The sequence below is a fragment of the Aedes albopictus genome, chromosome 2 (assembly GCF_035046485.1).
Source record: "Aedes albopictus strain Foshan chromosome 2, AalbF5, whole genome shotgun sequence".
NCBI lineage: Eukaryota > Metazoa > Arthropoda > Insecta > Diptera > Culicidae > Aedes > Aedes albopictus.
This window is the reverse complement of record NC_085137.1, coordinates 381,246,330-381,390,508: the sequence shown is the minus strand read 5'-3', so window position 1 is coordinate 381,390,508 and position 144,179 is coordinate 381,246,330. Positions and strand designations below refer to the sequence as shown.

The 144,179-nt window shown below is 40.1% G+C and overlaps 5 protein-coding genes across 18 annotated transcripts in view; 3 read left to right on the top strand and 2 right to left on the bottom strand.

Annotated features, from left to right (window-relative positions):
* LOC109414371 (POU domain, class 3, transcription factor 3-like) overlaps positions 1-43,000 on the bottom strand; it is a 146,881-nt gene extending 103,881 nt beyond the window's left edge. The window contains exons 1-4 of one of the 12 annotated variants that reach the window (XM_062853122.1): positions 42,633-42,998; positions 39,686-39,709; positions 39,366-39,563; positions 2,770-2,913 (exon numbers count right to left, since the gene is read on the bottom strand). In XM_062853122.1, the coding sequence (XP_062709106.1) occupies positions 2,770-2,856 (87 nt within the window). In that variant the 5' untranslated portion in view covers positions 2,857-2,913; positions 39,366-39,563; positions 39,686-39,709; positions 42,633-42,998. Of the gene's footprint in view, positions 1-2,769; positions 2,914-39,365; positions 39,769-42,332 lie in introns of all 12 variants that reach the window. The other 11 variants (XM_062853117.1, XM_062853115.1, XM_062853114.1 and 8 more) reach the window with 11 other exon arrangements.
* Positions 43,001-55,521: 12,521 nt separating this feature from the next.
* Positions 55,522-57,958, top strand: LOC134286802 (mucin-17-like). The gene is made up of 3 exons (XM_062848476.1): positions 55,522-55,923; positions 55,986-56,067; positions 56,128-57,958. Exon 3 carries the CDS (start codon positions 56,231-56,233, stop codon positions 57,956-57,958), a length of 1,728 nt encoding a protein of 575 aa, XP_062704460.1. The 5' UTR covers positions 55,522-55,923; positions 55,986-56,067; positions 56,128-56,230.
* Positions 57,959-58,253: 295 nt separating this feature from the next.
* On the top strand, positions 58,254-62,124 carry LOC134286801 (uncharacterized). Its single transcript, XM_062848475.1, has 2 exons — positions 58,254-61,916; positions 61,987-62,124. Exons 1-2 carry the CDS (start codon positions 58,254-58,256, stop codon positions 62,122-62,124), a joined length of 3,801 nt encoding a protein of 1,266 aa, XP_062704459.1.
* An 8,451-nt stretch (positions 62,125-70,575) lies between these two features.
* Positions 70,576-135,667, bottom strand: LOC109403193 (putative phospholipase B-like lamina ancestor). Of its 3 annotated transcripts, none has more exons than XM_029878858.2 (6): positions 135,083-135,667; positions 94,235-94,458; positions 79,459-80,249; positions 72,391-72,657; positions 71,263-72,328; positions 70,576-71,196 (listed from the first exon to the last, which is right to left on the bottom strand). In XM_029878858.2, the coding sequence occupies exons 3-6, from the start codon at positions 79,566-79,568 to the stop codon at positions 70,735-70,737; spliced, it is 1,905 nt and encodes a 634-aa protein (XP_029734718.2). In that variant the 5' UTR covers positions 79,569-80,249; positions 94,235-94,458; positions 135,083-135,667; the 3' UTR covers positions 70,576-70,734. The 3 variants fall into 3 exon arrangements, with proteins under 3 accessions (XP_029734718.2, XP_029734717.2, XP_029734719.2); XM_029878857.2 differs by having other exon boundaries at positions 94,235-94,455; positions 135,083-135,635; XM_029878859.2 differs by lacking the exons at positions 94,235-94,458; positions 135,083-135,667 and adding an exon at positions 81,260-81,588.
* Positions 122,081-123,142, top strand: LOC134286800 (uncharacterized). The gene has a single exon (XM_062848474.1). It carries the CDS (start codon positions 122,081-122,083, stop codon positions 123,140-123,142), a length of 1,062 nt encoding a protein of 353 aa, XP_062704458.1.
* Positions 135,668-144,179: the final 8,512 nt, after the last annotated feature.

Sequence of the window (144,179 nt, the reverse complement as noted above, 5' to 3'; positions counted from 1 at the left end):
TGGGATAATTTCTGAATGCTTGAAGGAATTTCCGGAGGAGTCCCTTGAGGAATTACTGGATAAAATCTTGGAGGAATGCCTAGAGGAATGACTGGAACAATGCATAGAGAAATATCTGGAGAATTCCCTACGGAAATTTATGTAATAATTTCTGGAGGAACTCCTGGAGAAATACCTGCAGGAATCCCTAGAGGAATTCCATGGAGAAATCCCAGGAGAAATCTCTGAAAGTGATGGCGCTTAAGTCGTTTGTCAGTACATCACCGCTGGCGAACAAGTGGGTAAGCACCTCAAGCACGTCTGCTCTTTGAGGCGCCAGCTAGTAGAAGGGTCTAGTGGGGTGCGTTGAAGTGCCTGGCATAAGCCGACATAGAGGCGCCACCAGCACAGATCTGGTGGTAGTAGCAAATATTCGATTCTGGAGGACGTCCTGGATTAATCCCTAAAGAAATTCCAAGAAGTTTTTCTGAAGCAATCTTTGTAGGAATTTTTAGAATAACCCTTGGAGCTGTTCCTGAAAGTATCACAGAAGCAATTCTTGAAGAAATACTTGGAGGAATTCCTGGAGAAACCCTTATGAGGAATTCCTTAGGAAATCCCAGGAGAGCTTTGTCATCGAATTTATGGAAGATTTTCTGTAGGAATGCATGGAAAAATCGGAAGGAATCCATGTATGCAGTAATATCTGGACTAAACAAATATTGAAAGAAACCTTTGGCTGGACTCCTAATGAAGTTTTGATGTAAAATGTTGAAAACATTTCCGGATTGATTTTGAATAATCTCTGGTGAAATTTCCTGAGAGAATTCCTGAAAGATATTTCTGCACAAATACTTTAAATAACTTTAGATGGAAGTAGTAGAACTCTTTAAGGAATATATAGAGTAATCCCTGAAGAAATATCTGAAGAATCACCTGCACAAATTCCTAAAAGAATCTATGGTCAAATTCCCATGAGTTTGCTAGAAAAAATTCTGCAGAAATTCTTAGGATATCCCAGGAGAAATTTCCGGAGAAATGTCTGATGAAATACCAAGAGAAATTTTTAAAGGAATTTCTGGAGGAATCCATATTGGAAATACTGAAGGAAGCTATGAAAAAAATCTGGAGGAATTCTTCGTTGCAGCCTTGCAGAAATATCTGTAAACATGTTTGAATGGAATGAATTAAATGAACCGTGGAAGGAATTCCTGAAGCATTTCTTAGAACAAGCCTAAATACAACTACTATTGGAACCCCGCAAGCTTCCACGGAGCAATTCACGAAGGAGAAATTCCTGGAGAAGTCTCTCCTGAAGAAATCACTGGAGAAGTTCCTGAAGGTGTCCCTGGAGGAACTCATAAAAAATGCCAGGCTTATTACTTTTAGCACGACATCCGTTTGAATTGTAAATTAATGAAAATTCGTGAATTTCAAGCTACTACAGTCTACAGCAGCACATGATTCTAGAAAGTCCTTCTCTTTCCCTACCGGAACGGATTCCGGCATATCCGTATAATTTGGCATGTTGTTTTTGTATTCCATGAATAAAAATCCCATTTTTTCCATTCGACCAAGCTTGTTATTTGGTAAAATTCTATGAGAAAATTGAAGTGGTGCTCTCATGGGTGCTCTTAACGAAATACTTGACATATTTTATTGTGTCTTTCAAGGAAATAAAGTTTGATAATTATGGACAAAATCCATAATTTGTTAATAGTTATATTTCTTGAGAGATTTTTTTTCTGAAACTCTGATTATCTGTTATTTCTGATTAGGACCTTCTTCATGCGAATCTGACCGCTGGACTGAAACGTCTAGCCCAGGGGTTCTCAACCTTTTCGAGGTGGCGACCCCCTTTAAGAATTATCAAAACATCTGCGGCCCAATGAACATTTTTAGAAAAAAATATGAATTTAATTAACGAAACCGAGTTTTTTTGGGGACAGTGACGTAGCCAGAAATTTACTGTGGGAGGGATTTTCGACGATCAATACGTTTTACATTTTTTTATTCGATATTCACATTTCGTAAACAATGATGTCATGTACTTTCAATTAGAGTCTTAGCTGAAAAAATAGCGGCGCAGCCGAATTTTTTTTTCTTCTGAAGGCGTTTTATATTGAAAATTTCTTCCTCAAATTGTGGCTTTTGAGGGTGGCGGTATACAAAATTAAAAAATGGTATAATTTGCACAAAATAGAATAAAAAAATTACCATTTTTTGGAAACATCGCGGCTCCCCTCCACTGGCTTCACGGCCTCCCAGGGGGCCACGGACCACCGGTTGGGAACCCGTTAGCCGCTGAGAGCCGCTATACCACCAAACCCGTCTAGTGGCTATACTAGTTCACACAAAATTTGACATTAAATTTCCTACTAGGTATATTTTTAATCCAAACGAACTTAATTTGTTTTCATAACATTTAAAATCAATTGAAAACAAAATAGCCAAATCGTGACTGAGTTGATGGTAGTAAAAAGGCCTGTGGAAAACCTATGAAGAAGAAACAACAGACTTACTCAATATTACATCAGATAACGGTTTCACGAAAAAATGAATAGTTTGAATCCACTCAGCAAGAACAGATCGTAAAGCGTCTTCATTAATCTTGATTGAAATTTCAGTTTGCATCTAGTCGAAAGCTTCCTGCTTCTAACGCCACTTGATTGATAGTTGCCCGCTTCTGGGGTAAGCAACTGAGCATGGTGGAGCAATATTTTCCGAGCAAACTCTAGAGACCACTACCACCAACGCCACTATCTTTACTAGAGGTAGGTACTTACTTACATTGGGAATGGCCTGATGTCTGGGTGGCATCTGGGGACGCATCCCTGCCGGTGGCGGAGGAGCTGGACTGTAGCGTGGCTGTTGCATGTTGATGTTGTTTATGGTGATGATGCTGCTGCTGCTGTTGTTGATGTTGTTTTAGTTCTGCAAATAAAGTACATAGAAGAACTTGAGTCTACTTTAGCAATAATACATACGAAACGTAGGAAAAGGCACAAGCACACCAGTTAATTATTAATGCGCTCAGTGACTTGACGCTTTTGTCTACAAACTAGACAACGAAGTTCTACGCGCTCCAGTGTGTCTCAGATGCTTCTTTTGACAAATGACTATTTTATTACAGAAAAAAAAACTACACAGAAGAACGAAGCAAAAACCATGAACGCAAACTTAGCCAATGACACAGAAGTAGTGTAAAAAAGTGAAATAAAATCGGCAGAGAAGCGAACGCGAATGAAATGTGCAACCCTTTGTACTATTTGACACTTTATTTTGTTTTGACTATTATATCGTACTTCTAGATCGTCCAGAGAAGTTATAAATAATCTTCACAATAGGTAAATGGTTTTAGTTGCTTTGGAAGACAACCATGCGTGCGTTTCCGTGTATTATAGAAATAGTTGAACAACAATCGTGATCCAATTACAGTATTGTTCCGATTTTATCACGTCTTTGAAATCTATGTAAAAAATCAATCTCGAAAGAATTCTAGATGCGAATCCTGAAGAATTCCCGATGGATACTCTATGAAATCTTAGCCTTGCATTAATCACTTAAAATATGCGTCTAGTCATTGAAGAACTCCTGAAAAAAGTGACAAGACAGTCTTAGGAGAAATTCCTGAAGGAATCCTTGAAGAAATTTCTGAAGAAATATTTGATTTTTTTAAGATACCAGAAATCTCCAGAGAAATGTTTTCCCGAAATAATTCGAGAATACTTTGGAGGAATTTCAGAGAGAGAGTTTTCGAAATAATTTCTATAGATTTTTTTACAGAACCTTAGACAACCGTAGAGAAACTCCTCAAATTTTTCGAAGAAATTATTTCAGAATTAAAAATATTAAGACATCTTTTATGGTACATTTTTATGCATCATCGTAAAACATGTACATCTTGGTACGTCTGTTATTTTCACAGGGGCCCGGTGCGGCTCCCAAATTCCAAGCTACGCCACTGCAATCTTAAATTTTGAACTGCCAGGACCATGGGGATACCAGGCCTCAGAACCGCAGGAGGCAGGTACTTACCTTACCGATCAGGCTAAGGCCGGGTGGCCTCTGCTGTACGTAGTAGCCGTCTCCATTCCACTCGGTTCATGGCTGTTTGTCTCCAGTTGCGCACTCTGCGTAGGGTCCGCAGATCGTCCTCCACTTGGTCGACCCACCTAGCTCGCTGCGCACCACGTCTTCTTGTACCGGTCGGATGACTCTCGAGAACCATTTTAGTCAGGTTGCTATCCGACATCCTGATGACGTGACCCGCCCACCGTAGCCTCCCGATTTTCGCGATATGGACGATGGTTGGTTCTCCCAGCAGCTGATGCAGCTCGTGGTTCATTCACCTTCTCCAAGTCCCGTCTTCCATCTGCACTCCTCCGTAGATGGTACGCAACACCTTCTGTTCGAAAACTCAAAAAGCGCGTTGGTCCTCTACACGTAGGGTCCATGTTTCGTGCCCATAGAGGAAGACCGATCTAATCAGCGTTTTGTAGATAGTTAACTTCGTGTTACGGCGAACTTTATTCGATCGTAGAGTTCTGTGGAGTCCAAAGTAAGCACGATTTCCTGCCACAATGCGCCTCTGAATTTCTCTGCTGGAGTCGTTGTCGGCGGTCACCAGTGAGCCCAAGTACACGAATTCTTCAACCGCCTCGATTTCATCACCGTCGATATAAATTCGGGGTGGCGGGCGCGGTGATTCCTCCCTGGAGCCCTCTGCCATCATGTTCTTTGTCTTCGACACATTAATGACTAATCCGATTCACCTGGCTTCACTCTTTAGTCGCCATCGTCTCAAATTTACGAGCAATAATATCAATATCATCAGCGAAACCAAGCAGCTGAACGGACTACGTGAAAATCGTACCACTCGTGTTAATCCCCGCTCTCCTTATTACACCCTCCAAAGCAATGTTGAACAGCAAGCACGAAAGACCATCACCTTGCCGTAACCCTCTGCGAGATTCGAAGGGACTCGAGAGTGTCCCTGATACTCGAACTACGCACATCACTCGATCCATCGTCGCCTTGATCAACCGTATCAGTTTATCCGGAAATTCGTATTCGTGCATAATCTGCCATAGCTGTTCTCGATCGATTGTATCATACGCCGATTTGAAATCGATGAACAAGTGATGTGTGGGCACGTTGTATTCGCGGCATTTCTGCAACACCTGGCGGATGGCGAACATCTGGTCCGTTGTAGCGCGTTCACCCATACATCCAGCCTGATATTGCCCCACGAACTCTCTTGCTATCGGTGATATACGGCGGCATAAAATTTGAGAGAGTATCTTGTAGGCAGCGCTCAGTAGTGTGATCACGCGGTAGTTCCCGCAATCCAACATGTCGCCCGTTTTGTAGAGGGGACACACTATACCTTCCATCCATTCCTCCGGTAATTTATTTATTTATTTATTTATTTATTATTAATTCATCTGACATAGTCTTTCTTAATGAATGTAGTAAATCTAATACTAATTAAATAAAATCCAATCTTCGCAAATTAGTCACAAACTGCTTAGACGTTAACCCAAAGTCAAAAACTGATTCTACGGTGTTGAACATTCGGACCATAGCACAAATTGGTTGGTTGTATCCATACAGAGTACGATGAAATCCGGTTTGCATTAGACTTCGCTGTCTCAGCATCCTGCCAGGTACATGGAAGTCGAGCAGTGACAGGAGTCTTGGGCAGTCGATATCACTATTCAAGAGTTTTACAACGAATGCAGCCTATTGAATTTTGCGTCCACCCTTTTTAGAATGGAGCCATTGATGTGGTAGTCGAACATTATCGGATCCTTAGAGCGGTAGAAAGTCATCACTTGGCATTTAGGTACGCTGATAACAAGCTTGTTCTCCTCGCACCATTGTGCAAACATGTTAAGCAGGACAGTCTTCTATGGATCGCACCACCATGTAGATCTTGAGATCGTCGTCGTAAACGAGCTTGCACCAGTGGTGGAAATTGATCGCGAACGTGTGCTTACGCGCTACAAAAAAATGCCATCGCATCGCAAACCATTGCTGTGCGATGGTGTTCGTACGTCTGTGGCACACGATCGTACGACACGAACGCCAACGAGTGCATCGCATCTTTTGCAAGCGCGATGCTTTTTTATTTTAGAGGTTCGCGGCCGATATTTTTGTAATGAAATCAAATGTTGGTAAACTTTTTCGTCGATATCATTTATTGGTATGGTACCTGACCAGTATAATCATAAAACACCCAACTAATTACCTTTAAGTGTATAAAAAATGGCAACAAACCAAGTGCTCTACATTGTGATCCTTCTGGCGAACCAACTGCGATTCTGCTCGTTCGACATTTGTTTTGTGTTGGTTCGTCGATCCGGGAAATCGTGAACCGTTCTCTCTTTTTGGGTTCGCGAGCGCGTGAGCAAAGATGCGAACCAAAAAACACGTCAAGCGCATGATGCTTTCCACCACTGGCTTGCACTTGAAACCAAGTGTCGATGCTGCATCATTAAAGAAGATGACAAATAACAAGGGTCCCAAATTGCTGCCTTGAGGCACACCAGACGAGGCAACAAACGGCGCAGAAACGTACGCTCCGTGTTTGACACACAGCTTTCTGTCCGTCAGGTAGGGGGGGTGGGGGTAAGACGGACCGGGTGGGTAAGACGGACCACCGACTAGTTCTGGCACTTAAGAGCTGAAATTTGACTTTCTTTTACGATTAACTCTATCTTCTTATCAGCTGATGATTATTGAACCACTCCATGAGAGAATTCATATGTCAAAAGTACAAAAAATAATCAACCATTTACCAGACTACACACTTTTGGGCTGGGATCTAATTTTGAGGCGGCAATAAATAAGCTTTTTAACATTAAATTGCTAAGTTTTTGCACTTTATTTTGAGTTTCCCAGTAGTTTTAAACTGTTCCATCCTATACACAACGACATTCAGGTAAATTTCATGGATTATAAATAACAGTGGTGGAATGAATATTTTGCGTTGTGTGGGGGTAAGACGGTCCGCCTTGAGGGTGGGTAAGACGGACAGTGTTGGGGTTACTTTGATAGTGCCGTAAGAAATACATTAAGACCCACACATTGTTCACAGATTGAAATCTATGGAGTACAAAAATGATTATGGAAGCCGTATAAAGCATTTCATATTGATTTTTTATTCAAAAATTCATTTTATTTGAATTTTTGTTGTTGGAACAGTTTGAACTTTGTAAAATTACCAGAGCATTGCATACTGTTAGGCGTTTATCAGCCTATGGAGGTTTCCAATTTACAAAATAGATTTTAATTTGCAGAAACACGTTTCGCTAAAAGATTTAAGGCCAAATTTAGATTCTACTATGATTGATCTACCGAATACAAACGGCCACAAACAACATTTAACACAATTAGAGGCGTATTAGCTAAATTTCAAAACGTGTCCATCTTACCCACCCTACCGGTCCGTCTTACCCACACTGTTGAAAAACATACATTTGGAGATCACTTTTTAATTATCTCAAAAGTCATGGAAAATCAAATTTTATTACAAAATCGGCTTGCAGACTGTAAAGTACCTTAGTTGAAGTATATAGTATGGAGATAAAATTTTAATTATCGCATTGTTTACACTGTCAAAATAGAGTGTTTACTAAACATGTCCGTCTTACCCCCACCCCCCCTACGATGAATCTTGGTAATGACCAAGTGTAGGGTTCTGACCAAGTGCTTCTTCACCGTATGTTAGTAGCTTGCTTGGTAGTTGATCTGCTTTGCGGCTTTGTTGTTTTTCAACCAGCTAACCCCCTTTTCAATCTCTTGGAGGTTAGAGATTGGACATTTTTCGTCCTGCGCTCGTACTCCTAGATCTGTTACCACGCCACGTTCGGTGCTTGCAACGTTGCCATTGAGGGCATATGGTAATGCTCAATGGCATGGTAATGCTGACGCCACCTTTCGACCACCTCACGCTCGCTCGTGAGAATATGCCCGTGACCCAGCCAACACACGATCGCATATGATGTTGAATAGGATGCAAAAGTGGAGGCGATATGCGTACTCTTTACATGCAGGTAAATGGAAGCATGTACGCATATAGCCTCCACTTTAGCATCCTATTCTACATCATATGCGACTTCGTGTTGGCTGGGGATTATCTCGGCACATGTCGGCTTGTGGCACAAAGCCTCTGCGCGAGCGGTTCAGCGTCTCGTAGAACTTTCGTGTGTCTTTAGCGCGGTACAGCTCTTCCATCGCATCGCGATCTCGTTCTTCCTGCTGGCGCTTCTTCATCCGGAAGGCTGAGTTCTGCCTGTTCCGCGCCTGTCTGTAACGTGCCTCATTCGCTCTCGTACGGTGTTGCAGCATTCTCGCTCATGCTGCATTCTTTTCGTTTATCAACTGTTCACATTCGCCGTCGTACCAGTCGTTTCTGTGATTCGGAGTCACGAAGCCTAGTGCTGTAGCCGAGGGTTCTATAACATTTACCCGAAAACCATTTACCCGAAACACATTTACCCGAATGACATTTACCCGAAAGTCATTTACTCGAATGCGACAAATACCCGAATACGACATTTACCCGAATGCGACATTTACCCGAATGCGACACTTACCCGAAAAATGCAAACAAAAACCGTGGATTTGATCCCCATATGATTTGTCAATAATAAATATGTTATGGCCCGGTGTTATACAGCCGGCTTTCGTTAGACCTTATAATCATCAGGCCAAGCGATCATCAAGCACTCTGGTACAGGACTAACTGGCGGTCAAAATGCAATTTTAATTCGAGGATTTTTTAATGTTTTGTTTTTTGAACGTCTCCATATCACAAGCCCGAACGCCAACCCGAAATAATTCAGGAGGTCGCTCAAAAAGTGTTCACTGTGGACAATTTATTAGAAGTTGATAAAACTTAATCAGTTAGAAAAGGGTAACCCTTGGGCAATCTTTAGCAACGTTGTGATTCATGAAAGGTTTACTTAGAGAGAAGAATTAGCATAAGGTAAAATTCCCTAATAAAAAGAAATAAAAAATAAGGGTTTACGAAACGTAAGAAGCGTAAAAAAACTGCGACGAAGGGAAAGGTTGCTCAGGATTCAAACAGTTTGCCTGATATTCAGCGTGCATATCCGATGGCCGAAGACGATGTACTTGTCTATTCAAATATGGATCCTGAAGAGCTCAGTATGCTTACCTAACCGGCCTTTTATGAAAATATTGTGTTCTCTTAAAATGTGCATAAACATTTGCTATTGGTGCTAATCCCGAATCATATATTAATAACTGATTCTCCCTTCTTTTTATTATTGGCTGTTTTTGGAACTATAAAATGCTGTTACAATATAGTTGTTGAAGTTTTTATTTGAGATTTTTTTTTATTTCAAGCTATGACTGTTCTTTCGAAGTTATTCCTTTGAAAAGTATTTTAATCTTAAATGTTTCCTTCTTTTAAATGTTGAATGTTCTTTCAAATAGACGATCTTATAACCATACCCCCACGAAATTCGTTTTTATCATAATTCATTTGGTATTGAGTTCTTGCCCTAGACCTTGTCAAATGGCTAGCTTTATGATAAGTGAGAATGCCCGAAAAGACATCGAGCCATACGGCTAAAAATCATTCATGCCGAAAGTCATGAGGATGAATACTAAATTGTCACCAAAAAGTTTGAGATAAATTGAACAGTTTTTAGCACAACTGAACATTTGAATGTAATGACTTTTTAATTACCAAACTATTACATTTTAACAACACAGGCTGCTTTGAGCTACTTATATACATTTATTTACTCGGTCACAATTTAGCAGCCATACTGCAAGTGGTTCATTTACCCGAAAACCATTTACCCGAATGTAACATATACCCGAATGCGAAATTTACCCGAACGCGACATTTGCCCGAATGCGACACTTACCCGAATGCGACACTTACCCGAATGCGACATTTACCCGTATAGTTTATTACTGTGAACAAATTATGATTTTGTGAATAAAGTTCACTTATTTTGTTCAATTTAAAAAGTGCATGTATTATTTTGTATTGTGGATCAGAAAAGCATTTTGAATATCAAGTTCCTCAAGAACCCATTTTATCAAATTTTCCCTGAAATGATCTGCGATAGGAATTCACAGGGCATATGCTTGAATAAAACTCATAACTGCAGCTTACCTTTGTTATGTTAACACTGTTAGCGTTCACTCTAGATATTTACCCTTCTTTGATACATATGCTGTTCTTTTGATAAGCAAAGAACAGTTTATGATTTAAAGAAGGGAAAATCTGCAAAAATTAAGCTTATGAACGGCTTATTCTTCTATTGTACAGCAACAATGTTTGTTGTGCAGTTAGTAGTTCGAACGCCAACAAAATATGCAGCAGTGTAACTCGAAAGAACAGCCTTTGAAGAGAAGAAGGGAAAATCTCCGAAGGATAAGTAATAGTTTGGCCGCAAAACAACACAGTGATACTATGTCTGTTAAAGAAACTCTACCCCCTTACCCCGAATGCCATCATAACCTCGAATAGGACATTATTCCAAAAGCCATTTCCCCGAATGGGTCATCACCCCGATAGATAAGTATAATAGTTCCCTAAAGGATATAGGTATAGAGATGGATTCACGGGTCTCCTATGGAGTTAGTAGTTCGTCCGCAACAAACTAAATAACATTTCAACTCCAACTCGAAAAAGTAGCCTCTTATGAAAAGAATGAATACATTCTATGGAGAAATTACCAGTTTAGTCAGTACCAGCTGACCAACTCATCAACAGTTCACTGGTGGACAAAGTAAATTCGAAAGAACAGCCTATTTTAAAAAGAAGGCAAATCTTAGAAGAAGTGGATAATACTTGCGGTATGGCTGCCAGTTTGTGACCGTGTATATAAGTAGCTAATTTTGCATTTTTTTTGGGCGACCTCCTGATTGATTCGGATTGGCGTTCGGGCTAATTGGATGGAGCCGTAAAAGAACAGAATATCAACAAAAATCTTTTGATTAAAATAGCATTGGGACAGCCAGTTAGTCCTGTACCAGAGTGCTTGATGATCACTCAGTCTGATTATTATTAGGTCTAACCAAAGCCTGCTATATGATACTGGGCCATAACATATTTATTATTGACAAATCATATGGGGATTAAGTACACATTTTTTTTATTTTTCGGGTAAATGTCGTATTCGGGTAAATGTCGCATTCGGGTAAATGTCGCATTCGGGTATTTGTCGCATTCGGGTATTTGTCGCATTCGGGTAAATGTCATTCGGGTAAATGTCTTTCGGGTAAATGTCTTTCGGGTAAATGTTATAGAACCACTGCAAGTATTCTCTACTTCTTCTAATATTTGCCTTCTTTTTGAAATAGGCTGTTCTTTTGAATTTGCAGAGTCCAACTGTGTACTGTAGCTGAGTTGGTCGACCAAACTGGAAATAGAGGATATTTTTCGAGTTGGAATGTTTTTTGTAATTCTTAATCACTTAACCTAATTTACAGCTCTATTGTCACTAGGGCACTACGTGAGCGATTTCAATTGACAGCTGTACCTACAGCATTGTACAGAGCCTAGATGTATTCTATTACACTTTATCGAACTGGTTGCTTTTCTGCTGCTTTCACTGTTCTACTCTACATGGTAGAATGATGAGCACAAGGATGGTAGGTGGCCGTTGTTCCTTTCCAGTCCGATTGGGAGTCCATTATGAGTAGCAGTTCGCCGATGTCCAGGTATTCGGGTCCGTTTGAGCCAAGGGGCTCAGAAGAGGGTCAGTGTCAGCCGCTCTCGGTGAAGAGCAACTGACGAAAAATTGCAAGTGCAGGGGCTGGGTATCAAACCCATGACCATCCGCATATGAAGCGAACGTGTGACCAACTACGCCACGGGCCCCGGCTCCATAGTTGGAATGTTATATAGCTTATTTTATTTGCAGAGATGAACCAGCCGCCGGCTGAAAATCTTTTTAATAAAGATAAATAATAAATAATAATAGTTTATTTGCAGACGAACTTCTAACTCCATGAAAGATTTGTCCTTCTTTGAATAATAAGCTGTTCTTTCAAGTTAAGATTTGCACAATTAACTGGTGGTCAAATTAGCAACTTGATAAGATATTTTCCTTTTTTAGAATAGACTGTTCTTTCGAGGCCTGCTAATCGATCGATCTATCATTTTTTCGGCCTAATGACCACTCGGTTAGTATGCTTGGCTTACTATCCATTTCTCTACCTATAGATAACGGTGTAATGACCCATTCAGGGTAATGGCTTTTGGGGATAAAGGCCTATTCAGGGTTATGGATTTCGGGCCATGGCATTAGGGGTAATTTGGTAGAGTTTCTTCTACAGAAATAGTGTTAACCTCACTAAGTTGTTTGGTGGTCAAACTATTCCTATCCTTCGGAGATTTTTCCTTCTTCTCTTCAAAGGCTGTTCTTTAGAGTTGTACTGCTGCATATTTTATTGGCGTTCGAACTACTAACTCGAGTTTGTTTCTTCTTTCGATCATAGGATGTTCTTTTAAATTACATTTTTACAGTTTTGAGTGATGGATTCCAAATTTACACCTAAGAATTTTCCCTTCTTTTAATAACAGGATGTTCTGTATCGTGAACAAATTGCAAACTTTTTTATCAAAGTTTTTTTTTTTCTAATGATATGTTGATTTGCCGAGGGCTGTTCTCTAATCGATTCGATCTAATGACCATTCGGCCTACAAATAGAGATTTTTTCTCTTCTTTAAATCATAAACTGTTCTTTGCTTATCGAAACAACAGCTTATGAATCAAAGAAGGGTAAATCTCTAGAGGGAATGCCAACAGCAAACACAAAAAAATATCAAGCTGCAGTGATTAGTTTTATTCAGGTGTTTACCCTGTTAATTCCTATCGCAGATGATTTCAGAGAAAATTTAATAAAATGTGTTTTGAGGAATTCGACATTAAAAATATTTGTCTAAGCCGCAATACAAAATAATACATGTACTTTTTGCATTGAACAAAACAAATGAACTTTACTCACAAAATCATGATTTATGCAGAGTAATAAACTTTTCGGGTGAATGTCGCATTCGGGTATGTGTCGCGTTCGGGTATTTGGCATTCGGGTATATGTTACATTCGGGTAAATGGTTTTCGGGTAAATGTCTTTCGGGTAAATGGTTTTCGGGTAAATATTATAGAATCGTAGCCGAGGTACTATTTACCTATGGCGGATCGGATGTTCCACTTCAAATGTAGCTGCGCTAAGCTGCTCTTCCGTTGGTAGGGCCACTGCTAACTGCTGCGCGTAGTCTTGAGCAGCTTCTACGTTACGCTGCTGCTCGATATTGAGCCGCGGCGTTCGACTTCGACGCGTGGTGATAGCTGTCGAAAGTTTTGAACGCATGCATACAGCGACTAAGTAGTGATCCGAATCTATATTTGCACTGCGGTATGTGCGGACATTTGGTTATATCCGAGAAGAATTTACCGTCGATTAGAGCGTGGTCGACTTCAGCATCCTATTCTACATCATATACGACTTCGTGTTGGCTGGGCACACGGTATACGTTCTTGATATTGGCTGAGCAGTTGGAAGCAGGCGTAATGACGACCCTGCTTGCCTTCCGAGGACAAAGAGAGTGGTAAGGAGCACTCGGGAAACTGGCTAAGCGCCAGCATGCTACCTTGGTGAACTTTCCAATGCGATCCATGGATGCTCGTTTCTGCAGGCTACGCAGCTAACCTTGAGAGTGCTATGTGCATTAGCCCCTCTTTCAAATAATTCCTTCTAGGTAATTCTGGAGAATTTGGGGACAATGGGAATGTTGTTTAGTCTCTTGAGCGGATTATCCCCCCATGGTTTAGAAGAAGAAGAAAAACACAAAATACACATGCAAAATGGTCATTGGCAGAAAAGTTCATAGTAGGTGATAATTGAGAATGTGCTCATAGAACACTAAGCTGAGAAACATGCTTTGTCCCAGTGGGGATTTACGTCAAAAAGTAGAAGAAGATATAAAAAAACATTACGGAAGAGGGGAGGAATCAAAAGTTTATTCGGCCCATATTATTCCAACTATATTGCGTACAGAGACACGAATACCACCGACGTTTTTACCATTGTAGTAGACAGCATGTCTCGATGGGGGCTTTACTGCAGTTTTCAGTAACTTTCACAGCAACGATTAGAACGACCGACTACGTACATAGGACACAAAGAGTGCATAAATAATCATTGCTATCTGCACCCGAACCTCCAATGATCATTGTCCAAAACAATGTTGTATCGCAGCGATAGAGCAGCAGAGTGCGGGCAAAAAACTTGTTGGTGCGGTTACTTGGAATTGCACCAACCCGTATTGCGCCAAAACATTCGATAGCAGCATTGCAACGATGTCGGACAATGATAGTGCAAACGCCCAAAGCAATATCTAAAAAACTATGCTTTTCATTAACCATAAACGATATATGAAAAAAAAATCCTCCCGGTGATGGAATTCACTGGATGATGCTACCAACCGCAATCCAACCAACCATTTGCTTCAATTCATCACTTCCACTCAATTACAGAATAGCATCGGCATGATTTCCTCGGACACGCAATGAAAGCATTCATCTCCTAACACCACCCCGCGCCCATCCCGGGCCGACATAGACTAGGAGATAATAGGCAACCGAGGAATTCTTTCACCTTTCTCTGGCGGCGCTCAGTAGTGTGGCACCCGCCGAACCACATCGAACCGAAGTCATCTCAATCGAATCCCAGCTCCGCCGTCGTCGTGTAATCTCGCGATAAAAACGTGATTGTGCAATCATTATTATCATCCCTCCGTCTCGTTTTAGTCTGCATTTTCTTTCCATTCTTCGTCGGCACGGTGGTGTCGCCACACCATGCCACCCTCCTTTGAGTCTACATGGTCTTAGTCTGCTAGGGTGCATCATTGTGTTCATTTTTTTTTTTCAGATAACGAATTCTTTCGGTTCCGTTTGTGTGTCTCAAACAAATCTAGCAAAAATTTCTATAAGTTTTGTCGAAAAAAGACTGTTAATTTTCTTTTTTGATTACCTTTTGGGCTTAGTGGTCTAGTGGCTACCGCTTCTGATTCGTATGCATGCATACATTCATATGTTCGTTCATGGCCATCGCTAGAACAAGAAACGTGTTGAAAAAAAATCCGTTTCCCTTCCTTCCAACTTTCACTGCACAGTATCTATCAGATAACGCCTACGAGTTATCCAATCATGCGAACTGTGCCGCACATCTTTAGAATAATAAAACACATAATTCTATCACCATACGCCTGGCATTCACGCACCAATGTGTGAGCCCTCTGCCAACCATATCCTACCAACACTCCGACATCCGCATGAATTTGTGCAGACGCAGAGGTATATTCGGTCTGCCGTGGATACAAACGATTGCAATCATCACTTCCTTCCTCTTCCCCACATTGACCTGCAACCTGACGTGGCGGGCGCCATTGTCGTCTAAAAATAGAAGATCACGAACGCTCGCACACTGAAGATGTCTGCTTAGTCCCCGGCAGATATCTCACTGGTTCCTTGTGTGAATGTAGCTGGTCTGGCGATATTGGAGTAGCATCTACGGGCGGTCAAGTAAGCTCCAACTCAAGCATGCTCAAGAAGAAGAAGAAGAAGAAGAAGAAGAAGAAAAGAAGAAGAAAAGAAGAAGAAGAAGAAGAAGAAGAAGAAGAAGAAGAAGAAGAAGAAGAAGAAGAAGAAGAAGAAGAAGAAAGAAGAAGAAGAAGAAGAAGAAGAAGAAGAAGAAGAAGAAGAAGAAGAAGAAGAAGAAGAAGAAGAAGAAGAAGAAGAAGAAGAAGAAGAAGCGAGAATCTATTCAAATAAGTCTCTTCTTCGTTCGAATTTGCTATTTTCAGTTGACCCACCCTAATGTCGCAAAGCACATCCATTTGAATGCGGTTGTGGAATGGAATTCCGCATACCAACCGCCCGGCCCGTAGAATATACGGATCTAACGCGGATAGACTGCTGTGTGGCACGTTTTTCCGCCCATTATCGATTCCTTCTTTTCTTCCCATTTGCCGATCCGATTCTTTCGATTTTCGCTTCATTGAGCCACCACCAGTATACCGTGCGTCGCCACCATCGCATTGCATTGTTAAGAAGATGTATGTAGATCTATATCGTGCAGGACACGCCACACGCTGGCTACGACCATAGCAACGCATCGGCGTCGTCCTCGTCGTCGTCTATCGGAATGGAATATCCTCTTTGGCTGGTAGGTACCTAATACCATTCGTTCGGATGCTGCTGGCTGAATGACTTTGGCTTGTGCGGTTATTGCAATCGCTTTTAATTTTTCCCAACCACATCTTGCGCGCAATTCATTGAAATAGACATGCTTTCTAGGGTGCGGTGCTAATTATAGGGACTGGTTGGTGTTTTGATATGGCTTTAATTTACTGTACGAAACGAAAGTTGTTTATAATCATGCCGTAGCTTTCTGATTACACAGCCAAGCTTACCGTTGAACGCTGGTGCGTTGTAGAATTCTGTCCTTGTTGATTTCCATTCTGTGAAAATCAAGATTTCAAGTGTTGATCTACAGCGCATATCGTATAGTGAACTCAACGGTTTTCAAAAAAATCGTGCACTGAGGATATTTTCCGTATAACTATTATGTGTGAAACCACATATTTTTTTGCAATTTGTCATCACCTTTAAAAAGTATGTTTGGAAACATAAATTTTATAAATTTTCTTACACATGAAATTTATGCATGAAATCAAATGAAATTTATTGACGTGATGAATAAAATTTATGTTTGAGCTTTATGACATTTATGCATAAGCGGTATATAAAAACTATGTGTCAACTTTACATAAAAATCATTATTCGAGCCATAAACAAACGAAAACAAATAATTTTATCAAAATATTATTAATCGTTTATTGGAACAAGTGAAAATAATATGTACAACCTACATATAATTGTAGCTATTTTTCCTTTTCTCGCTGCTTTTAACGCTGTATATAGTGTCGTGTCATTCCGGCCTAGGTTCCAGCCACGGAATAAGGCAAGGCAGGGGGGATGTTGTTTCTCACCACCGTCGTTCCAGGGGATGCTGTTTCCCACGAAGTTTTTCTGTTTCTTGATCTTGTGTACGGCTGCCCCATTCTGAGGATGATTCTGAAAATTAAAAAAATAAACCATTTGAGAAATAACAGTGGCATCAATAGCAATTATCTTAAATTACCTGATAGATATCTTTAGGAGAAAAAATTCCGGATACTGGGACCGTTCGCAGTGCGGTACACCTGTCGTCGAAGTGGGTACGCTGGTAATGAACTTCTCATCTCGCCGTCCCTTTTGTCCCTTAACCGAGAATTAAAGGACAAGTGTTCTCGATGGAGTAGGCAGTCGATGGCGGATCCGGAGGAGATAACGCTGCTATAATCCACTCGCTGATCTCCGGACTGCTGGTGCTTCCTCCGGATTTCGCTCTTGTCTTCCAATATCGCTTTGATGGTTGTCCCCAGCTTATCCCCCGAAGCTACTGCAAGCTGGCCGGCCTCCGCATGATGATTTTCTGAAAATAATCAAAAATGTTCATATATTGGCTAACAATTAATAAGAAATTAACTTTACCTTCCACTCTGGCTGTAATGGCGTTTGCAGAATTTTCAGCCGTTGCAAACCTGGTTAGAAACCATGTCTAAACCGAGTCTAATCCAATCATTATAATTATGTGTGAACTTCTATAATTTTTAACTATAACGAAATCCGTTATAATTTTTATGTTTGCGCGAACATAAACGATATAAAAACGAACATACTACTTATTGATCAACGCATACAGTATAAAATGCTCGACATAGTGTTTATTAGCGTGGTTCAAAAAATCGTTTTTGCTCCACACCGCTTATTCGATTCATAACCAGATTCTAAGCCTTCTCCCAAAAATTGAGCTGATTGGGTTAAAAATTGAGAGTGCACAAGCCCTTCAAAGTTTGTATGGGAATTACTATGGGAAAAGGACGTTTTTCATTCAATTGACCGTAGCATTTCCCCAGGTGCCCTAGAATGTTAGTTGACCCTTGATAGTCCTAGGCTTCTCTATCAGCTACAACTTTGCCGAAGACCACATTCAAATCGGACATCTCATTAATTAGTTATTGATTTGTATCCAACAGGAGAAACTTTAACAGTGATCGTTCAGCTTCCCAGCAGGCAACATTGCTGCACATGGCGCCAAAGATAGCACACCGAAATCATGGCTACTATGTTTCAAGGCAAATTGCAGTGATGCCCATCGAATAATGTAACCATCATGATCAAAGATTTTCATTCTGGATACAAATCAATAACTAATTAATGAGGCGTCCGATTTGAATGTGGTCTTCGGCAAAGTTGTAGCTGATAGAGAAGCCTAGGACTATCAAGGGTCAACTAACACTCTAGGGCACCTGGGGAAATGCTACGGTCAATTGAATGAAAAACGTCCTTTTCCCATAGTAATTCCCATACAAACTTAGAAGGGCTTGTGCACTCTGAATTTTCAACCAAATCAGCTCAATTTTTGGGAGAAGGCTTAGAATCTGGTTAAGAATCGAATAAGCGGTGTGGAGCAAAAACGATTTTTTGAACCACGCTAGTGTTTATAGCCACACACATAAAAACAATACTTCTGGAGTCTTATGAATTATAAGGTTGGCAACTACATAATCTTTAAGTTTGAAATTTTTTCGGTGTGGATTTCTACTGCACAAGTTGCAACTTTGATAGCATTTATTTATAACAAAACGCTAAAATCGAAAGTATTTGACTACTGGCATACTATAAGAGGGCTGCAAAACAGTGAGTCTATAAGGATAGCGTCTAACATAGCTCTAGTCCTCACAAGCTCCCATCTCATGCTTCCACGGGTCAATCGATGACAAGGACCGCCAACTAGAAGTTATGTGCTTTGCTGGTAGTGCAGCCTAGGCAATGTTGTCCTTCTGACTTCAGCCAGATTGAGGAGGTACGACCCGAGCGTTTGTTCACCAAGGAGGTGCAGTTCAAACTGAGTATAAAATGTTCCTCTATCCTAAGCTATACCTAAGGTGGCAGCTCACCACGGTGGATAGGAGACCTTAGGCAAACAACCTACTGTTTCCGAAACCTAAAAAGCGTTCCAGATACCGAAGATGAAAGATTTTGTACTGATTCAACGGCAACGACTTTTTGCGCGTAACAACGGACAAGAATTGGAAGTTGGAATGTATTAACCCTAGCCCAGCAGGGTAAACTGGCACAACTAGCCAATGAGGCATGCCGTATGAAGCTTGAGATCCTAGGACTGAGCAAAGTCCGTTGGTCGAACTTTGGAGCACCCAGATTGGCGTCGGGCCAAATTTTGCTATACTCTGGCCTACGAGGTGAACACGCTCCTCGTCACCGTGGCGTTGGTTTCCTGCTCAGCGCTTACGCCCACGCAGCACTCATGAAGTAAGAACCGATTAATGAGAGGATAATTGTAGCCAGATTCAGAACACGGGTTCGACACCTTACCATGATCAAATGTTACCCGCCAACCGATGATGATGAATTGTAAAACAAAGAGAAATTTTACAGTCAACTGAATGCTGCCGTGGATAAGATTCCAACAAGAGGACAAGAGGAGAAAATCGGGCGCCGGTTCAACACACGTTGACTGGAAGACGCTGCGGCGAAAAGGTCCTTCGTCGAGGAGCTGGAGAACCGTGCTGCGGATATTCCGGAAGGTGGAAGCGTAGAAGATCAATGGAGCGCCATCAAGAGCGCCTTCACCGCTACCGGCTAAAACAGTGTTTCTCAAACTTTTAGGAGGTATCGCCCCCTTGGAGCTTGAGAAAAACTTTTTCGCCCCCTTAAAAGAGATTAAATTTTTCCACAATAAAAAATTGAAAGTTTACTTAGCGGACCCAGGCCCATTTCCTCACTTTTTGGTTCCATTTGGATCCATTTCCTCACTTTTTTGTTTTTGATTTTTTATAAATTAACGAAGCAATATTTTCAAAATCGGTTTTCGTACTCATCTAGAGTATGGATCAAGGTATCTCCTGATTTTTTTTTCGTGGTGGAAATTGTTTTTCGTTTTTGCAGAAACCATTTTTGAATAAAATTTCACAAAAAAATGGTTTCTGCCAAAATGGAAAACTTTTTCCACCACAAAAAAAATTCAGAAGATACCTTGATCCATGCTCTACATGTGCACGAAAACCGATTTTGAAAATATTGCTTTGTTATTTAATAAAAAAAATCAAGAATCAAAAAAATGAGGAAATGCTTCCAGTTTCACCTTAAAAGCCCTCTATTTGGTTGATTGATTGATTTGTCTTAATTATAGAGACTTTCAGCCTTTGGTATTTTATGTATCTAAATTAGTATCGCTCTCATTTTTATTAAGTTGCTATGCAAATGCATCGATTGTCTATTGATACATATTTTTGAACAAAATCGAGCAAATCAGAATGGACTGTGAACATTTACGAACACTCGTTATTCTCAACCAGATGTTTTACCAGTATTCTAAAAGGGGATACTATAAAACCCCAGATGTTTGGTCACAAGTACTAGTACAAGTCCAACTAAGGAAGATATTGATGTATTTTCCAATGTAATTCAATTTAGTAATTTAAAATAAAGATAATCCAGTGATGCAAACTGACAAGCTTCCTATGAATTGGAGCACTTTTTATTGGTTAATAAGTAGATATGCAGACACGCAGTCATGTTCATACTCGGTTTTGAGGGGAATTCAACGCTGAATTTGTGGACAACTTTCAAAATTGCTCCTAGTAATTAGCAATGTTTGGAATTCCTCCGAGAAGCTTCGAACTTCTACCTGAAAAGCGCTCTAAGGTTCATCTTAAACTTTGTTTTTTAATCAAATTTGCATGATAAAAATAAACATGAAAATTAAAAACAAAACTTTCTTATCAAGTCAATAACAAACCCTGTTTCTTTCATAATTTGGACAAAAATCAATCATAAATATTCGAATTTATTGGATCTTCAGAACTACTAGGAATTCTTTTGGAAATTCATGCAGCAGTCTTATTTGTTTTTTCTTGGAATTTTATCGAAAAGTCCAGATAAATATTTAAAATCATGTTAAAAATTTGCCGATTTCGAAACAGACATTTTTCAAAAATCCTAGAAACAATAAAACTTGGAATGTCAGGGAGCTATGATGATTCAGTTTAGATTCTGGACTTGTATTCCAATACTTTTTGTAATTCTCAATTATTTAAAAAATCGCCCCCTTTTTATTATTTTCGCCCCCCAAATTTTGGTTTTCCTAATTTTCGCCCCCTTTGACCTGATTTTCGCCCCCCGGGGGGCGATTTCACCCACTTTGGGAATCACCGGGCTACAATAATTTGGGTGAGCTACGCACCCGAAGAAAGCAGTGGATAGCAGATGACATCTGAAGGAAGATAGAGGAGTGAGGGAACGCCAAAGTCACGATAGAGCGAGCGAAAACACGAGGGGCCAAAGCCATAACCTGTCACCGCTAATCGGCTCTCGAGAAGGAAGTGAAGCGCTCATGTAGGCGGGACAAAAAACGTGGGCAGACTCCCTAGCCAACGAAGGCGAGAAAGCCGCAAATACCGGTGACATTTGTCTCTTCAACGATGTCTCACGTCACCTTAGTGGGACCAAGAGGAATGCAACAATGCCCGTGAAAGACACGTCTGGACAGTTACTAATCGATCCGGCTGACCAGTTGAAACGCTGGTTCGAGCACTTTGGAAAGCTTTTTCAAGTGTCGGCCACGCCATCAACACCTCAGCATGATTCGCCAAAGGTTCGACGCATTACCCGTGTCACCACCGAAGTTCCATCAGTGCAGGAGAAAGAAACAGCCATGCGTAGCATGAAATCAAACAGGGCCCCAGGTGTCGAACGCATATCAGCTGAGATGCTCAAAGTTGACACCGCAGTATCCGCACAACTACAGCATCAATTATTCTGCAACACATGGGAAACCGCGACATTTCTGGCCGACTGGATGCGAGGCGTCTTAGTAAAGGTACCCAAAAAGGGTGACCTGACAGTATCCGATAATTGGCGGGGCATCATGTTACTGTGTATCGTTCTCAAAGTCCTCTGCAAAGTGATCCTAAACCCTTATGTTGCCAACGGGGCACCCGGGTACCCAGCGTCCATTTAAAAAGCACGGTGTAGAAAAATACAAAAAGTTTGTCGGACACATAACGGTTAACCGTTAACCGGATACATGAGAAGATTGACGCAACTCTCCGACGGCAGCAAGCAGGATTCCGTACCGGACATTCCTGTGTTGACCATATATTGTCACGCTCCGTATTATCCTGGAGCAAATCAATGAATTCCAAGAGTCTCTCTACCTAGTGTTAATTGATAACGAAAAAACTTTTGACCCTTTCAATCACAGAAACATGTGGGAAGCCTTCAGGCCCAAGGGTCTCCCTGAAAAAAATCATCGGCCTCATTGAAGCACAGTACAGGGCATTGTCGTGCAGAGTACTGCATGACGGTGTTTTGTCCGATCCCATTCGGGTCGTTGCTGGAGTGAGGCCAGGATGTATACTATCACCGCTACTGCTCCTCATCGTAATCGACGAGATCCTGGTAGGTGCGATTGACCGTGAACCAAATCGTAGATTGCTTTGGCAGCCCATTACCATGGAGCACCTAAATGACTTCGAACTGGCTGATGACGTTGCTCTCCTAGCTCAACGGTGCTCTGATATGCAGACCAAGCTCGATGATCTTGCCAATCGCTCCTCAGCGGCAGGTCTTACCATCAACGTCAACAAGACCAAATCGTTGGATGTAAACACGGTCAACCCTTCCAGCTTTACGGTAGCTGGGCAATCAGTGGAGAATTTTGAAAGCTTCCAATATCTTGGTAGCCAAATGGCGGCACCAAGATCGACATAGGTGCACGGATCAAGAAGGCAAAGGTTGCCGTTGGAATTTAAGAAATGTATGGAAAAACAACCATATTAGTCGACGCACCAAAATCCGAATTTTCAACTCGAACGTGAAATCTGTGCAGCTATACGCCAGTGAAACCTGGTGTGTATCAGCGGGGAAGACTCAACGGCTGCATGTCTTCATCAATAGATGCCTGCGGTATATAATTCGTGCATGGTGGCCTCATAATTGAATCTCCAACGTGTTGATCCATCATCGATGACATCACATGTCGATAGCGGTAGAAATTCGGGAGCGAAAGTGGAGGTGGGTCAGCCACAATCTACGCAGGGGCGGAAACGAAATCTGCAAACAAGCATTAGAATGGAACCCAACAGGACATCGCAGCTGAGTTGGACCCAGAGGCTCATGGCTGCGCAGCCTCAACAAAGAAATAAAGGAAGTCAATTGAAATGTGACCTGGCCACAGATCAAGGCGATGATGGCTTTCAATTCGGCCCTCTGCATCATCATGGATGCTCAGGACTGAAAGTAAGTAAGCACTGTTCAAAAACAACTTTTTTGCTCATTGCATCCGAGGGGCTTCCGCGTATCAAGATCATCATAGGAGATCTCAGGACGCTCAGGTAGTTTAACGGCCACCAGCAGGCGAACAGAAATGGCCTACGACTTATTGATATCGCCTTTTTTCAGTACAGTCTCCTGTATCGTCACACCTGGAGATCACCACAGTTGACGGATTCGCAAATCGACCACGTTCTGATTGACGAACGGCACTTCTCCGACATTATCAACGTCAGGACCAATCGTGGTGCTAACATCAACTCGAACTGCGCTCAAAACATTCCGTCATCAACAATGTACGATACCGACGACCACCACGGTACAATCTAAGAGCGACTGAAACAACTGGATGTCACCTCAGCAGATGCGCAGGATCTCGAGGCATCGTTGCCAGACGAAAGCGAGCTCAATGTAGCCGCTGTAGATGACTGCTGGAGTACAGTAAAGACAGTCATCAACGACGCAGCCGAGAGTACCATCGGGTATGTTGCTAGGAGTTGAAGGAACGAATAGTTCGACGACGAGTGCAGAGCGATTTTGAAGAGAACGCAGCGCGGGTGGTAAGGAGCCCGGAACGCAGCAGCAAGGAACTCGGCAGAACGTGGAACATCACAAACAGAAGCGGAAACAGCAGACCCACCTCTTGGGGAGATAAAGTGCCGCCTGGAAGAAGCAGAATGCCAGGAAATGGAACTAATGTGCCATTCTCAAGAAACACAGAAGTCGGAATCGGAAGGTGAAAGCAGCAATTCGAAAAGCACCAGAATGGCGTGGAGGACGTAGGCACGGGAGACCATGACAGCGGAGCGAACGACTACGCCAATGCAGCAGAAGACGGAAATGAGCCAACTCCCACGGTGAGAAGAGTTTAGGATATCATTCACCAGCTAAAAACCAACAAAGTAGCTGGTAAGGATGGTATTGCAACTGAACTCATCAAGATACGACCAGAAAAGTTTGCCAGAGGTGTCCGTGGCGGTTGCTAGTCAGGATCTGGGAAACCGAAAAGCTACCGTAGAAGAGGAGGGAAGGGATAATCTACCCCATTCACAAGAAAGGCGACCATTGGGAATGTGAGATCTGCAGAGCGATCACCATTCTGAATGCTGCCTACAAGGTGCTATCCCGGATCATCGTCCGTCGTCTGTCACCTAGAACGAATGAGTTCGTGGGAAGTTATCAAGCCGGCTGCATCGACGGTCGGTCGACAACGGACCAGATCTTCAGCCGGGGTACAATTTTCACAAAATCCGGTCAATTTGTGTGATTCGCAGATGACATGGACCTTTTCGCCAAAACATTTGGAATGGTGGCTGTATTGTATACACCCAGAAACACGAAGCAGCAAATGTCGGACTGTTGGCGAATGCGTACATAACAAAGTGTATGCTGATAGGAGGAGCCGAACGCGGCCGGGTCCTACCTAGACGGTAATGTGAAGATATACGAGGATTCCTTCGAGGTGGTGGAGCAATTCGTCTACCTCGGATCCTTACTGACGGCTGGCAACAACGCTAGCCGTGAAAGACGAAGGCACATCATCAGTTTAAGTCGTGCCTGGACTCCAAAAGAAGCTGCGGTCGTAAAAAAATTACCCTCGCACCAAATGCACCATGTACAAGACGCTGATAAGACCGGTGATCCTCTACAGACACAAGACATGGGCCATGCTCGAGGAGGACCTACAAGCACTCGGAGTTTTTGAGCGACGCGTATTAAGGACGACCTTCTGCGGTGTGCAGGATAATTGTGTGTGGCGAAGAAGAATGAACCACGAGCTCGCTGCACTTTACGGCGCACCCAGCATCCGGAAGGTGGCCAAGGCCGGAAGGATACGGTGGGCAGGGCATGTTGCAAGAATGCCGCACAGCAACCCTGCAAAGATGGTGTTCGTGACTGATCCGGTTGGCGCAAGAAGGCGTGGAGCGTAGAGAGCACGATAAGCGGACCAGGTGGAGCGTGACTTGGCGAGCATAGGGCGTGATCGAGAAAGGAGAACGGAAGCCACGAAATGTGAATTATGGAGAAATATTGTTGATTCAGTTTATCTTGAATTAGATGTAATAATGAAGAAAATAATAAAAATGCGTTTCGTATCATCTACGGCGGAGTGCAGATGGAAGACGGGACTTGGAGAAGGCGAATGAACCGCGAGCTGCATCAGCTGCTGAGAGAACCAACCATCGTCCACACCGCGAAAATCGGAAGGCTACGGTGGGCGAGTCACGTCATCAGGATGTCGGACAGCAACCCGACTAAAATGGTTCTCGAGATCCATCCGACCGGTACAAGACGTAGTGCGCAGCGAGCTAGATGGGTCGATCAAGTGGAGGACGATTTACTGACCCTTCGCAGAGTGCGTAACTAGAGACGCACAGCCATGGACCGAATAGAATTAAGACGACTCCTACATTACAGCAGAGGACACACAGGCTGACCAGTAAGGAAAGTAAAATGAAACTGTCGCACTATTAGTAAAATCACCCTATCTCATACAAAGTATTCCGGAATTCAAAAAGCCGTGCTAAAGAAAATGGGCCACAACTAATAATGCTGTTCGTCTCTGTGGTGCTTTTGGGCAAGAGCATTGTTTGCTCTTCGCTGGTCACCACCCTCATCGCGATGCATCGGTTGGCAGCAAACTCTCCCTCAGGACGTCCGTTCACCCACATCTTGTCGGAAAAGAGACTAAGGCTCAACACTTGCAGTAGTAGGCTACTACTAGTAGCACCAGCAGCAGAAGCAGCAGCATCGAGATTATTGTGGAAAGAGACGACTGCAACGCCTCCACCACGCCTCTACAACAATGCTGCAGTAGCAGGAGCATACGGCGACTACGCTCCGTTCGTGGTGCATCATCAGAATCTCTTTGGCAAATTTATGTTTGCCTCTTCTTTACACTTTCCCAGGGTTATTACGGGTCACACAATTTGTACGTTCTTAATGATCAAAACGATGACTAGTCACCACAATTTCACTTGTAATTTTACATATAAGAAACTCCTGATGGTAGCTGGAATTATTCTAGAACTAGAACACTAGAACTTTTTGCAGTGTTTTTCAGAAATTGCTAAGACCCGCCACCAGCCCTGTAATTTTCCCCATCATGGTATGGGGATGCACTTTGCGCAGTGCACCCTATTTGCAGGCCACCCAACCCAGCTGCAGAGCAGGAGGGCAATTGCAATAAATTGGAACCGAGTTGCTTCCCGAGCGAGCGTGTGCCATTGAAGGTTATTCGACTGGAAGTCGGTGGCGCTTGCTGGTGGTGGCATTGGTGATGGAAAGTATCTCCGACTGGTTTTTCCTTTACCCCAAGATTGTCTGTTCCGTCCGGGTCGACCCGGGGGGGCCCGAGGAGGTCGGTAGGCTCGAGTGAAGGTCTAGTAGTGTCCCACTATGGTTTGCTGCAATGAGTGTTCAAATAATTAGAGGAAATTCCACAAGAGGACGACACCGTTCGACAATTAAATGAGGATTAAATTAATTGCGAGATGCTTTTTGTGACGTTCTCGAGATCGAGTGGTTTCCGTTTTGTGTTTTAGTGGTTCGGGGTAAGTAAAGCGTAGGAGTGTTTGAAGAAGGTGAAGATTTAAATTCAGATGGAGTGACGCAGTCCATTCGAGGAAGGTGCTTGAAATCAAGTGGTTTTAAAAGTTTAGATAGGAACTAACATTTTTTATGCATGTACTAGGCTGAATATTCAATTAGGTGGATGAGTTAAACTTGGACGTTTATTCAGCTTCAAGCTGATGGACATTTGGCTGACAAATACTGAGTCATGAATGGCAAAGAGATGGTTTCAGACGACTCTGTTATAGGGTGACTAATCGGCCGGTTGTTCTCTTTGTCATGGAAATTTTTGTGGGCCAAATTGCTTAGTCATATAATTCAGCATGTTCCAAAAAATCCCCCATGTCAAAGAAAACAAAACTGCCGAACATACATAAATTCCCCTATCTTCTTGTATGTGATTTTTTGTTGGCTCAATCTAGAATTTGATTTCGATTGGAAATAACCGTTCTGCATGTCAAATATTGGCGGGCACTCTTGGAAACATTGACAATGGGCGTTAAAGTATAGCCTACGATAAGCCGAAAAACTTTCTCGAAGACCGCTAAGTGATCCGACGCTTGAGAAAAATATAATTATACGCTTGGTAATTCTAGTCAAATATTAAGATTTCATTTTTGATGTTATTCCTATTAAATGTTAAGATTTATCAGATGAACTGTTCGTTAAATTTTTGTCGCAAGTGTCGCTATGCGATCTTCGATTAAGTCTTTGGGTACATAGGCTGACCAGATAGTAACAAGATAAAATCGGGACATTTGAGTCTAAAATACGGGACATATAATTTCTTATGAGTGAAATTATACATTGTTTCAATACACATTAGGATGCGAATATATTTTAAAAGTTCAAAGATCATCGCTCATCTGTAGAGCCGTCAAAGTTCAGAGATATACAACTCTTCTTACTGCAAATGACATAAAGTAGAGAAACTTTCAAGTGTTAACCACATTTTGAGACAATCCCCGGATAAAAAATTACCATTCATTACATGGTAAATATTATTAACATATGACTGGTTTTATTGTTCACAATAAAACACATACTAGATATATTGTTACTTTTTACAATATAAATCTAGCCCAATAAGTGAACATTAGCTTTATTAGTGACTAATTGAATCGATTGTTTTTCAATAGTTTAATAATAATTTAAAGTTACTATCAGTAAAAAACTAATATAAGTTGTTTTTATATAGTTGTAAAAGTTCCTGCAAAGTTCTCATAGACTTTTTACTAAAACAGAGTTTATTTCTCAATTACACTTAAAAACAATTCGTTACAAATAAATAACAATTAATATTATTGTTGCTTGGATCGTGTTTGTATAATCAATTACAAAATCACTTGACATATTTTTAATAGTTTTCGTTTTAAATTTGAGTACAGTAGATGTTTCGGTTATCGAATGTTATTCGCTAAAACTTCAACGACTGACAGACGTCAAGCCATGTTTGCAGAGGAAGCTCTCAATGAATAACTGAGGAAGTACTTAAAGTAAACTAGCTGAAAAGCAGGTTTTAGCCAAGTGAGGACGTTACGACAAGAAAAAGATGAACAATGATTTTTCTAATGTTTTCCAATAAATTAAAGGAATCTAGTAAATAGTAAACTACCATTGATAACAATACAAATACAATTTGTTTAATGGGGTCAATTGATCCGATGTTAAAATAAACATGCAATAATATTTGTTTGTAAACAGATTTCGATTTTGAAAAACCAAAGCATTCATATTTCTCGGTAACATTTTTCTTCGGAATTTACAGATACTAATGGTCACATGAATTGTGAACGATTTAGGGTATGGATTTTACGACCTGAGGTCTGACTTGTGATATTTGGCAGCTATTTGAAAAGATTGATGATAGATCTTATCAACAGCTGCCAAGCAACACATATCAGACAGACATCAGAGTGTTTGACTCTTATCATAAAATGTGCATATCATTCTGGCGGCCGTTAGTGCTCGTAAATGCTGGATATAAATGTTAGCGGGAAATATAAATTCTATGGATTTTCAAAAGCAAAAACTGCTTACAAATAACAACAAATATTATTGTATTTTTATTGTAACAACGATTCATTTGACGCCATTCAATTAATTGTATTTGTATTGTAAGAACAATGAAAAACATTAAGATATATTGTTTTCTTTTGAAAATTGCCCTAAAAATGTCTCATAAAAACACAATACATTCCATTGTTTTTCACGAAAAAGTGTATGAAAATTTTCTTAAAATTTTATGGTTAAGATACATAACGACCACCATTTTTTATTGTAAAAGTGCCATTTACCATTCGCCGAATGGTACAGAACAATAGGGGTGATGGTGAGTGTGCCGTGTAAATTACAATACGTTTAATGGTGAATATTTTTCGAAAAAATGGTGTTGTAACAATAAAATTTATCGTTGAGTTATTTTTGAAATCATGACCAAGATTAGCCCGTAAACACCCGGGACGATCTACTTTTGGTAGAAATGCAATGTCTTCTTTGTTTTAAAACATTTTACCCCGGATTTTTTTATAGTCAAGGGGAATAGTTGTGCTACGAAATGCATGGTACCTCCCCCCTTTGCACCCTCCCCCTTTTGCGGGGAGCCGAAAGTACGTGTTTTTTTTGTATTTTTCATAAATTCTTCATGTTTTTGCTCAAATTTTATCGTTTTGCTGATCATCAATAGTTTTCACAGATCCTAGACATGCAATCTACTACTACCCATCAAAGTCTATTGAAGTTTTGATCCCAGAGCTATTCTAAGGCCTCCAAAGTACTCCGACGTTTGTGACACAAATCTAACATTCTCAACCAAATTTTATACACGATGAATGATCACAGAACAGAGTCTACGGTATTCAAAAAGCATCAAAGCACCCCTAAAAAATTCATGGTACATGAATTGGGTGATCTAGGTCATCCAAAGTACTCTGGAATTCATTTTCATAAGATCTCAAACATCTACCATCGTTTGTGTTCACTCTGTTCAAGAAATTTAGTCACGTTGATGTCCATTAGACCTCACAATGCTATGAGCAACTTGATATTGTGGTAATTGAACATTCCATGAAATAAAAATGGCCCCCAATACACTTTGAAGTTTGGCTACAGGCTCTACTCTTGTTTTTCTTCACTCTATCGGCATAATTCTTTCATGATTGTGTCTGTTGCACCTCATTATATTACGAGTATCTCTATTTGTTGCTTTTTGGGTGTCCACTGGCATACTAATGGACCCAATGTATTTTGAAGTATGGGTCGCAATATCTGTTAATCTTAGGATATTTTTATTGTAGCGAATGCTCGCGGAATATAATCTACGCTACTCTTAGAACCTCAGAGTGCAATTCTGATAACTCAGACATCCACCAAGAACTCCTCCAACAATCCCTTCTAGAATTCCTTTTCATGAATTCCTTCAGGAATACCTCCAAGAAATCTTTCAAGAATTCCTCCAAGAATCTCACTAGGAATTAATGTAGAATTGGCATAAGTTAAAATACACAGAAAAAAAATATATCTCTGGGAATTTCTCCAAGCATTCCTTGCAGAATTTTTTTCAGGAATTCCTACAAGAATGCTTCCAGCAATTTCTTCAAGAATTTTTTTAAGAAATATCTGGAGAATACCCTGGAGGAATTCCTGGAGTACTTCCTGCAAGATTTCATGCAGTAATTTGTGAAGGAGTTTTTAAAGAATTTCCCAGGGAAATTCTTAGATGAGGAACTCCTGAAGGATTTCCTTGAACTGCGAGGAAATTATAAAGTTTTTTTTTTTCAATTTTTATTTTCTGGAGGAATTTCTGGAGAAATTCATGAAGTATTTCCTGTAAGAACTCATGGAGAACATTCATGCGAGTAATTCCGAATACCTCACGTGTTCGCAAGAACTGGAATTGAAGGATTTTCTGGAGAAATTCCTGTTGTAATTCCAACAGCACTTCCTGTAGGAATTCCTGCAGTTATTGCTAGAGGAATTCCTAGAATATTTCTTGAAGGAATTCCTGGGATGTTTCCCGGAATAATTCCTAGGCAATTTCCTGTAGAAATTACAGAAGGAATTCGTAGAGTAATTCCTGGAGAAATTCCTGGAGTAATTCCTGAAGGAACTCCTAGAGTATTTGCTGGAGGAATTTCTGGATTATATCCTCGAGTATACCCAGAAAGAATTCCTGAAGGAATCCCTGGAGGAATGACTGATGGAACTCCTGAAAGAATTCAAGAAGCAATCCCTGTGAGGAATTCCGGGAAGAACCCCTGTTGGAATTGCTGGAGGTATACTGGGATAATTTTGTGGAGGAATTCCTGAAGGAACTCCTGGAAGAATTTCACCGACACCTGGACACCGTGGAGAAATTTCTGAAGGAATCCCTTAATGAACTCATAGATAAATTAGCAGTTATTCATGAAGAAATTCCTGGAGGATTTTCTGGAGAAATTACCCGGAAAGATTACCCGGAGAAATTCTCTAGAAGAAAGCCTGGAGGAAACTCTGGAGGAATACCTGAATGAATTCCTTGATGAGTCCATGGAGGAATTCGCGAAGGAATCCCTGGGAGTATTCCGGAAGAGATCCCTTAAGGAATCCCTGGAAGAAATCGCTGGAGCAATCCCTGTAGAAATTCATAGGAAAATTCTTGGAAGAATTCTTGGAAAACTTCCTGGAGAAATTTCTGAAGGAACTCTTGAGAAAATTTCCTTGAGGAGTTTTAAGGGAATGCCTGGAGAAATCTTTGGGGGACTTCCGTGGAATCCTCGGGGAATTTCTGGAGAACTCGAAAAGTTCTTGAAGTAATTCCTGAGGAACTCCTGAAGGAATTCCAGCATAGCTCCTGAAGAAATTTTCGAGAAACTGCTGGGAAACTCCTGAAGAATTTCACGGGAAGTCCTGCAGCATTCCCTATGAACTCGTAGATGTTTTTGGAGAACATCACGATGAATTTCTGAGGGGCTCCTGGGGGAATATGCGAGGAACGCCTAACGTAATATAATGAGGTGCAACAGGCACAATCATGAAAGAATTATGCCGATAGAGTGAAGAAAAACAAGAGTAGAGCCTGCAGACCTTGAAGATCTTCCAGGACAGTTTGGAAAGCCTGGAATATGAGTGTACCGAAAGCATTATAGATGTGTACTGAGGTTCCATCAGCAGTAAAGACTACATTCGACGAAAATTTTTCACAACTAAAGCATGATACAGTATGTAGACATCGTACCCTAAACTTCAAAGTGTAAAGGCCTCCATTTTGTATTTCATGAAATGTCCAACTACCACAATGCATTTCTTAGCACAACTATTCCCCTTGACTATAAAAAAAATTCCGGGGTAAAATGTTTTAAAACAAAGAAGATATTGCATTTCTACCAAAAGTTGATCGTCCCGGGTGTTTACGGGTTAGTCAAGTAGGCAAAAAGCACACAAGTAAAAAAAATAAAAACAAATAAATTAGACGTTTTAATCACAGTTTTCAAACTATTAAAAGACAATGTTCTACAAACTTCTAAGAAACCTTATTTTTAAAAGAACTATCCAAATCGATTAAAAAATAAAAAAAGTTAGTTTAGTTGGAGTCAAAGTCACATTTTATTCATCACATCTAAATTGCTAAAATTCGTATAACTTTTTATGTAATTTGAAAAATAACCCATATGTCTCAAAATTTTGAAAAAGGCTTAATGTTTCAGTAAACTTTTTTCAGTAGCAGAATGACTGCAAGTTCTAAAATTGCTTAATGTTTAGTTTTCAATGCAATTAGTTTAAAAGAGTCATAAATTAGTTCATGCATGTTAAAGATTCTTCTATTATTTTTACTTTTCTCATATTAATTTTGAAATTCGTTGTAACGTAACTGTTTAATTTCATCGTAGAATCTTCTAGTGAAACATACTAATTTAATAACTATTTGACTTAGTTTTATATCTATTCGGCTTGTCTTGATAATGTTTACATAAATGATCTGAATTTCAAAAATTGCAAACTTCTGTAGGGGAATTCAAAGGGTTTATTCCAATGTCATGCAATTTCATGGCTTAAAATTTCACAAGTTACATTTTAAATTTGATGAGAATTTAAATAAAGTCACAAAGACCTTATTGAACTGTAAATTACAGTCAGATCTTTCTTCTGGAGCCCGTAGTAGGCACGACTTCCACTGATTATGCGTTTTCTTATTTTACGGCTCACGTTGTTGTCAGTCGTTAGCATGGAAGCGCAGTAAACGAATTCTTCTACCACCTCGAAAATATCACCGTCTATCGTAACATTGCTGCCAACGCTTGTCCTGTATCGGTCAGTCCCACCTAACAGCATGTACTTAGCCGCATTCACCACCAATCCGACCTTTGCTGCTTGACGTTTCAGGCGGGTGTACAATTCTGCCACCGTTCCAAATGTTCTAGCAATAATATCCATGTCATCCGCAAAACAGACAAATTGGCTGGATTTCGTGAAGATCGTACCCCGGCTGTTGAGCCCGGCTCGTCGCATAGCACCTTCCAGGGCGATGTTGAATAGTAGGCAGGAAAGTCCATCACCTTGTCGTAGTCCCCGTCGGGATTCAAATGAACTGGATAGTTCACCCGAAATCCTTACGCTGTTCTGCGCACCGTCCATAGTTGCTCTTATCAGTCTGGTAAGCTTCCCGAAAAAGCTGTTCTCGACCATGATTTTCCATACCTCTGTGCGGCCGATACTGTTGTATGCCGCCTTGAAATCGATGAACAAGTGATGAGTTGGGAACTGATATTCATGGAATTTCTGGAGGATTTGCCGTACGGTGAAGATCTGGTCCGTTGTCAACCGGCCGTCGATGAAACCGGCTTGGTAACTTCCCACGACCTCATTTAGCTTTGGATGAAAGACGACGGAAGATGATCTGGGATAGCACTTTGTAGGCGACACTCAAAATGGTGATCGCTCGAAAGTTCTCACATATTACCTTGTTATCTTTCTTGTGGATGAGACAGATTATCCTTTCCTTCCACTACTCTGGTAGCTGTTCGGTTTCCCAGATCTTGACCACTGACCGGTGCAGACAGGTGGCTAACTTTTTGAGCCTATCTTATTGCTATACCGTCCTTACCAGCCGCTTTGTTGTTTTTGAGCTGGCGGATGGCATCCTTATTTCCCTCAGCGTGGGAGTTGATTCGTTCCCGTCCTCTGCTGCACCAACATAGTCATTTCCCCCGCTGCCTTGATCCCCCGCGCCTACATTCTCTTCGCCTTTCAGGTGCTCGTCGAAGTGCTGCTTTCACCTCTCGATCACCTCACGTTTGTCCGTCAGGAGGCTGCCGTCCTTATCCCTGCAGATTTTGGCTTGCGGCACGTAGCTTTTGTGGAATGCGTTGAGCTTCTGGTAGAGCTTACGTGTTTCTTGTGAACGGCACAGCAGTTCCATGCCCTCGCATTCCGCTTCTTCCAGGCGGCGCTTTTTCTCTCAGAAGAGACGGGTCTGCTGCTTCCGCATCTGTCTGTATCGCTCCACATTTTGTTGGGTTCCATGCTGCAGCATTACCGCCTGCACTGCGTCCTTCTCCTCCAGAACCGCTCTGCACTCCTCGTCGAACCAATCGTTTCGTCGAGTCCGTTCTACGTACCCGATAGTGCTCTCAGCTGCGTTGTTGATTGCTGCTTTTACTATACTCCAGCAGTCCTCTAGAGGGGCCACATCGAGCACACCCTCGTCCGGCAACGCTGCTTCGAGATTCTGCGCGTATGCTGGGGTAACATCCGGTTGTTTTAGTCGCTCTAGGTTGTACCGTGGCAGTGGACAGGCCTAATGGCCATGTTCTTGGAGGCGGCGAAATCGATGAGGCGTAGGTAATTTTCGTTTGTCAGCTGGTGGGCGCTGAACTTTCCAATCGTCGGTCTGAATTCCTCTTCCTGGCCTACCTGAGCGTTTAGGTCCCCTATGATGAGCTTGACATCGTGGTTTGGGCAGCGGTCGCACTCGCGTTTTAGCTGCGCGTAAAATGCGTCTTTGCCAACATCAGTGCTTCCGGAGTGAGGGATAAAGTCAACATACACAAGCTTATATCTGACGCATCTGCGTATCAACACAAGATCTTTCCTTTGGTTAGATGCAAGGTTAGATGTCAACGTAGTAAAAAATATTGAACTTGTAATAATTATGTATTAATTGCTAAAATTTCAAAAGTGTGTTGAAAACGGTGTCAGGCCATTCGGCCGAATGGTCACTAGTAGGCCGAATGGTCATTGGGTCTTCTTTTTTGCCGTTACATCCCCACTGAGGCAAGGTTTGCTTCTATACTGTTCTATGAGCACTTCCACTGTTATTAACTGATAGCTTCCTTTGCCAAAGACCATTTTCCATGTGTATGATTTTTTCTTTCTTTGAAATATAGGCTGTTCTTTCTAGTATCATTGTTAAAATAGTTTTTGGCGCTAAAACTACTATTCAATAATATTCGTTTCTCTCTTATGAAGATTTTTTCTAGTTTCATTTTTGGCAATAATAGTTAAGGAAGAATACACATCCGTTTCCAGATAGCTGCTAAATATCAATTGGTCCTGATGACAATAATGACCCAGCATCGTTGAAAACTACAGTGGCGCTTACGTCGACTTACGGCGAATATGAGCAGAATGATTGAACTTGAACACATAAAATCGAAATTCTCGCCTGGGGGTGGCACTTCCGACCGCTGTCCCTGAATCCATGCTGCTTATCAGAGGATGTATCAATTTGAGTTGGGAGCAAAGTGTTAGTCTCCACGACATCCAGAGAAGATGGACGATCTTCGAACTGACTGTCTACCCGAATGTTCTCCACAAGCTGGATATTGGTGGCTTCACATGGTAACTAATCATCCATTTCCGGCCAAGTAATCAACGCGATGTCGTTATCACCTCAACCCTCTCTGGATTATACACTCGGACACCTTTTGAATTTTCAGCATATTAACGAAAATACCGCCAGTAGATCGAACTACTGTTTCTTCTGTTTCGGACAATGCACCATCACTCGCGGTCAACACAATCGTATATGCTTCAGGTCCGGCTTCATTCGACTCCACGGTTCCTCTGGCGTTGACTCTCTTTTTTTGCTATTATTTGGTTTGATTGGCTTTTATCGGTGAATTGTAATGAAACTCGCATGTATTTTTTTTTGTGCGTAACGCGTTTCGGCTTACTACGCTTCAGCCATCATCAGACGCAACATGCTGATCCAGACCAAACAGCTTGGCTGGTCAAAATTAAACAGTTTAATTTTGACCAGCCAAGCTGTTCGGTCTGGATCAGCATGTTGCGTCTGATGATGGCTGAAGCGTAGTAAGCCGAAACGCGTTACGCACAAAAAAAAATACATGCGAGTTTCATTACAATTCACCGATAAAAGCCAATCAAACCAAATAATAGTAAAGGTCCACGATGATTATCTTCATCCGATATCTTTTTTTTTTGCGTAGAGGACCTTTTTTATAGAATGGGAAAATCTGCTGATCAGATACCCAAGAGGTGGTTCCTCGGGTTATGTGGGGATCGACCGACTAAAAACTCATTTACTCTCTTCCTTTCCTTCGCGGTACGTCCGTTAGGGATGACTTCGAGTTCGGGTTGGGGATCTGTTTACTAGTAATAAGTCCCATATCATTCAGCATCGACCTTGCTTTCTCCACTAACGTTTTGTTCATTCGCTCTGCAGTTCCATTCTATTCTGGTCCGCAGGGACCTTAATCGGGACAGGTCGTTTGATGGATCATATCGTTTCGCTCGAAACTTCTTTTCATCGTCGAATTTGTGCTCGGGTAGCCTTACATATAATGCAGTTCATCGCACTGATGATCAAAGAAGTTATATTAGTATAGAAAAGTTGAATTTTCAAAAATTGTTGAAATCCCAAGAAACAATTTTTGCTTTAAGAAATGTTTCTCAAAGCAACGTTATTAAGCTGCTAGTCGTATTATATTTAAATAGCTTTGAAATAAAACTGTGCTTCAACTCTTGTTGGCCCAAAAATGAGAATCTATTCAACATCAACCGTTCTATAAGCACGATGAAAAGAATGTTTATCCAATCACCGCACATCGGTTGTGAAATACTTGTTCAACATTAGAACCATCAGCTATTTACACAACCCATCATAAACTTTTCTTCAGCGTTTAATAAACAATGTTATATGATGCTATTTGTTTAATCGTTTGAGAATGGTTTTAGAAACCATTATTCTGCATTAGCAGCATATTGCGTAATAACAAGCTTTTTCGACATTTGTTCCACCATAATATAATCAAAACATGCTGGGGCCGTGCTACACCTCACGAAATTTATTTCTATTAATAGATATGGTTTTACAATTGCTACGAAAACGTTTCTTGAATGTTTCTTAAATATCATTGTAACAATAAAATTGCAAAAATGATTTAACTTTCTACATATCTGCATTTGCATTTAATCTGGAATATCCCTCTCTTCTGATCTTATAGCCACAACCTCTCCATTTTATTACATTTTTATGAAACAAATCACATCAATGGGAAGACTCGAACTCTGGACCTTTGGATTTACACTCGTTTGCATCTGCTCTGCTTCAATCCGAATTACATGAATCGGCAGATTTAAAGCAGTATATAAATATTCAATCCCTGAGACGAATACATTACCGTACATATGCTGCTTAAACATTGCTTAAATATGTTATTCAACAAATTGTCTTCATAAACATTGAAGCTGATCAATGTTTGAATAACTGTAACCGCAACGTTTAATCATAAGGCATGCATGTTGATTGTTTTGCTAGTCCGTCAGTGCTCACGGTGTTGTGTTGTAAGATTGGTGACACTTCGAACTTTTCTTTTATTTAAACGCCCAAACAAGTGAAATTATCTGGTTATTTTCACCGCTCCTGTTTTGTGTCGAGTGGAAAATGTTTTGAGCTGCTTCAAGATGTTTGTTTGGTCTTCGAGCTTGTAGCCGGGGATGCTTTTCTTAAGCCCCTAATCAGCAATCGTGTTTACAAACAGGAGCAGGGCGAACAACGATTATTGAGTGATACAGTACCACTTCTGATCAACATTGCTTGAATTAAAGCGTAACATTTGTATTAAAGAAACCTGATTACATCTAGTTGTTAAACTATATCAGTGTTGTTGAATAAAATTATCAAGCAATAGTTATTAAACTTGAGATTAACTACATGTTCCATTGTAGATCAGATGTGAAATAACGGCATCTAATACGTCGGAAGCCGTTTGTATTTTATCATTATTAGAGCACTATTAGACAGATGATGTAAATACCTAAGCAACTGTCTTTAAACTTCTGTACGATTAGTTATTCAATCAGCAGAAATATATTTAACTAACGTACAGTTTCCACTGCATGAAACATTTATTCGCCATTTTGTTCAAGACATACTCTTGTTCAACTGTCGGCGCCTTTGTGGAACATTTAATCAACTGGCTTGCTTATTAATGATTTTGAATTGTTACTTGGGATACGCTTTGAGATTGTTTCGAGAAGGTTTTATTAAACAGAAAAATAAATAGCGTCCAACCCTTCTATCACACGCAGAAAAATGAGGCTTGTTTAAAACAATAAAACACATGGTTGATTTTCAAACTGACCATTTACTTATTTCAAAGTTATATTTATTTGTTCTTACGTAGAGTTTATCGATTAAAACAACCAATTCCCTTCAATTCATATAACGTTAAAAACTTCATTTGTATCAACAAAATGAGGATCACAAACATGGCCCGGAAGCACTCACACATCTTTAAAATTCTTACCCCAACATCGCCACAACGAAGAAAGTGGAGCAAATCTATCACTCCAACTTCCAAGTGCAGTTTTGGCCGTAATGGATAACGCGCAAGCACTCAAAACAACATCCACAAAAAGTTGGTCGGTTTCGCCTTTTTGTCTTTTTTTTATTAGTTCTCGCTTCCATCCGCTCAACGAGTGTCTAAAAATAGATTTCCTAGCTGCCGCAGGAGCAGCCATCACCAATACAATCACATTCCGGCTTTGTTAGAGGCAAAAGTGCAGTCGTTTAAAACAATCCGGTGTTTTATGTTGAAACTACCAAATCTGTGTTTGTTCTAGCAATCTGTCAAAAATTTCGGCAAATGAAAATATTTGTATTATCAAACAATGGAACAGTTCAGTTTTAACTAGAAATCAGTTTGACGCTATAGCAAACTGAAAAATTGTTTGATTTGAACTAGAATTTAATTGTGTTCACAATTTATTTTTCTGCGTGCAAAAATATATGTTTAAGTTAATATACCTACTAGCCTCACAAAATGCTTTGGTGAGTAAGGCAAAATAAGACCTCATAAAAACATCCCTCGTTAGTGTGTACAATACTCGATTTCCCCCGAAACTCACCTTCACTGACGGCGCCGAAACCGACTGACAGCTATCGTTCGTGTCGCTTTTCCTCACCACCACACTCACTGTACTGACTGTATGATTGAAATGCGTTTTTGCACTATCAAAAGGCACTAATCAGTCTGCGGAAATTGGTTCGATTTTTTTTTTTCGAAAGCAGGAGGAAATAGCACTTTTCTTATTATTTGCGATACACTACGATTTTCGAAGGGTAACTTTTATTTACACAACATTCATTGATAGTGTATAGTATCACTAATTTTAAAGTTTGCTGAATGTAGACCCGAGTAAAAACAAAACGCGAATTTACCACTCACCAATACACATGATCAGAAGCGCGACTATACGAAACGAATGAAAGTTAGGCGGCGCTGCACTTTTACCTGCAAAAAGAGAGTTCCTCCGATAAGAGAGAGCGCGAGCGTGAGTATCCGATTGTTTACATTCTGCTGATAGAGATACTTGCACTTGCACATGATAGGGGAACACTCATGCTCACCATTAAGGTGCTCTCACCACGGTGTTTGACAAACGCTAGCAGGGTTGCCGGTTTTGTTCTGGCTAAGTATGATGATTTCAATTGAATGGCTTTCATCGAAATTTGTTCGTTGCTGTAGAAGTCTCATTAAAGAATTGGAAAACCTTTCAATCATTGTATTTATAGAGAAACCACAGACAAACAGAAGCATTCGGTTGGAGCAGTATTGCCACAATCCCATGCTGAAGTGAATGTCATTTTTGTGATTTTACCCGGCACGAAAAGCGCTTATATAATGGCATTTTGTAGCCTTATTTTTTTAGATTTGACAGTGTTAAGCAAATTGTGTTGCAGTCGTAAGCAGTTATGATTATATTACAACTTCTACATTTCGATTTTGCATGATTTAAGCCGCAATGGCTAGTTGCAAAGTTGCCATAAAGAAATAGAGAAGTTAACATTTCAGATGAATAATTTCAATTCGAAATAAGATTTTTACTAAAAGGGAAATGTTGCCTCCTAGAAATGGTCTCCAATTAGCCTAGTGGTTAAGGCTATGGATCGCCATTTCGAAGACGGAGGGTTCGATTTCCGTTCCGGTCGGGAAAACTTTCTCACCTTCCTGTATCATTGTTCTTGCCTCATAATATACAATTTCATGCAATGGCAGGCAAAGAAAGCCTTTCAATTAATAACTGTGGAAGTGCTCAAAGAACGTAGGAACATAGAGCCACACAGAAGCAGAAGGAAATGTTGCCCAAGCCAATGTCCTTATAGCATATAAATAATATAAACTGTTACTGTTGTCAGTGTGCGTCCTTTGAAGTGGGAACCAGATAATACAATATTCCAAAACAGATCCAATGTAAGCAACACATAACCACATAACTCAACCATTTGCAGGCGCTCTTTGAATGGTCTATGACATAGTTTCTCAAACTGTGGGTCGCGACCCCCCAGGGGGGTCACCGGCCTTCATCCAGGGGGTCGCGAGGGACAGTTGAATGTTTTATTGTAAACAGACAACAAATGAGGGAATTTCTATGGTGGGTCGCGAAAAGTACGTCTGCTGGCAAAGGGGGGTCGCGCACCCTAAAAGTTTGGGAACCTATGGTCTATGACAAGCGAGGTGACAATATTGTTAACAGACTCCCATGCTCTCGAAAATTCCGGGATAGATAGATTCATGACCTATCGTGTCTTAAAAAGTTGGAAAAATAATTCTTGAAAACAATTTGCAAAAAGAGATTTAGTGTAATCTCGTGGTCGTGCGGCTAGTCGATTAGTGCCATGAAGCATTTAGTTACATCGTGCTGAGAAGCGTGGGTTCGATTCCCGCCGCAGGAAAAGTTTTCGACTGTGCCACTGGACGTTGCATGTTAGCATGTGTTCTAGCGTCGTGTTTCCTAGAAAGAGCGAATAGCTCGCTAGAGGCATTAAAGGCGTTCGTGTCTTTTAAGCGCGTACATCTAGGTGCATGAATGATTGAATCTTCATAGATTTCAATTTAGCCAGAACATCAAGAGCATTTCGAATTCTTGCATTACTGAATTACACAACAACGTTGACGAATAAACATCTTTATTTGTATAGTATTTGTGGATTTTAGATCATTCTTGAGAAAAGAGAGGTAAGCGACATACATATTCAACTTTTTAAAACTATTTGAAGTCAATTTTTCCAACGACTGGGAATATATCAATAAATCGGAAAATGAGCGAGATGGATCAACTAGGTCCGAGCTCTCCACCAAGAAGTGGAAACGTCAAAAAAAAATCGGAAAATGAAATTGATGTCAACAGTTTATAGAAAAAGTCTTGCACGCTATTTCAATGTGCTTGTTACATAGCTGAAAACGATTGTACTAAACAATTGAAGAAGTATTGTAGATATTCTGAACAAGAATGAGTTTGAAGTTTTTTTTTTCAGTCAAAGTAGTTTAATGTGGTAGAAATCACTCGTTCCAAAAAATACCTACTTTTAGGAGTTTGAAGGGAAGTTTCAAAATTCAATTTATGCCTTTTAGTTTCTAGTCTCGAACCTTGCATTCATGATATTGCTGACTACATCCCAAATTGGACTATCACACTTTTTTTGATACGCCTAAAAAGTGTGATAAAAGTGCACATTTGCCTCGGATCGTCTCGACGTCTTCGGTGCACTTATTGCTCTATTTACAAGGAATAAGTGCACCGAAGACCTCAACTCGATCCGACGTGGTCCTACGCTGCAATCACACTTTGAAGGTCTGTGCACACTATTGTGTCAGTCCAATTTGGGGTGCAGTCAGCAATAATAAATTCAGAAATGCTGAAAAATGTTATCCATAACTGATCGGCTGGCAACCCTGCTAGATGGGAGTGCGCTGGCCTTGTCGGGTCGCAGATCGCACTTGTCATTTTGTCAAACACGACGGCGGTGGTGAGCGAGAGACACAGACGAGGCGGCTATCTTCCCTTTCTTCACGTATTCTTCATTTTCTCTACCATTTGGCCTTACCACCACTCTTCTTCGCTCTTGTCTGCAGCTGAGTTGCAAAAAATAAGGATTTTTCGTCTATAAATCAGCTTCACTCACAGCAGCAGTGGCCTACAAGGGGCTAGGGCGACAAACAACGACACACAGAATTGCGCAATTCCGCAACTAATTATGGGCAAAATTGCACGAAATGCTTCCGCTCTAAGGCTAGTCGCAGGGAAAAATACACAAAACTCGAGCCGAAAAACGCAAACTGCACCCGAAACCAATAGTCACCGATTAAACTTTTTTTTTGCTTCACTTGTCACCTTAGTAGAGACGATGCACGGAAGGCCTTCGAACTCGGGCGATTACTTTCTCGCACTTGGAAGAACCACGAAACCTAGAACCAGAAGCGAATCGACAGAACCAAACAACGAATACAACAGCGGAAACGCGCACCGGAAACCGGGGTAAACTAATTCCGGATTAGTTTTGTTTTCCGCACGGCTATTTTCACTTATTTTCGCTAACAACACCACGGACGACGAACGGCGCAGCCAACAACACACGAAAAACGCGATTACACAAATTTTTTTCGGCTCCCCGTCTGTCGTCTGCCGTCGTCGCTAGATTGTTCTATATCGCCTGCATGTGTGGGAGAGTGTACCTACAGAGACCGGACCGGGAGCAACTGAGTGAGTGCTTTCACTGATGATGGGGAGCAATCGACGATGATGCACTCTGAATTCGAAACCGAACGACGACTTCAAACTTTTTTCAAATATACATCTCAATCAGCAATTAAGAGATTCTTAAATTTTATGATTACAATTTTGTCCAAATTTATATGCTTAGGACATCAGGAAGCAAAATTATAACATTTCGTACAGACCACCCCTCGCTGAGCAGTACTATTTTAGCGTGAAATGCAGTTTTTGTTATCACATCGATGCACTGCACTCACCGCCACCGCCACCCACCGTTGAGTGACGTTCGATTGATAGCCGGCTTTTCACATCTTGACAGCAGCAGCCAGAAAATGCACTTTGAGATCCATCTGAAAACTGATTGCGTGACACCCACCTCGAAGATACGTGGTAGACAGGCAACAAGTGGTGTTTGAATTTGCGCGCCACAGCCCGGGAGCTCGTTAACATAAATCGGTGGATGCTTCCTGTGAAATGTTATGTGAATGCTGCGCATAGCGAGGAGAGATAATCAAGTGCAAGTAACTTTACAAGTTTACAAAATAAATGGTCACAAGCTGTTTGATCTAAAGTTAAGCCGTTTCAGCCCGAGAACAATTGGAGAAGTCGAAAGAATAGCGGAGTGAACAATGGTTTCCACACTAGAAAACGTCTTTTAGTTTGATCCGCAGGATATTCAAGCGATATAACCTACTAAATACCATGCGTCTCCATCTCCTTCTATCGCTGCTGTGAAAAGTTCGAAGTGGAGCTCCAAGGTATTTCATTCAAAGGTATCCAATCCCAAAGCGAAAAATGCCAGCGGGCGTTTTGCTTTAGGTAGGGAATCGCGCCACTTGGGCGGTGGCTTCTATATTCGTCTATTTTCCACTATAACTCAGTAAAATTTGAACCAATTGACACAACTTTTGGAATGTGGTGAGATAGGTATACCGTGTATGCACCAAACATTGCGCAGTTAAAAAAAATCAAATTTCTAGTCATTATAAAAAATACAACAAACAAAATATATCATGAACAACATGCTCATACGATAGACTAATGATCCTTCTTTGAGTCTGCAATATAAAAAAATCATAATATTGACCAAAAAATATTTAAAATAGAAATTCATTGCCTTGTTCCTAACTTTGCGCACAAAATCTTCGATTGTTCCTAACTTTGCGCATAGTGTGCCTAACTTTGCGCATGCTATGAATTGCTCAAAAAAGTAACCAAAAATGCTATTATTTAATGATTGCCCATTAAACTAAAGTTATTCAGATCAAGTAGTGTACCCTTGATTGATCTTTGTTGAAATACTTTGTCCTACGAAGGAGGGGGGACGGAGGCCTCCGGATTTCTTGATTTCGTCTGCTGTTCGTTGTCGTGGCACAGTTCTCCCACAAATCTCGTTTCAACATTTCTCGGACTTCATCATAAAACAATATAACTTTCCGTCATAAATTAAACACTTTCTCAGCGTGACACAAAAAACCCGAAACCTCCATCCAAATTCTTTGCCTACCAAAACATGCAGTCAGTAACGAAACCTTTTCCTTGTTTCCATAACCTTCTTAAAGTGCTTCCATATGCGCGCAATAAATTACACGCATATGCAAGACTCGAGTAGTTTACCAAACAACTCTAGCGCGTCGTTCTGCCATTCTTGTTTAACCTACCTACTTCCTATTTTCTGCTGTACTCAAAACTTAGTTCTTAAGTGTCAAGTAAAATAAAATTCATTCCTATTCGTAACTCCACACCGAGTAGTCGCGTTGTGAAGATATATCTCTGTATCCGAAGTCCGACATGCCTCATGGCTGACCGTGACGAGAGATAAGTGATTAAAGTGCGCCTTCGTATAAAATCCATGCGACAGAAGTGCAAAAGTCGTCCAAAAATAATAACCGTCAAAGTGCAGCTTAAGCTATGGGAAACGAATCGTCAACCCCGAAACCGGTGACTCACGAGCAGATCGTGAGTATCATCAACGCCAGCAACGTAAAAGAAAAAGTGCATAGTGAAAAAACCGCCAAATCGGTAGAATTAATCGCATACATTCTACTAACGGTGATATGTGTAGCCACCTTGTTCCTAGTGTATCGACTCATCGTCAAGTACGAGCGAATCAAAAATCAAAGGGTCGTTGATCGGGCAATAAGCCTAAATAACGTCACCACATCTACGGCACCAGCGCATTAATCGAAGAACAAGAACAGACAGTGGACAAAAGTACGCGAACATTTAGACGCTAAACATAGAGGGAGTCAAATTAGTGAAGAGTGAAGAAGAACGATTTAAGTGAACTGACAACATAAGACGAAATGAGTGAAAAGATGAAGATCTGGCTAAGCGTAGCAATTTTGCTAACATCATTAATAGTGGGATACCTTCTGTGGGTATTCCTAAAGGAAGAATTTAGTGACATTCACATCTTACGATGTTGAACATTTACACAACCAGAACCCGAACATAGTGCAATGCGTGTGTGTCAAACCGCTCGAGAAGCATCGGAAAGGTAGCATTGACCAAGAGCAGACTTATGCCGATGTCAGCTGAAACCGCCGCTCTTCCAGAACCAGCACATGCAGCGAAACAACAGGTGGCGATGGACACTGGCAGTAAACGATAAGTAGAACAAATCTTTATAAATCTCCTAATGTTATGCCGAAAAGGGTCATTATTGAAAAAGTAGGAATTCTACTAAAAATAGAACAGCATTTTAGAAAATCTATAAATCAAAATATTTCCAGTAATACTCTTGACGCACATTTTAATAAGGCTATCATTTTATTCGCTGAAATAGATGAGCTTCTTTTAAAAAACCAAGACGAAATTCCAGATAAAGAATTTTTTACTTTTACTAGACAATCAAGAAACGCAATAGAATATATTAAAGAAAGTGTCCGAGTTAGGAGAGTAACCAAAATTAATAATTTAAAACAAGTGGAAATGGCCACCGAAAATCCTTTTGATGCCAAGCTAGCTGCATCGGTCTTGATGCCATTCGACGGCGATGCCGAAAAACTTTCCGCTTTCATTGACGGTGTAAAATTTTTGAAAAAGGTGTATACCCAAGCACAACACGAAACGTTAAAGCTATTCCTTTTAACGAGAATTTCAGGTAAAGCCCGAGATGCATTACCTAACAATATCCAAGGGACTACTATTGATGCGATGATTGATCTCATCAAATCTGCCTGTGAAAGTAAAACTACTGCAGAACAGATATTGGCAAAAATTAAATCAGTCAAACGCGGATTGTCAAAACAACAATATTGTCAAGAAGTGGAAATTCTTTGCAATAAGCTTACCAATATTTACGTGAGAGAGAATGTTCCTCACGCGACCGCTAAAAAGTTAGCCACCAAAGCAGGTTTGGAAACTTTGATTAACAGTACATCTAACGAGACAGAAAAAATAATACTGCAAGCAGGAACATTTTCGACAATCGAAGAGGCAATCCAGAAAGTAAATGAGCTACCGGATAGTGTCGAGTCCAGTAACAGCATGAATCGTGTATTCCACGTAAATTCAAAAAGAATCATGCAAAAACGACAAACTCAGAACCGAGGGAACTATAATGTTGCTCCTCGTGGTTCCCATCAAAGTAATCAGCGTTACGGATCATACCCGATACGTTTTAATAACAATCAAAGTAGACCGTTCCCAAATAACAACAACTACCGTTACCGAACAGACAACCGTGGTCATGCACGCGGTTATCCGCGACAATTTAACAGAATATATTTTGCTGACAATCAATCGAGCTCACCAATACAAAACGTTTTTCCCAATCCGCCCCCGGGCGTGCAAAGCCAAGGTCAGCATTTCGCAAACGCTAATACAGTACAACCACCGAATATGACTCAACCAAATCAACCTTTTTTTGGAACAGTAGGGCAGTATACACAATCAATGTAGCTGCCTCCAATTTCATTAATGTGCCAATTAGCGTATCTAATAAAAACTGTTCGTTCCTGGTAGATTCAGGAGCAGACATTTCATTATTGAAAACACGATGTATCTCACGTCCAATATCAATTAATCAAAATAATACTTGCGTTTTACGCGGAATAACACCCGGTGAAGCTACTTGCAGAGGAACAATCAATTGTTTTTCTTATATACAAAATACAGCTGTGAATAGCCTGTTTCATCTGATAGAAGACGATTTCCCGATACCAACTGACGGTATACTGGGAAGAGATTTCCTTACTACATACCGATGTGAAATAAATTACGATACGTGGATTTTAGCAGCATACGTAAATAACATCCGACTTGAAATCCCAATTTGCAATAATCTAAATGGGTCTGCGTGGATACCAGCTAGATCTGAAGTATTTAGATTGATAAACAATTTTAATGTTCATGGAGATGTCATAATTAATTCCGCTGAGCTTGCACCAGGCGTGTTTTGTGCCAACGCCATTGTGAATAGTTCCGCACCTTATGCTAAAATTATAAACACTAATGAATATCCTGTGCAACTTGCAAATTTTAATTTAAAAACTTCCAATCTTAACGACTTTTACATAGCTAAAATTGACTGTAATAATACAGATAGAATCGAAAAATTGAATGCAGAACTAAATTTTAACGATATACCTGCATCCGCCAAACAATCTTTACAACAATTATGTCACGAATACAATGATATATTTAGTTTAAAGGATGATTTATTAACGTGTAACAATTTTTATCAACAAAAAATTAGCCTAAAAGATAAATCACCGGTATACATTAAAAACTACCGGAATGCACAGTGTCACAAGGAAGAAATCTGTCGTCAAGTAGATAATTTAATTGCAAACGATATAATTGAACCTTCGGTGTCTAGTTACAACTCACCATTATTACTTGTTCCCAAGAAGTCAACTACTTCCGAAAAGAAATGGAGATTAGTAGTTGATTTTCGTCAATTGAACAAAAAATTGCTTGCGGATAAATTTCCTCTTCCAAGGATTGACGATATTCTCGATCAACTTGGCAGAGCCAAATATTTTTCGACGCTTGATCTCATGTCAGGTTTTCACCAGATTGAGATCGAGAAAAATTCCAGAGAGTTCACCGCGTTCTCGTTGCAGGAACGTGGACATTTTCAGTATAAAAGATTGCCGTTTGGACTAAATATAAGCCCAAACAGTTTCCAACGAATGATGTCAATAGCACTCAGTGGCTTGAGTCCCGAGTGTGCATTCTTGTACATTGACGATGTTATTGTCGTAGGTTGTTCAATTGAACACCATCTGAAAAACTTGAGGAATGTTTTCGAATGTTTCAGGCAAAGAAACCTGAAACTGAACCCTTCAAAATGTAATTTTTTCAAAGCAGAAGTTACATTTCTAGGTCATAAAATCACTGATAAAGGTATCTTGCCTGATAATTCAAAATTTGATGTAATAAAAAATTACCCACAACCTCAAAACGCAGACCAAGTTCGAAGTTTTGTAGCCATGTGTAATTATTACAGGAGATTTATTCCTGGTTTTGCAAATATTTGTTGTCCTTTGAACAAATTATTAAGAAAAAATACAGTTTTTGTGTGGTCAGAACAATGCAAGTCCGCCTTTGAAACATTAAAGACTATGCTACTTTCACCACAAATATTACAGTATCCAGATTATCAAAAACCATTTATATTGACTACATACGCATCAGATTTCGCTTGCGGGGCAGTTTTGTCCCAAATGCATGGAAGCAATGATCTACCTGTTTCTTTCGCCAGTCGCGCGTTTACAAAAGGCGAAGCAAATAAGCACATCATTGAGAAAGAATTAGCCGCTATTCACTGGGCTATCATGCATTATCAACCCTACTTATTAGGTCGTAAATTTTTGGTGCGTACTGATCACCGACCGTTAGTTTACCTCTTTGGAATGAAGAACCCTTCTTCAAAGTTGACGCGAATGAGGATTGATCTCGAAGAATTCGACTTTGAAGTAGAGTTCGTCCCAGGTAAAAGTAACGTTGTGGCTGACGCATTGTCTAGAATTAATATTACATCAGATAAATTAAAGTCAATTAACATTTTACAAGTACAGACCAGGTCAATGCTACGCAAACCTTGTTTAGTCAACAATAACATACAAAGCAGAGTACCGGAGCCTGATCAACTCCACGTGTATGAAGCAGTTAGCAATGAACAAATACATAAACAAAAAAAATTGCAATTTTCATTACATCAAAATAAAAATAAATCAACTATGGCAATTCTTCTCGAAAAAAAATTTCAAAACGAGTCTAACTCTAGCGTTAGGTCTCACAATTAACAATGTTAACTTGCCAGAAATATTTAAGCTGATTGAAAAGGGTACCCTACAATTAATGAAACAAAATAAAATCGAAAATGAGTGTATTGCTATTTCGACTAGCGATACCATATTTAATTATATAAGTATCAATGATTTCAAAACAATAGGAAATCAAGTTTTGAAAAATATTAAAATTATCATTTATCATCCTCCTAGAAAAATAAACAACCCAAACGAAATTCAAGCTATTTTACAACATTACCATAGTACACCAATCGGAGGTCATGTTGGTATTAACCGATTGTACAAAAAATTGAAAAATTTATATATTTGGTCAAATATGAAATATTTAGTTACTAAATATGTCAAATCCTGCGAAATTTGTAAAAGGAACAAACATTTTTCGTCGGTTCAAAGTAAAATGATAAAAACTTCAACTCCATGCAAATCATTCGACATAGTTGCAATAGATACGATTGGACCATTCACAATGAGTAGCAAAGGAAACAGATACGCAGTTACTATACAATGCGATCTGAGTAAATACGTCATAGCTATACCTGTTCCGGATAAATCAGCTGACACGATTGCCAGAGCAGTAGTGGAAGGATGTATTTTGATATACGGACCAATGAAAGCAATTCGAACAGATCAAGGTACAGAGTACAAAGGTATCTTTGAATCAGTTTGTAAACTGCTCAATATCGATCGCATTCTAGCAACAGCATATCACCCACAAACTTTGGGAGCGTTGGAAAGGAATCACAGATGTTTAAACGAATATCTGAGAATCTTTGTCAACGATCTTAAAGATAATTGGGATGAATGGTTATCTTTTTACTGCTTTAGTTATAATACTACTCCCAACTCGGAACACAATTACAGCCCTTTTGAAATAGTATTTGGAAAGCCCGTAAATACATTTGATCAGATAAATCTAGACCAAATCACTCCTATTTATAACCACGACTCATACGTAAATGAAATAAGATATAAACTACAGTTTATACACAATGAAATCCTAAGAAAAATCGAGAATGTCAAACTATCAAGAACAGAAGAAGCAAATAAAGATGTAACACCAACAAAATTGAGCATTGGAGATAAAGTGTATTTAAAATTGGAAAATAGAAGAAAATTAGATATTGTACAAGATGGTCCCTATATAATAATAGATCTAGACGAATCAAATGCTACTATAAAACATCAAACAACTGCTAATATTTTGAAAGTCCATCGAACAAGATTAATTAAGCAAAATCCTGAAAAATCAAGAATAACAGAATGCTAAAACGACCGCATAAAGCCTATAATTTGTCTCAAAATTTAGAATGGTTACACCATTCTTCCTAAGGAGGGAGGTGTCGTGGCACAGTTCTCCCACAAATCTCGTTTCAACATTTCTCGGACTTCATCATAAAACAATATAACTTTCCGTCATAAATTAAACACTTTCTCAGCGTGACACAAAAAACCCGAAACCTCCATCCAAATTCTTTGCCTACCAAAACATGCAGTCAGTAACGAAACCTTTTCCTTGTTTCCATAACCTTCTTAAAGTGCTTCCATATGCGCGCAATAAATTACACGCATATGCAAGACTCGAGTAGTTTACCAAACAACTCTAGCGCGTCGTTCTGCCATTCTTGTTTAACCTACCTACTTCCTATTTTCTGCTGTACTCAAAACTTAGTTCTTAAGTGTCAAGTAAAATAAAATTCATTCCTATTCGTAACTCCACACCGAGTAGTCGCGTTGTGAAGATATATCTCTGTATCCGAAGTCCGACATGCCTCAGGCACCTACCGTGTGAACAATCCAAACTTCATTAGGGATTGTTTCCTGTGGCTAAAGATCAAAGGTAAAGGCTTCCTGATAAATGAAGTGACCGTTACGAATAGGAACAATAACGGGTCATTTAAATATGACGTCCATCTTTGGGGGGAAGAGGCTGGTGTTGTCTGAAAAAGTGTGATATGACATGTATAAGGTATACTATGAAGCGTGACGCGGTGGCCCAGGGGAAGAGGGGGTTCTAAAAATCTAAAAAATGGTGGACGTCATATTTGAATCGTCCCTAACATTTACCGCCGGAAAATCCAAATGAAGGACTGTTCACAAATCACGTCTCATTGTAGACAGATGGAGAGTGCCTGCCGTAGTGCTACGGTTCATACAATTTTCTACTAATTTCTGTACAAAATCTGCTACATGGTGGAGAGGCAGGCCTGAAATTATCAGTACTGGTGTTACATAATATTTAAATGGTTCATAAGTCATGTATTCACGTTCAACATGCATTTACTGAAAGTGCGCAAAAATTAGGAACACAGTGCAAATAATGGTTCCAAACATTGCGCACCACTATTTACTAATTAAATTGTAAAATTTATTACGATCTGTGATTGATAATACTAGAATATCACCTTTTTTGTCAATTAACTGCAAAATTAATCATCGTTGCACAGTTTTATCGAGGAAAATGTTGATTTTTAGTAGAGTTACTTCTTGGCAACCGTGTTGAAGCGAGGTAAATTTTGACATTTTTGTGTATTTTTTGTTTATTATTCAACATAAACAAAGATTTTATGGCAATTAAATATTTGCCAAATAATGTTTATGTTTACACAATGCTAGTGCAATGATTAAAGTGGTGAATATGTTGACATTTAGTTATTTGTTTCGATATTTTACAAAAATGCGCAAAGTTTGGACCTGCGCAAAGTTAGGTGCGCACACGGTAGTATCTACCCGTGTACAACATTTCAAGTCAATTGGTTCAAGGACCTTTTGAAATGTTCGGCTTGATTTATTTATTATTATAAAAGATTAAATATTAATTACAATTATTTTACCTTACATTTAAGTGTTCCTATCAGTCCTTAACAAAGGCTCACACTTCCAACTGATGAACAGCTCACTCTACTAGCTACCTTTTCTACTGTCGTATAAGCTCCTACAGTGTTGCCAGTTTCACAAGAAAACCGCCCCAACACACATTTTAGAAGTCATTGTTTATTTTGTATTGAATCGCTACAATTAACATATTTTATTTTTTTCCCAAATCATTCTATCCTTGTTTAATAGTTTAAGGGAATAAAATTAGTTTCCTTCAAATTACACCGAAAATAAAATTTTCTGTAAAAAAAATTTAAAATAATAATATGTCAACAATAATCATAAAATCTCAAAATGTTTTCATCTCAAAAAATCCGTTCCCCAAATTGGCTTCCAGGAAAAATATAAAAGTGAGGGGATGTTCTAAAATAAAAATTAGAAAAATCAAAAACTGAAACTCACGAAATCGAGAATAAAAAAGAATTATCTTCCAAAACATGTTTAAATCGATTTTAGATGGCGAAACATGATATTTAGATCAAAATCAAAAATTTGGGTATTAGAGGGTTAAGTAAAATGATAATTCATTGACATCATATGCTGCAGTTGTCCAGCAGCTCAAATTTCGTTATTGTTTAATGAAAATAGAAACTGCATATTTTAGAAGTTGCTTAGAGATTCCTACTGAATATTCTGAATTGTTCCTTTTCGTAATTTCAGAAGAAATTGTACCAAATATTTCTGTACGAATTCCTTTGGAATCTCCTACGGGTTTTTTTTTCCTAGATCGTTCCAGGAACTCCTACAGAAGTTGAAAAAAGTCCTCAAGATGCTCCTCCCGGCGTTTCTCCAGTTTTTGCCCAGCTATTTTTCCAAGAGATTCTTGCAGGACATTCTCCAGAGGTTCCTCCGAATACTCATCTCGAAATTTATCCAGTGATTCCTTCAGAAATTTTGTTTTTTCAGCAATGGCTTTCTGAAGTTTTCGTTGGAGCTCTTCGAGAGGTTCTTTTCTGGAATTCTTTCAGATTCTCTCAGAATATCCTCTGAAAAGTTTCCAAAACATTTTCCTAATTCTTCCAGAATGTTTCCAAAAGATTCTCCTGGGGGTTTCTCAGAAATTGCTCAAATATTTTTCCAGGGATTACACCATAAACTTCTCTTGGGATCTCTCTTCAGGGATTCTTTCAGATTTGTTCCGGGGGACCCTTCTGGAACCCCTCCAGAGATGTCAGAAACCAGCTATGAAAATCGTTGCCAACTTATTGACCTAGAACCCTTACATGTAAGACGCAATACAGCAAGAGCCCTATTCATAGCGGACGATCTGCAAGGTCGTATTGACTGCCCGACTATTTTGGAACAAGTTAATTTGTACGCTGCTCCTAGAGCACTACTCAACAACCTCCTGCTTCACTTGCCACTTAGACGGTCAAACTATAGCATGTATGGAGCCGTAGTTGGCATCCAAAGAATCTTCAACCGAGTAGCCTCTTATTTTGACTTTAATACCCCTCGTCGCATTCTCCACCGAACTTTTTCAAGATATTTTAGCAGTTCCCGTTAGATGTGTTTAATTGCTGTGTATTTTTTTGTATTGAATTTTATGTACTCTTGACTTGTGTAATTCTACCTTTAAGTGTGACAAAGTTATTGTTAAAAATTAGAAACATTAGAAATAAGTCTAGGATTAGGTTAAACATCATTGGGGATGTTGTTTGCCTGTTAATGTGATGTGTCCATAAATAAATAAACCACTTTTGGAGTCAGGCCCGTGCATGAAATGCACAGAAAAGATGACAAGGGAGGGGGTTTCCTTATTTTGGCAAAGGGCGGAGGGGCGCCTAGTGTATGGATAATCGATAATGGGAGAGGTTTTACCCCCAAAACCCCTCCCTTGTGCACGGGCTTGTCTGGAGTAATTTATTGGCGTTTCTCCAGGAATATCTCTAGGAACTCTTTGTGGAATTACTGCAGAGCATACTTCAAATTTCCATTCCTTAAGAGATGCCTTCGAAGAAATCAACTCCCTTAGAAATATATATTAATGATTCTTTCAAATAATCTTCTAGATTTGTTTCAAATTTCTGCTGGATTTCTTCCAAAAATTCTTCTAGCAACTCAGCCATGCCATAGAAAAACGATATAGTGCAACTGCGATTGTCGTGAAACTTGGTGGGTTCGTAGTTCTTCGAAAATAATTAGACCCGTATTTTTTATTTCGTCATTAGAATGACCAATTTTCAGATAAGGAAACTAAATTTTTTCAAAAAATCATTACTATTGAATCAATTGACCGATTTTTGACTACTTTTTTTTGTTGGAAAGCTACTAAAATATAGTTTTCAGGAAAATACGATGAAATGGCCAAATTGCGTTTTTGTATAAGAAATATGCAAATCATGTACTGATTTATCGACCATATTCTATAATTAACTTGATGATTTTGTGGCTATATTGGTCTCTTTCTACTCATAAGTATAAGGGAGTAGAGATCAAAGTGGATAATGAAATGATAGATATGATAGAATTCGCTAGGTAGCGAACAAGTGTGAAAATTTTTATAGAAGATGAAATTAGGCAAGTAGGCCATGTATTGAACGAATACATCGAATGCGTGAAACTTCTGCCGTGCGACCTGTGCTTTTAAACAGATCGGCTTGGTTGGTAGTTCATACCAAGCCAGTCTTGGTAAGGTGGTATGAACTACCAACCAAGCCGATCTGTTTAAAAGCACAGGTCGCACGGCAGAAGTTTCACGCATTCGATGTATTCGTTCAATACATGGCCTACTTGCCTAATTTCACCTTCTATAAAAATTTTCACACTTGTTCGCTACCTAGCGAATTCTATCATATCTACCATTTCATTATCCACTTTGATCTCTACTCCCTTATACTTATGAGTAGAAAGAGACCGATATAGCCACAAAATCATCAAGTGAAATATGCAAATATATTAGTTTTTCACTTTTTCATAGTCTCGGAACCAAAGAGGTACCCTAATTAAATATTTTTATCAAAAAGCTCAGGAGATTTGGCGTAACATATCAAAAAATCAGAGATGTATGTTTTTTAAGTTTTTTGGGATATAATTTTTTGAAAAATGGCCAAATTTTCTCATACAAAACATTTTTTTTTTAATTTGATTATATTTTGAATCCTTATACATGTATGGATACCAAAAAACAGGAATCACTCAAAAAGCAATACAAGTCATAGTTTTACGTGAATTTACAATTTTAGGCAATTTTAGAGCTGTATTCAGCTCTGTATTCAAAAGATCATATCTCAAAAACTAAAAAACATACATTTTTGATTTTTGACACCAAATTTGCTGAATTTTTTGATAAAAATATAATCCAGGGTACCCTTCTGGTCCCTAAACCTTCAAAACGTAAAAAAAAACTAATATATTAGCATATTTGTTGCCGACTCTGGCAGCACGGAAATTTCGAATACTGAATCGACCTTCGATACCCCCCGATCGGACTCTATGCGTACAAACTGACAGCGACAAGGCGTAAGACCCGAAGCGTAACGAATGTCAGGATGACGGATAGAATAGGTAGATGTGATGTGAACTTGCAAGTCATGTGTGAAGCAGTAGTCGTTTGATCCAAATTTATTACTTTGAATTAAAGTTGAATTCGTAGATTATATTTAGTTAATTTAACGAGATTGCTCAGTTTGTTGCACTGTAAGTTGTTTGTAGTCTGTTAAATACAGAAAAATCCCAAATTACCCTAGTATTGTTCCCGTACAGGTTACCGCGATCTGATTGTTTCGGATATTGCTAGGATTGTGTCTGCGTGTGATCTCTAAATTTCCTTTGTAAGTTTATGAGCATTTATTGGGGTCCAAAATTAAGAATAATGAATTATTACCCTATATAGGCATACATTTAGTCCTGTGGACGATAAATTGGATTATTACTTCTAAGATTGTTGGGATAGAGCTAACTGAGGATACCACTTTGTAAGTAATTATGCATTTCTTATACTCAGGCCATTTTTACATAATAAATCTTACTCCCAGCTTAAGAACTCGGCACCACAACATCAACCGTGCGATTCTAATAGAAGGTCCGAAATTCTTCCCAACAAAGCTTAAGAAAGTGCTTCGAATAGTGAAGGTAAGGATGCCTGAAACGGATCGGTTCGACTGCAAGCTCTGCCAGAGGTCGAATAACGTGGACGACATGGTCTTCTGCGCAGTGTGCCAAGAATGGTATCACTACCAATGCGTGGGAGTGACGTCAGCGATAGCCAACGAAAGCTGGATGTGCGCACGGTGTGCGGCTTTGCCGTCATCGACTCGGATCGGCGAGTTGTCTGGAAGTGATCTTGTATTCCCAGCTACTAACGTCAACGTTTCCTCCACTATGACTACCGATCCACCGTTAGCCGTAGCACCGAACTCCTCAGTGGTAACGATCGCAACCAACTCAGGGTTTACGCTAGCTGGAACAGCCGCATTTTCAACGGCATCGTCGACTGTGCCTCCTGGATTGGTGCCACCCGCTGTGGCTGGGCCCTCCGGTCGGGTTCCGGCAATGATGATTTCAACTACTACGACTAATTACGGCCAACCTTTGCTGACAGAGCAGGCAAGAGCGAGTCTGCAATGGGTGCAGGAACATCGAGCATTCCTCGAGCAGCAGTTGGAAGAGAGCCACAAGAAGGAACTGGAGAGGAAGAAGGCAATGCTCAGTCAACTAGCGAATAATGCCCTGCAAGGTGTCATCAGTGGGGCGGCATCGAACAGCTTCAATGAACAGTCCGCCGCGGTCGGGGTCGGCAATGTCGGAGGCTGGCTGGGACGGATGATCGACGAGATGGACAATCTGTCAATCACACCAGTGAGCACGGGGCCACAGGTGACAACACCGGTCACACCCGTATTCAACAACAGCTCCACACCAACGACGGCGGGTTCTGCAAATCAGTATGTATTCGATCCTTCTTTCTCATCCCTGATGTTTGGGGTCCCTAGTAGCATGTCGAGAGTTTCCACAGGCCCGGTTTCTGCAGGTCAGTGTTCTACAACGCCATCTATTCCTTTGTACGGATACTCGCCACCTGGGGGGGATCACCCTCGACAAATCAGTGCGTTTCCTATTAGCACTCAGGTTTCCTCGATGGATTTGAGGAATGCGAACATGACAAACGTGGTAACGGCCTGTCCGACGATTCCAACAGTATCGATTCCGCAACCATCGGTTTATGGGGGGTTTTCAGTGAACGCAAGTGCACCTAGATTGAACCAAAATCCCATCGTATCGCAAGCTCCCGTGGGTGGGTATTATCCAGCGAGTTCAGCTCTTCCGTCAAGCTTCCCGGGCCCGGTGGGTCCAACGCAGCAACAACTGTTGGCGAGGCAAGTCATGCCGAGAGATCTTCCGCCGTTTCGAGGGGATCCTGAGGATTGGCCGCTGTTTTTCAGTGCGTACACCAATTCGACGGCCGCCTGTGGGTATTCCAATGTGGAAAATTTAGCTCGGCTACAACGTGCGCTACAGGGCAAGGCGTTCGAGGCGGTGAAGAGCCGCTTACTCCTTCCGGCGTGTGTCCCTCATGTCATGTCCACATTGTACATGCTGTACGGTAGACCGGAGCTAATAATCCAGACATTGCTGGACAAAGTTCGTGAGACTCCAGCACCAAGAGCTGACAGGTTGGAAACGTTAATCACTTTCGGCATGGCGGTTCAAAACCTGTGCGACCACATCGAGGCAACTGGGCAAATGGCACACATGTGTAACCCAGTTTTACTGCGAGAATTGGTGGACAAAATTCCCGCGCAGCTACGTTTGAACTGGGCACTCTACAAACAGCAGCTAGCAACGGCCGATCTACGTACACGCTAAGAAAATGTTACTCTAAAATGAGTAAGATTCACACAAAACTGAGCTAAACTGGAACAGCTCAAAAAATGAGTAAATTGCATTTCCAGCGATAGCGCAGGCCCAAGTGCAAAAATCCAACTGGTTTAAGCCGTATAATATTCTTCGCATCATCAAGAATATTATACGGCTTAAACTGATGAGATTTTCGCACTTGGGCCAGCGCTATCGCTGGAAAAAAAATTTACTCAATTTTGAGTTGTCCCACTTTAGCTCGGAAATGAGTGAATTTTTCTGACCGTGTACGTTTGCTGGGTTCATGTCCATGCTAGTGGCAGCCGCCTCGGACGTCACAGTTACTACGGATTCCAAGCAACCTCGATCAGGACGAGGAGAGCGTGGTAGAGACAAGAATTTCCTCAACGCTCACGCGGCCAGTGAACCAACCACAAAGCAACATTGTCAAGAAGAGGAACCGAGGAAGTCGGAGGTCAAAGAGGTGCTGTGCCTGGCGTGCGACGGTCGTAATCACAAGGTGAAAGATTGTGCAACATTCAAAAGGTGGGATGTGAACAGCCGCTGGAAGACCATTCAAGATCATTCCCTTTGTCGTACGTGTCTAGGGAAACACGGACGGCGTCCTTGCAAGATACAAACTGTTTGCGGTGTAGAAGGTTGTCAGCAGCGGCACCATCAGCTGCTACACTCCAGCGCTCAGAAGCAACGTCCATCGGGCAAGGAAGGTCAGAACACGACAAAGCAGAGCGATAATTCTGGCGGAGGGCTGAATGCACACCGTGCCACTAAGAAGTCTACACTGTTTCGGATCGTTCCCGTTAAGCTGTCGTGGAAAGGGAAGTCGGTACAAACTTATGCGTTTTTGGACGATGGATCGGACATGACTCTGGTCGAACAATCGATTGCAGAACGATTAGGCATTGATGACGGCGAACCAATTCCCCTTTGCCTAACTTGGACAAGCAACGTGACTCGACAGGAACCGAAGTCCCAACGTATTCGTCTGGAGATATCCGGAGAAGGCAAGAACGAACTATTTTCGCTGCATGATGCAAGAACGGTGTCTAGCCTCAATCTTCCGAAACAAACGCTGAACTATGGAGATTTGGCCCGGAAATACACGTACCTTCGGGGTCTCCCGGTCACCAGCTATGAGGCAGCCGTGCCTGGCATCTTGATCGGTTCAAACAACGCCAGCTTGACTGCAACGCTGAGTTTGCGCGAGGGTCAACTAGACGACCCCCTTGCCAGCAAGACTCGGCTCGGCTGGTCGGTCTATGGTTACTTTGCTGAAGGAGAGAAGGCAACCAACTTCACGCTGCACGTGTGCGAGTGCCGACAAGAATACCAGGTGGATCAAGATCTCCACAATCTCGTCCAGCAGCATTTCTCTATCGAAAGCGTCGGTGTTTCGGCCGACAAGGGGCCAGAATCAGAGGAGGACAAGCGTGCTCGACGGATTCTAGAGGAGACAACAAAACGCGTTTCAAATAGGTTTGAGACTGGTCTTTTGTGGCGTTATGACCATGTGGAGTTTCCGAACAGTTTTCCCATGGCAATGAGGCGTCTGGAATGTTTCGAGCGAAGGATGAAGAAGGACCCGGAGTTGCAGTTAAGTGTACAGCGACAGATCGGCGAGTATTTGGAGAACAACTATATCCATGAAGTGACGCAGCAGGAAAGTAGATCTACTGACCCTCGCAAGGTGTGGTATTTGCCTTTAGGCGCCGTGAGAAATCCGAAGAAGCCGGGCAAAATAAGGCTCGTTTGGGATGCTGCGGCGAAAGTAGGTGGCGTTTCTTTCAACTCCATGCTCCTTAAGGGTCCAGACTTGCTGATACCTCTTGCTTCGGTGCTCTGCAGATTTCGCGAACGGCCGGTAGCTGTTTGCGGGGATCTAAAGCAAATGTTCCACCAGTTCCGAATTCGCCAAGAAGATGTACACAGCCAACGGTTCCTCTACAGGGAACATCCAACGAAACCTGTCAAGACCTTTGTGATGGATGTCGGTACGTTTGGGGCTACTTGCTCTCCCTGTCAGGCCCAATACATTAAAAATCTTAATGCGAAAGAACACGAAGGAGAATTCCCGGAGGCAGCAAAAGCGATCGAAGAGAAGCACTATGTCGACGATTACCTCGACAGCTTCGACACAGAAGAGGAAGCGGTCAAGGTTGCACTTGAAGTGAAGGAAGTACACGCTCGTGGAGGTTTCTGTATCCGGAATTGGCACTCTAACTCGGACACCCTCTTGAAACGGGTCGGGGAACCCAAGGGAGTACAGCCGAAAGTCATCAGCATCGATTCGGAGTGCGAAGTGGAACGAGTTTTGGGCCTTTTATGGCTGCCAGAAGAAGATGTGATTGCGTTTGCCAACAACCAGGAGCTGGACGGTATTGTACCAACGAAACGGAATATCTTGCGCTGTGTTATGAGCCTGTTTGACTCGCAGGGCATCCTGTCACACATCACGATCCAGGGACGAATGATCATCCAGGACACCTGGCGCACCCAAAAACAATGGGATGATGAGGTCGAGGAAACTATCCGTATGCGCTGGGTCCGATGGACAAAACTGTTCGAGGAGGTCGGCCAGATGAGACTTCACAGACCCTACTTTCCTGGTTTTTCTGCTGCTGAGGTCGGTTCGGTAGAGCTGCACGTTTTCACGGATGCAAGCGAGGAGGCATATGCATGCGCAGCCTACTTTCGGGCCACGATAATGGGAAAAGTGCATGTTACGCTGGTGATGGCCAAGGCGAAAGTTGCTCCATTGAAATCGCTATCGGTGCCACGTCTGGAGTTGATGGGCGCTCTGCTGGGAGCAAGGCTAGCCAAAGCGGTAAAGGAATACCATACGTTACCGATCAGTCGACGGCTTATGTGGACGGATTCGAAAACAGCTTTAGCCTGGGTCCAATCACAACATCGTCGCTACCGACAATTTGTGGCGTTCCGTGTGGGAGAAATCCTAAACAAGACCGACGCTGCGGAATGGAGATACGTTCCCACACAGTTAAATCCAACCGACGATGCCACCAAGTGGGGTAAGAGACCCAGCGCAGATGTTACATCACGTTGGTTCCGCGGACCCGACTTTCTGTACCAGCCGGAAATAGAATGGCCGGAGCAAAAGTCAACACAGTCGTTGGAAACGACGGAAGAATTGCGGCCCTGCATGGTGCACCGAGAGAATCCAGTTGACGATGTCTACCAGATCAGCAACTTCTCAAAGTGGGAACGGCTGTTAAGAGCAGCTGCATACGTACATCGCTACATCGCAAACTGTTACCGCAAAAGTAAGAAGCAGAAGTTGGTCACGGGGTACTTGCTCCAAGAAGAGTTGCAGCAAGCAGAGAACAGCCTGTGGCGCTCAGTGCAGGCATCAACGTATCCGGATGAAGTAGCTGTGCTGAAACAAGCAAATAAGAACCCGAAGAGGCATATCGAAAAGAGTAGTCCAGTCTACAAGCTGTCGCCGTTCTTGGACGAGAATGGCGTGATGCGAGTGGACAGTCGTATAGGTGCAGTTCCATACGTCACGTACGACTTCAAGTTTCCGGTGATTCTACCACGCCACCACCATCTCACCGAGTTGATCATCGACTGGTATCACCGCCGGTACCTACACGCCAATCACGCGACAGTACTCAATGAAGCTCGTCAGCGGTTCCATATCTCGAATCTCCGCACGGTAATACGGCAGGTTATTAAGAAGTGCCAGAACTGCAAGATTACCAAAGCAGTTCCAGTAACTCCTAGAATGGCTCCCCTTCCGGAGTCACGTTTAGCGGCCATGGCGCGGCCGTTCTCCTACGTCGGGCTCGACTACTTCGGGCCGATCCAGGTCCGGATTGGACGCAGCTGTGTAAAACGGTGGGTGGCATTATTTACGTGCCTAACCGTGAGAGCCGTACACCTGGAAGTCGTTCATTCACTCTCCACGGAGTCATGCAAGATGGCGGTTCGTCGATTTGTAGCGCGTCGTGGGTCACCAATCGAAATCCACTCAGATAATGGTACAAACTTTCAAGGGGCTAGTCGAGAGTTGCGAGATCAGATTAAAGCGATCGATCAACAACTGGCCGAAACGTTTACCAAATCGAACACAAAATGGAAATTTAACCCTCCGTCCGCACCACACTTTGGTGGCGTTTGGGAACGACTTGTGAGGTCTGTGAAGGTGGCACTTGGCTCATTGTGCAGCAATCGGAATCCTGACGATGAGACCCTACTGACGGTTATATCGGAAGCAGAATCTATAGTTAACTCTAGACCGCTAACTTCCATTCCTCTGGAGAGCGCCAACCAAGAAGCCCTGACTCCAAACCACTTTATCTTGCTAAGCTCTAGTGGAGTCGTCCAACCACCTACTAAGTTGGCCGAGCCAGCAAAGGCCACTCGCACGAACTGGAGCTTGGCCAGACAGCTCGTGGATCACTTCTGGCGGCGATGGATTACCGAATATCTTCCGACGATTGTCATCAGAAGTAAGGGTTCATTCAAATATTACGTAACGCTAAGGGGGGAGGGAGGGGGTCTAGCGCTGTGTTACGCTTCATACAAAATTTCGAAATCTCTCATACAAAATTTGATACGTGAGGGAGGGAGGGGGTTTAAAATTGCCAAATTTTGCGTTACGTAATATTTGAATGAACCCTAAATGGTTCAGTGAAGCAGATAGTCTCAAGGTGAACGATCTTGTCCTAATCGTTGATGAAGGTCTACGCAACGGATGGATGAGAGGTCGGGTAACAGCGGCAATTCCCGGAACTGATGGGCGAATTCGTCAAGCCATGGTCCAGACAGCTGGGGGGTTGTTTCGGCGCCCGGTGACCAAGTTGGCAGTGCTCCAGGTGCAAGACGATAGTAACGCAGAGGTAACAGAGAGGTCACAGGTGCGTTACGGGTCGGGGGATGTTGCCGACTCTGGCAGCACGGAAATTTCGAATACTGAATCGACCTTCGATACCCCCCGATCGGACTCTATGCGTACAAACTGACAGCGACAAGGCGTAAGACCCGAAGCGTAACGAATGTCAGGATGACGGATAGAATAGGTAGATGTGATGTGAACTTGCAAGTCATGTGTGAAGCAGTAGTCGTTTGATCCAAATTTATTACTTTGAATTAAAGTTGAATTCGTAGATTATATTTAGTTAATTTAACGAGATTGCTCAGTTTGTTGCACTGTAAGTTGTTTGTAGTCTGTTAAATACAGAAAAATCCCAAATTACCCTAGTATTGTTCCCGTACAGGTTACCGCGATCTGATTGTTTCGGATATTGCTAGGATTGTGTCTGCGTGTGATCTCTAAATTTCCTTTGTAAGTTTATGAGCATTTATTGGGGTCCAAAATTAAGAATAATGAATTATTACCCTATATAGGCATACATTTAGTCCTGTGGACGATAAATTGGATTATTACTTCTAAGATTGTTGGGATAGAGCTAACTGAGGATACCACTTTGTAAGTAATTATGCATTTCTTATACTCAGGCCATTTTTACATAATAAATCTTACTCCCAGCTTAAGAACTCGGCACCACAACATCAACCGTGCGATTCTAATAGAAGGTCCAAAATTCTTCCCAACAATATTTTTTGTACAAAAATACAATTTGGCCTGTCCATCGCATTTTTCCTAAAAACTAAAATTCAATAGCTTTCAAACCAAAAAAAAAGTTTAAAATCGGATAACTAATTCAAAAGTTATGATTTTTTGAAAAATAAAATAGTTTTTAAAAACCACCTTCTCTAAAATTGGTCACCCTATAGACGAAATAAAAAAAATACGGGTCTATTTTTTTCGAAGAACTACGAACCCACTTGGAACCCACCAAGTTTCACAGCAATCGGAGTTGCACTATATCGTTTTTCTATGGAATGGCTTAATTATTAAAAAAAAAATGTTCATAAATTTTTATCCACTTATACCTAATGCAGAAATTTTGCAAGAATTTTTTTTAAATCTTCTCCCAGAAATATTTCCAGAAGTTTTTCCCGGTTTGCTCCATAACATCCTCCAAGAATCCCTTCAGAATTGTAATAAGGTATTTATCAGAGAATTCCTCCAATACCTTTGTCTGCAGTTTCTGCTCGGATTCCTTAAGGAAATTATTTCAAGGATTCCTCCAGAAAATTTTCCGAGTTTCTTCAGAAATTCCTCAAGAATGTTCTGTAGAAAACTCTTCAGGGTTTTTTTTTTCAGAAACTCCTCCTAGAACTTTCCTTTAAATTTTTCTTAATGTTTCTCATAAAATTCTTCTATGAATTCCTCCTGAGCTATCTCAAGGGATTTCCCTAGAAACTTCTCCAAAAAAATACTCAACTCTCCTAAGATATAACGATAGACGCACCAATGGCGTAGTACACGGCGTAGTGGCGGTCTGAGTCATATTGACCCCAACATCCTGCTGGAGTTAAGAAATTGCTCCAGAGAATTTCGTTCAGGAATTCTTTCAGGAAATTTTCGAAAAAAAAATCTTGGAACCTCCAGAACTATTTTAAAGAATAACTTTAGAAATTCCTTCGGTAAATCCTTGAAACATTTCTCCAACATTTGTAATTACGTGAAGTACTTCTGTGAAATCCGCGAAGGAATATTTCTGACGGGACCGCAGGAGCAGTATTACAAATAAAACCTTCTGAGAATATGTTCAGTACCCCCTGACATTTTACCAATTTCTGAAAAAGATCTAGATGAATTTCTGATAAAAACAAATCAATGGAAGAACTTCTGATGAAATCACGTACTGACATTCATGAAAAAAAAAATTAAACTACTGAAGGAGTCTCTGGAAATATTTCTCAAAAATTTCCTAAAGAAGTTTCCGAAAGAATCCGTGGAAAAACTTTTGAAAGAATTCTTGAAGAAATATTTTAATAAATTCTTTAGAAATCTCTAAAGATATTGTTTAAACAAACCCCTGGAGGAATATTTAAAATAGCCTCAAGAAAATTCCCAAAGAAATCCTAGAAAGTAGTCCTGAAAAAAAATCGTGAGTAGTACCTTAAAAAGTAGCTAATAAAACCCTTGGTGGAATTGATTCAGGAATTTGGTAAGAAATATTTAGAGGAATTCTTGGAGAAATTGCTTATTCAAATTCATGGATTTTCTGAACTAAAATTCGTAGAAAGTCGTATTTTTTTACGGAAATCCTAGAAGAATTCTTTATTAATTTATTTATTAATTTCTAGAGAAACACTTGAATTCCTTTAAAGTAATAGGAAAATCTCAAGACAAATTTTCAAAGGAATTATTCTAGTTGTTTCTAGAGGAGACTAGTTACTAGTTACCCGTCGTCGGATAGGCGATTTCAGCATTTATTCTTCTCGAAGTTCCAACGAGAATATCGTTAGCAGTTCCTCCAGAAATACCTTTACGAGATTCAAGGAAAATTTCTCTAGGAATTTCACAGGAAATACTGGCAGGAGTTCCACTGAGAATTCCTGTGGGAGTTCCATCGGGAAATCCTCTAGGAGCACCACCGCGAAAATACCTCCAGCAACACCATGAATTCCTTTAGGAGTTCCACATAGAAATCCTTTTGCGCTTCACCGATAATGTCTCTAGGAGTTCCACCAATTATTCCACCAGATGCTTTTCTGGAAATTCAGACAGGAACTCTGCCGACAATTTCTGAGAAGATTCTACCGGGGTTTCCTCTATCGTACGGAATATTCCACCAGGAGCTCCTTTAGGTGTTCCAAAGAGAATTACTCTGGGAGCTCCACCAATTATTTATATAGATTGAATTTTCGCAGGAGCTCCTCAAGAAATTCCCCGATGAGTTCAAATGAAATTTCCTATATCAGATTAATCAATAATTCAGTAACAAATTTTGAAAACGACGTATAATCAATGCTACACCATTGATTATACGTCGTTTTCAAAATTTGTTACTGAATTCCTCTAGAAGCTCCATTGGGAACTTCTCAAGAAATTTCACAAGGAATTCTTCCAGTAGTCTCATCAGCAATTCCTTCCGGAACTTCCCCGCAAATTCTCGCAGCAGTTCAATCGAGAATTTTCCAAGAAATTCCACCGGGCATAGCTCTATGTGTACGTTTAGGATTATCGCTAGTAATTCCTCTATGGAATCCAACGAGAAATTCTAAAAGAGTTCCAATGGGCATTCAAGGAGTTGTGACCGAAACTGCAGCAAAATATACAACAGAAATTCCTAGACAATTCCTATATGTAGGCTGCATGAGTACCACTGCAAGTTCCACCGGAAATCCTTTCGAAAGTTCCACCGGAAATTCTTCTACCGAAAAATTCCATTGGAAGTTCCACCGGGCATGCCTCTAGGAGTTCGTCAGCAAAATCCTCTAGCATTTCTTCCGAAAATTTTCCTAAGAGTTTCATGAGGACTCCTCATTGAGGAGGTCTCCTAGGAATTCTACTTTGTTTTCTCTAGGACAGCGTTTCTCATACTATGGGTCGCGACCCACCGCTGATTTTTGGTGGGTCACGAAACTTGAATTTAGCTTCTGTTCAATTAGTTGGACTATTTCTTGAATTTTCTTTCTTGAAAGTTTGAAAGCAAATGATTGATTTCAAAAAGTTTTATCTCATTTCATGTTACATATATAGTTAAACGGTGATATAATGTAAATGTGAGTCGTGTAAACATTTTCTGAATGTATACTTCCGTGATAAATCATGGAATCTAAAATTGGTTGGCGTAGCACTTAACATTTGGTTGTGCTTATTCTGAGTTTCCGCAACGCTATCATACTTGCACGCTGAAACACTTTAGTTTACTTGAGCTCGCTGTAAAGTTAATTTGTTGCGACATCCAACATGACGCCGTTGAAAACTATATCTATTCAATTCGAACGAGTATCTGACTTGCAAACTTCTCAAAGATGTTCAATCCAATGGAATGATATGTTTAGACTGTGGAAATGACTTGAGTATCAACTTGCATGCTCTTGAATGCATCTCAGTTGAAACAAGTGTTTATATTGTTCAACTCGTGCAGTGCGGAAACGAACTGAATTGAATTCATCTCGCTTGACAGATGACAAGCAACAAAGAAGGCGCGACGATTACTCTTTATTCCTACTGGTAACAGATAATGATATGATCTCGAAAATTTTTGTTGCAGACAAAACGGTAGCTGAATTTGTTGCGTACTTTTCAATTCAATTATTACAAACCCAAAGTCGAAACTGTTGGATGATAAATCTTCAGCAGAGTTGCTGTGTTCACCTACTTGAAGTTACCGCTCGAAAGTCGCAATGCAAGGCTGAAAAATCTCTAAACTCGTGGTGTATGATGTTTATCCTATTATTTTCAAGTTGAGACAATCTTATGTCGCATTGGGTGGATTGTCGCAACAAATCCAGGTTGCGACATTGTCATTATCGTTGCGCGATGGTTGAATTTTGATTCACTGGTTTGTACTGAAATTTTGTTTGGTTTAAGTGTAGTTTTCAGATTTGTACATAGTACAGTGATAGACATTCGTTTAGCCGAGGCCAAAAAATTTTCAAAAAAGTGTCAGGAAACTCATACAAAAGATTTTATGATAAAACTTTTTTATGTCAGTGATAGTATATCTAGTACTGTTTTATAAAAAAGTGATACATCACACTTACATATACACTGAAACAAAAACGAGGATAAAAACCCTTCAAATGTCATTTTTTGCCTAGACATTCGTTTAGCCGAATTGTACAATTTTTAGAATTCCATGATAAAAAACTAACAAATTTCTGAAAATATCCAACAAAATCGTTTTGTATGGCGACCTACATTATAGATCGGCTTGTAAATCATGAATTTGATTGTTTTCGGAAGTGTTGCCATATCAATTTTACATGTATCTCATATAAATATGTCATAATATTGTAAATGTTTCCAAATTGAGATTTGATGTATTTATTCTTATCGGAAGTGTTTCAGGAGAATCTAATGAAAGTTTCATGACGAATGCAGGTTGAAAATTTACGAAAAACAATGTTTTTTAACAGAAAAAAATAATGCAAACCATCAAAAAATCACGTATTTAAGTGTTGTCTTGATGAAATATGATGGTTTCACTTGCATAAATCACAGCTTTTACTACTATTACGTCTTCTCATAGCTCCCAAAATCTTCTAGACTGTATTGTGGCTGAAATAACATACATTGGATGACTCACAATTTGAGAAATGGCACCGAAAGTATTCAAATTTCTAGCATGAACTACTTGTTTCATAATTTAGACGTTCTTTTCAAATAAATCATGTTAAAAATGAATGTGGTTCAAAACTAAGACTCATTTATAATATATTTCTTCGGATTGAATGAAATAAGCCAAATGTTTGAGTTTGACCATAGCTTGCATTTTTGTATGAGCATCTGCTTTTAAATAAACAGGGTACAAAAATTCTGACACTTCTTGCAGTTCTTTCACTTAGCAGTCTTCTACCTCATTTGGTAATGCTAGTATCAAACAGGAATACTCCACAGGCATTAGGGCACGTCTTTATTTCAACGCAGAACTATTTATTTTAGCTTCTACCAATCCCATTTTAAGGTTTAACCCACCAAAAACCAATATACTTATTTTTTTCATGACATTTTATGTAGTAATTTGAACATTTCTAACAATAATTCTGAGCCATATTTCCAAAACTGCCAATGCAGCTTACGTTTGGGTGTTTACAGAAATCATTTTTCTTAAATAAATTTGTTTATCCTCGCTTCTCCTTATTGGGACATTTTTATTATAAAATTTCTCTGAATTTCACAAATAAATAAACTTTTAAGGTCGTTATAAACTAAATGCCTTGGGAAATATCCTCGAAATATATTCACGAAATTGCAAAAAATCTATTTAAAACAAATTTTTAATTTACCTCGGCTAAACGAATGTCTAGGCAAAAAATGACATTTGAAGGGTTTTTATCCTCGTTTTTGTTTCAGTGTATATGTAAGTGTGATGTATCACTTTTTTATAAAACAGTACTAGATATACTATCACTGACATAAAAAAGTTTTATCATAAAATCTTTTGTATGAGTTTCCTGGCACTTTTTTGAAAATTTTTTGGCCTCGGCTAAACGAATGTCTATCACTGTATTTAATATGCTTGCTTACTAGAAATCATTTACTATTTAAGGCGAAACTGGATCCATTTCCTCACTTTTTGGTTTTTGATTTTTTATTAAATAACGAAGCGATATTTTCAAAATCGGTTTTCGTGCACTTGTAGAGTATGGATCAGGGTATCTTCTGTTTTTTTTACGTGAGAGGAAATGTTTTTCGTTTTTGCAGAAACCATTTTTGAACAAAATTTCACTAAAAAATGGTTCCTGCAAAAACGAAAAATATTTTCTACAGCGTAAAAAATTCAGAAGATACCCTGATCCATACTCTACATGTGCACGAAAACCGATTTTAAAAATATTGCTTCGTTAGTTAATAAAAAATCAGAAACCAAAAAAATGAGAAAATGCTTCCAGTTTCGCCTTAAGTGGCTGGCCACAGTTAGGTTAAGGACAAACGTCTTAAAATCCCGCTTCAATATTGCATCAAAACTGCAGAAGCACAAATTTCAAGAAGCAAACTTCAAACAACAATGCATTGTATTATTCTGTTCTTGCTCACTTGTAATTAGCTTAAAATAAAAAGCTCAGGTGCGATGGTTTTGTTTACGCATAGATTTGTGCCTTCGAAATCGTGAGTAGGTGCCGAAGTCGGCCATTGTGGCGGCCATTTTGGGACTCTTACAAGTCTGTCCTTAAGTAACTTCTAAAACTGCATTGTTAAATAAAGCAAACAAAAGATTGACTTTAGTCAAGTCACTTGCACCATGTAAACCAGGCATAACAGACCGTTGCTTTGAAAATCAGATACAATGTCATGGCAAATGCATCGCTCCCACCAAGTTTTTCGGGTAAGTTCAGTAAGAGTTTAAAAATAACAGTATTAAGTGATTCATTGTTGTTTTTACACAGCTGGTTCTGATTACCGATTTCGGTAAAATTTTACTGGGTTTTTTTAACTGCAAATATATATATATATATATATTTTTAAATTGACATTCTACTAGCAGTTGTAACTGAAATCTTGAGTAGTTTTACCTTATCTTAATACCCTTGTAGAAAAACTAATTGTTTGTGTTAATGACAATTAATTATTCATTCTTTTACGAAATATTTAGCCCTGTGCAAGTTTATCTCGGGACACATGACTTAACTTTTTTTGTTTTTATTAACGTGTATTTTAACACTAAGCTAATTCTCGGGGAAAGGACTCGATTCCAGGTTCTCGACGCAAAAGTCTTGTTCTTTGAAACACACCAGGTTCAAAATGTTTAAAACATCTGAGACAGAGTGTAATGTAACTTGAATGAATGAAGCAATAAAGAATTTGTGCACTTTGAGGGACCACTTTGGACCTCAAATTTTGACACGATCATTTCTGAGCTAAAACGATCATTTTCCAACAACGAACTTATAAAATTTCCAATTTTTCCAAAATAAGGGACGGCCTATTTTACATGGACATACAACACATGGACATGGTTTTCCAGATGTGTCGATGTTTTCACAATGTTATTAAAAAAAAACATTACATTACGGGAAAATGCATGAAAGTTTCGGATGATTGAGTACCATAGCAATGTTTTAAGAAATTTTACTATTTTTATTACAAATCGAATAAAAAGTTGCCGGAAACGATTTGTGCTTCCCGTCTATCAAAAATTTCATTATTCTACTATAACGACTGATTTAAAGCATGTCCGTTTAAGTAAAAGCTTAACACTATAAGGCACACTGTTTCATAACCAGGCCCAGTTTGGCGACTGTCGGCTAAAGTTCCATAACGTCGGTTGTCCCTGGTGGGGAACATCCAGCTTTTTGGCCGCATCCCAATCAAACGGCTTGACCCGTTTCTTCTTGGCTACGACAACTGCTGGGATAATGGCTTCCGCTTCACCGTCGCCGTCACTCTCAATGCTACGTTTCACAGCCTGTCCGTCGGTTATCGGATCGTACAACGGTCCCGAATAGGCCTGGAAAAGTCCCGTGCCGTTGCTGGCGTTCGTTTCCTCGAACAGTTTCATGTCGATGTTTCCGAACGCGGTCGGATGCTGCTGGTCCAGATCGCCACGGTACGCACTTTGGCGGATAAACTTCGCTAGACCCTCGAGGTCGGTGATGTTGTTGAGGATTTTCTCCTGAATGGAATGTCGTTGCGAGTCAGTCCCATTGGTCTTCACTTGACCGATATCGGCTAATTCCTGAATATTGGAGTGATAAGTCATTAGTCAAATAGATTATTTTAATGGTTAGTTGATAAAACTCACCCCAAAAGTAGGAATTCCAGTGCCCAACCAATATCCATCTCTCACGATTTTTTCAGTCATGTCTTCGGCGTGCAGTCGTCCCGGCAGTTGATCAACCACCCAAAACAATCCTCCGTCGCTGATCTTTCCGATGGAGGTCATCTTCCTTACGATTCCTTCGAAGTCGACCTCCACGTAGTCCGTGCTCTGCATTTTCCTCGTAGCTCTTGGGTCGTCATACTCGGCATGGCTCAACAGCATTTCTTCGACTTCAGCCGAGTCGTCCATTAGCTCGTTTTCACGATTCAGCCGCGTCAGATCTACCAAAAGCCATTGCTTGGCTCCAGTCGAGGGGCTTCGTGCGAAATACTTGGACCAAACGCGGCCACTGTGAGCCAACCGATTGCAAGCCATTACCCTGGGAGCCAACGACACCGATCGCACCAAGTCGATCTTTGTCCAGAGATTCAGATTATCGTTTTTGATCTTGATGCCGGCTACTACCATTCGGTGGTGTTTTCCCGAAAGCATGTAGAAGTCGTCTAGCGATGCCAAAACTGCTGGATATCCGGTGAAAACTATGTTCGTGTTCGGAACAACCCGTTCGACAATCGATTCCTCCGAGAAATGGTAGTTCAACGTGTACTTCTTCATCATCCTCAACATAGAAGCATAGCTGCCATCGCTCGTGTGACCCAGCAAAATGTTCACCTTTCCAGTAACGCTCTCGACCAGCTTCAGCAGCATCATGCCCTTATTCGGCTCCACTTGCATTCCACTCTCGCTGTCCAGGAAATTCATATAGTATGCTTTGAGATCGCGAATGTCCACCGCACTGTTCATCAACAGGAAGTCCTCCATGGGAATCTCATGATCCAAACGAGACCTGCGGACACCCTTGCGGAATCCGAACTCCAACCCATCCAACTGATCAAAGAACAACCCAATCTGGTACCAGTAGTGATCGTTCTTCCCCTTCATATCGGCCATCTTCTTGACGGTTTCCACATTGGTGCTGATGATGCGACGCAACCAATGGCAGAATTCCTCCGACTGATCATCCCGACTGCACTCCGATTCGATGGTACTGAAAGATAAAAAGATCGATCAGAAAACTATTCACGAACGGTCTCCGTCAAGAAAACTCACTTGGACCAGTGCAGATAGATGTTGTTCCAGGTCAGGGCGCCCTCGAGCATTCCGGCGGCAAATGCCTGAATGCTGTCCGGGTACTCCGGTTGGGATTCCAACTCCAATTGGGACCAGCCGCTCTCCATGAGGCTGTGCTTGAAACAGGCCCGAACGGCACCAGGTGGAACCTCCTCCAGGTCATCTCGCTGGCCCCAGAACTCGACACGGAAGCCCGAGTTGCGAGCCCAGTATGCGGTGGCACAGTACGTTCCACTGTAGTTTGGCCTGAAAGGAATGGAGGGACAACAGAATAAATAAATTATAATGACTCCTAAAGAGTAACGTCTAGGGGGATTAGGGGCATAATGGACACCCTAAGCAAATGAGTACGTTAGGCCTGTATAACAGAGTAAAACTTAACATATTATCAGTTGTCTTACAACTTTAACTTGTTTCCTACGTCTTTCAGTCACTTACAGCTGGTAGAATGTCTTTAATGTGAAGAAATAATGAATTGTAAACCGTGTGTTTTCAGGGCTGGCAGGAAAGGTACGGGGCGAAATGGACAGCCATCGGGGTATAATGGACACCCCTGCATATTTTATGCTAATTCTTTGGTTAAATCGACCAGTTAAGTAATTTGCCTACGGAGATCAATGCCACAGATATAACACTCCATTTTAGACGAGTCTACATAACATCAAAGTTGTTTAAATATACTTTAGGATAAAATAATCGGATTGTTTTTTTCCTAACTCTCTAAAACGTCTAACAGTATGCAATGCGCGTACATCCATTCGTAATTGCCAGTGTTCATTTCGCCCCGAATCGACTACAACATTAAAATTGCTATTTTAAGTAAATTCTGATCAAAAATGAAATACTTCATCCATTGCTAAATCTTCATATGCATGTAGATAAGGTAACAATTCACTTGTTTTCATGGTGGACACACTCCAAAACTCGTAATACCTTATTTGATGCTGCTTCGAAATTATAAGAATTTCACCATATGAAAAACATATTTCAATTTCAATGGTATTTTAATTATTTTGGAGCAATATAAATGGTACTTTTGAAAAATAGAACCATGACTTGTTCCTTTACACTTACGCATTAAAAGTTTTACGTAAAAGTCAACGGTTTCAGCAAAAACAGGAGTGTCCATTTCGCCCCGGGTGTCCATTATGCCCCTAATACCTCTACTGATGTTATGTCATATTGATCAATAATAATATTTAAGGGATAGACAAAATGATTGGCACAGGACAAATTTTCACTTTTCAAACGATGATCAACTAGCTGTAACTTTTCGAAAAGTGCATAAAAAATCTGAAATTTTTACTGTAAGTTGTTCATGTCTATCTATGTATCAAATTTGGGAAAGATCGGACTATTATACTGCCGTTCTACGCCCAATTGTCCCATGTTATATTGAAATCCAATATAACATGGGACAAATATGCGTAGAACGGCAGTATATGTGAAATTAAAAAGATTTCAATAAAAGGCATAATTATTCGATAGCCAACTTTGAACTGCTATATCTCCGAGTTCAATAACCCGAATGCAATAAAAATTTTAGCGTTTATGAATCATATACTGATCTTTCGGAAATGCTTAACTTAACCCTCCTTTAGCATTAGGGCCATTTTTGACCTATACCGTACACTACGTAAGTGAGCTGCTGCCAAACTGATACAAAAGGAAGGTTAATTTAAAGCTGTTAACAAGGTGATAACCCAACTAACATTTTCAGCGCTGTAAGCTTCAGTCATTTGCTTTCTGTTGCGTAACCATCTAATAAAAGCAGTCAACGCTGAATAAAAAGGAAGCTAGTTAAATATAAATCATAAGCTAATACACGACTGCCAAACAAGCACCATACAGCTACCAAACTCGATTTTCAGAAATCCATCACTTGTTACTGGGGTTGCCTTTACTCTACTCTATTCCAACTCCGGGAGATTTCCCGGAAGATGTGAAAACTTTAACCAATCGAATAGAAGTCCCCACTAACAAAACAGCTGCTACTATACAGTACAGTTCGTTATACGGGCAAATCCCCAAACCAGCAGCGCCTTGAAGGCCGTTATGCAATTTCATTACAGCTAGAAGCTGTGAAAAAGAAACTGTTGGTATACCAACACGGCTTGTCGGATGTAAACAGTATTGTCAAAACAAACTTTAAGTGGAATATATAGCTACTACACAAATTCTTTACACCTATCCATCTCTGGGCTGTGCAATTATTTGGGTTGCATTTATTGCACTTTAATTCAATGCCGGAAGATTTGCCGGAAGATGTGCAAATCGAGTATGAGTCCCAGCCAATACAACAGCTGCTTCTATACAGTACGTTTTGTAATGTTGCCAACTACACATAACAGCAGCGCTTCGTAGCTGTTTAAAGAACACTCTTTCAGCTAGAAGCTGTGACGAAGAACCTGTTGGCGCAACCACACAGCTTGTTCACTGTAAACATTATTGCGTTTGACGTTTCACAAGCTTTTGCAGCAATACGAAGTTGGGTAAGGTTTCATGTGGCACAATCATGAAGCCTTGTCTGGAGTAAAGCAAAACGGGTTATTTTCTATGCTATTTATATATAGCAGTGTGGCAGCAAGGACATCATCGGGACCAGTGGATACGGAGATCGGGAGTTCGATTCCAAGTAGCGGCAAGTACTTTAATTATTCAATTTTAAAAGCGATAATTCCAGTTCCACATGCATTGCGTCGTCACGGTATTCATAACCTAATTATATTTAATCGATTAATTTGGGGATACCGTATAACTATTATTTAACAACTGCGAAAAGGCTGAAAAAGCGCCTTCTCTAGATTTTATACAGTCAGTGGTTACATAGGAGCCGACTTCTATGACTTCGTGGCATAGAAGCTGCTCGCACAGCATATGCATGTGGATTAAGTTCACCAGATTCATTCACTCAGCGAAGTAAACTACCAAAATTTATCAAAATATCTCATGAAATTTAGCCATAACTGTATAGTATGGATGCCATAACCCTTTATAAGGCCGAGAAAACCAGGCACGGAATCCACTCGTTCTATATTGGAATATAAAGTACATGTGGTGTAATGAACAAAACGATTTTATTTTCAAAAAATTCGATGGTCGATTTTGTATGAAAAAAATAATGGTCTAAATTTCAACTTTTTGTCAACAAAGTTTAAAATGTTGTTATTTTGTGATGCGTTTATCAATCATGCTGATTTTTTGATAAGTTATTGCCCCAATATTCATGAGTTACATGTGTGGATTTGAACTCGATTGGTCAATTATTTTGGACGATTTGGCAATTTTAGTACATGCCCATTTATAATAGTACATTTTTTCAAAAGACTGAGTTCCTAAAAGTAATGAAGCAATCAAGTTGAAATGTTGTCCACAAGTAGAAGGTCTGCAAAACCTGGGAAGGTCTTGGAGTTTATTAATTCCATTGCACCTGACTGGGAGACGACGCGTCGTGGCAGTAGCTGATTACTTGACACATGGTAATTAGCTGGCTAGATGCGAATATCAAAACGGGACATGCCACAAAAGTTCAGCCTATTGGACGCAGTGGCTTAATTTCCCCAACAGGGGAGGAAAAAAAAAAGAAGGAACATAGGCCTTTTATTCCCCATCATTTGATTTTTAATTCGCTCACCACAACAAAAGTTTGAGCTTATAAACCTTTATGTACCCAAAAATGGCAATTTTTGGACAAACATTTTGTTTTAAAACAGCCCATTCATATTTGTTATGGCTCAAAAAAATCATGAGTGTTCACAAAGGCCTAATGTGTCCATCAGTTAAAACAGAAGTTGTAAAAATGTTCTAAACGAACAGAAAAAAATATGTGTATAAGTTGGCAATATAGTTGCCACTGCCTTATAAAGGGATAAGAATACCTTATGAAAATTGAACATGCTTATTATGACCCAATTACATGAGATAAACTTATGAAAAGAGCAGAAAATCACAAAATGATGCAGACTGGAATCGATCCATGAATGTCGAGATCACTGAGCTCGTGCCCAACCTACGCGGCTATCGACGCATGAGAATATTGTGTTGCTAAATGTGTATAAAAGCAAAACTGTGAGTCGATTCTGCGTTATAGACCGACCTTATGAAAATCGTTCTAGCCGTTATGAATTGTTTAAAAGCCATTTCATAAGTTAGACCTTATGATAATCTTAGGTTTATTTGCCTGAGTGTTGGTATTGGGCTTGCCTAGAAGCTTCCGTCCATATGTACAACACAGTAACTCAGCATCAAGCCGTATTGAGGACGCTTTGTTGACGTATACATACACAATAAATGTTAGTTGGGAAATAATAGCGTTGGGAAGAATGCTCAAAGTTTCTTTTCATTCGGTTCATTGAACTCAGATATCCAGCAGTTCAAAGTTGCCTATCAAATAATTGTCAAGAATTTATAAAACCAATATCGCACCAGAGATTGGACATGGTCGTCCTAAATATGTATAGCATTGACAAGGAGCCCAATTTTTTACTTGAATTTCTGAAGGAACTTGTGGAAGTATCCCACTATGAATCCCTGAAAAAAGTCTTCGAAGGACAAATTTCGGGTGTTTTTTTTTAATGTATGAAGCAATACAAGGAGAAAACCCAGACAAAAATTCAAAAGGAATGTGCCGAAAAATTCTAGCAAGAATCTCATGAGGAATTCTGTATGGACTCCAGGAGTCCTAGCAGGAATTTCTGAAGAAATTCTAGCAGGAGTTGCTGGAAGAATCCCAGTTCAAATTTCTGCAAAATCACAACAGAAACCCACTGGAATTAAATCAGGAGGAATTGCAGGAAGAATTCCTGAATAAATTCAAGCAGAAACTTATGGAAAAATTAATGCATAAATTTCTGAAAAGATACTATCAGGGATACCTGGAGGAATTCCAGCAGAAAATGCTAGAGAAATGAAAACTCTCATCAGAATTTATTGTAGAAGAAATCGTTGCAGATATTTCTTCGAATACTAGCAGATTTTCTAATAGTTCAGCTTGCAATCACAGAAAAAAGCGTTGATTCTTTCATTTCATCGCCGACGTATGGATCCTCGAGTTTGGATCTTCTACAGGGCTCGAAGTTAATCAACTTGTAAAGTGCCGTGTTGTACCCTTGGGGGCTGTCCATTAATTACGTAAGGGTTTATAGGGGGAGGGGGGGTTTGAGAAATCTTACGCGCCATACAAAAATTTTTGGGTTCTCATACAAAAAATCTTACAAGGGGGGGAGGGGGTGTCAGAAAATCGCAAAAATTCCCTTACGTAATTAATGGACAGCCCCTTGCTAAATAAATGGAAAAACTAATTTATGTTTTTTAACACTGTTCGACGTCCGCAATTTTTGCACTTCAAATCTTTTCGCAAGTTTCACCGTCGGAGAAAGAGAGATTACTATAAATAAGAGAACCAACGCTTATTTCTGTGACTGCAAGCCGACCCCATTAGGAGTCCCACCAAAACCAGTCATCCAAGGAACAAAATTAAAAGAATTTCAGGTAAAAATCTTTGGCTGAACTTTCTTCGTAGGAAAGCCCCTGAAAAAAAACTAGAATATCTGGAAGAATCTCACCAAGATATTCTGGATGAATCACAGAAAAACATATAGAAAAAACTATTTGGAGATGCTTAGCGGGATCCTGGGGAAATCTCTTGAGAAATTACTGGAGGAATCCCAAGAGGAATTTCTGGGGAACTCCTAGAGCAATTCCAGCAAGATTTTCTAGAACAATCCTGGTTGGAATACCTGGAACAATAGCAGTATGAATTTCTGGAGGTGTTTTAGAGGGAATCTTCGAAAAAAAAAAATCTGGAAAAAGTCCTTGAAAATCGTTGGAGAATTCCCTCGTCAAATCAATTGCTGAAAGGACTCCATCCTCCTAGATAAATCCTAGCAGAAATTTCAGGGTGATTTCCAGAAAGAGTTCCTGAAGAAATTCCAACAGGTATTCCAAGAGAGAGGAGTCCTAGCAGGAATAGCTGGAAGAACCCCAGTAGAAGTTTCTGTATATAGAAGAAGTTCTTGGAAAATAAATCAGTCAGGATCGATTTGTTTTCCTATTTTATTTTTTATTTTTTTGAATTTGCTGTAACTAAAATATGATTGCATGTAGGAAAAATATGCACATTATTTTCATTAAAACTTGTACGTAAAATCTTTTTTTGATACATCTCAAAAGTGGGCTGAAAGTCTCTTTAATAAAGCTAATAAAAAAAAATCTCAAAAGTTGTTCCCCTTTGATAATTTTGAAAAGCGATAAAAAAATAAAAGAAAAAAAAAATGAAAAAAAATAGATTGACCATCCTGGGCTACTTGGCATATTTTGGAACAGGAAGTCAGCTTTCTACAATAGAAGCACATTATTCAAAAACAGTGCAATATGTCCTAGTTGAATTTTTGGCGTTCATTATAATCAATCATAAAAACATCACTTTGTTGAAGCTCCGTTTCTCGCGAACGTCTTGAAAATCTTTCCTTTTTAGCCGAAAAGGCTATCCAAAAACTACAATGACACTTATGTCAACTTTGCGAATACTGACAGTATGTTGACCTAATCTTTTAGAGACACAGTAAATGTTTCGCCTTTCGGTATAAAATTTATTTGAGAAAATATCTGAAATAGTAAAAAAAAAACTGAAAAATCCAACAAATTTCCATTTAAATCCATTACGTTAGATGAACAGTTTACCATCACGTTAGATCACCAGTTTGCCAATTATCAGCAAAAATAATTTGGTGTTCAACTTTCTAACACAATGTAATTGCCGAATACAATGTTGGATTGCAGAAGTTCGTCTTTTTAAATTGCCAGATGCAATTGACTATGACAACATAATTATCAGATAGCATCCATTCAGCTTCTTATCTTTTTAACAGAAAGGTAATAGAACGTAATTCCGGCAAATCATTTTCATGATAAGAAAACTTCGTTGGTAACGGAGATTACAATTAGTACTGTTATTCAGAGATGATATAAATTTTTCACCTGATAACCATCCAATCTTGGTATCTGTTTGTATTTCGATTAATAATCTTAAAAAAATGTTCAACTCACCTATCCATATCGGCGATGAAGAATGCCCCGAACGCCAGCATAAAAGCACCTGCAAGAATGTAGGTACTTATCCGCGTTTTGTACCACGATGCACCGACTACTTTCAACATGATAGCTATTTTGGCTAGAACTTCTGAACACAATAAGGTGTAATCAACTAAACGATTCTTCTCTCTTTTTCTCGCTCGCACAGAAAACACTAGTTTCGTTAAGAATTAAAGCTACTTTCTCTCACAGATACACTCTTCTTCGCGCCTTCCTCTTCGACAAACTGCAACTGCACTCTTCTCGCTCGCGTAGTGTAGATTCAATTGTAGGGACGGATCACAATTTGAACTTTCGTCGAACTTAACTTAACCGCCAGTTGCACCGCGAGGCGGAGTGGCGGGAGCTAGGCCTGGCTGTTATAGTTGAGGTCGGAGATCACCAGACCCAAGCCGATGAACAGATGCAGCAGAATCGTGGAGACTTCGAAGTATCGGTAGCAAAACTGAGTGGCCAATCCTGCCGGGGCCAGGCCTTCTCGGACGCTCTGGGCTGCCTTGCGGGACGCCAAGTTGTACGGAGCAGAACTCCCGTCGACTACTCTCATTGGAATGCGTTTGCGGAGCGGTGAATGCCCGGGAGCAAATGAATGGTGATGCTGGTGGCTAGAGGGACCGTTTCCGCACGGTACTGCTGTGATGTTTTCCGAGTGGACACCAGGATGACGATGGTTCTGATGGGGTCAAAGGTGTAGGAAGCTCCGACGGCTCCGATACTTTGTGGGATGGTTCCGACGACGTGTTTTCCTGGAAATGATAAGAAATTGCGACTGAGTCAGTGGCACGGTTGATGATTTCAAATTTGTTCGATAAAAAGTGACGATAATGGCAAAACATTAAAAGAATTTGCCATCAATGTTGATGACAGTGAAGGTGCTAAGTGGTGGTTAGATACCGAAGATATTATATCAGCACGCAGGCCAATAGAGGATGCGTTAAAAAGTACACATGCTGAAAAATAACTTTCAAATAATGAGTCGTCGGGAAGAAACACCTATAGTAAATACTTTCCACACTCAGTGATCCCCAACAGGCAGTTTGCAATCCTAATGCATTAACAAAAATCTACGATGTTTCTTTAAAAAACAGTACATAACATGACCATCAGATAGCTCGAAAGCTTCTTAAAAAGCTCTTTAGAGTAACATCGCCGAAGAAGACTGTGTTGACCAGTTTTTGACTACAACCCCCCAATTCAGGTCAACACTCGCGAGTTTCTACGTTTGGCTTGAATTCTGCAGAACGAATATTGTCCTTGAAACTCCAAGTATTTGGAAACCACTGTTTTTGAAGTGTCCTCCATAAGGTGTTTGCCTCGTGCTCGCAACCGCATCACGATAATTTACGATAACACTAAGGGTAAACACAGCACGGTAGATGGCGAAATATAGCAACAGTCACAGAGCAAACTACACGATTGCAACAACGACAACGAGGCTCGTAGAAGAATGGCTCACCCCACTTAGCCGTCTACGGACGATGTAGTTTCGCGTATGACTCATTTGCCACCCACTAGCACTAGCTGATCACGGGATTCCCTCTCTAGTCGACCTCTAAATCGATCGCGTCCCAATTTAACATCTTAAAACATTCCACCTACACGTGCCACGCCAATCCGGCGCCATCCCGTTTTGGCAACGAATGATATCGTACTGCAGCAGCAGCAGTGCTGATGCTGATAAGAAATCAATAACATGCGCTTTCGCCACACAATACAGCACACTTGCCGAACGCCCTGCCCTAGTTCTGATACCCACCTTGACAACGAAACACCCGCCGCGATCGTAAATACGTTGATTGGTTTTCAAAAAGCTGGCGGACACCGGCGACGATTCGATATGGTTTGGCGCTTGCGTAACTTACTAAATGCACTGCCGACAACGGCTATGGACAAATTCGCGTGACACTTTCGAGCGTCGAATACCTCCGCACGGTAGGTCACTTCCGCGCGCACGCTGATCCAATCCACACACAACGGGGATATGATATAAGGCTGATGGAATTGTACTGTAGGTAGAGTAGACTTTTCGCTTCGAGAGCCCGGATTGCTTCGAACTGTTCGCTGGTGCGGTTTAAAATGAACTGAGTGGAGGTGCCACCGCGAAGCCAACCAACACGCGTTGGTTGTGGCGATAAGCTGTTCGAGTCGAGTCGAGAAGCCGGTTGATCGTGTTGTGGTGGATGCTCACCAATACCTGCAGTTGGGCAGCTGTGCGCTTATCTTCGGCGTCTGAAACAGTGTGTTTGTTGGGTTTTGAAATGAACATGGCAAGGCATAAATCACGAACATCCCATTGTGATGATGCTCGATGCTTCTTCTATCTGGAAACGTTGGGATTTGTTCTAGAAAAAAGAGATAGGAAATCAAACCTATGCTATTTCCGGTAGTTTTGTTCTCTGCATCATCACGAAATTTTCAAGACTTACCATTTGGATGAATATAGGCATAATCTCGAAGCTATTCGTTACAATTTGCATTCAATGATCAGTTTTCAGAAAATTAAAAAAGAAATAAAAAAAACACGTATTCTTTTCTTTTGGCTTACATCCCTAACGTGAAATTATTGTTCTATGACAAATTTAACTGAATACCAACTGTACAAGCAACATACTAGTCAAAAGATCCGTGGAAGTTCGTCATTAAACCAAAATAAAGCTATTCAGGTTCTCTTAAAACCTCTCCAAAACTAATTGGACTTTAAAACTTTGCTCTGATAACAGCTTTATTTGTCATTCATTCATATTTACATTTGTACATGTGGCACATTGTGGCAGGTATACTTTGTTTCATGAAAAGCCATAGAAATTTCCAGAACGAAACGAATCTCGCATTAGCCAGAGGTTGATGTTATCCGGAACTCCTATGCGTCTTATGATACCCTCAGGATTTCGTGTATAATCAAAAGGGTTTTCATAGTTAATCAAGACCAATTAGAGCTAGACTTGGAATACATAGTGGGAATACATAGTGGAAATACATGATCTTCCGGCACGAATTCTTGCCTGATGCCACCAAACAGTCTATCTAATCCAGTATCCGATTTGAGACAAGGGCGTAGCCAGGGGGGGGCAGGGGGGGGCCGTGGCCCCCCCCTGACCCAGCAACTATATTCTAACTTAACCGAAAAACTTAGATGATCATAGCTGTTTTTGACTAGTAAAAATAAAATTCTCCTGCATCCTCGTGTTTTTTTTAATGTGTGCAGATATTCCTTCGGAAATTCTTGGAGGAATATCTTCAAAAATTCTTGAGGGTATTCCTTCGAAAATATCTGGAGGAATTCCTGAAGGAATTCCATCAAAAATTCCTGAAGGAATCCCATCGCAAATTCCTGGAAGAATTCCATCGGGAATTCCTGAAGGAATTCCTTCGGAAATCCCTGAAAAAAAATCCTTCGGAACTTCCTGAAGGATTCCTTCGGAAATTCCTGGAGCAATTCCTTCGGAAATTCCTGGAGGAATTCCTTCGGAAATTCCCGGAGGAATTCCTTCGGAAATTCCTTGGGCAGTTCCTTGGGAAAATCTTGGATGAATACCTTTGGAGATTCCTGGAGGAATTCTTTCAGAAATCCATAGAGAAATTCGTGAGGAAATGCTTAGGTGAATTCCTTACGAAATTCCTAGACAAAATAATTCCAAACTTCCTGTAGAAATGCTTTTGGAAATTCCTGGAGGAATTACTTCGAAAATTGATGGACGAATGTCATTGAAAATTCCTGGAGGAATTCCTTCGGAAAGTCGTGGAGGATTTTTTTTTCGGAAATACTTTTTGGATTACTTTTGGATATTCTTGCAGGAATTCCTTCGGAAATTCCTAGCGGAATTCCTGGAGGAATTCCTTCAGAAATTTCGGGAGGAATTCCTTCAGAAATTTCGGGAGGAATTCCTTCAGAAATTTCGGAAGGAATTCCTTCGGAAATTACTGGACGAATTTCATTGGAAATTCCAGGAGGAATTCCTTCGGAAATTCCTGCAATAATTTCTTCGGCAATTACTGGAGGAATTCCTTCGGAAATTGCTGGACGAATTCTTTTGGAAATTCCTGGAGGAATTCCTTCGGAAATTCCTGGAGGATTTTTTTTCGGAAATTCTTTTTAGATTTTTTTTTGAAATTCCTGGAGGAATTCCGTCGGAAATTCCTAGCACAATTCCTTCGGAAAATCCTGAAGGAATTCTTTCGCAAATTCCGGGAGGAATTCCTTCGGAAATTCCATTAGGAATTCCTTCAATTGATTGATTGATTTGTCTTTATTAAAGAGACTTTCACACCCCTTCAAAAAATTCCTGAAGGAATTCTTTCAGAAATTTCGGGAGGAATTCCTTCGGCAATTGCTCGACGAATTCCTTTGGAGATTCCCGGAGGAATTCATTCGGAAATTCCAGCAGAAATTCCTTTAGGAATTCCTGGAGGAATTCTTTCGGAAATTCCTGAAGGAATTCCATCGGAAATTGCTGGACGAATTCCATTGGAAATTCCTGGAGGAATTCCTTCCAAAATTCTTGGAGGAATCCCTTCGCAAAATCCTGAAAGAATTCCTTCGGAAACTTCTGGAGAAATTCCATCGGAAATTCCTGAAGGACTTCGTTCGGAAATTACTGGAGGAATTCCATCGAAAATTCCTTGGCGAGTTCCTTCGAAAAATCTTGGATGAATACTTTCAGAAATTTCTGAAGGAATTCTTTCAGAAATTCCGGGATGAATTCCTTCGGAAATTGCTGGACGCATTCCTTTGGAGATTCCTGGAGGAATTCATTTGGAAATTCCTGAAGGAATCCGTTCGGAAATTCCTGAAGGAATTCCTTCGGAAATATCTGGGGAAATTCCTTGGGGAGTTCCCTCGAAAAATCTTGGATGAATACCTCCGGAAATTTCTGGAGGAATTCTTTCAGAAATCTATAGAGAAATTCCTGAGAAAATCCTTGGATAAATTCCTTAGGACATTCCTGAAAAAAAAAATATTCTGAACTTCTTAGAGGAATGCTTTTTATGATTCCTGGAGGAATTCCTTCGGAAATTACTGGACTGAATTCCTTTGGAAATTCCAGAAGGAATTCCTTCGGAAATTGCTGGAATAATTTCATCGGAAATTACTGGAAGAATTCCTTCGGAAATTCCTGGAGGTATTCTTTCGGAAATTCCTGGAGGAATTCCTTCAGAAATTCCTGGAGGCATTCCTTCGGAAATTCCTGGAGAAATTTTTCTGGAAAGTCTTTTTTGAATTTTATTTTTGGAAATTCCAAGAGGAATTCCCTCGAAAATTCATGGAGGAATTCCTTTACAAATTCCGTTAGGAATTTCTTCAACAATTTCTGGAGGAATTCTTTCGGAAATTCCTGGAGGAACTCCTCCGGAAATTGCTGGACGAAGATTCATGGAGGAATTTGTTTAGGATAGAGACGAACCAGCCAAGGGCTGAAAGTCTCTTTAATAAAGACAAATCAATCAATCAATCAATGGAGGAATTCCTACGGAAATTCCTGCAGGAATTCTTACGGAAATTCTTTGGGGAATTTCTTCGGAAATTCCTGGAGAAATCCCTCCGGAATCTTTTGGATGCATTCCTTCTGAAATTCGTGGAGCAATTATTTCGGACATTCCTGAAGGAATTCCTTCGGAAATTCCTGGAGGAACTCCTCCGGAAATTGCTGGACGAAGATTCATGGAGGAATTTGTTTAGGATAGAGACGAACCAGCCAAGGGCTGAAAGTCTCTTTAATAAAGACAAATCAATCAATCAATCAATGGAGGAATTCCTACGGAAATTCCTGCAGGAATTCTTACGGAAATTCTTTGGGGAATTTCTTCGGAAATTCCTGGAGAAATCCCTCCGGAATCTTTTGGATGCATTCCTTCTGAAATTCGTGGAGCAATTATTTCGGACATTCCTGAAGGAATTCCTTCGGAAATTCTTGGAGGAATTTCTTTAAAAATTCCCGAAGGAATTTCATTGGAAATTCCTGGAGGAATTCCTTTGAAAATTCCTTCGGAAATTCCTGGAGAAACTCTTTTGGAAATTCCTGAAGGATTTTTTTGGAAATTCCAGGAAGAATTCCTTCAGAAATTCCAGGAGAAATTGTGTCGCAAATTCCTGGAGAAATTCCTTTAGAAATTTCCAAAGGAATTTCTCCATGAATTTCCGATGTAATTCCACCAGGAACTTTGCGAAGGAATTCCTTCAGGATTTTCCAAATAAATTCCTCCAAGAATTTCCATGGCAATTCCTCCAGGAATTTCTGAGGGAAATCCTTCAGGATCTTCCGGAGAAATTCCTCCAGGAAATTTCAGAAAAATTCCTCCACAAATTTCTGGAGGAATTACTCTAGGAATTTCCGAAGGAATTCCTCCAGGAATTTCCAAAGGAATTCTTCCAGGAATTTTCAAGGGAATTCCTCTTGGAATTTTCAAAGGATTTCCTCCTGGAATTTCCAAAGGAATTCCTTCATGAATGTCCGAAGAAATCCCTCCATGAATTTTCGAAGGAATTTCTCCATGAATTGCCGAACAAATTCCTCCAGGTATTTTGCCAAGGAATTTCTAAAGGATTTTCCGAAGGAATGACTCCATAAATTTGCGAAGGAATTCCTCCAGAAATTTTCCGACGGAATTCCTCTAAGAATTTCCGAAGAAATTCCTCGAGGAATTTCCGTAGAAAATCTTCTAGGAATTTTCAAAGGAATTCCACTTGGAATTTTTAAAGGATGTCCTCTTGGAATTTCCGAAGGAATTCCTCCATGAATGTCCGAAGGAATTCCTCCATGAATTTCCGAATGAATTCCTCCAGGAATTTGGCGAAGGAATTTCTAAAGAATTCTCCGAAGGAATTCCTCCATGAATTTCCTAAGGAATTCCTCCAGGAATTTTGCGAAGGAAATCCTAAAGCATTTTCCGAAGGAGTTCCTCCATGAATTTCCGAAGGAATTGCTCCAGAAATTTTCAGATTGAATTCATTCACGAATATCTGAAGAAATTCCTCCACGAATTTTCAAAGGAATTCTTTCAGGAATTTCCTAAGAAATTCCTCCATGAATTTCCGGATGAATTTCTTCAGAAATTTCCGGAGGAAATCCTCCAGGAATTTTCGAAGGAAATCCTCTAGGAAGTTTCAAAAAAACTCCTTCTGCAATTTCCGAAGGAATTCCTCCTGAAATTTCCGAAGGAATTCCTTCATAAATTTTCGAAGGAATTCCTTCAGGAATTTCCGAAGGAAATCTTCCAGCAATTTCCGAAGGAATTCATCCTGGAATTTTTGAGGGGATTCCTGCAGTAAATTCCGGTGGAATTCCTCCAGGGATTTTCAAAGGAATTTCTCCTGGAATTTTCAAAGGATTTCCTGCCGGAATTTCCGAAGGAATTCTTTCATGAATGTCCGAAGGGATTCCACCAGAAATTTTCGAAAGAATTTCTCCAGGAATTCCTTCACGAATTTCCGAAGGAGTTCCTCCATAAATTTCAGAAGGAATTCCTCCAGGACTATTGCGAAGGAATCGCTCAAGGATTTTCTGAAGGAATTCCTCCATGAATTTCCGAAGGAATTCCTCCAGAAATTTCAGGAAGGAATTTCTCCAGGTATTTCCGAAGGAATTACTCCAGGAATTTCCGAAGAAATTCCTCCAGGAATTCCCGAAGGAAATCCTCCACGAATTCTCGAAGAAATTCCTCCAAGAATTTCCGAGGGAATTTCTCCAGGATTTTCCCGAAGAATTCCTCCATGAGTTTCCGGAGGAGTTTGTCCAGGAATTTCCGTAGGAATTCCTCCAGGAATTTCCAAAGAAATCCCTCCCGGAATTTCCAAAACAAATTCTTATGGATTTGCCTTTAAATACCTCCAAAAATTTCCGAATGAATTCCTTCAAAAATTTTTGACGGTTGTTCTCAAAAAGTTTCCTTAGGATTTTCTCACATAATCCCCAAACGTGTTTCTGAAGGAATGTTTGAAGAAGTTTCTCAAGTTTTCGTAGGAGTTCCGCAATACATTTTTGAATGAATTTCTTGAGGAATTTCCGAAGAAACTTCTCAAGGATATTTCTCAGGAATTCCTTGAGAAATTTCGTAAAGATTTATAAAAAAAAAACCGAAAAAATTCCTCAACGAACTTATCAACAATTTCTCACGAAATTTCCGAAGGTATTCCATAAGACATTTCAGACATATGTCAAAAAAATTTCCAAACGAACTCCTTTAACAATTTCCGAATTTTCCTTATTAAGGCATTTTTAAAGGAATTCTTCAAAGAATTTCCGAATAAGTTCCTCTAGGAAATAAAAAATCACAAAAAGCATTTCTTCAGGAATTTCCGAAATATTTTTTCAAGGAAGTTTTGAAAGATTTTTAAAGAAATTCCTTATGGAATTCCAGAAGGGATATCTCATGAGACTTTTAGTGGAATTTTTTTAATATTTTCGAAAGAATTGCTTCTGGAATTTGGAAAGGAATTCTCACAGAAATTTCCGGATGAATTCCTCCAAGAATTTTTAAAGGTATTCCTCAAGGAATTTTCGGAAGAATTCCTCCCGAAAATCGGAGGATGGAGTTCCGCAAGGAATATTCTAAATCTATTTCAAAGAAATTCCTCAAGGAATTCCCGAAGAATCTTCTAAAGGAAATCGTAGAAGAACTCTCGAATGAATGTCTTATGGAATTTCTCAAGGAGCTTTAGAAATGAAGGCATTCCTCAAGAAATTTCTGAAGAATTTGTCATGGAATTTCCGGTAGAATTTCTCAAGGATTTTCGTAATAAATTCCAGAAATTGTTTTTATTTGATTCCTCTAAAAATTTCCGATTGCATTCCTCTAGCAACTTCCAAAGATATTCCTCCAGGAATTTCCAAAGGAATTCCTTAATAAATTTTCAAAAAAAAATTTCCGGTAATTCCGAAGGAATTCATTAAAGGATTTTTCGAAGAAATTTCTCCAAAACTTTCTTAGGGTATTGCTCAAGGAAAGGAATCTTAGTTTGATTGGAATTTTTGAAAGAATTCCCGGAGAAATTTTCTGGAGCTTCTCAAACGGATTTCTGGTGGAATTAAGAATGATATTTGTAAATAATTACTGGGGAAATTCTCAAAAGAATGTATGGTGAAATTTGTAATAAAACTTCTGGAGGAATTATTGAAGAAATTTCTGAAGGTATTCCATAAGACATTTCAGACATATGTCAAAAAAATTTCCAAACGAACTCCTTTAACAATTTCCGAATTTTCCTTATTAAGGCATTTTTAAAGGAATTCTTCAAAGAATTTCCGAATAAGTTCCTCTAGGAAATAAAAAATCACAAAAAGCATTTCTTCAGGAATTTCCGAAATATTTTTTCAAGGAAGTTTTGAAAGATTTTTAAAGAAATTCCTTATGGAATTCCAGAAGGGATATCTCATGAGACTTTTGGTGGAATTTTTTTAATATTTTCGAAAGAATTGCTTCTGGAATTTGGAAAGGAATTCTCACAGAAATTTCCGGATGAATTCCTCCAAGAATTTTTAAAGGTATTCCTCAAGGAATTTTCGGAAGAATTCCTCCCGAAAATCGGAGGATGGAGTTCCGCAAGGAATATTCTAAATCTATTTCAAAGAAATTCCTCAAGGAATTCCCGAAGAATCTTCTAAAGGAAATCGTAGAAGAACTCTCGAATGAATGTCTTATGGAATTTCTCAAGGAGCTTTAGAAATGAAGGCATTCCTCAAGAAATTTCTGAAGAATTTGTCATGGAATTTCCGGTAGAATTTCTCAAGGATTTTCGTAATAAATTCCAGAAATTGTTTTTATTTGATTCCTCTAAAAATTTCCGATTGCATTCCTCTAGCAACTTCCAAAGATATTCCTCCAGGAATTTCCAAAGGAATTCCTTAATAAATTTTCAAAAAAAAATTTCCGGTAATTCCGAAGGAATTCATTAAAGGATTTTTCGAAGAAATTTCTCCAAAACTTTCTTAGGGTATTGCTCAAGGAAAGGAATCTTAGTTTGATTGGAATTTTTGAAAGAATTCCCGGAGAAATTTTCTGGAGCTTCTCAAACGGATTTCTGGTGGAATTAAGAATGATATTTGTAAATAATTACTGGGGAAATTCTCAAAAGAATGTATGAAGAAATTTGTAATAAAACTTCTGGAGGAATTATTGAAGAAATTTCTGAAGGTATTCCCAACGAAATTACTGCAAGTTTTCCGAAGGTAATTTCTGCTGGAATATCTACATTAAAATAACCTGGAAAAATATTAAAGAAATTTCTGGAGGAACTGCTGGAAAAATTCAAATTCATGATGGCATTTGTTAAGAAATTCCTGAAGCAACATCTTGAGGAATTCCTCAGGATTATAATCATATATGATTTTTCCATTGAACCATGCCTGTTAATGACCCATATTTCATACTTCACTTTTATTTTATTTTTTAATGATGAAGTATTTGAACTCCTTGTTACTGCAAAGTGGTTTTCAGTGTAAGGGTGCTCGCCCCCCCCTGGCCAAAAAGCTGGCTACGCCCTTGATTTGAGATAACTTTGCATAGAACTTTAAGAACAACTTACAGTGATGCCATTTCTTCCCAGCGTTCACACACAGTCAGATGTCACTGTGGTCCGAAATAGTTCATGCGACGTTTGTGTAGATAACATGGGGCCAGCTTAAAGTGTCTTCGCCGATATGCGATCGCTCCCGGGAGCTATGAAGAAATTCTCAGAAGGAGGAATTCTGACCGACGATTGAAAAGTACAGCGCTCACCAGCAGACGAGCGAAAACGGCCTCCGACTCATTCATTTGGCCACCTCCAAATATATGACCATACGTAGCACCTATTTCCAACACAGCCCCCCTTATCGTTACACCTGCAGATCACCACAGCAGACGCAATCTCAAATCAACCACGTTCTGATTGACGGGCGGCACTTCTCCGACATTATTGACGTCAGGACCTATCGTAGCTCCAACATCGACTCCGACCACTATCTGGTGATTGTTAAACTGTGCCCAAAACATTCCGTCATCAACAATGTACGGTACCGGCGACCGCCACGGTACAACCTTGAGCGACTAAGACAACCGGATGTCACCTCAGCTTACGCTCAGAATCTCGAGGCCGTGTTGCCAGACGAGGGCAAGCTCGATGAGGCCCCTCTAGAGGACTGCTGAAGTAAAGTGAAAGCAGCTATCAACGACGCAGTCGAGAGCACCATTGGGTACGTGGAACGGAATCGACGGAACGAATGGTTCGACGAAGAGTGCAGAACGGTTTTGGAGGAGAAGAACGCAGCGGGGGCGGTAATGCTGCAGCAAGGGACCCGACAGAACGTGTAACGTTACAAACAGAAGCGAAAACAACAGACCCGCCTCTTTCGGGAGAAAAAGCGCCGCCTGGAAGAAGCGGAGTGTGAAGAAATGGAAACGCTGTACCGTTCCCAAGAAACACGGAAGTTCTACCAGATGCTCAACTCATCCCGCTTGGCTTCGTGCCATGAGCCGAAATGTGGAGAGATAAGGATGGAATGGGGGTCTCTTAACGGACGGATGTGAGGTGCTCGAAAGATGGAAGCAGCACTTCGATCAGCACCTGAACGGCGTGGAGAACGTAGGCACGGGAGCCCACGGCAACGGAAGAAACGACGACGCCAGTGAAGCGGAGGACGGAAATAAACCAACTCCCACGCTGAGGGAAGTTAAGGATGCCATTCACCAGCTCAAAACCAACAAAGCAGCTGGTAAGGATGGTATCGCAGCTGAACTCATCAAGATAGGCCCAGAAAAGTTGGCCACCTATCTGCACCGGCTGAAAGTCAGAACTTGGGAAACCGAACAGCTACTGGAGGAGTGGAAGGAATGGGGTAATCTGCCCCATTCACAAGAAAGGCGACCATTTGGAATGTGAGAACTTCAGACCGATCACTATTTTGAATGCTTTCTACAAAGTGCTATCCTAGATCATCTTCCGTCATCTGTCACCTAAAATTATTGAGTTCGTGGGAAGTTATAAAGCCGGCTTCATCGACGGTCAGCCGACAACGTACCAGATCTTCAATGTACGGTAAATCGTCCGGAAATACCTTGAATACCAGGTCCCAACGCATCACCTGTTCATCGACTTCAAAGTGGCATACGACAGTATCGACCGTGCAGAGCTATGGGGAATTATTGACAAAAACAGCTGACTAGAAGATTAAAGCAACGATGGACGGTGTACAACACAGAGTAAGGGTCTCGGGTGGACTATCTTGTTGATTCGAATCTCGCCTACTCTTCAACATCGCTCTGGAAGGTGTGATGCAATGAGCCGGGCTCAACAGCCGGGGAACGATTTTTACAAAATCCGGTCAATTTGTTGGCTTTGCGGACGACATGAAAGTTATCGTCAGAACATTTGGAACGGTGACAGAGCTGTACACCCGCCTGAAACTCGAAGCAGCAAAGGTCGGACTGGTGGTGAATGCCTCAAAAACAAAGTACACCAGCGCCTACCAGCGTAGGCGGAACCGAACAAGACCGAATCCGTCTGGGTAGTAATGCTACGATAGACGGGGATACCTTCGAGGTGGTGGAGGAATTCGTCCACTTCGGATCCTTACTGACGGCCAACAATAACGTGAGTCGTGAAAATCGAAGGCACATCATCAGCGAAAGTCGGGCCTACTACGGGCTCCAGAAGAAGCTGCGGTCTAAAAAGAATCACCCACGCACCAAATGCACCATTTACAAAACGCTGATATGACCGGTGGTTCTCTACGGACACGAGACCTGAACAATGCTCGAGGAGGACATACACGCATTCGAAGTATTCGAGCGTCCGTCGGGTGCATATTTGGCGGTGTGCTAGAGAATGGTATGTGGCAGCGAAGAGTGAATTACGAGCTCACTGCACCCTACGACGAACCCAGCATCCGGAAGGTCCAAGAACATAGTTTATTCAGTTTATTCAAGAAATTTAGCAAGTTGGCGCCTTAAGATCTACAAGCGTAATCGATGGATTGCTCTTACGTTACTGATAATACAACATCCTACAGGTCCATGCAGTCATGGAGTGTTAGTATTCAAAGACGGTCTAGGACATCCAAAAACTTTCGCGAGTAAAGACCTGACGAGCTACAAGCCTAATCAAGTAATTGTTTTTTACATTTCTTATACGGTGTAATATCCTACAGGTCCATTGGGCAAAGTTCTGTAGAAACGTAGTTTTCAACCAGTTCCTACCATTGTAGGACCTCCAAGAGCTTCCACGAGTAAAGACCATAAAAGATGCATAAGCGTGATCAATGGGTTTTTGATCTATTAGTGATGCGGTGTAACGTCCTACTGGTCCATGGAGCATAGCTTTGTAGAGGACTACTTTAAAACGATCTTCTAGGTCATCCGAGAACTTCCGTGGGTAAAAGCCTTAAGATCTACAAGCGTAACCAATAGATGGTCGTTACATTACTGATGCGGTATAACTTCCTACAGGCCAGTACAGCATAGTTTTGTAGAGAATATAGAAATGTTATGAGCCTTTCATCAATATTCGCATGGGGGACTGTTACGGGAGTAATGCGGAAAATATAATCGAAATGAAATTAGATATGTTGAAATGACATTTTCAGCACTGATTATAACTACAACTTCCAATTCCATAACTTACAAAAATCGGTTTTTCACACGGTTTTGCTTGGATGGATTGATCTCAAAACGAAGTTTCTCGAATGGCATAAACGGTCTGTAACGGTTGTGCAACCTAATCTTGGAAGACAGGTATTAGCTTTACAGTAAAAGTTCGCACTCATCTGCAGCGATTTCAACTGTTGTTGGTGCCCAACCACGCATAGAAATGATGTAGAATAGGATGCTAAAGTGGAGGCGATATGCGTACACTTTACACGCGGTTAAATGGAAGCATGTGCGTATATGGCCTCCACTTTAGCATCCTATTCTACATCATATGAGACTTCGTGTTGGCTGGGTGGTCTTCAATACTTCAGGAAGTTCTTTGATTACTACAACAATGCGAAAGGTGATTCTGAATTCCGTGATTGTTTGCCATATTTCGTCTCTTTCATCATGATATGAGTCATAACTTTAAATATATACCTATGATCAATATTTTACAACGCATTACATTCAGCTGAAGTTTAGGTTTGCAATATCAATGTTTGAAGGAAATAATTTGATGTGTTTTTTTCCTCGCATCACTGTGTGCCCAGTGTCTAGTGTTAAGTTTCATTGAATTACCATCTTCATTGTCTTTGCCCTTTAAAGTGCATTTCTTAATTGTCCAGCACAAAAATGGAAGCAAAACTCAACCTAGGCGCCAACAATCTGAACTATACCTTTCCAACAAAATACCTTTCGAAACATTGTTTACGATCTCGATCGCTGCCAGAGATCAGCAATGCAAAAATTCGCAAAAGTTGAACGTCACATTCTTCATCCAGAAGCCAGCCAGCCAGCCAACCAACGGTGGAATGCATCATCAGGAAAAATGTTAATTGACCCCGGCGATCCGGCTAATGAATCGCCAATATTGCTCCAAGTGGTTCTGGATTCCACAGACGATCGACGTCGAAGATCAAGAGCACTTGAGAATTCATCCGCAAAATAAATGACCGCATCTCGTACCTACTCAAGTTGCTGTTTGTTTTCCGTTTTTCCATCACATGATACAGTATACCCTTATTTCGTCTCAACTTAAAGAGAGTTCGATCTTTAAAATTAGAATACCGAATCGACATCAGGTGCGACACAACAAAGGGAATTGCGACTCGGGCTTTCAAATCCTCACCTTCAAAGTCCGTGTTCGTGTACGAAGGGTGGCCTGGGCAGTCCCACACACTGACTGACTGCAACGCTTACAAACTATATTTTATTTCCCGTCGTCCGGAAGCAGCTGCAGAACTCGTGTCAACCCATTGAAAACCGGATGTTGTTCGAGTGGGTCCAGCCGGGTGAATTCACCGGCAGTGGGCGGATGTTGTTGCGTCGGTCGGTTGCGAAGGTGCCGAACTGCTGGAAGGAAACAAATTCGAGAGGGAAGAATGGGAAAATGCGTTAGTTTGGATGCTTAACACTGATTCATAAGTCGGTTTTCCGATCGATGGGGGGTTCGAAAATAAGGAAATAAATTAACCTGATGTAAGTGTCGAGTGAGAGCATGTAGCTTTGGGGAAAATGTAAGCGTGTAAGTTTATTGATTGATTTCTGCAAGGGCGTTACGATATGCGGGAAACTTTCACGTGTTGTGGTGATTAATTATCGGCCTTCGCATTTCAAACGCACTGGAAACCGAAATACTCAACTGAGGGTTAAACCAGTCAATAACACTTATTTTCAAAATAAATTGATATTCATGAACGTATATTAACGAGCAAAATCATTGATGTTCTGATTTCGGAATCGTGCTCTAGAAGTTTTAAAATAAAATAGTTTCTGAGTAAAAAACTTTGTTTGAAATTGCTATATTTGGCTTGAATAAAAAGCTGAATAAAACATTTAAATATACTTTTCCCATAAAAGTGATGACAGTAGCGTTATCAGTGAGTTTACGGGACGATCTGTTTTTTTTTTTTTACAAAATTTCCATATAATAGTGGAGGAATGTTATTTGACCAATGAGAAAAATACTATTAAAGAATATTTTTCAACGTATATTTGAAATACCTGTAGATGATAGGAAGTAACAGCTTTATCAGATCACGGTTTTGAAAAATGATATGAATGAAGTATTAAAGTTTCAGGAAGATTATATCCTGGCTATTGCTATGGGTACTAAAAAAAACTCTGGTAAACCCTGTGATCTTAAGAACCCTTTGAGAAGGGATTAGGGTTTCCTTTGTTTATGGATTAGGGTCTAGATTTATTTTGGGATTTGCTCGGATTTCTTCCGAAATTCCACCACGACTATCCACTTTCATTTTTTCATTTAATTCTTACACAGTTTTCTACAGGAGTTCTTCCTAAAGATTTTCTAGGAATATTTACCAAAAATTATTGAAAATTGGAGAATGCAGAATGTTGATGAATCTACTAAGTTTCCCATTTTCCCATGTACGTTACGACGTAATAGCAAATATGGTATATGCCAGTAAAGAACAACATAAGGCCTGTACTCGAAAAAAGCACTACAGAAAATAGTGTATTACTTTTGATTGAACGCATCCAAACAGCTGAGTTTTGAAACAGTTGCTGTATAGTATGTGGAGATGATGCCATGAAAATTTCATAAAAGTCGGTACAGCATTAGCGAAGATATCTCAGATGCAACAAAATGAGAGTTTTGGAATTTTATGCAACACTGTAAAAAAATATTTTGGCTTTAACTTTGCTGTTAGTTTTTAATAACGTCTGAAAACTTTACTGTAGGTTCCTGACCTAATACATATTGAGTGAAAAAAATTTCATCTGAATCGGTTCGGCACTTTTTTCTAGAAATCAAAACTTAACCCGCGTTAGAGTAAATTTAGGCATTTTTCAACAATCCTAAAGTCCGTGTGCACTTAGGACATACTGCAACGATTCTTATCAAAATTTGACAGCGTTAAACTATTATATTGAACTGTTCTCAGTCAAATTTTGAGCTGTTTAAGTTTAACACTTTTAAAGTTTGAATACTTTGAATGTCACAATAAAAAAATGTTTGATTATTGCGACATTTGGTGACATAAGCGTAGCCAGTAAACTGCTCTTGGAGAAGTTTTCGACGATCAATGGCACTTTTTACTTATTCAACGGTCTCATTTCGTATACAGCATGGAGCAATGAGGTCATATACATTCACAAATATTTGTTCTACAAATTTAGCCTTTAGAGAAAGGAACTTTAAATCGATTCCCAGAATAAATCTTGGCAGTAATCTAAAATAAATCCTGGAAAATTCTAGCAAATATCTCGAAAGCTACACCTGAAAGAATATTCTAAGGAAGTTTCTGGGAGAAACTCCGAGAGAAATCTCAAGAGAATCTTGCGAGAGCTGTTAAGAAATATCCCGGGACAAACTCATGTAGAAATCCCGGGAGGAACGTCGGAAATAATGGCGAAAAATTATCCAGAAGGTATCCCGGGAGACAAAGCTCGCGACAAAATCTGATCTCGCTTTGGACTCTGGGAGCAATACCTGTGGAAGATATTCTGCAAGATTCCTTCAGTCAAAATCGGTCGTAATTAAGGAATGTTGGAAAATTCTCAAATTTCAATGAAATTGCTCTCAGAAATGCACACGCAAAAAAATCCGTTCCGATATACGTGAATTCCCAGTCACGGCAACGGGAACAAACGGGAACTATGCATAGCAACCATAACAACAATAAGAAATGTACACCGTGAACTAGAGTTCACGTTTTCTAGAACGACCATATTGACAGCTGGAACTAGTTCCAGTTCACGGTGTATATTTGCTTGTTCTCATATTTGCGTTTGTTTGTTCACGTTCATCAGAACGGATTTCTGAGCGTGCAGTAATCTTGACAAAATGCTGGTAGGAACCGAAAGAACCTCTGGGAGGAATTAAAAGATAGATACTAAGCTTTTGAAGAGGTAGCTATAAAATATTTTCAGAAAGAAGTTCTAACTGAATTTCTGGAGAAATCATTGAGGAGAAATATCTAATTAAATAACATCTCCCAGATTCAATCGCGTCAACATGGATTTTGCAGCGCCTTATCGGTATCGCCAGCTTGTCGAAAAAATCGGCTTGATCAAAGAGCCTTTCCTCTAGCACGGTTGCTCAGATTCCTGCGTCCTTTCCTTCGTCCCTTTCTTCCTACTTTGTATCTTTCTATCTACTTTCTCTATACTCTCTTCTCTTCATATACATTACAAGTATGTTCATAGCTATCGCTAGATCTAGAAACAGATTGAAAATAAACAAGCCATTTTCCTTCCTCTTCCAACTTCCAATCTATCCATATAACACCTATAAGTTATGCAACCGAGCAAACTGTGCCGCTTCACAGTAAGACCGGAACAAATCTAATTTTCTTCTTTTGTCACTTTGCTCAATGACTCAAGGGGGGCGGTGAAGTTGATGAAAAATAACCCAAACTTGTGGACAAAATTATCAAACTCTTCGGATTTGCTAAGATTTTTTTTTTCGGCGACTCTACTTTCACTTAAAAAATTTTTAATTTCTTGAATAATTTATTAGAGTCCCCCCTCAAAATGTCGAATTTCGTTCAAAATTGCCCCCTCGGTGACAAAAGAGAAAATCGAAATTTGTGTCAGCCTAATCTTAACACAACCAATCACTTTGTGCCTGGCATCCATGCATCAATGCGTGAATTTGTGCCAAAAAAATTTCCCACCAACACTCCGACATCCGCATGAGCTTGTGCAGATGCAGTGAACTCCGCGGTTTGTTGGCAACAGGTGATTGCATAGTCATTTCTCTCCCTATTCCCACATTGACCTGCAACCTGACGTAGCAGGCGCTATTGTCGCCTAAAATTAGAAGATCATCAATACTCACACATTGAAGATTCCAAGCAGCTATCATAGGTTCCTTGTGTAAGTGTAGCTGGTCTGTTGATACTGGAGTAGCATCTACGGGCGGTCGATCAATTTTTTTTATTTAATTTTTCATACGACCTTATGAATCATCTTAAGCCTACAAACAACAATCTATACCAAGATATTTATACATTGTAAGGTTGTCTTAGATGTCAAAAACAAATCCCCGCCTTCTCAAATTCCTTTGGAATTTTACTTCCTCTCCGTTTCCTCACAAACTAAACATCATGCTCAACCTTACAATATATAAAAACCTTGATCCATACATAAAGGAACAGAGATAGGTGTTTTTGTATCTAAATTATAGATTCAGATCATTCTGTAAAGGTACGATACATGGTATATGTATAGTTTCAAACAATAATATGTGCAGTAAATACTGGCTAAACATTAAATTAAAGGGTTTGTAAATGGCTCCCTTTTGTTATGTTGTATTGTTTTACGTTACATAAACCATATACTATACTGATATCTTATCATTTTGCTTCTGTTAATGGTTTCTTAGGCTTTCTAGCAAAACGAGCCTAAAAATGAAGCTAAGTAGAATTCTGTTCGATAGGTCGGACTAGAAGCTATCAAGTTCATCATTATTAAAACGCGCTTTGAAAATTTTCCAGAATAGCTTGTATAAACTCTTCAGTCTTGGTAGTCTCTAATTGCATTAACAGTTCCCAGACAACCAGTAATCGTATAAGATGTTCCATAAGATGATAAAGTGGAGGCCATATGCGTGCATGCCCCCATTTAGGCACATGTAAAATGTACGCATATCGCCTCCACTTTAACATCTTATACGATGACTGGTTGACTGGGTTGAAGCTTAGGCTCCCATGCCCCACCAGCGAGATAACTGGGTTTTGCAAACTAAGCATTATTTGTGGCAACACTTTGAGCGGCATGATGGAACTATGCCGAGCGCGCTAAGTGTTATTAGACCACTAATGTACCGTCTACCCTCGTTGGTTTGACCGCATGTAATCTGAACACTTCTTAGTTTGACCCCCTCTAATCTGCACATCATTCAAACTAAAAATGGTTCAAACGTCATTCTGCTAATGGAACGTTGTGAAACGGAACGCAGAACCAAAACAAAACACCAAATCAGGTTGCCAGTAGTGTATTTTTCGATGCTAACAGAGTTGTTAGACGTTCAAATTAAAAATGAACCCCGTTGGTTTGCATAAGGTGTCTTTCAAACCAACGGGGGTAGACGGTAGTTGCATGAAGTGGGTAACGAGGTAAATAAGTAACATTACAGCGTGCTTAACTATTATTGCAATATTTGAGACACCTGTTTGGCTAAAGCTTGAAATACATAACAAACATTAATTAGATTAACTCGTGAGACTTTCAAGCTCGATTCAAATATAAGCTATGTGTTTCAGACTTAACAAGCGAACCCACAGACGAACTAGCAGGCGAACCTATATTAGAAGTGGTTTCAGTGTCCAGTCCTTCGTCTAGTCCATATGCTAAAGATAGCTCTGTATGAAAGATAAATTTCGTCAATCGCATTTGATTCGATTGTGGTCGAAGACAAGTTCAAAACAAGGAAAGAAAGAAAACTCCCCTGAAACCTAATAGAAAGAGGTTCATGTTGAACCTCATCCATTGATTTACGGTAATCAGAACTAGGTATGCATCTTTCTATGGAATGACCTACATTCGCATTCCTTTCATCGCACTCTACCCAAGCAACACACATGTTATATATAAGTTACGACAGCGCAAGTTTTGGTTGTATAGAAGTTTATTTTACGTAATTTTAACATTGTGTTGAAATAACGTAAAATAAACTTCTATACAACCAAAACTTGCGCTGTCGTAACTTATATATAACATGTGTGTTACTTGGGTACATACCTTTCTCGCCTTACCTCTTGGACTTGCAGTCTTTGGCGGTCCTTAGGGCACCTGGTTTGTAACTTATTAACGTTGAACTTTTCGTCATTGAAATCATCGTCATCATCAAACATTTGAAAGCAGTTTTTTCGTTCAAAACAAAAGTTTTTGCTATGAAAATATATTCACTGTACTCCACATGAGGAATATAATGCAGTGAATATATTTTCATGATCCTAGATTTGATTTGCGGCGAGAAAACTGCTTTTTATTTTCCGAAAAATGATGACGGATGCTTGAGCCTTAATGCATTTTATTGAATTTGAATTGAAGTTTAAACTTATTTCATTTGCCTTTTCTTTGCTTCCAAAAGTCACGAACATCAAGAAAACAAAGCACGGAGAAAATCTTAGATTGAAAAAACATATTTAAAAATACACGGAAAAAATAATATCTCGGAAAAGTGAATAATTCAAACGTAAGAAAAACAGTATAATAATATATTTTTACATAAAAATCTGATGTAAATGTACAGTAGGTAAAATGTGCAAAGCTTTTAGTGAACAATTTCATTACAATAAATTTTATTGTAGCTGGAACACTGCATGATACAGCAATGGTTTTCACTAAACATCCTATGGTTAGTTTTTATCCGGAATGCAACGCCCAGTGGCACAGCCGAAAACTTTTGCTGGCAGCTGTGACGGGAATCGAACCCGCGCTCCTCAGGACGATACAGCTAAATACATGGTGACATTAGCCGCACGAGTACAAAAACAGGGGAGGGGAGCGGAAATGGTGTTCCGAAAAGGGGCTGACAAAATCGGGTCACTTATGTAGTATTGCACATAGATGCTTTCCAGATTTTACCACTATCTGAAATACTGATTGTTGAATTGGTGATACAATTTTCAAATAAAACTGTAGCTCTCCCAGCAACAGGTTGAACCTCCTCCCAAGTATTAATACTGTCTCTTTTGGCGGTTCACAGAAGAGGAAAAGTTTAAGGTAATTTGATACGACAGTGTGTGAACATGGCAACAAGAACAAGTATGTCTGCCTTGCTCGCTAACACTCGCCAGACTTGTCTCCAACCGGTCAAAACAAAAGGAATCAGCGAAATTAGAAGTCGTAGCGTCTACGGGTTCAGGGCTGTGGTCCCTGCAGTGGTGGTAGAGGACGGTGCACCAATATGCACCGATTGAGCTTTTGCAGCAGTTCTATTTTCTAAATCGATTTTACTGGGGTTAAAATCTGAGAAGACGATCACGCTGACATTCATAGTTTCTTTACCACGGTTTCCATTGGACGAAGAGGATGCACATATGTTCTTATGGATTCGTATATCTACATAAAGTAAAGGCGTGGATTTTGTAGTCGTCTTAGAACATTTAGACCTCGTTCATAATTTTGTTCCAGTCCATACGTAGTCCACGCTGTTTGCACCATTTGATTGCAGAAATGGAGAATTGATCATTTCACCATACAAAAATACAGCTCACTACTTTCAGTCTAGAACTTCACTGGTAGAGCGCCCTATTGAAAGTTAATAGACGAAGATTCCCCAATTTTGACTATTTCCCAACGGGTTTGTTTTTGAGTACTCTACCCTACCGTTATATCACGAATATCAAATTTGATCTACTCGTGTGGTGTCGTCGGCTCTGGCCTCTTCTCATATGTAGTCTAAACGGTTTCTGACGAAGTCGAAGTGCCGCATCGGCACACGCGACGCCAAAACCAAATGAGTTTGTAGGGCGATAAAAGCTGTTCTGGAATGATCTTCTGGCCAGAACGTTAAACAAAACGGGCGGGATCCCTCCCGACCCGACCCAACAACGGCGACGGACGGCTCCACACAGTCCAGTTGCCCAATGCAAGCGTAGACACACAGGCAGGCAGACCACACCAATTGCTTTGTAAGCTGAAAATTCTACACAGGCAGGCAGGCAGACAAGTGAACCGCGACGATCAAGAGACGATCGCATTTATGGATTGTTTGTTTAGAAACACTTGTGTTGACATTTTAGCATTCGCGTGCGCACGTCCAACGGATGTTTCTGCTTTGATCAGACACCATGTGCCGGCTGCTGGTAAGGATATTTGGCCTAACTCGAGAAGTCCGCTGGGCGGTAGCCAAGACGGCTCCGTAACTTGATCGCTGTTTTGAGTTATCGTCAGCTGTAGTATACGATATTTTATAGTGGCGTCTGGTGCAATGGAAAGGAGATCAATGAACCGCACGATAAAAAAATGCATGATATTTCTTTTGTTAAATTTTATAAAGGTCTTACCTAAAATAAGTGGAAGTATTTGTCTATTTGTTATTTTTTTCCCTAATTGCTCATATGCACTAATTTATCGAATGCATTAGTGTTGGGAGCACCACCTTTGCACGGAAAAACACCTATTGACAGCAGCTTTCATCTTATAGCAGCTTCAATGCTGTGAAATAGATTTATTTATTCACTAATTATAACCTAATTACAATATTTTCGAACTTACATTTAAGTGTATACATCCGCACTTCACAAAGGTATTCTACTTCCAACTGTTCGCTAAACTACTGACTTCTCGGCTCTTCGTATTTGACCAGTGATGCCAGTTTCACTAAAATACCGCTCCAACAATAAGAGTAAAACGATCCCTAGAGAAATTCATAAAAAAAAATCGAATTTGATCCATAGAAAAAAGGAAAACGATTCAAAAAACGGAGGAAATGATCCATAAACATTTGGAAACGATTCATAAACCTACTGTGTCAATTTTACCGAAAAGTCGTCCCTTGTTTTATTGGATCCATATTTCCAGAATTCTTTATGGACCATTCTCAAATTTTCCAAAGATCATTTTCTAAATTTTATGGTTCGTTTGCATATTGTCTATGGATTATTTTTATTTTTTATTGATCGTTTCCTATTTTTGATGTACAGGGGTGGCCAAAATGTTTGGGATAGGCAACTTTTTTTCTCCCACAAAAAAAAATCAACATGCTGTAACTTTTCATAGAGTGCATCCAAAAATCTCAAATTTTGGCTGTTTATCAACCTGTTATATGTGCATCATTGGTACAAATTTGGGCTCGATTGAATAATTTTTCGCGAAGTTAGAACCGTTCGGTAAAACACTTTTTTGAGCTGTCATATCTCGAAAACCAGTGAACCGAATTGAATGAATTTTTTAACGTTTATCAACAATATATTGATACTTAATACAACGTTATAAAATGTAATATTTTCTCCCGGCGAATTAAGTTATACCAGTTTGAAATTTTTACCCATATAGAGGAAAATAAGACAAATTTACAATACCTCACAAAAATTGCTAAATGTGGTTGTTGCCGCTGGCCACACTGCTACACGCCGTCTGATTTCTTGTGCTGTGTCAGTTAATCTGTAAAAACGATATAACCGCGTGACTACCGATTTTGACATACATATGAAGAGGCAAAAGAAGAGAAAACTAACGCGACCATGAGATAGCAAATCATGGTCAGAAAGTGCTCATATTATTACTAATTTGTTAAAGCCTAATAATTTGATAAAATATTCCTAATCAGTTGAAATAACCCATTGGCATGCAAAGAGTAACAAATCTGCAGAATATCTATAGTTTCAATGCTAACTAATGAATTGTTTACAGTTATCTAATTGAATAAAAGATCGTGTACAGAACATGATCTGTGAAGTACTGAACAGAAATCCATCAAAAGTGAGGTTAAAACATAAATATCTTAAATACTAGCAGAATCATAATTTAACCATTATTTACAGTTAAATTAGATTAGCCTAATCATTTGTTGCATCGGGAACACGAGAATGAAATTTTCCTAAACAAAACACCGAACGTGTAAGTTATTATTAAGTGTATATTATAATATCCTAATTGATGAATATATTTACATGTTTGCAGTTTAAAGCTGCATAACACCAGTACAACATTTGTGTGTATGATATGTGCTGCTGACAACCCGGTGCCGACAGGCGTTCTCAACTTGTTCTCCCCACTGTTTAATCTAAATAGGCTCTAATACAGGGCTGCCCAACGTACGGCCCGCGGGCCGGATCCGGCCCTCGAGGACATTTTGTGCGGCCCGCGGCACGATTGGATAAAAATAATAGAATTTAGTGCGAGATATTATTATGAATATTTTCCTTTTTCAATGGAAATGTATTTTAATAATTTTAAAAAATAAAATGTCTTTTTAGATTATATTTTGTAAAATTTTTAAAAGATTTAAAAATATGCAAGCATTTGGTTTGAGTGTCCTACAGAATTGAAGTAAAAGATTCTTAACAATAAAATAATGCGTAATGTGAAAATTCGCTTGATAAGATAGTAAAACAAAATGGAAAGATTACGATATTAACTTAATTTAGGAAAAACATGAAAAATTTAATCACAATTTTTGAAGTTTTCATAGATTTTTTTGTGCCATTGAATAGCTCTGTCTGGTACTACATTGAAACATGTTATTGAAACTTCCTAAATACTTTGTCAAGCTCCAATATTCTGTAAGAAATCAAAAAACCTTTCAAATTTCATTAGAAACATTAAACTACAAAAAAGTTCTTTTCTTTTATCTAGCCATGCTCAGAAAAGATTGTTCGCTACCTAGCGAATTCTATCATATCTATCATTTCATTATCCACTTTGATCTCTACTCCCTTATACTATGAGTAGAAAGAGACCGATATAGCCACAAAATCATCAAGTTAAAAAATAATGTATTATTAACGATTTTTTATTTCTGGCTCGTCGACTGGTATGCAGTTTCACCAGTGGCCCGCGGCCGAAAAAGGTTGGGCAAGCCTGCTCTAATATATCTGATTGAAGATAACTTGAGAACAGAAGTGGAAAATCTTTGGACATCAACACAAAAATTTATTGACATTGACGTAAAAATATTACATTTTTTCGAGAAAAATCTAAAAAGTGTCAATCTATGATAACTTTTTACAACGTTCAAAAAGTATCTATGTTTTAATAGTTTGTGAAGCATTTGTATATTGTTAGTGTACGTTCAAAATTTCATACAATTCGGTTCATTGGTTTCCGAGATATGACATCTCAAAAATGAGTTGTCCAAAAATAAGTGTTTTACTCGAACGGATCTAGCTTTTCGAAAGATTAATCAATCAAGCCCAAATTTGTACCAATGATGCGCATATAATAGGTTGACAAACAGTCAAAATTTGAAATTTTTTGGTGCTCTCTATGAAAATTTATAGCATGTTGAACTTTTTTTGTGAGAGAAAAAAAAGTTGCCTATCCCAAACAGTTTGGCCATCCCCTATATCATTCAAGGGATCGTTTCAGCTATTTTATGAAGCAGTTTATAATATTCTGGAATTTTTGATGATAATTCTTACAAATTTAAGGGACCATTCGACAATTTTTCGTGGATTTAAATAACTGCTTTATGATTTTCTGGTATGCTTCTATGGAAAATTGAAAATATATCAGGATCATTTGGCAATTTCATGGATTGCATGGATGATTCATGGCTTTTATATGCAAAAGAATATCTTCCCGCGCTGTAATTGATCTAATAATGTAAAGTACATCCAAAACGTGTACATTGGAAATGGCCAATCACAGAGTATAAACTACGAATTTTACGATGCCTCTAATTCCCTAGAAGTCGAACTTATCAATCACAATACGCAAAAATCTACGCATATTGTAAAATTCAAAAAAATAAATAAAATAGCACACTTCCCTTCCTGGCGATAAACTATTGACAAACAAGATTACCGTCCAAACAATGACTCGCGCCAAAACTCCCCTCACGGCAGCATTGCTGAATCACTAGCAAGCAGAATCTTCAGGTATGTGAAATGTACATATCGATAGCGACTACGTGTTTGATGAGTTAATCGTACCGTGCAGTATTTGCAACGTGTAGCCGCCAGAAATAATTAGCCGTTCTCTGTCGGCACAATTAGCACCATGATAAACGATTATGGACTATACCCGACCTATGGTATGAGGTGATGTTGTTTTCGAAAGGAGAACTCCTGGAGCAAAACCAGGAGTATTTTCGAGTCTCGGTTCGAGTGATGGTTTCCTATGTGGCTTACACTATCAGTGTACTAAATTCACTACAAATTTCCATTGAAGTTAATTATAGGACCAACATCAGTCATCTGGTCAAAATCAAAGAAATCCTTGATGTGGTTGTACGCTCGCTCGTTCATGCAGCGAGGGTCATTATTTACGTTCAAGGCTGTGCACGATCGCGTTTAAACGCAATTAGCGCAATGCGACTAGCAAAATAAACCACCCTCGACACCGTCGTCGTCAGAGGAACTAAATATATACGCATTCTCTTTAGCATTCCTTGTTCTCTGTGGTCGAAGTGAGAAGCCTCAGTGGGTGGGGTGGGTGCCACGCCACAGGTTTGTTTTGGTACGGAAATAAACGCAAAACAGTAGCTCTCGATCAGGTGTCATTGTACTTTTTTTTCTAGTTAGCACATGGGAGAGGTAGGACTTGAATCATGCATATGAGTAATCGAATAATTGAATCGTTCGTTTACGCTTGCTGAACCCAGATTCACAAGGATGTTGTCCTGGGAAATATGTTCACGTCCATGATTTTTCATAAACAACGTAGACTCATTTTTGGCCATCTCAGACCCCCTCTCCACCCTCGCAGGCTATACAGAATTTTCAAAATTTGCATGAAGCGTAGACTTTGGCTAGACCCCCTCCCCAAAAAGTCTACGTAATTTATGAACAGGCTCAAGCTCTGTGCGATCGACACTGTCGAATGCCGCGATAACCAAGTGATCCGTTGGGATCTGATCTTCACGGCATTTCTGGATGGATGATTTACCGTACGATGGTGATTCAGTCCGAAGTCGACCGACCGTTGACGAAGCTTGCTTGATAACTTCCCACGAACTCATCCACTTTAGCAGGTGATTAGCGACACGGAAGATGCAGGAACTTTGTAGGCTGTATTCAAAAAGATGATCATTCAGAAACTACCACCTTAAGGTGAAGATATGACGAAGCAACACCTCGAAATTTAAAGAGCACAAATCTGAAGAACCAAATAACGGATTGCGCAGAAAAATTGATCGATTAGTCACCACCAACGCTTTGCGACATTTGGTTCTTCAGATTTGTGTTTTTGAAAAATCAAGGTGTGGCTTCGTTCTATAATCACCTTAATGTTCCTGAACCGTACAGGGGCATCTCTTACCTCACCCAGAGAAGAAGTTGGTTAGATCTCATCAGGTCCTGTGCTGAAGTAGTCATTGTTTCTTTTGGGCTGCTTTGATATTCCGTGTCTATTTTCTCTGCGTCAATGTAGCGTTTGTCATAGAATTACTCTCACATTTTAACCCTTGTAGGATGCTGAGGTCAATATGACCCAGACAGGCATGCTGAACGTGCACTACACCTTTGTGGTGCGAAAATCATAACATCTTAGGAGGGATACTCACCTCATGAAGTCTTTGTGAAGGGCTTAGATAACCGCAGCGATAAATGTGCGGGTATTTGGCAAGTTCATGTTGAAGGTGACGTGTTCAATTAAATTATTAATGAAAATTTTCTTCAGTGGTGTCATCGAGTTTACTCCAAGTTACTCATTGAGTAACCAGCTCTTACCCAGGTAACCAATAATCATTTGAATAAGCCGTATTTCTGTTTTATATCTACATTCGGGCTGCTTACTACCGTATCATAGCAGCTCGACTGCTAAACTGCCCTACTTTAACAATTCAAATGCTACTTAAAATCTGACAGCAGTTTTGTAGCATTTCAAATGCACGGTATATTTTGGTCAACAATCATCATATTTGCTACTTTATTGCCATGAAACTGCTAAGAGAGATGAGTTCCCAAGTAACAAAACTAATTTTATGATGCTTTTGAAGTATTCTTCAACACCTGTGCTTTAAAACCATGCATAAACCAAATTGCTCTGCAAAACAACATCAACTCAACCATAAACCCGCTATAAGACCAAAGAGGCCCATCCTAAGATGCTCTTGGAGAGTTGTTTTTAAATTTCTCTTAAAACTTGTTGTACTTCCCAAGTTGTCCTCAAGGCGAATTGCTCTCTTCTTGTAGAATTCTTCAAGTGCACGATAAAACGATAGTAAATTTGTCAGTGTTGTTGCTGATGCAGCTTTTATGTCGACAGAAAAGTTTGATGAAATAAATTGGAAAAAAAAACACAATGAAAATGACACATTATTGTAATTGGGATTCATTTATTACACAAATTGGAAATATTTTCGTGGTGTAACAAGGAGGCCAAATGCCAAGCAAAATTCATCGTATATATGTTGCAAGATACTTCCAAAAATTGCAACGCGCTTCCATTATAATACATTAATAAAATATTTAAAGTTATTATTCCTGGTCATGAGAACATTGTTCATGAGTTTTCTCAACATGGCTTCCATTGAAGTCTAGGCCGGTGGTCGGTCCATTATCGATGGTTTTAATCAACATCACCATAAGATCGTCTTAAACTTCTTTCAACTCATGCCAGAGCTAAAAGCATAACTCAAGAATACTAGGATTTATAACGTTCTCAGTGCAGCCTGGTTGGTCTCCATCAAGAACGTCTTAAATTTATTTCATCTTAAGCAAGGGTGAGAAGTATTTCTCAAGAGTACTCAGGTTTATAACGTTCTTGATGTAGGTTTATGCAAACTTCGTCGAGAACGTAATAAATCATGTACGCCAAACTGTAAACAAACAATAAATTATCGCACCGCGGTGGATTTTATGAATCTCGTCCGATTAATTTTATCATCAGCTCGGTACCGTTGCCAATCAGGCAGACCTTTTTCGATAACGGCCTTGATGCGGTACAGTGCCACATTCCTCCGGTCAGCATTTCCAACAGGTAAGTAGTTGTTGATTTTAAAGATCGATGATTGGAACCCGAATTGCACGGGAATCGACGTCCTGCATGACCAAACCCACCTCATTTCGTATGCTGCAACCGGAGGAACTTGGCACTGCACCGATCCGCGTCGCGGTTGGGTTTCCGGGTAGGAGTTCTTGATTGGCAGCAATAATGGAACGATAAGAATCAAAATTTGATGCTTGAGTTTTTTTATTGTTTTTTTCATGTACCAAACTGTTCTTATGCTCTTGATCAAGAACGGATGATTGAAGTTAACTACAAGAGCCTTATAAAACTGCAAATAAGTTGAACAATTCTTGTTGTGTTTATGGTTTTATGAACTGAACCTCAAGTATTCTTGGAGGTGTTTATAAAACCACATATTGACAAAGAATAGTTGTGCTCAGCTGAAACTCCGATAAGATCAACTAGAATATGCAATGTTCCGATAAAACTATCATAAAAACAAATAAAACCAAATAGAATCAAGATTGTTACTTGGGTTAACTTATAATTGGTTATATTATAATATACAAAAAGCTCCCTCCCATGAACATCCAAGGATTGTCTACAGTTATCTCCGGAATCAACTCTATTGAAATTCTGTTTAGAAATTAATGCAGTTTTTTACAGGAAATAATTAAAAAATTTCACTAGATGTTCTTCCGAAATTTCTCAATTTATTATATTTTAAAATCCTGCAAGAATTGCTTCAAAAATTAACTCAGCCAACACGAATTCGTCTATGATGTAGAATATGATGCTAAAGTGAAGGCATACATGCTTCCATTTAAGCGTCTGTAAAGTATAGGCATATCGCCTCCACTTTAGTATCCTATTCAACAGCATATGCGATCGTGTGTTGGCTAGAAATTCATACATTCAGAAATCCTATTGTGATGCCTGCAGAAAATCTATGAGAGATATGTCCATTAATTTATCAAAATATGCATTTGGAAAACAATGTAAGGATATCTTTACACTTTTCTCTTTGGATTTCTGTAAAAATCCTACAGCAGTTGCAAAGCGATTGCTTCAGGAAATTTTACAGAGAATTAAAACAAAATTTCTACCAAGAAAGCCATCGTTGATTTCTCTGTTAATTCATTCAAGAGTTCCTTCTGGAATTCTTTAATATCACTCCTTTGGAATTTTCTCCAAAGTTTGCTAGAGATTATCTCAGAAATAAATTTAAAAACTCCTTTTCAAATCTTCCTTGGATTTTTTTTTTCAAAATTGCTCCCTGGATTCCTTTAGAAAATCTTTCAGAGATCCCGACTAGAAGATTCTAACAAAAATATAACATAATTATAACAAACCATGATATTTAAAACTCATTGTGATATAATCATGTTTGACATCTTTGGTGTTTAAAAATATTATAACTCAATTGTATCATATTATGTTATAAATGTTGTTCAATAACTGATTGTGAAATAATTTAGTTTTGATTATTTGACATTCAGAACATCATTTAAAACAATTGTATCAAAATATGATAGAAACTAGTTTTCTTGAAGCTAAAATTTATATCATATTGTGTTATAATTCGGATCTTATTAAAACAAAATAGGATATAATTTTGATTGGACCAGTGTACTTTTTGTTACAATTTTTGTTATTTTAACATCATCCTGCATCTGGTTTATAACATAATAAGTTATATGAAACTTTTATAACATCATAACTCAATGTGTTATAAACTTGATATATTATTCTAGTCGGGATTTCTTCCACGGATTCCTTTTGTAAGCTCTTTAAGAACATCTACTATGGGTTTCTTCAGAAATCTCCGTAAAATTTCCTTCAGAATTATCTCTAGAGGATGCTCCGGAAACTTCTCCAAGGGTCTGTTCCACTTGGAGAATTAAAATTAATTTTCATTTCAACTTGACAGTTCGATAATTATTTCCTTAGGAGAACAGTTCAGTTACTGTCAAGTTTAAGTGTCGAACTGACAAATTTAAGTAAAAATTAACTTTAATTCGCCAATTGGAACAGACCCCAAGTACCCCTCTAGAAAATTTCAATGGGGTTCTTCGGAAATCTCCCCATAAACTCCTCAAAAACTCCGTAAGGAAATTCTCTCAGGAAATAATCCACGTATTCCTTCCGAAATGCGTTCGGCAATTGCTTCAGAAAATCAATAGTTTAGAATTCCTCTAGAAATAACTCCACAGATTTCTTTAGAAAATCTTTCACAGACTCCTTCAAAAATTCCTCCAAAGTTTCCTTCAGAAATTTTTCGTAGGATTCCTTAAGTATTTCCTTCGCCAAAATTTCTTCTATGTATGCGTTTGGAAAAGTTTCTCCAAGGATTCCTTGAGATTTTTTTACAAGGATAACGTCAGAAATTCTCTCAAAGGTTATTTCATATATTTCATTTGTATTTTTTAGGTGTTGTTTTAGAAAATTTTCCAGAGATTTTTTTTCAGAAATTCGTACAGTAAGCAGTCCACCAGGGATTTGTTAAGAAATTTCTCTAAGAACTCCACTGAAATTTCCCGCCAGAATGTATCCAGGAATTTATACAGGGATTCACTCACCAATTCTTGCAGGACTTCATACAGAGATTCCTTCATGATTTCCGCCAGATATTCTTCCATGTATTTTCACGGATTTCTTAAGGAATTTATTCGGATTTTTTTCCTAATAATCTGTACATGAATTCCTTTTGAGTTTTATAATTTTTTTTCTAGAGATCTTTACAAAAGCTTATCCAGGCGTTTCTCCAATTATTTTTACAGAAATTTCTCTAGGAACATGTCCATAGAGAGCTAGAGGAACACTCAGAAAATCTTCCAAGAGTTTTATCGATTAATTTCACAAGGATTTCTTTTTAATTACTGGACAAACTTTTCCAGAAATTCCACCAAAACTTTATAAGGTTTCTTTTTAATATTTTCCCACGAAGTTCTTCGAAAATTCCTGCTGGGTATACTTCAAGAATTTGCCAAGAATTTCTTCAGATATTCCTCTAGGAATATATTTTAGTGTACTTTCTGAGATTTCTACGGATATTCTCCTGAAGATTTTTCAAACTATTCTTCGGGATTCTTTTAGAAATTCTTTCTTATATTTCGTCAGAAAATATCTTCAGAGACTTCTTCGTAAGGCGATTTCTTCAGAAATTTTGTTAATGCATTTTTGCAAAAGTTTTTCCGTGGATTTTATTTTAGAAATTCATCTTAATTGATTTTTTTTGGAAATTCTTTTAAGAGCTTCATCAACAGTTACACGTGAAACTCTTTCAGGGATTTCTGCAGAAATTTCTACAAGGAATTGCTCCGGTGCCTCCGGTATCAATATCTCTTGGGATTCCTGCAAAGATTCATGTATGAATTGGTTTAGACATTCCTTCAGAAATTTTGAAGAATTCTCAAAAGAATCTGATGGAAATTCTACAGAATTTCCTGGATGATTGTCTCAAGGAATCCCTTCATGATAAAACTCCCAATGATATCTTTAGAGATTCCTAGAAGAAATACTTGAACATTTTTTGGAAAGATTCCTGGACATAATTGATTGAAGCACTGTCTGAAGTTATTTCCGGAGGAATTCCTAGATAATTTCCTGGGAGATGTTTGAAGAATTTCCTTAAGATACCTCCTTAATCCCTAAAAGGAAAATCGAGAGACACTTCTGGTGAAACTCTGATAGTAATTTTAAGGAAAAATTTCTTGACAAATTTCTGGAGGTAATCCATAGGAAGTAATCTCTAAAAATCCGTAGAGTAACTTAGAATGTCTGCCGAAAGATTGCAGATAAAGGTACTGGTGGAATTCTTGAAAAAATCCTTCGATTAATTTCTCAGGGATCCTTGACGGACTTTCTGAAGGAAGCCTTGGAAGAACTGCTGGAGATACCCCTGAGGGTATTCGTGAAAGAATTTCTCATAAACTTTTTTTTAGAGACCTTCTGACTAAAATTTTGATTTTTTTTTAAGTTTCTTTAAAAGAATGCCTGGAAGAACATGAGAACCTTCTGTGGGTATACAAGGATTTCTTTAAAATATCGTTGGAAATTTTCCAGGTATAGATTCAGGAGTAAAATTGAAGAAGGAAAATTCGGAGAAATTTCTAAAGAATCTCCAGAAAAAAAGTTATAAGTAGCATCCCTGTAATAAACCCTGAGCAATCCCTCGAGCAATTTCTAAATAAATTTCGGAAGTGCTGTGGTAGTGCTCATAGAATACTAAACTGCGAAGAGGAGGACGAAGCCCATGCAGAATGACTTAAGCTTCCGTGTTTCTAGAGAATGGTATAGCAGTTCTGTTTCCTATAGTGCTTCGCGCTTCGTCTAGGCTTAAATTTCTTGGCCTCTTGACTCTCCATAATCACGGAGTATTGAAGGTTTTCAATGTGACTTCCAGAGTACAAAACAACTACGTAAAATTTCATTGCAATAGTAAAAAAAACACTCAAGGTCAGTCCGGGTTAGTTAAGGATATAATGACACAAATAAAGATGGTCGATCGCCAAATGCCGTTTTCATTAGAAGACTGTTTTGTTCATATGGAGATTAATTAATTGCTGGTTGCAGCAAGTTGAGGCTCGTTTTTACAAACAATGAACTCAGTAATGGTACATTACGCGGAAATTCGCACCTTTCTGTGGCTGCCGCGTGTACCACATTTGCTCGTAAGTGTTTACGCATATGTAGGCAATCTAATCATAACAAAAGCGATGAAGCTTACTCGCAAAGGGGCCCGTCTCTATTGACTGCGATTTGCGTCCAGACACTGAGCATCAGCTGAGCTGCAGTAGGTTTGTAATACTGCAAATCTGGATCGCTGGTTTTGGTATAAAGCGTTCTTAACTGATAATTGTTGTTTTCATGTCAGCATGATGTGGCAGAACAAACTGTGAACATTTTATTGTTTACGTTTACAATCACGCACCGGTAGCATGTGCCATTTAGAATATTATTGTACGTAAACCTTCCTGATTATACACAAAGCAGGAATAATAGCAACTCTAGATCGGAAGACTCTGGGAAGAAACAGGTTTTCTCGGTCAAGGTTACGTTTGGCACAGTTTCGCGCCTAGATAAATAGACCAGGTTCATTACCATTTGGCTCAGGAAAATATAGTTTTGATCGACTGAAAAATTGCCTTTTAAAGCATTAATAGTATAAATCATTTTTTTTCCACGATCGTACATCTTACGTCAAACAGACGCTGCTGTCAACAGCATTTAGCCACATTTACACAACTGGTCAACCTGCTTTCCATTTGCTCGTAGCGTAGCGAGCTGAGACATTTATCAATTCTGATGAATTATTTAACAATCAATTAGCGTACCTTAGGGCGTCGGGAGCAGAACCACATTTCTCTGTAATTTGCTCCGCTGAAGTTGTTTCGCGCCGCCGTGCATCATGCGGGGTGGTACGTGCAGTTTGCAAGTGCAAGTGCAAGTGCAAGTGCAAATACGAAATAGGTTGGTGCGATGGCAACGCAACGTGCGCGGTTTCGACACAATTATTACAAAGTGTTCGGGAGCTGATTTTCTCTGCATTTCAAATATGGTAATAATGATTGCACAATTGAACACATATTTACAACGCTGGCTGATTCACGACGGAAAACAACAGTGTATCGGGTGGAAATACGTTTTGTCGTAAAGCATTAGGTATAAGCAATGATATGTGTGAACTATCGGCATGGCATAACATACCGCTACTCAGGAACAAGCGATGCAATCAAATAAGGACGCCAAAGGATCAAAGCCGTGTGCTATTTTGAAGTTGTAGTCTGGGTAGGGCATAGCGCTCCAAAACGCACTGAATAAAAAGATAATTCAAAGTAAATCAATTTCACACATTACATTTTTCAGCTTCATTTGTTTTGCACACTTACATAATAATTGATATTTCAATGATCTTATATGGTAGGCAACTCACTTGCACAAAATAAGTTAACTCTCCATTTTCTCGATTCCCTATTACCGTTATTGAACGCATAGTTTATTTTCAATCGGTATTCAGAGACCGGGCTTATAAACCAATGTTTATGAAAGATACGCGCTTCCTTTACAATACATACAATAGCCTGAAACATGATACATTTTCATGCAAAAAATAGACCTCAAAGCATTCATTTAGCACCCAACAAGAAGGTTCTGATGAAACCGTCATTAACCCAAGTTCAAGCGTGAACAATGAGGACCATTTGTGAGTAATCAAAGATAAACATAGTGTGGAACCGTGATGTCTAATATGTCCCTGATCTCCCTACACATGATTGGTAATGACCGGTATCGTTGATTAAACGGTATTGGAACTTGTCACAAATCACTGTGATTAGATGCAGTCATGAATAATGCATGACTTTGGGATGGTGCAATGGATTGGTGCTTACTGTGCTTAGTGGCGCGTGTCTCCAGAGCCTAGATCACTGGAAAGAAACGACACAATAAGGACTGTATCGTTAATTATGAGTACCCCTTTGAGGCTCTGTATTAAAAAGACTATGCCTTATTTTGGCAACTGTTGTGTGTCTATGTTGTGCTAAAGTTGTAAACAAACAATAACCTTCATTATAAGTTAAAGTTTTTCCTCAAGAAGACCAATGCGAGGGTTTACGGAAGAGGAGAGAAAACCGATTGTGACTAGGTACTGCAATGAAAAATGATTTTCACTAAGAAAATTAGCAAAAGTTGAAGGTGTTGGCGTTTTTGCTGTCCAAAATGCTGTCAAACGATTTGGTATGCATAACACACTGGAAGACTCATCCGAACGCGGCAGAAAACCAGGTGCGTCTAAGTCAAATTTGGACAGTAAACTTTGCAAAATGTTTAAATGAAAAAAGGAGGTATCCATCAGAAATTGTGCAAAAAAGTGTGGGACGACTATAGGTTCAGCAAACCAAGGAGCGTAATTCCCTGAAGACCTACCCAAAACAGAAATGTACAAAACGCAGTCAAATTCTGGCGGATTATGTAAGAACTAGGGCTCGGAAACTGTACGACGATGTTTTCAGCAATAATTACATGTGCATAATTATGGATGACGAAACGTATGTCAAATTGGACAACAAGGCACTACCAAGGGCACAGTTTCTCACTAAGAAGCGGGGCATGGATGTTACAAATTCGGAGAAATTTATTTTTTGCAAAAAAGAAATGGGAAAATGTGTTGGTTTGGCAAGCAATTAGTCAAAGTGGTATGAAGTTGTCACCTTTCTCCACCGTCCCAAGTATGAACGTCGAAACATACCGGAAGAAGTATCTCCAGAAACTAATTCTGCCACTCATCTGAAAGCACAAAGGTCCTACATCATTTTGGCCGGATTTGGCATCCTGCCACTATGGGCGTGACACCTTTGACTGGTATGAAGAAAACAATGCCCAATTTGTGGAAAACCCAATTGTTCGAGCGTGGAGCTCTATTGCCGGCCACCGGAGGTTTTTCTTGGCCGCTGTAGCAACAGCGGTGCACCAAATCACTGGAACGTTGGTATTCCCAACTAGGATCGCTTATTCGATCCTTATAGCACACACTGTAGGCACTATTCACACCTTCGACACGTTTCACGGTACCAGTTCCCTCCTTGTCACAGTGCTTTCACGCACGCACGCACGCACGTGTGACGATCGACCGACGGGTTGATTATTGCCACCTTTGGCCACTACCGCAGATACAGTTCGGATAGAGAGAAGAACTCGGTTGATGGGGTTTGCACTACACTTGATTTATTGGGCGAGACGTGGATGGGATAAAGAATAGAACGCGACCGATCGTTTTGGATGTCTATTTTGTACTATTCGTTTGGGTATGGTGTTGCGTAACAATTCAATTTGGTATTCTTCTTCGTTGATGGGAATAGGCTTAGATTCAACTGGGATTTACAGTGTTGTGTGGAAATATGGTGACGGTTACAATTCAGTGTGTTTTGTGATGATTGTCTAGTTCAAAATGTGTTGACTTAATCCTAACTATTTACAACTAAAACTATTTACAAAACTCAAACTATTTACAAATTTACATTGATCAGCGTACTGATCATTCCGGCCACCTTGAAACAGCCTCACTGTTTCAACAGTCTCTTGCGGTGGAAGTCTGTCTCACTCTCTTGGAGTTCGGTTGACTTCGGCTTACGGAGCAATGACGACCACCATCGGGTTCTGGTTGATTCATCCATCGGGTGTTGCCTGAATGGACCCATTCAGCAGGCGTGTAGGAGTTCGAACGAGAGCGGTGAGATGATTTGGTGGTGAGAGCGAACGGGTTCTGCGAAAGAAAGATCCGGTAGAACGAACAGGGACTAATAGAGGTGTTGGAACGGTAATCACCTGTTCGCAATCCATATATGCGTTGAGACAGTTTCGGACTGCTCTGCCGATCTTTGTAGTTTCTGCTTACAGTTCGGGTGGTTTGTCGACTTCGGTTGATATCGGGAAGTCCTCCCTCACGGCTGGACATACGATGTTCTCCGCGGTAGCTGTCTTCGGACTGACTACACGGACGACTCCATCTTTCCCTAGGTAAAACTTCGTGATGCGACCCAGAGGCCACAGTGCAGGCGGAAGGTTTTCTTCTTTGACGACCACGATTGTAGTTCTTCCGTTTTTTTCTTCGTATTGCTGCATTGAGGGAACGGATGTATTTGAGGCAGTACGCAACTACTCGACGAAACTTGGTGTACGTGGAATAGCGTGAGAACTGGACTTCTTCGCATGCCGACGGAATCAGTGCAATTTTGCGTGCTTCTTCGGCAGTCGATGGGGATTCTTCATCTGGGACACTTGCGTGGGGCCAATGATTTGGGAGTTCCGAGAGCCGTGCTGGACCGTTCCTCCTTCGAGATTGGTTTGGTAGTTCGGTAGGCATCATTCCACGTGGTTGCTCATCGGCTGGATTGTCAATTCCGGGAGAGTGGTTCTGGGAACATCCTTCGGTGTTTGACTGAATCGTTGACACACTATTTGCTGCGACAACCGCGCCAGGTGACATGTGGAGCTCGATCCTCTTCCATTCATCTTGTAACTTGGGTGGAAGTGGCCTATCACGCACTTGGGGATGGTTATCAACAACATTGAGCTTGCGCATGTGGTCGAAGTGGAGATATTCGTCGATGAACTCGTGGCATGTTTGCTTCAAGGCGGAATCTTTCTCTGGGCGTCTCTCGAGGCTATACAAGCGTTGGGTGGCAAACGTGCGAGAGTTGCCGAGGGTGACTTGCGGATCTTCGGACCGAGGAAGGCGGACGACGTACCTTCCGGAGTGAGTTCGGGTGGTAGTATTGGCATTGATTTCTTCGCATCGTTTTTCTTCGGTGGAATTCGTGGGGCCATGATCGACGGCTTCGAGCTTCTGAAGCGCTGTTTCTAGGGACCGGTCGACTGTCGTCAGGTAGCATACCGGTGGTGCAACGGAGGAATTTATGACAGTTTTTCCAGATACTGTCCATCCAAAACGGGTGTCAACCAGGAAAGGCAGACCGTCTCCGATTGACAGACGGTTACCTGTATGGATTTCCTGGTAACATTCACCGCCGATGACGATGTCGATCATGCCCGGAACGTTGAAGTTTGGATCGGCCAGCGGAACCTTTGGCAAGTTCCACGATGCGGAATTGATGGCGATTGTGGGTATATTGGCTGTGGGCTTCTTCATGATTAGGAATTCGAGTGTGGTGGAGAAGGGCGTGATTCGGGATTTGATCGTTGCGGAGATCTGCCGCTTGATTTGCTTCGTGGATTCTCCAATTCCTGCTACTGCAACATCAACGACGACTTGACGGGTGGCAAGAGTGTTTGCCAGCTTCTTGGTGATGAAGTTTGACATCGCAGCAGAATCGAGGAGCGCTCGGGCAGTGATTTCCTTGCCGTGCTTGTCGACGATGGAGAGGACAACCGTTTCCAGTAGGACCGTGCTTCTGCTTGACTGAACGGAGAGGTTCACTTGGGGTGGATTCGACGATCCATCGGTCCCCACGTTCGCTGACGTGGTTGGAATCGGTTGCTGCGTAGAGCTATTCGACGAGCCGACAGGGTTCGGTGTGGGCTCTGGAAGGGCTGCTTGGTCGTGCAGCAACGTATGGTGCTTGGCGTGGCACGTTCTGCACGAAAACTTGGATTTACACCCCTTCGCTTGGTGGTTCGGTCGGAAACAATTCCAACACAAACTTCGCTGTGAGATCAACTCGCGACGTTGCAAAACGGACATGTTAGCAAACGTCGGACATTGAAACAGCTGGTGCTTCTGTGAGCAGGCGTGGCATGGCGGAGCATCCGACATGGGTTCATTGGTAGCACTGTTGACGATGGACTTGACTGTGGTGGTTATCTTCTGAGTCGGGCCGGCCACCTTGATGCTGGGCCCTTGGGAGGGATACTGGAGATCACTCGCTACTGACTTCAACATACGGACTTGTTGCGTGAGGAACTCGATCAGTTCATCATACTTGACCTCGTCTTTCTGTCGAGTTTCCTGCTCCCAGGCACGCAACGTATAGGGATCGAGCTTGTTGCAGAGGATGAATGTCAGCGGGGTGTCCCAATGTTGAATTGGTTCACCGAGTTTCCCCAGAGCCTTTACGTGCCGCTGGAAATCATCCACCAGAGTGTTCAGCTCCTGTGCTGACTCGCGCTTCATCGATGGTAATTCGAACAACCGTCGGAACAACTCCTTCCGCAAAAACCGCTTGTTGTCGTATCGCTTCATGAGCGCGTCCCAGGTTGAAGCGTAGTTGTCCGCTTGGATGTCGACACTCTCGAACGGCTTCCTGGCTTCTCCTTCCAATGACTGCAAAAGGTATTGCAGTTTGTTCACCGTTGGGATATCCACATTGCCGTGGATCATGGATAGGAAGTTGTCTCGGAACGAAATCCAGCGTGATTCATCTCCAGAGAATTTGGGCAGGTCGATTTTCGGCAAACGATGGTGGAAACTGGATGAGTTATGCTGTGGTCCAAAGGTTGATGACGCCATTGTTGAATTCAGAAGCGGTTGACTCCGCTCCGTTGTTTTCTTGGCGAGGAGAAAGGCCTTCAACCTGCAGAAGCGATTCTCGAAATCGTTCCGTACCGTCATGTGTTGGTCGAAGTTCTCCTCCGAGTCTAACTTCTCGATTTCGGACTGGATATGCAGGAACTCCCTGTTTGTCCTGTTGAGCGTCTCCAAACGCACAGCAACTTCACCGACGTCCCGTTCATGGTCGTACTCCTTCACGAATCCTTCCACCACATCTCGTGTTGCCAACACCCGCTTGAGAATCAGCTTATCCTCCGCTAACTTCTTCGTTTTTCGACTTACCATCACTACCTACCACCACGAATCACTTTGACTGCGCGAACCGGACGTGAACAACACAAAATCGCACGAATTACTCTTTCCCGTCGCGTTGTGCTGCTCTTACGCGAGAACGACGGAAACACCACGGAAATCGCACGATTTGCTCCTTCCCGTCGCGTCACGTGATGCTTCTACACGAACGCGGAACGAACGACCGACGGAGATCACGTAAAATCGTAACGCTTAATCCTTCCCGTCGCGGTCACGTGTCTCCTCAAACGATTCGCGGATCCGCTAAAACGCCACCGCGCAATCGTAGGAAATCAAAAATCAAATATTAACTTAATTGATTTTAATTTGGTCGCCACCGTATCAGTACGTATGTGCGACACTGTACGACAACCTATGGCAATCTATCGAACGGCTAATTGATTGTGCCGCTATCGCATGCTACTGCAAACGATATTGCCAAACTTCTACGTGCGCTCAAATAACACAAAACGATTCGATCGTTCTTCGCCTAGCAATACATGCATGCAAACTTATAATTCTTCCGCACACAGTACCTACTATTGGCTTCAGTACTGGGGGACAAAGGTTGGCGCCAATCTCGAATGTAGCAAACTGCTACTCAATAGAAATGAGTTTGAATGGCCTACCTTGTGTGGTCAACGTCCTCTGACCACTTACCACGATGGCGAATACCACCTATTCGCGCGTTGATTTGGGCTGGGATGGCTCCTCCGATCCGGCTCGAAGGACCAATGTTCGAGCGTGGAGCTCTATTGCCGGCCACCGGAGGTTTTTCTTGGCCGCTGTAGCAACAGCGGTGCACCAAATCACTGGAACGTTGGTATTCCCAACTAGGATCGCTTATTCGATCCTTATAGCACACACTGTAGGCACTATTCACACCTTCGACACGTTTCACGGTACCAGTTCCCTCCTTGTCACAGTGCTTTCACGCACGCACGCACGCACGTGTGACGATCGACCGACGGGTTGATTATTGCCACCTTTGGCCACTACCGCAGATACAGTTCGGATAGAGAGAAGAACTCGGTTGATGGGGTTTGCACTACACTTGATTTATTGGGCGAGACGTGGATGGGATAAAGAATAGAACGCGACCGATCGTTTTGGATGTCTATTTTGTACTATTCGTTTGGGTATGGTGTTGCGTAACAATTCAATTTGGTATTCTTCTTCGTTGATGGGAATAGGCTTAGATTCAACTGGGATTTACAGTGTTGTGTGGAAATATGGTGACGGTTACAATTCAGTGTGTTTTGTGATGATTGTCTAGTTCAAAATGTGTTGACTTAATCCTAACTATTTACAACTAAAACTATTTACAAAACTCAAACTATTTACAAATTTACATTGATCAGCGTACTGATCACCAATGAATCCTTTAAATTGCCCGCACATAAGGCCCATTGAGAAGTATTTGGTTTCGATGAAAAGGAAACTACGGAAAAAGGATAGAGGAGCAGAGGACGTCATCAAATTCAAGAAAAACTGGGTCGAACCAAGCAAAACCATTGACGGAACGGTTGTCCAAAACCTTATGAAGAACGATGTATGGGGATCGACTGTGATTGTGGTTATGTTACGGGTATTTTCGGCTTTCAGTCTTCGCGTAATCATAAACGGATTTATGCTCTACATCTGACGTTTCGGCTACATGTATTGAGCCTTTTTCGAAGGATCTACAAATGGACAATTTAGTACAACATTTAACAACATAGTTTACAAAATCTTACAGATAATCACTCCGTTCAATCGTGAGTTATAATGTGTTGAACATAGTCGCACGTCATCCATTCACTATAACGAGATACAAGATTATATTCGGATACCAGTTTGTGGAGGAGGTATATCGTCGCTCACGTGGTTGAGTTCGATCGTTGGCGCAATTTTTAAATCTACCGGTTCACTTATATTGGGTTTTGTTTTACCTCCTACACTTGTCGGTCACTTTCGCGCCAATTTCGGATTCTGTCTGTATCTCGTTATGGTGATGACTACTATTGTGCGCCTATTCCACTGTTCGTCTGTGTGTAGTGTGTTGTATCGTTTTAACTGTGTGTAATACTCCGGCGTACGTGCCGCTCAGGTTATCGGTGTCGGTTCGCTTGTTGACAGTGTGTTGTGTGTTAAGGATGTGACATGACTCTAAATTGCAGTTGCTTCCAATTCAAAGGGCAATCGTATCAACAGGTGTTCGGAACAGCGATGGGCAATCCACTATCGCCCATAATAGCAGATCTGGTGATGGAAACTTTGCTCGACTCGGTTACCAAGACGATCAAGTTTCCGATCCCAGTAATCAAGAAATATGTGGACGATCTTATGCTGGCGATACCCAAAGACGAAATAGAAACCGTGAAAAACACATTCAACCAGTACCACCAGAAGACACAGTTCACCGTGGAGGTTGAAAAGGATGGAAAGCTACCGTATCTGGACTTGTTGCTGGTCAGGAAACCAGACCAAACAATAAAAACAGAATTGTATGCCAAACCCATAGCGTCAGGCAGATTCTTAAACTACCTGTCGGCTCACAGCATGACGCTCAAGATAAACGTGGCCAAGAATCTCATCAAACGAGTAACGACATTCTCCACCAACGTCGACGAAGCCACAGCAAAGAAGATCATCCACACGCAGCTTCGACAGAACGACTACCCGAAACCACTAATCAACCGCATCATCAATCGACGTCGAGAGAATCCACCCGCCGCAGCACCACCTACCGAGGATGATAACACAAAAACTTTCCGATCAATTGTCAACATTGGTTCTCTCACCCACAAGATACAACGGACACTTCGATCCGACTACCCGGAAGTGGTTACATGTCCACAACAACGAAAAACTGTGAGATCGATCATACCAGGAGTGAAGGACAAGCTGGAAGAAAATCAACGATCGAACGTCATCTACAAAATACCATGTGCAGACTGTGGATCAAGCTATGTAGGTATGACATCATGCCGACTAAAAGATCGCGTGTCCGGCCACCGATCGACAATCAACAAATTAACAGAACTACGAGAAGCAGGAAAGGAAGAGACCGACCAGGAGATCATGAGACTGAGGGAGAAAACAGCGCTGCTAGATCACTGCATCACCAACAATCACCAATTTCTATTAGACAGGGTAGAAGTATTGGATTCAAGCCACAAAAAAACAGAATCTAGCTATATTAGAGTCATGTCACATCCTTAACACACAACACACTGTCAACAAGCGAACCGACACCGATAACCTGAGCAGCACGTACGCCGGAGTATTACACACAGTTAAAACGATACAACACACTACACACAGACGAACAGTGGAATAGGCGCACAATAGTAGTCATCACCATAACGAGACACAGACAGAATCCGAAATTGGCGCGAAAGTGACCGACAAGTGTAGGAGGTAAAACAAAACCCAATATAAGTGAACCGGTAGATTTAACCCTTATGTGGCCGGCAGGGTACCCGGGTACCCAGCACCCATTTAAAATACACGGTGTAGAAAAAAGCAAAAAGTTTGCCGGCCACATAACGGTTAAAAATTGCGCCAACGATCGAACTCAACCACGTGAGCGACGATATACCTCCTCCACAAACTGGTATCCGAATATAGGGGAAGGTGGGGTAATATGCACCCCCTAAGCAAACCTGGCCCTATAACTAAGATTGGGATGATTTTATGGTTGTCTTGCGTTTTTAAAGTTAGTTTACTTATTTGACTAAGAGACGCCAACTTTTGGTCTGCGTGGTATCGATTTTACAAGATCAAATTAACATTTAAAAAAAGTGTTACGTTTTGGGTGCTGATAAACTGTTGGGGGCAAAACGCACCTTGAGGTGGGGCAATACGACCTCTGGCATTTCCCGCTTTGGATTTTAGTGAAATACCAGGCGGCTCCATCTGACTATTTACAGCAGCAAATGGAAGGTGTAGGAGGCGGATGGTAGTTAATATGTTGATTCCATATAATCAGCGCGCAATCGCTTAAATTGCGTGCGCTTTAAATTAGACAATCTTTCCAAATGTGGAAAATCATCGTTTTCCACGCTTTCCATTCAAATATTCTTGTCATTATTGAGCTTGCCCGCCTTAATTTTACGTCTAGTTTGCTTGCATCGGACGGAACTTCACTTATATAATGAAATAACGTGAGGGCGTTTTGCCCCGGGGGTGCGTATTACCCCGGGTTACCCTAATCTTGTATCTCGTTATAGTGAATGGATGACGTGCGACTATGTTCAACACATTATAACTCACGATTGAACGGAGTGATTATCTGTAAGATTTTGTAAACTATGTTGTTAAATGTTGTACTAAATTGTCCATTTGTAGATCCTTCGAAAAAGGCTCAATACATGTAGCCGAAACGTCAGATGTAGAGCATAAATCCGTTTATGATTACGCGAAGACTGAAAGCCGAAAATACCCGTAACATAACTTATGAAGAACACCAAGAAGAAGGTGCGAAGAGCTGGCAAGATCCACGAAAAATCAATTATAAAATGATGTCATGGGCTTTACTGATTGTTAATGAATTTAGTTTACAAAATAAATGAAACATTTTCAAATACAGCAATTTTCAAGTGTACTCATAATTAACGATACAGTCCTTCATTTTACGAGCCGATTTTATGGATGAAAATTTGACAGGACGTAACATCCTAAACCATGGAAATCAATATCATCATCAACAATGTTGTCACTACAAAAGTATCAAAATTTTTGGTACGCATCAAAAGTGTGACAAAAGTGAACATCTGATCGTCTCGATATCTTCAGTGCACTTATTCCTTGATTTACAAGAATTAAGTCCACCCATACGCGCCAACTTGTGACGTAGTTGGGGGGGAGGGCGAAGCTCTCCAAAATCGGACAAGATTCAAATTTTTCCAGCTCAATGTACTAGTTTTCACGTGAATATGCCTAAATAAGACACACTGCGTCGTTATTTTTCCGAATTTCATTGATTTTGAGAGGCCTTGCCCCCCTTGGATTTCGGCTCAGTTTGACGTGCAGATTCAGAATATGGAATTATCTCAACATCGCTTAAAATGCCAATTCTAAAATAAGGAGAAGTTTGAAATTTTGTAAAAGTATGTAACCATATTTTATTAAATCATCATTTAACGTTAAGCATAGTACAATACTTAATGTGTAAAATCAGCTTAAGCTCAAGAAAAAATCTACTAATTCTCAGGTTATAACAATTTCTGTAAAACGTGGTTTTATTAACAAGGTTTGCCGTGACTATGATAACACTTCAACGGCTCAACTGAAAGCACAAACCAAAGAGAAAACGGGTACAAGAGGACCTTATGATGATTCTGAACAATCAGTACATCAAAACATGGTTTTAAACGAGAACGATTTTTTTATTTACAGTCTTCATCCAAAAAATGTATGAAAAAATCGTAACACTGAAATGATTTTTTTTTTTCTAAAATGTCGATCGTTCAAGGACACGACACATGAACAGCGAGCACTAAACAAAAAATGGTTATGATGATTAACCTGGGCTTGTTAGGGGAATATCTGTAAAGAAAAAGAAAATCGCGTTAAGTACTGTTCCTTTGAATTCCACTAAGAATTTACATCCTTTGACAGATACGTATTTCGACCTCAACTGTAAGGTCGTCTTCAGTGTCTTGTACTTGACTCGAGTCACAGTACTTAACGCGATTTTTTTTTAAATGGTTGAAATCGGTTGAGAACTGTTTCCGCAATAGTAGTCATCGCATCGGCGTTTTTGGAAAAACTCAATTCCCGGGCCGGAAGACCTCATAAAACTTTACAAAATGACTATTCTCTCGGTTCTCGAGTATGGCTTTTTCTGTTTCCACTCAGCAGCAAACTTCCACGTAATAAAACTGGAACGAAGTCAATACTGTTGTTTGCGTATTGCCCTCGGCTGCATGCACTCAACGCATAATGTGAGCCTATAGGTCATGGTAGGGCTGCAACCTCTCCTGAACCACTTTTGGGAACTCTCGCTGAGGTTACTTATCAAGTGTGCAGTGAGCAACACACTTGTCATTGAAAACTTTGAAGAAATTCTCAGTCTGAATACTCAGTCAAAATTCATGACAATCTATCGGTTCTACATGTCATCTGACAAGAGTCTACCAAGTTATAACCCTCCTCGTGTACACTTCACCAACGACAGTTCCTCTGTTAAATATGATCTGTCTATGGAACAAGCTATTCATGGAATTTCGGTGTACAGGTATACCTCGATTTAGTGGACCCTCGATTATATAGACCCTCGATTTTATGTACTTCGATTTTATGTACATTTTACCTCGATTTTATGTACTTTTTTTAATGGTAATTTTTTAAATATCCAATCAATTTAAAACTTGCAGTTTGTATCATGAAGGCTTATAATACAGGGGTTTTCACCCTTTTGACATGCGGAGCACTTCATACCAATAAATTGTTTTGTGGAGCATCCATATTAGCGCCAAAGCATACCTCATGACATACTTTGTTCTATATATTTACCGTAATCTCATACTTCCCTTTCTGACTTCATTTTTTTTTATAAATATCCCTTGCGGAATATACAGGTATACCTCGATTTAGTGGACCCTCGATTATATAGACCCTCGATTTTATGTACTTCGATTTTATGTACATTTTACCTCGATTTTATGTACTTTTTTTAATGGTAATTTTTTAAATATCCAATCAATTTAAAACTTGCAGTTTGTATCATGAAGGCTTATAATACAGGGGTTTTCACCCTTTTGACATGCGGAGCACTTCATACCAATAAATTGTTTTGTGGAGCATCCATATTAGCGCCAAAGCATACCTCATGACATACTTTGTTCTATATATTTACCGTAATCTCATACTTCCCTTTCTGACTTCATTTTTTTTTATAAATATCCCTTGCGGAATATATAGGGTGATTTTCTGGCTATATTTTTTACAGATCCCTTAGCAATGACAAAATTTTTGGCGGATGCTTGCAAACTGCTCATTCGCCAGACTTTCCCTCAAAGTTTTCTTACACATTTTTTTCAACATTTTTTATGACTTCCTCACCGAGAATTGTATTATATTCCTGATATTTTTTTTGATAGATGCCTGCTGATTGAATTCCAAAATTTGTAACAAATTCTATAAAAAGGTCATTGCAACGCTTCCACTGATTACTGACAAGATGTCCTCCTCCTCCTCCTCTTCTTGGCGTAACGTCCTCACTGGGACAAAGCCTGCCTCTCAGCTTAGTGTTCAATGAGCACTTCCACAGTTTTTAACTGAGAGCTTCCTCTGCCAATGACCATTTTGCATGTGTATATCGTGTGGCAGGCACGAAGATACTCTATGCCCAAGGAAGTCAAGGAAATTTCCTTTACGGAAAGATCCTGGACCGACCGGGAATCGAACCCGTCACCCTCAGCATGGTCATGCTGAATACCCGTGCGTTTACCGCCTCGGCTATATGGGCCCTTCTGACAAGATGTGTGATACCGTAATCCGGGGTCAAATTGATCACTTTAAAACAACTTTTGCGGATAACATTAGTGGAATTCCAAATATTGCCAAAAGAATTTCTGTAAAATCAGTACCCAGTGGATCGCCATGGAACCACGTGACAGAGTTTTGTTCAACAAATTTAAACTTTAAGTTAAATAACTCCAAATATCATTAAATTGGAAATGCCACTTTGAAGCGAAATTGATCAGTATACAATTAAGCATCGGTTGGAAAGGAAAATGTCCTTGTCCGCTTAATTTTGCCCGTCTAAAACCGAATAACGCGTTTAAAATCTTACAACTAGTGAATTTATTACTTCAAATGCAAAATTAAATTTTGAAATTTCCCCTTAAACGCCTACAGGTAGGCAATTTCATTTTAAATAAGTGATTTCTGTCACAATAAATGACAATTTCAACATAAAATGAACTTTTTTTTAACTATTTCATGTTCTTATTAGCAACATACCTCCCCAACCGAGGTTCCACAAAAATGTAAAAACAGAAAATTTACGGGAAGTCCTATTAGCAATCGATTGTTTAGTAGCCACGATTTCAGCTAAATGAGCATTACATTGCAAATTCCTAAAAAAAATAAGGCAAAACCTAGGGCAAAACTGACTTTTTTCTAAAAAAATAAAATTCTACACTCATCTCTAGACATCTACGAATCAGATAACGTAAAAAGTTTAAGATCATTACGGCGCTTAAGAGTTCCTAGTATGGAATTACAATGTAGTACCCGAATGATCAATTTCACCCCGGTTTACGGTACCTAGTTTATTTCTAGTGCTGTCATGGTAGAATCAGATCTAGTTAGTCAAGGCTCCCCAACTTCTGCGTCCCTTCACGTGTACATTACCAACGATGAATTCCTGGAGGAATCTTTGAAGTAACCGCTTGAGCAATTCTTGAAGGAACTGCTGGAGCGAGTTCTAAAAGAATCCATGGAACAACTTTTAAGAAATCCCTGTCTTCCAGCCTTTGCATAGCAATCCTCTGTGGAGATCCGCAAAATCTGTAGGAAAATTTCTGAAGTAATCCTTGGAGGATTTCCTAAGATCTTCTTGAGAAATGCTTGGAGCAATTTCTAGAAATGAAATGTCATAAAGCAATATCTAAAGGGATGTGAATAAAGTTGGGAGTCCTTAACAATTATAATCTCTTGAAGAATTTCTGAAGCAATCCTTGGAGACAGTTCTTTCGAAAGCTTCTGAGAAAATTGTGAAGAAGTTTTTAGTCTCTGATTCTTAATGTATCTGTGAATCATATTCTAAAAAAAGGTTCATGGAATATTTTTGAGAAACTTCAAGGAAGGTTTACTAGATGAAAGCTTCGAAAAAATTCTGAAGGAATCTCTATTAAAAAAATCCCAAAAAAAACATAGATGAATGTCTGTAACAATCTTTCTTCTTGAAGCTATCCGTGCAAAAATTTCTTAAGGAGTTCTTGTAGAAATTTCTAAATAATATTCTAAGTCTAGAGGAATTCCTAGAAGATTCTGTGAAAAAAAAAATCTGACTGAATTTCTTTCAGATTTCCTGGATGAATTTTTGAAGTAAATCTATGAGCAGTTTCCAAAGATTTTTTCAAGAACTCGTGAAAGATTTTAAACGAATCTTAGGATGGATTTCACCACGGTCCATGAAAGAATTATCAAAAAATCTGTGAAAGGTTTTTTTTCTTAAAATAATGGAGAAATTCATAAAGAAATCTCTGGAGGAAAATCTGTAGATATTTTTAAAGAAATTGTTAGTCGAATTTATAACAAATGTCATGGGAGATTTTCTGAAGGAACCCTCGGGGTAGTTTCTACGGTGGAAAATTTTGTTGCGTGTGTTTCCTGTCAAATTTTTTCGCTGAAGAAATGGAAAAATCGAAAATCGAAAATTGAATGTGCCGAACAATTATTTGAATCAAGTATAATTGATCTGGATGTCATCATCATCAAGGCAGATAAGGCTGCCTCTTGAGTGTTGATGAGGAGAAGTGAAAATGACCGATTGGAAAAGGAGCGGCTATTTAGAAAATGTATCGGGGTGAGCTGCTTTTCCGCTGTTTGTCTAGAAAATTGGAAATGGGCAGTGACAAAACCTTGAATGCTGAAAGGCAGCGCCAAGCCTGGACGAAATCGAGCGCCTCCGCAGCCAGAGCTCCAGGAAAAGCAGGATCTGCTTGTCATCAAGATTTCGCTGCACAAGCGGCTGTCGTCCGAGGAAGTCCGTTAGAACATCACTCCCGGAAGCCCGACACACATCTTCCAAATGTCTTCAAGTAGCACCAGTGTGGCCCGATCGGAAGCATTGCGTAATACACCGCAGCATGCCGCCACCAAACTTAAGCGTATCGTGCTGGAGGAATTGAACGAGCGGAATGTGCTGGACTTCTCGGTTGCTTCGTATGCCAAGGGAGACATCACATCAATCAAGTTAATTTGGTGAGTTCGTTCTGATTTGATCCGTTAAATTTATCGCAATCGTAAATTAATCGGCAGTATAATAACAGTAGATGGCGTAGATGTTGCATTTTATTTTCTGTATATCTAATGCGGTGCCGCCTGCGCACGATAAATTGGACCTTATGCGCATCACGCTAGTCCACGAAAAAAATGGACAGCGCAAGGTGTGATGTGTAATGTATTCTTTTTGCTGGTTAATAATACAGGGTATTAAATCCAGCCGGGGAAGGGATCGTTATATTTTCTTCTCGTTTCAGAGAGCGAGCAATGGCGCTTAAACCTAGGCTTTCGAGCCAGGACATAAGGGGTTAATACCATAAATACCTATGTCCCATCCCAGGAAGAAGAGGAGCCCCAACGGAGTGACATTAACTTTCTTAGCAACATCACTCCCAACGTTTTTGCTTCACATTTATTACACATACGATACGGAGCGGCTGACGAGATGTCGCCGTTCCATAGTTCTGTTCAATTGTATTCAATAACGCTGCACAGTAGGCCTGGCCGCTTCAATACTTGTAATACATCTCCGATGCCTTGCAAGTATTGATAATGACAAGAAAAATGGTAGAAGTAGTCGATTCTATCATTTTCCAGGATTCTTTCAATGAATGGCTGTGTATGTGTAGACTAGACTAGACTAGGAACCCTCGGGGTAGTTTCTACAGAAATCCCTGCAAAAATTTCCGAATGGATCTCACATTTTTTAAAGAGTGTCTGGAGGATTTTTTTCTGATAGGAATTCAGATTCATAAAAATCCCTGGAGCAATTTCTAGAGCAAACCCCGGAGAATGTTTTGGAGTTAATCCTTGGGAGATCGTGTGAAAGAATGCTTAAAAGAATTTCCGAAGGATTTTTCGGTATAAAATCTAAGAAAGTCTCGTTAAAAAAAGGTTAATCTCTGAAGGATTTTCTGAAAAAATCCCTGGAGGAATTCCTACAAAAAATCATACATGACTCATTCTGAAACTCTAGAGACTAGTCTAGTGAATCACTAGTGACTAGTGAAATTTCTATATAAATTGGAAGTTGCTGTGGGAATTTTTGGTGGAATCCTTGGAAGAATTCCCAAAGTAGCCCCATTTCAATTTTTTTAAGGAAATCTTGAAACATTTTCTGAAAAATAGTTTCTGAAGGCATTGCTGAAAGTTTTATTAAAGGAATCTCAGGAAAAATTTCTAAACAAATGTCTAAAGATATTTCTGAAGGAATCTCTGAAAGCATTTTAGTAAGAATCCCTAGAGGAATTTCTTCTTCTTCTTCTAATCTTTGAAGAAAATTTCCAAATGAATCAATGGAAGATATTTTGAAAGAATCCGTGAAGGATTTTTTGGCCGAATACACGAACAAGTTTCCGCAAACGAAAATACAAAGAAGTTTTACAAGAATTTCTGAATAAATTTTTGGTAGATCTTCTAAAGAAATCTCCAAAAGATTCTACAAACGAATGCCTAGAGAAAATTAATAAATAAATAAATAGAGGAATTTCTGAAGTAATACCTGGGCGAATGTCTCAAACAATCTCTGAAATGATTTGTGAAAAAATCATGTAGGAATTGGTGAAGCAGTTTTTGTCATATTTCGTTAAATAATTCTTTCTAGCTCTTCTAAAGGAACACATGGAAGATTTTCTGAAATATTCTGTTACATGATGGTTTGAGGTGGGAAGTTATTCGGAGGCCGAAGCTTCTGGATTCACTCAGTTTTGTTTAACGACTCAGAATTGCCACAAAAGGCGACCGAGTATATAGTGGCACAAACCTACACTGCTCATACAGAAAGATCGTTCGTCAAATACAGCACAACCAGTAGCAATGATCTATCAAGTGCCTATCACGAATCTCTGAATTTCCAAAGGAATCCCTTGAAGAATTTCAAATTGAATCCCTGGAGAATTTATGAAGCAATTCATTATCAAATTCCAGGGTAAATGAATCCTCAGAGACATTTTCAAAAGAATCCCTGAATGTATTTCTCATTATTTTTTTCATTTTTTTTGGGACATTTATGCCAATAGCGTCCATATGTCCATTGCTCAGAATATTGGCTTTTCAATCAACCATACATAGTTTTGGAGACAAATGATTTCGATCGTAACAAAATAGCGAGATAGTGGTGTATTCGTTATTTAGTGAGAATTACTAATATATGCCAAAAACTCCGAGCCTTTTATCGAAAACTCAATTTCCATGCAGTTTTTATATGTTTTGGTACATTTTGGAATAAAATTTATATAAAAGTAAAATAAAAAAATTGCTTCGATTTTATGTAAAATTCGATTTTATAGACATTTCAAAAATTGAAATGTCCATTAAATCGAGGTATACCTGTATATCTATTCCCCGCATGTTTAACAAAAAGGATCAAAATACCAATTCCGGTAAGAGATTCTTCACTAATGGGACTCGTATAAAAGGATCCACAAGTTTCGGTGTCTTCACTAAAAACTTCACTGTATTCCGCAAACTCCAGGAACCTTGTTCGGTATATGTTGCTGAGCTGGCAGCAGTCAACTTCGCTTTGGGGATGATTTTCAACATGCCCGTAGACCATTTCTTCATCTTCTCGGATAGTCTTAGTTCGATTGAGGCACTCCGGTCGATGCAGCATGTAAAACATCCATCTTACTTTCTTGGTCGAAAGATCATACATTACTGTATGGATCTCCTCACATTGCTCAATTTATGGCAATGAAAAGGCGGACTGTCTCATAAAGGTGGGTGCACAAGAGGGCGAGATCTATGATAGAAGAATCGCTACGAAGACAACGAACACGCCACTATGTTAAACCTCCCGGATGAGCTTCAGATAACATGTGACCCATCAATCTTGAGCTGCCACAAGTATCCTGGCTCGGTCCCAGGTAACTATTTGATGTTGTACAAATTGTTTTTCCAACTATTTTAAAGCAGTTTCCATTTGAACAAAAGCTGAGCACAAGATGTAAAATTCTGATAAACATCTACATAATTTTGGTGATTTTGTTCAATCTTTAGCTGATTTGAGGTTCATTGAAGGGCTGATTTAATATGCGCTTAATCAATAATCCATGGAAATTTATGTATGGGGCTGTTCATAATCCACGGAGACCAAAATTTGGCAATCTCAAATTTCCTTAAAAGTCCACATGTCATTCAAAATTTATGTTTCAACTTCTTGAAACATTTTTTCCCATATATTTAGAGGAACTTACGTATTTTCGGCAATTTTGTTCTCTTCGTCATGGAGAGTTTTTTGAAACCTTTTGGTTTCAGAGTTGGCCTGAAGTCCTTCCCAACCAAGCTGAGCTGTATACCCAGATTTCAGGCAATTCGGCCCACAAAAATCCCCATGACGAAGAGAACAAACCAGCCGACAATACCCTTTTTCACCCTATTTGCTGAATTCCAATTCAAAATTTCACAAAGAAGTATCTTCAATATCCCCCCTCCCAATTTGAGTCAGTCAGCACTGGGACATACCAAGAAAATAAAATTTGTGTAGAACAGAGACCCGTGATCGAACATGTCAAAACAAGACCCAATGAGTACTCATTCGAATACTGCATCTCCTTTTCTTATATTGTTGCATTTCAGCAAAAACACGCTTTATATACAATATAAAAATGTCATAAACTGCAATTGTGAGCGGCCGGTTCTCCATAATGCGACTAATGTCGGGTAATAATAATTACATATGTTTCAAAATTTGTACTCAGTAATTTAGAAGTACAATGAACTAGACTCGTAATGGCTGAAAGAATTTGATGGATTTATAATACATCATCAATTTCCATATGGACTGCTTCTTTACCGTAGTTGTTGTGGGCACTGATTGTTTCATTTCAAATTTGAACCATATCTTTCATCAACCACACAGTTGCATGAATGAACGAGATGTAGTCCTTAAGCCGAAGCACGTGCTTTTGAGTTCCCCGTTGCTATCACAACTACAAAAATCAAAGTGGAGTTCATTCCCGACGTTGATTCAACCAATGAATGGTACCGCCTGAGGCCCACTTCTTTGCCCTGCTGCTGTTTTCGTCGCATCCGTCTGGTTTGGGCCTGTCTGTCTGTCTGGCTTGCCGTAGGCGATCGAATTGCATCCTCTCTCCCTTCTATGCTTCCCACTTCTTTCCCGTCTGTCTTGTCAGTGCTTTCTCGCACGTACGTATAGGTAGGGGAACAAAGCCCAAAATGCCAAGATGGGGTAAAATGGCCCAACTCATAAACTCATTCCTGAATGGGACTTGATCATTACTATAGGTGAATGGTATCAAGATATGTTTGCATCGAACATTCTTCTAGAAGCTAGGCCACCAAACCCACGAAAAATCTTTTGATTTCCCAATGAAAATTGAAAACTTCCGGTTTTTCGTGCTTGCAATTAAGGTTTTTTGGTGATTTTATTACCAGCCAAGTGTTTCCAACGAGATTGAGGCACAAATGGAGACGCATGGTTGTTGATGTCTGCGCTTTCCATGTTAGGGGTCATTCAAATATTACGATCATCGTTTTGCAGGGAGGGGGGTAACACTCCATTTATTGAGTATACGAAAAAAGCAGGACAGAGGGGGGAAAGGAGTCGGAAATGCCCGAAAACTGATGGACGTAATTTTTGAATGTTTTCATGAAGTGGCATCTTACCCCATGGCAGAAGGTCTTTTTGCACCACTTCCGTTTTACGAATCAGTTTTTAAAATCGCTAAAAATCGATGAAAATGCAATAGTTTAGTGAATATTTTTGCTGAGGTATCGAGCAAATATTGTCTAGTTGCTGTTACCACTTTGAAAGCCTAACAAATGAGGCTAATTATCATTGAAAACGATGAAAGTTTGAAAAATGGCATTTTACCCCACTTGACCCTACGTATCATATCCTTGCCCAAACCACCAAGCCATACGATCGATGATCATCTGATATTCACTGACGTCGAACGTTGCCCTCGCTCGCTCTCGGAGTATGAACGAAGAATCGTCCAAAGCCCCAAAGATGCAACAACCCAATAATTATTGAGCTCGTCGACACGATGGTTTAGTACCTTGACCCCATAGGAATAGGGAACTGAATTTTAAACTGGAATGCGTTCACTACGCCACTGATAACGGTTTGATTGAATTTCTAATTGTAATTGATAAGGCAGGGAACGATTGGGTCATTACCAATACCGACTTATATTTTACGATGCGAGCCGAATAGAACTGTGAACGAGAGTCACTTACCGAATTTCAAGCCAAGTTCAGTAGTTGCCAGTTTCGTAGCAATCAGCGCTACGATTGCGGATGTAACCGGGCTGAGGCGTCACACACTAAGTCACAAGGTGCACTGCGCAGTGGTTTGAAATCTATAAGATCAAATGATCTAAGCCGACACGATTTGCTTTCACAAGACACTATTTCCGCCTTAATAGGTGATGATCGCAATCTACACTTTGCTGTGTCGTATTCGCTTTCCCACACTCACACTGACCGAACTGAATTGCTTCTTGAGCCACTTGAGCTTCTTACCCGAGAAATTTTCTGTGACACAAATTAATTAACACTTTTTACGTGTAAAAATACGAAAAACTAACATTGGGCTAAGAGGAAACTATTGCAAATAACAAATGACTAAAATTTGATTCACTGGTTACCGATGCATTGACTTGAACAAAAATATATTTTTGTCCAACTCGGGCAAGTTGACAAACGCCGCGTGGACGTTTTCCTTCAGCTCTACAGCGCACTCCGCTTAATCGCGACCGTCGGTGACGAGACTCGGGAAATGAATGAACCCAGAGCGCACAAATTCCTCAAAACAGCTCAAAACTGCGTGTGGGAAACGGCGATGGTGGTGATCGTCGTCTCCGTCCGGCTGGCTTCGGTTGGGTGGTTCAGCAGAAACGGGTTTCCCATACTGAGCAACAGTGTGGTCGCTAGATCTTAGTTTGTAGTTGTCTTACTGGTTCAAATGTGGGATGTTACTGTTGTACAGTGGATGAATGTTTGTTGTGAATGAATCCGTATTAAAGTTAATCAGTGCGCGTGGTATGGAATATGAGCGTCTCGATAGTAGTAATTCAGCTTAACGTATACAAATGTTTTTGAACAGCTGTTTGCATAGTGGCTCACTCACTTCAGCTGAATACGGACAGTGTAAACATTGGACTGCGATCGAAGATATAGGTTACATGATGAGGCGTATAGGGATGTTCCATATTTATTCTATTGAAGGAACATACCCATAATATATTTAATTGTTGAGTGATTTTGTGAAAGTTAGGTTTTAAAAGATCGTATGTGGCCCATATACAACAAATTTATTGCTTATTCAAATTGAGTTTCTTATTTTATCTATGGCTTATTCACTGCTTATATTTGTTTGTTCATATATTTCTTCATTACCATCCTTTTTGCTATTGGTTTCACTGTCTTTTTAGTTTGTTTTTGTTCTTTCTATTCTACTTTGTCGTTTGATTCTTTCTATTTATTTTTTTTTGTTATTGGTTTTGAAATTCAACTTGAAGATCAACAATACAATTTTACATATATGGTACCTTTGTTGCAAAGAAGGTCTTACTTATTATTGTCTTACTCGAGGATTTAAGAAGTACATTTTTTGTAGTTCATCATTTGTCCAGAATATTTTTATTCGAAATTTCAAATGAATTTACCTTTGTAGGATTCGCTTTCAGACTCTTCGCCATATCCACAGTGGCAATGCGATTTTGGCAGTTAACGAATGGACAATTCATTTCAAAGACCGGTAGATGATTGTGGTTGTTCGAGCTACTCAATAGAATAACTAACTAATGACTCAACTAAACTCTCTGTACAGTTGGTTTATTCAGCACCTTTTCGATGCCGTTCCATTTTTCTTTCGGGATGGAGAGCAAAAAAAATACACTTCTATAAACATTGCTCAACTTTGGCTCTCTAGAACTCTCAGACTTTTTAACACATCAACACTTTTTTTTGGCATATGGAAGAACTACTATTTATCTTTCGATTTCTAGCTTTGTCCACCCAGAAAATTTATAAAATCAATAAGACTACGCAATGCTTTGATAAAACTATCATAAAAACAAATAAAACCAAATAAAAGCAAGATTGTTACTTAGGTAGCTCACCAGTAGGCCGTCCCTTATTTTGCAAAATTTAGAAATGTTATAAGTTCGTTAGTGGAAAATGATCGTTTTAACTAAAAAATGATCGTGTCAAAATTTGAAGTCCGTATCTCAAGGCTAAGTGGTCCCTCAAGGGGCCTAAAGTTGTCAAAAATTGTATGGGACCAAAAAAACATGAAATTTTTTTCGACGAAAAAATACGCTATTCTACTAAAACCGGTGATTTTAGGACCCTTAAGGGCCAAAAATGTGCTTAGATTTGCGATATCTCTACTCGTTTTTGAGTTATTGAACAAAATAGGGAAAGTTTCCTACGAAATCTAAAAAAAATGGTCAAAAATGCTGATTTTTCAGTTGTTTTTTGTCAATATCTTGGGAACGAGTAGAGATATCGCAAATCTAAGCACATTTTTGACCCTTTAGGGTTCTAAAATCACCGGTTTTAGTAGAATAGCGTATTTACTTGTCGAAAAAAAAATTTCATGTTTTTTGGTCCCATACAATTTTTGACAACTTTAGGCCCCTTGAGGGACCACTTAGCCTAGAGATACGGACTTCAAATTTTGACACGATCATTTTTTAGCTAAAACGATCATTTTCCACTAACGAAGTTATAACATTTCCAATTTTTGCAAAATAAGGGACGGCCTACTCACCAGGCGGCGATGCCGTCGGTGACGCTTGCCGTTAATATAGGAAAATAACAGAGTTCCATGTCTTCTTGATACACTCAAACCTCCATTTAGGTAGGATCCATTTAGGTGAAATCTATTTAGGTCCCTCCATTTAGGTAACGTTACCTAAATGGAATTTGATTGTGTTAAAATCAGTTGGAGTACTTAAGATTAGGTATAAGACTGGTTTATGGGAAAGAAGTAGTGAGTGGCGTTAGGAGGTGGGTATGGGGGAGGCGGTGCAATGCTGCCCCCTAAACAAACCCCCCCCCACCACCATGCAGTGTTGTAAAGTGCCAGTATCCAGCGTCATTTCCAGCTGAAATTGAGATTATCAACCATCCTTCCATCATTCCATTGATATCAGCTCCAGCATTGATGACGTCAAACCCGACATCAACCTATCATTCACCTGGTTTTATTTTGGCCACCAAACCCAATATAGACTCAACAGTTGTTCGATGTTGGTCCAACAATGGCCCAACATACGATAAAAATTGACCCGACTTTGACCCGACATTCAAAATTTTTTCAGTCTGGCGGAATTTTGCAGGGTTTTTCCCAAGGTTTTTCGTGTTTCGTACCCAGCTAGTCTTTTGAATGACAATTCTGATCTAAGAACCTCCAAAACCCCCGAAAACGCCCCTGACGGCCCACCCCTCCTGAAACACACCCCCTCCTGAAACTCTTCGAAAGCCATCTGAAACTCCGCACGATCTCCTTTAAATCTCCTAGTAACTCTCCCTTGTTGAACTTCTTTGCAACCTTGTAATCCATTTAGGTAATAAACTGAATCCATTTAGGTAATGAATCCATTTAGGTAAAAAATCTATTTAGGCAGTCCCGACTCATTACCTAAATGGAGGTTTTAGTGTAAAGTAGTCTTCGGAATTAGTTAGATGGAGTTATATGGAGCATCCTGGTATTTTATAACAAATCAAAGCACCAACTGACTGCGGATATTCCGGAAGGTGAAAATGTAGAAGATCAATGGGGCGCCAAGTGAGGCACCATCAACAACGCCTTCATAACCACTGGCTAGAATAATTTGGGTGAGCTATGCACCCAGACAAAGCAGTGGATCACAGATGATACCTGAAGGAAGATAAAGGAACGCCAAAGCTGCAATCGAGCGAGCGAAAACATGAGGAGCCAATGTCATAGCCCGTCAGCGATATTCGCCTCTCGAGAAGGAAGTGAAGCGCTCATGTAGGAGGGGCAAAAGAGCGTGGGCGGACTCCTTAGCCGACGAAGGCGAGAAAGCCGCAAATATCGGCGACATTCGTCTGCAATAAATAGGCGGAGTATTATATTGCTGTGCATCGTTGTCAAAGTCCTCTTCAAAGTGACCCATAATCGGATACAGGAGAAGATTGACGAGACTCACCGACGACAGCAAGCAGGATTCCGCGCCGGACAATCCTGTGTGGAACATATTGTCACGCTCCGTATCATCCTGGAGCAAATCAATGAATTTCAAAAGTCTCTCTACCTGGTGTTCATTGATTACGAAAAAGCTTTCGACCGTCTCAATCACGGAACATGTGGGAAGCCCTCAGGCGCAAGGGTCCCCCTGATGAAATCATCGGCTTCATCGAAGCACAGTACAGGACATTTTCGTGCAGAGTACTGCACAACGGTGTTTTGTCCGATCCCATCCGCAGGCCCGGTTAAAGGATTTTCCTGCCCGGGACCCGAGCGGATTCGGAAGTGCCTTTGCCTGTTTTCAAACAGTATTTGCGCAATATGAAACATACAGTTGATGTTAACAACCAAAAAATGTTTTTGTGGAGGGCCATAAAATGTGAACATCCAGCCCTGTCCATCCGGGCCATTGCTAGAGTGAGACAAAGATATATACTATAACCGCTACTATCGTAATCGACGAGATCCTGGTAGGTGCGATTGACCGTGAACCAAATCGCGGATTGCTGTAGCAGCCCATTACTATATGGAGCACCTACGAAGTCATTTCGAACTGGCTGATGACGTTGCTCTCCTAGCTCAACGGCGCTCTGGAATGTAGAGTAAGCTCGATGATCTTAAAAATCGCTTCTCAGCGGCAGATCTTACCATCAACGTCAACATGACCAAATCGTTGGATGTAAACAGGATCAACTCTTCCAGCTTCACGCTAGCTAGCTAGCTAGAATGTTGATAGCTTCCAATATCTTGATAGCCAAATGGCGGCCAATGGCGGTACCAAGATTGACATATCAGTAGGTCGGTTCTAGAGGCACGTTCTCCTCAATTTGGGAAATTTGGAGATCGATATAGTTGCATGGATAAAGAAGGCGAGGACTGCTTTTGCAAGTTTACAAGTTTAAGAAATGTATGGAAAAATAACCAGATTAGTCGACACACCAAAATCCGAATTTTAAACTCGTACGTGAAATCTGTGCTGCTATACGCCATGCGCCAGTGAAACATGGTGTGTATCAGTGGAGAACACGCAACGGCTGCAGGTCTTCATCAATAGATGCCTGCGGTATATAATTCGTGCATGGTGGCCTCACAATTGGGTGTGCAACGGTGCAACTCCATCGTCGATGTCATCAAAAGTCGATAGCGACAGAAATTCAGGAGTGAAAGTGGAGGTGGGTCGGCCGCTTTTTACACAGGGGCAGAAACGAAATCTGCAAGCAAGCATTAGATTGGAAACCAACAGGACATCGCAGCATAGGCAGACCCAGAGGCTCATAGCGGCGCAGCCTCAACAACGAACTCAAGAAAGTCGATAGAAATTTGACTTGGGATGGCTGGCAATCGCCCAGGATGGAGATCTTTCAATTCGGCCCTTTGCTCCACCGTGGGTGCCCAGGACTGAAAATAAGTAAGTCCAGCATTGGTTCACATTTGTGCTGGATTGGTCAAACTTTCGCAAAGTTAGGACCGTTCTAGTAAAACACTACTCTCCGAAACCAGTGAACCGAATAAAATGAAACTATCAACAACTTCAAAAGTCTTTGAAATATAGGCACTTAGGCCGGAACAAATCTCATTTTCTTCTTTTGTCACTTTGCTCGTTGACTCGTCAAGGGGGGGGGATAATGAATAATAAATGTATTTGATGAAAAATTACCCAAACAATTGGGCAAAATCGTAAAACTCATCGGATTTGTTATGAAATTTTCACAACAACTCTAATTTCAGTTCAAAATTTTTGAATTTTTGAATAACACAGCGTAACAAAAAATAACTTTTTGTCTGTCTCAAGAGCAAACTTATTGTCTCCGAAGGATTTTGGGCTACTGAATCCGAATCCGGGCTCAGATTTGCTCTAACACGTCACAATTTTGAGCTATACCTCAATTTATTGGGCAAAATATGCGATTTTGGGCTATTTTGACTGCAAGCCATTAAGCAAGGAAATACTTTTTTTAAGCAATCAAAAGGTTAATTGGTCAATTAACATCTAAATTAACGACTCATGCAAAATATTTCGTTTTACCTAATCAAATTTGATAGATTTAAGCATTTTATGTTAACATGAAAACTTGCATGCAACTTTTGGAGGGTGACTTGTATGGGAAATATCGTACCTAACATAAATCGCTTAAAACTATCAAATTCGATTTGGTAAAACGAAATATTTTGCATGAGTCGTTAATTTAGATGTTAATTGACCAATTAACCTTTTGATTGAATAAAAAAAGTATTTCCTTGCTTAATGGCTTGCAGTCAAAAAAGCCCAAAACCGCATATTTTGCCCAATAAATTGAGGTATAGCTCAAAATTGTGACGTGTTAGAGCAAATCTGAGCCCGGATTCGGATTCAGCAGCCCAAAATCCTTCGGAGACACATAAGTTTGCTCTTGAGACAAAAAAATGTTACGCTGTGTAATTTATTTGTTTCCCCCCTCAAAATGACGAATTCCGACCAAAATTTTCCGAGGGGGGGGGGGGTGACATTAGAGAAAATCGAAATTTGTGTCAGCCTTATTGAACGTGGAAAAAAGTTATGATGGATTATCACGTTTTGGATCTTTCACATCAATGTCATTGCATTTTAGTTCTAATATTCAAAGATTTTCTACTTCTTCTAACTTTTTTCTTGAGACGTTACAACAATGGTTTCGGAATGGGTTTAAGGCAATTCAAGACGGTTAAGGGGCTTCATGGAGCTCCCCGGTGTTTCAAGGGTGAGAACTGTCGATGGTTTCAGTACCCCAGGGTTTCAGGAGGCTTGAAAGCGACTTCAATGCATTTCAAAGCCTTTTACGCCTTTTTGACGAGGCTTCAGGAAGTTTCAGGAAGCCTAAGGGAAGTTTAAACGGAGTATTCGATCTCGCATCGAGCGCAGTGAAAACGTTCGTTATTGTCGCATTGTCACATGCGCACAGTGGCCGGAACCCGGACAAAACCTCAAAAATCGACTTCAATTTTTTATTTTTCTAATATTTTTCTTCCATTATAGATACTTCAACTAAGAAAAACCCAAATTTTCAAGTCATTTGGTCAAAAACTGACTCTTGTAGATATTGCCAAAGTTGAGATTTTGTGCAGTACTTTACTATTGTTTATTTTCTTTATTTTATAAGCGTTCTTCATGAGCTCGTTGTAAAGCTTAGGAAGATTTGGATAATGTTACAATATTTTTCGTGTTTTTGGGTATGGATTACCATGATATTTCAGGGTTTGTTTGCACTCTGTACATGTGCAACATGCAACAATATTGACTTTTATGAAATTTTGTAGAAAAACTTCGTATTAAAGAGATCCAGTACTTGTTTAAGAAGCATCAGAAAACGATGCCGTATCCCGAATCTGACGTGCAATTTTGTCTAGTTTTTGGCTATATAGGTCACCGTTTGCGCATTTTTGCGCTAAGCGCTAAATAGGTAATAGGTAGTTCAAATTCAGTTCAGAATACTAACAATTTAGTGTAATTCTTATTCTAGTAAGAGGCCTTAACTAAACCATGTGGTCATAAGGGGAGGGGGAACGGAATAAGGAGGGGGATGGAATCAGCACTAACATTTTTTAAATTTATTTTTTTTGTTTTTGCCTTTCTCGTACACCAGGGTGTACCGAAAGGCTGTATGTTCACTCCAAAAACGAAAATTTGATAGAGCCTCCGGAGGGGTCAAGTCTTATATACCAATCAACTCAGCTCGACGAATTGAGGTGATGTCTGTGTGTGTGTGTGTGTGTGTGTATGTGTGCGTACAAAAAAACTCACATCACTTTTTGACAGTAAACCTCATCCGATTTCAATGATCGACGGTTCATTCGACGCGGAATCTGGTCCCATTGTTTCCTATTGAAAATGGTTCGGATCGGTTCAGCCGTTCCGGAGATATGGCCATTTAGGTGTTCCGGAACGGTACCCCAGGAAGGGACCAGATATGAAAATGCATCAAACCTATGCATGCGACACATCAAACCACGGTATTTTCGATAACCTGATGAGCGGTAAGCAGAAAAATAGTCTAAGACCATATCTGAACCGGTAGTGTTCCGGAACCGGTTCCGGGTGTCCCGCCGGAAGTGGCAAATATCAAAGTGAACCAAACCCATGCATGAGACACATCAAACCACGACATTTTCGGTAACCTGATGAGCGGTAAGCAGGAAAATAGTCTCAGACCATATCTGAACCGGTAGTGTTCCCGAACCGGTTCTGGGCGTCCCGCTGTAAGTGGCCAAATATACAATTGTACCAAACCCATGCAAGCGACACATCAAACCACGGCATTTTCGATGACATGATGGATAATGAGCAGAAAATCATCTCAGACCATACCTGAACCGGTAGTGTTCCGGAACCGGTTCTAGGCGTCCCGCTGGAAGTGGCCAAATATACAATTGAACCAAACCCATACATGCAACACATCAAACCACGGCATTTTCGATGACCTGATGGACAATGAGCAGGAAAACCATCTCAGATCATATCTGAACCAGTAGTGTTCCGGAACCCGTTCCGGGGCTCCCGCCGAACTGGTTAAATCTGAAAGAGAAACAAACCCGTACATGCGTCACATCAAATAGCGGCTTTTAGGATTACCTAATGAACGGTCAGCAAGTGTTTCGGAATCGGTTTTGAGTGGCCGGAAGAGGCCAAATGTAAAAGTGAACCAAATCCAGGCATGTGACACATCAAATCGTGGCTTTTGCGATAACCTGATGAACAGTTAGCTAGAAAATAGCCTTACGTCACTGGTAGTGGTCCGGAATTGGTTCAGAGAGTCCCGTCGAAATTGTCAAACCCTGCATGTGACACCTTCAATTTGCAGCGTTTTTGGTTAACCGATGAGCAGTTAACAAGACAATAATGTTAGACCATATTTGGTTCAGCCGGTAGTTACCCGGAATCAGATCCGGGTAGTAAAATGTAAAATTTAACCAAACCCATGGATGCGGTACATCAAATCACGACCAGTCTTGTAAACATTCGACACTTTTTACTACCTTCATTTCTTTGCCGCAGTCGGGTGTCAGTCGGCTTTGTTACATTCGTGCGCTATCGTTACCTCTTACCTACATACAACACGAGCAGTAGAACGAAGACTGATCACGACTTATCGACAACCTGAT

What these genes read in the sequence shown, in the direction of transcription:
- LOC134286802 (XM_062848476.1), top strand. Translation starts at nt 56,231, where the DNA reads ATGCCTGAAACGGATCGGTTCGACTGCAAGCTCTGCCAGAGGTCGAAT.
- LOC134286801 (XM_062848475.1), top strand. Translation starts at nt 58,254, where the DNA reads ATGTCCATGCTAGTGGCAGCCGCCTCGGACGTCACAGTTACTACGGAT. An exon ending in CGGAGTCATGCAAGATGGCG is followed by an intron (nt 61,917 to 61,986) that starts GTTCGTCGATTT and finishes CAAACTTTCAAG; the next exon opens with GGGCTAGTCGAGAGTTGCGA.
- LOC109403193 (XM_029878858.2), bottom strand. Translation starts at nt 79,568, where the DNA reads ATGTTGAAAGTAGTCGGTGCATCGTGGTACAAAACGCGGATAAGTACC. An exon ending in ATCTATCTGCACTGGTCCAA is followed by an intron (nt 72,329 to 72,390) that starts GTGAGTTTTCTT and finishes TTTATCTTTCAG; the next exon opens with TACCATCGAATCGGAGTGCA. An exon ending in CTGGAATTCCTACTTTTGGG is followed by an intron (nt 71,197 to 71,262) that starts GTGAGTTTTATC and finishes TCCAATATTCAG; the next exon opens with GAATTAGCCGATATCGGTCA.
- LOC134286800 (XM_062848474.1), top strand. Translation starts at nt 122,081, where the DNA reads ATGACTCTAAATTGCAGTTGCTTCCAATTCAAAGGGCAATCGTATCAA.